Source organism: Monodelphis domestica, chromosome 5 (assembly GCF_027887165.1).
Source record: "Monodelphis domestica isolate mMonDom1 chromosome 5, mMonDom1.pri, whole genome shotgun sequence".
Taxonomy (NCBI): domain Eukaryota; kingdom Metazoa; phylum Chordata; class Mammalia; order Didelphimorphia; family Didelphidae; genus Monodelphis; species Monodelphis domestica.
The window spans coordinates 44,812,473-44,956,651 of record NC_077231.1 but is presented as its reverse complement, the minus strand read 5'-3'; the positions used below and the strand labels follow the sequence as shown (position 1 = coordinate 44,956,651).

General features: G+C 39.5%; 2 protein-coding genes across 4 annotated transcripts in view; both read right to left on the bottom strand.

Annotated features, from left to right (window-relative positions):
* NUP107 (nucleoporin 107) overlaps positions 1-48,689 on the bottom strand; it is a 52,718-nt gene extending 4,029 nt beyond the window's left edge. Inside the window, exons 1-27 of one of the 3 annotated variants that reach the window (XM_007502886.3) lie at positions 48,560-48,689; positions 43,874-44,230; positions 39,102-39,193; positions 38,688-38,774; positions 38,404-38,510; positions 35,249-35,393; positions 33,109-33,212; positions 29,047-29,174; positions 28,403-28,451; positions 26,640-26,711; positions 26,068-26,156; positions 21,822-21,900; positions 14,852-14,965; positions 14,354-14,444; positions 14,167-14,243; positions 12,107-12,166; positions 11,369-11,514; positions 11,217-11,265; positions 10,139-10,208; positions 9,648-9,766; positions 6,280-6,318; positions 5,799-5,949; positions 5,419-5,531; positions 3,795-3,897; positions 2,331-2,491; positions 1,538-1,663; positions 1,098-1,211 (exon numbers count right to left, since the gene is read on the bottom strand). In XM_007502886.3, coding sequence (XP_007502948.1) covers positions 1,098-1,211; positions 1,538-1,663; positions 2,331-2,491; positions 3,795-3,897; positions 5,419-5,531; positions 5,799-5,949; positions 6,280-6,318; positions 9,648-9,766; positions 10,139-10,208; positions 11,217-11,265; positions 11,369-11,514; positions 12,107-12,166; positions 14,167-14,243; positions 14,354-14,444; positions 14,852-14,965; positions 21,822-21,900; positions 26,068-26,156; positions 26,640-26,711; positions 28,403-28,451; positions 29,047-29,174; positions 33,109-33,212; positions 35,249-35,393; positions 38,404-38,510; positions 38,688-38,774; positions 39,102-39,177 — 2,469 coding nt within the window. In that variant the 5' untranslated portion in view covers positions 39,178-39,193; positions 43,874-44,230; positions 48,560-48,689. Of the gene's footprint in view, positions 1-1,097; positions 1,212-1,537; positions 1,664-2,330; positions 2,492-3,794; positions 3,898-5,418; positions 5,532-5,798; positions 5,950-6,279; positions 6,319-9,647; positions 9,767-10,138; positions 10,209-11,216; positions 11,266-11,368; positions 11,515-12,106; positions 12,167-14,166; positions 14,244-14,353; positions 14,445-14,851; positions 14,966-21,821; positions 21,901-26,067; positions 26,157-26,639; positions 26,712-28,402; positions 28,452-29,046; positions 29,175-33,108; positions 33,213-35,248; positions 35,394-38,403; positions 38,511-38,687; positions 38,775-39,101; positions 39,194-41,637; positions 41,851-43,873; positions 44,231-48,559 lie in introns of those variants that run through there. The other 2 variants (XM_007502887.3, XM_007502885.3) reach the window with 2 other exon arrangements.
* Positions 48,690-77,878: 29,189 nt separating this feature from the next.
* On the bottom strand, positions 77,879-123,178 carry RAP1B (RAP1B, member of RAS oncogene family). Its single transcript, XM_001364262.5, has 8 exons — positions 123,040-123,178; positions 94,979-95,065; positions 93,843-93,911; positions 89,884-89,940; positions 87,969-88,109; positions 80,838-80,981; positions 80,152-80,267; positions 77,879-79,202 (listed from the first exon to the last, which is right to left on the bottom strand). The coding sequence occupies exons 2-7, from the start codon at positions 95,033-95,035 to the stop codon at positions 80,181-80,183; spliced, it is 555 nt and encodes a 184-aa protein (XP_001364299.1). The 5' UTR covers positions 95,036-95,065; positions 123,040-123,178; the 3' UTR covers positions 77,879-79,202; positions 80,152-80,180.
* Between the last annotated feature and the right edge of the window lie 21,001 nt (positions 123,179-144,179).

Here is a 144,179-nt window from a genome sequence, read left to right as displayed (position 1 = left end):
CTCCTCCTCAGGGCGCAGACTGGGACGCTGCTCTCTCTGGGCCCTGCTCCACCCGGACGTCCTGGAATGGCCCGTCACCTTCCCTTTCCTAGCAGCCCCTCTCTGGACCCGGCCCCCATGCTCACCGTCTCCAGAGAGGGCTGAGGCCCACCAAGCTCCTCCCTACCACGTCCTGGAGGCCACTCAGCAGGGCGCGGAGGCCTCTAGACAGCCGCCATGATCTCACGGGCTCCCTTTGTTCCGCCTCACAGAGACTTAAAGGTAGCTTTTGTCATGCCCGCGCCACAGGCCCTAACAGCTTAGGGTGATGTATAACTTTGCTATCCTTGGCATTCGAGGCCCCTGAAAATCTTTCTAGCTTGGTCTCTTTTCCTCTCCATTCCGGCACAACAAGACCACCCGCTCTGAGCCAGACTCGCTTCTCTAGGCTGTGGCTAGGGGCCCAGCCGCTGACAGCTGTCTGTCCTCAGACATCCCGGCGGTGGCGCCAGGCTCTCTCCATCAGGCCGGCACAGGCCCCCTTCCCTGCTCTTCTCCGCACACGGCATTACCCCAGAAACAGCAGCCCCCGGACGCCCCCACAGGAGGGGCTATGAGGAAGGCTGGCCGGCCTGGACTGAACTGCCCCCCGGCCTCCCCTCGGCGCCCCATGAATGCCTGCTTCTATCCGGGGCCTGAGGAAGTCTGAGCCGTCCATGGGGCCGCCCGGGGAGCTCGGACGCACGAGGCTCTCCATGAAGGCCGCACCGGGTCTGGCTGAGTGGCTCCTCGCCACCCCTGGCCCTGCAAAGGCCTGGGAAGGCTTTGGTGGGCCAGGATTTAAGACCACTTAAAGAGTGAGGAAAGGAGACCCAGAGCGGGCCATTGCTCCCGCCTCTGCTCGGACCCTGCCACCACAGGGGTAGCTACGGGCCTTGAGGGAGTCCCATCACGGCCTCCCAACGGTCTCCCTCAGGAAGAGACCCGAGCTCGCCTGTCTAGGGGCTGCCATTTCTCGGTAGGGAGAAGACTGCTCCCGCCGCTTCATGGGCGAGCACTTTCAGTCCGACACAGGCCTCTCTGCCTGCGCTTTAGGGACGGACCACGACACGACTCACCTCTCGGACATCCACCATCCACCCTCCGTCCACAAACAGGAGGACGTTGTACATCTTCTCTTTTACTTCGGCTGTCAGAGCGTCCAAGTGGCCTTTCCATATGCCGAAGTCCATCTGCAGAAGGAACGCGGGGATGCTTAGGAGCGCTTCGAGAGCACCTGCTCAGAAGCCGCTCCGCAATAAGATGCGGTACAGGGAGACGGAACAAAAACGGAGGGCTCTAACTGCATGAAGGGATGTCGGCCGACCACAGAGGCCTCTCCCTTTCTGTTTAATTACTGGCGAAGAAGTCAAACAGCCAAGGACACACTACTACCGGCAACCTGCCCGATGGGGGTCAGAGCGAGGGAACCTTTTAGAGAAGCATGTGGTTAAACGGAATCAGAAAACGCCATTTCATAAAAAAACAACCCACAAGCCCACACCGCCATGTCACGTACTTCATATTTCTTTTCTTTGTGCTCATGAGCGACTTTCTCCGTGAAGGAAGACTGGGGCAGCAAAGTAGGCTTTTGTGGAGCCGAGTTCATGTGCTTGAACCACTCATTAAAGGTCTCGTGTGCTTCCTGAAAGGCAAGAAGGGCTTTCAGAAACGTCACTGGCCGCAGGGTTGGCCATTCAGATACATCCTGGCAGGGTAGACCTTACAGTTATCCCCCCCAATGGCGCTGGCCGGCTTTCTGGGCACACCAAGCCTCGAGAGTCTGCTGAGGGCCAAGAGCCCAAAGCTCAAGGGGGACCAGCACAGTTCTTCTCCCCCTCTCAGCCCCCTTTTCCCCCAAGCACAGGACGTGGCTCCTAGTTCAGAGAAATGAATTGAGGAAAGACTGGAAAGACTGGAATTGAGGAAAGGAACCCAGGTAGCTCTCAGACATTCACTGCCCTCTGGACAGCACGAAGTGTGTGCTCTCCATCCCCAACAGATAAGAAGTGAGAATGGGGCCGCTCGCTTAATCCGGGAGTCTCCCAGAAGCTGGCCTACGGGGGTCTGCGTCTGGCAGTCACTTAATCAATGTTTCCCGAGTTGTCCGGGATGCCGAGTTCTGGCTTTCCCTCCGCCCTCTAACAGGCAGATGCTGATGCAGGCGAGGGCACGGGCCCATCCCTCTGGGCTGAATCCACCCTGACAAAAACTCGGGTGGTCATGAGAGAAAACATGGATACACTGTGGGTCCTGGAACGCCCTGGAGAGCGAGTGGGCAGCTCTGCGGCTCTCTCCCTCGAGACGCTCACCAGATAAGCTCGAATGCATAAGTGTTCTCGGATGGCGTTGTCGTCCTCGGCGGGAAGCGGAGTATCCATCCCATTTTCTTCCCACTGATTGTAAATTTCTGCTATGCAATCTTGGGGAATCTTCGCAAACACTTCTTTGGCAGCTTCATGTTTCTTTGACGCTACATAGGGAATAAACGTGGGGAGCATTTCAGTATTTACCTAGTTTTTTTCAGCATAAAAAATTTATTAATTAATGAAGGCTACAAGAATTAGTTCATTAACAGGAATTTTTTTTTCTGATGGGAAAAATGAGACTTGCTTTGGTTTTAGGTCCCAAAAAACATATATTTAAGTATCTTGTAAACTTTTATTAGATAGTGGACTGAGGGGTACCTGGCTAGCACAGTTGGATAGAGTGCTAGGCTTGGAGTTGAGAGGACCTGGATTCAAATCTGGCTTCTGACACTTCCTAGTTGTATGACCCTGGATGAGTCATTTAACCCCCATTGCCTAACTTAAAAACAAATAAACAAAAACAACACACAAATTAAAAAACAACTTAGGATTTTCTAATCTTATAAAAATCTTAGGATTTTTTTTTCAAACATGACATTTCCCAATGGTCTTCCCATTCCCATACAAGGCACCCTTGTAGTGAATAAGGAGTTAGACAAAAAAAAGCATAATTGGTCACGTCTGAAAACAATGTCTTGTTCTTCACCTATAGTCCACTACCTCTTACTGGGAAGTGGGAGGGTGGGAGGCTCTAATAGCTCTCTCTCCCCTTACCTTCCGTCTTGGAGTCAATACTGTGTATTGTGGTAAGGGCTAGGCACTGGGGGTCAGGGTCACACAGCTAGGAAGTGACTGAGGCCACATTTGAACCCAGGACTTCCCATCTCTAGGCCTGACTCTCAATCTACTGAGCTACCCAGCTGCCCCCTCTTTCTCTTAATAGATAAAGTATTACATCTATTCAAGTCATTAAGTGTCATTCACATCAACAACAGAGCCTGTATAGAAAATTCCAAGTTGTTAAAAAAATTTTTTTTTTTCAAAGCTAGGCAACCAGGGTTTAGTGACTTACCGAGGGTCACCCAACTAAGAAGTGTGTGAGCTGAGATTTGAACCCAGGACTTCCTGTCTCCAGGCCTGGTGCTCTATCCATTGTGCTACCTAGCTGCCCTGAAAATCCCAAGTTTTTACAAGCAATTAAAAGTAAGTTACTGATGGGAACAATCAACTAAATAGTTTTCAAGAGCAGTTCATTGTGAAAGTGATAATTTTTAGATTGTACTCAATAAACATACAATTAAATACTAGTAAGGAATTGCTTCCAGAGCTCTTGGCTTGGGAGGCTCAGCACCGAAAGAGACATACTTGTTTTTTTTTTTGTTCAGGGAACATTATCTTGTGACAGATGACCCACTAGTGGGCAGTACAAGAAACTACCACAAAATCTTAGAAGCGGATATGCCGTACCCAAGAACTTTCTCATGATAGCATTGCCTTGCTTTAGTGCCTCAGCTCTTTGTGCAGGGTCAAACACCAACCAGTCAATCACGTCAATCTTGGAACGGTCCTCCTTAAAAACAAAGAAAAGGCAACGACTCAGTCTAAAGTCTAAGTTCTACTCAAAAAAGCAACGTGCTCTCTGTTCTGGGTCATGCGGCCCAAGTACGGTTAAAAGCCTGGAGCGAAGGTCAGGTTGTTCCCTCATCCTCAGTGACTGCCCAGACCCCAAGAGCCAGCAGCTCTAATCTCCCTTCCAGATTCGGCAGCACTCTACTTACCTTATCCAAAACACAGATTTGCTTTATGATTCCGCCACCCGTCTACCACGCAGCCCCTCTTTTCTGTCAGTTTGGGGGTGCTGCCGTGGCTTTGTTTGTTGTTTTCTAAGTAGCAGAAGGATGCATCACCCTCATTATAAAGTAAAAGCACAAGTGTGAAGAATCAGATGCCATTTTTTAAGCGATTATAATGATCTGGGATAAAGGGACAAGTCGTATTTAAAGCCCCAGAAGTAATGATTGTGCTAGGTCAATCCATCAGGACGATGCTGTCCACGTCTTTAAGACAAGCCTTGCCATCCCTGCTATTTCCAGGGCCAAAGGACACAGAATACCAAAGCCGTATTGGTTCTGCCAACAGCTATCAGTAAATTCCTTTCCTCCTCTGCTCCTCCCCCAGCTTCCATCCCCATCACATCAGCCTTCTCTCCGGCGCCCAGGCCCCAAACCTTGGAATCGTCCTCGATGGTTCCCTCTCTCTTGTATCCAACTGGCCTGCAATTCCTGCTGAATCCACCTCCACAGTACTACCTACAGAGACCCCCTTCTCCTCTAGCCAACGACTCCAGGCTCGGTTTTGGACCTTGTGGAGTCCGGACGGTCTCCTCAATTCCCTATCTCTGCTCTATCCTTCACAGCAGTCACAGCAATTTTCCTAGTGGACACGGTCAAAGGGCCCTGCTCAAAAATCAAGCTGGGCTGAGTGTCAAGGGAGACCGTAGGATTTTAAGAAGGCGATGAAGGTGTTCACACTAGAAAAGGTACAAGAGCAGGCGCAGAGCACCGTGTGTCAGAAGGCAAAAAAGGCCAGTTTGGCCAGACGGATGAGTGGATCAAAGGAGGAACATCCAAGGCTGGGAAGTCTGGCCTAGGAGGTAAAGTATCAGCTCTTTAGTGTGGGCAATCCGAGGCCAGCCTCCATCAGTCCCCATACACAGTCTAGGCCAGCTCTTAGCTGAACTCATCTGCCCTGTAGGCCTGCCCGGGATGTGCCAGAGGCCTTCTGGGCCCAAAAGGTCCCCCTCTGGGCTCCCCCAAGTTACGGCAAGGAAAGATCGCCAGAGTACTGTGCTCTGAACGAACGTTTTTTTCAGACGTGGCTACTGACGGAGATGCTAAAACAAGTGATTTCTACTTCTAGGCACCGCAGAGGCCCAAACACCCTCCTCTGCTGCCTGTGTCCCATCCACAGAGACCAGCATTGGAACAGTGATCGTGCCGGGGCTCTGAACATTTACGACCGCTCTTAGTGCAGACGAGGCTGGGAATAAAGGTCTGAGCAGCACTTCTCGGACTGTCGTGCCCTTCGTTACCTCGGTGGTGCCGGTGTCCAGGGAAGGCGCCGTGTCGTGGTGACTGAAGTCGCCGGCATCTTTCCTTCGTGTGTTCTCCACTACGGTTTTTGTTATTGTTGCCACATCCAGACCTGAACAATGAAAAAAACCAATGGTTCCGGCTCCCTCGGGATCGGAGGCGGATCTGATGGGCTCTTACAAAAAGGAGAGCAGCCATCCCCACGAGCATCCGTCAGAGCACGGAGCAGCTCCCAGGCTCAGGAGAGGAAGGGGAGGGCAGAAAGAATCTCATGACAGCTATCCCTTTCCTCCCAGTCAGAGGAGGTAGGAGTGCCTTCTAAAACAAACACCGCGTGTGATCAGTGCCACAGCCCATCAGCGGGGGCGCCCTGGCTCACCTGCTTCTTTGGCCAGCTCCAAACAGCGATGGCGCTGCTCGAATTCTGTCACACCTTCCAAAAAGGCTGCATACTGAGCGACAGCCAGGTCTTGAGGCAAATGAGAAGTATAAAACGCAATGAGGTTGGCGTGTTTCTCACATATTAACAGCTGCAAAAGAGAAAAATGCCCAATATGTACCAATAATAACAGATTCTAGGACCTTTATGAGAGTGACATGGCAAGGAAAAAAATTCTATGATTTCTTAAAAATAATTTATATCTCAATTTCAATGGACTCCTCAAATCCCAAAGGAAAAAAAGTAGAGCAAATCAAAGTGCTAAATAGTCACTGACACTAAACTTTCAAAATGAATTTAATGATAATAAAATGACTTTTCCTGATCACTTTAGTGGCTTTTCTATCTAAAATAAGTAACTATTCCTTTAAATTTTATTTCTGCGGAATCAAGTTTCAAATGTGAGATTCTTCATAATTACCTGAATGTAGGCCTTTAAAACTTGCACAGACACTTCTTCCTTTGTATGGGGAAAAAAAAAAACAATCAGATTCAGTGATAAATCCACAGAACAGCTCACATAGCCCAGCAACCTAACAGAAAACAGTGAACAAGGATCACGAGATTCTCACAAGGATGCTCTCATATAAATTAAAACAAATACGAAATACAATTTAAGTACTCTAGATTAGCTCCTTAATTTGAATTGGGCTTTACCAATCTAATCACTATAGAGAACTCAAATTGACTTTGGTCAGAATCATGGTTAATGGGCTCGATGAGTTTGAGCAGCATGTTGGTGAGGCCGCTTAACATCCTCTCTTGTCTGGCTAGAGGTCCCTCTGCACAGGTCATAAGAGTGACCCTGTGAAAGACGTCCTTTACAAAGCCACATCCTGTTGATGCCTCCAACCCTGAGGACAGTTAGCCAGCCTTGGCTATGATTTGGGCTGGGTGGGCAGGGTGATCTCCCTCAGCCCCTCCTCCAACTTGCCCCAAATGGCGCCCCTGCTTCAGATCACAAGAGGTGACCTCCAGACTCCCATCGAATCCCACTCCTCCTTTGTGCTTCCCACAAGATCCCAGGGATCGTGCACCTTCCATCTCTCTCATTCCAACAGCTCTTTGCCTCTGAATTCCAATAAGCTCAGGTCCCCAACTCTAAAAAGGTCTCCAATGCTTCCAAGTAATTATCCCATAATTTGTATGCCTGCCAGGGCTAAGATTTCTTAAAAAGTCGGTTCCACGCCCCATCTTCGCTGCATTTCCCAGGCCCTCCTCCACCCCCACAGCCATAGCTGCGCTGTGTAAATGACTGCAGGGCTCCATCAGGGCTCCTCCTCAGTAGGAGCTCTGCTTCAAGACATGGCCCCTTACTGCCTCTCTTCCTCAACATCTAACCCCCTTTCTGGGGCTAAAGCACATTCACTGGCTCCCCACAAGTGGCTCTCAGTTGTCTTCTCTTTTATCTATTGATGTTCTGATCCTCGGCTTCAATATCCCCGCAGGACATTTAATGTCCGAATCCCACCCATTATAAACCTCAAAATTTCTCAGACTTATGAATGTTAGGGGTTTCCCCCATTGGGGAATCTTCTCCTTAAAAAAATTCCCTAGCAGATGGTGAGAACTCTACTTGAGTGTGGGAGCTCCTTACCTTGGGAATATCCCTACTCCACCCTACTTAGGACTGCTTTAGGACAGAGAGCTGCTTGAGAACAATGAAAAGTACTTTGATCCATGCTTATGGAAGGGACAGGAAGTTCTTTGAGTCATGACTGTTTTAGAATTGATACAATGGGATACTAAGTACCTATAAAGGTGGGGCAACTTGTAAACTACTTAAACCTAAAAGGGTGATAACTTATTCAGAGGTTTTTTCTAATGAAATTTGTCGACACAGCAGCATTTTTCCCCTGACTTACTAAAGAGATTAAAACTACTCAGCTGTGAATTCAAAATGGGCGGTCCTTTAGAAACATCTACAGTGATTGGTAGATGTAAGGACTTAGGGGAGGTGACAGAGAAGATTTTGCCCTTAAAAATAAGAGCTTAGGGAAGAGCTCGTAGTCATTCTGAAACATTCAGATTGGAGAGACTCATTCTGAGGAGACTGATTCTGAAACATTCAGATGGAGGAGGGAGCTGGTGAAAACAGCTGAGATGCTGCTGGCCTGGTATCATTAGAAATCCTTACTTAGACAGATCTTATGGTGAGTTATAAAAAACTGACCGATTTTTCTTTTAAGACTCAGGTCTAGGCCATATTGGCTTGAGGCCCTTCATAATTATTCCTTTTTTACTCTCTCTCTCTTTCTTTGATTACTCATTGTATTGTTAATTAAAATCTCTATAAAACCCAATTGACTTGGGTATTTGAATAATTGGGAATATTTCCCTGGCGACCACCTTATATTTGATTTTAAACCCAAGACACTGTAATGAAACATATTTCTGCGGTCAAACTTACTCACCCTCTCTTATATCTATCACAATTTATATCTTCCACTATTTTAACCACTACAGTTTAAGACCTCAACCATTTTAAATCTCACACCACCTTCAGTCCAGTGTCAGAGCTTCCATCACATAGGAGCTGCCTCTGTCCGCATGCCACCCGCCCCCCACACTGACACTCCCCAGACCACTCTAGCTTGGCCCTACACCTGCCTCCCACAGACCTGGGAGAGCTCTCTGGTGCTCGTCCCACCACAGTGTGGGCTCCTCCTCTAATCTGCACTCATTCCCAGTGGCCATCACGCTCCGTGGTGTGGACATGGCAATGCCACTCCTGTCTACACATACCAACTGTGTCTGCCTTGAGTACAATGCACAGCCTCTGCCTTGAGTGGACAGGCCTCGGGGAGCCGGGGCTTCCATTCTCCCACCTCTGGCCTCTGTGCTGCTCCCCATGTCTGCCCTTCTTGTAAACCTTAAAATTTCTTAGACTTATAAATGTTGGAAATTTCACCATTGGGAAATTTCATACTTGAAAAATTTCCTATTGATAGTGGGAACTCTATTGGAATGTGAACCCCATTGGCATGGGAGGTTCCTTCTCCTCCCTTCTTAAGATTACTTTAGGACAGAAACCTTTTGCTGAACAATGGAAAGGGCTTTGACCTATGCTTAAGCATAGAACAGGAATTTCTTTGAGTCATGATTTATTTTAGAATTCATACAATGGAGATATTTGGAATCAATCTCCACCCTATTCAGTCCTAATAGGATTTAGGAAGGGCTGCAGCATAGATCAAAATTTAATTATTCCAATCTCTACCCTACTCAGGGTAACAGGATTTAGGAAGGGCTGTAGCAAAGGATCAAGATTTAATTATTTGAGAATATGACCTTCAACAGACATGTGCAAAGCCACAGACCTCTGGGCGGTCCTGGGTTAAGCTAGAGACACCATTGGCACAGGGAAGACATGGACAGTGATTGGTAGATGTGAGAACTGAGGGGAGGGAACTTGGATGGTTTGCTTAAAGAGAGAGGGGTCTGAGGACTGAGGGGGTTGGTTGGAGAGTTTTGGCTCTGAGTGGTTGGAGAGGTGCTCTGAGAAGCTTGCTCTGAAAGAAGCTGGAGGTGGAGGCCCTGAGACTGTTTCTCATCCAGTGAGACCAGTGAATTCTCTCCCATTTTCAGAGGCCCCACAAGGGCCTTTCTAAGGAAAGAGTGGAGGGGAATGTAACAGTATCCCCCATCTATCCACGTGCCCACCCATCTTCTGCTGTGCAAGCGTCATGACGGGAGGGTCGGGTCTTTCCTAGCTCTGCACCCCTCAAGTGCTGACTCGCTGCTTCAGCCTCAGGACACACAAGAAAGACACTTGCCGGTCATGCTTACTTTGATCTGTATCCCCAGAGTGCGGAAAAACAAAACGAGATGCGTCATGAAGCGGAGAAGGTGCCCCGGCAGAAGATTCTTTCCTTTGGAAAGCCATTTAAGAAATTCCTCCATCATACCTATAATAAATTAACCAAATCTTTGACATGATTGGTAAAACCAAGAGTAAAGACATGGTTACCCCCAAGAAATATCTTCCTCCTGACAGCGCCAATAATTTACCTGTGCACTGAACACCTTGTTAATCTTTTGAAATGTTGCTAAATAGAGGTCATAAATCTTTAAACTTGAATTTCACAGAATTGTCTATTTTTCTGCACCCCTTGAAATACAGAATTGAACATACAGCTAGAAGAAACTCAACACTGGGAATCGACTGGGTTGGTTTTATAAAGCTTTAATGATTTGCTCAGTCATCCACCTAGCCTTCCACTCTTAATAAAAAATACGAGAAATTCACATAAAACAAAATAAAACTTAAAAATGCTTACCATCAATGTCTCCCAAGATAAGGAATTTTTGAATTACGTGGTAGTGCTCTTGATTTTCCTCTAGAACTCTCTGAAAAATAATGGACATTTCCCATAAATCATTCACTCATTTAAAATGTCCATTTATCAGTGTAAGATTCATTGACCCGAAGGAACTTAAATCAAGAGAGTTGAATGACAAGGGCCATCAGATGACTTAAAAATGAAAATCAGAGAGTTGTTAAAACATGGAATATACAAAGCTCATAAATTCAGTTAAAAAAGAAATACCCTACAGTGACCCACCACAACTTTAAAAGTAGATTTCTAGAACTGACATTTGGATTAAACTAGATAGCTTTCTCCAACTATATGGGGTAATAGACAGAGTGCTAGAGTTGGTGGTCAGAAAGCCCCACATTCAAATCATGCCTCAGCCCCTAGATGAATGATCCTGGGCAAATCATTTAACCTTTCAGCCTCACTTTCATCATCTGTAAAATGGGAAACCAAAAGAAATTTTATTTATATAAATCACTGCTGCAACTTTAAGGTGCAGTATAAATACCAGTGATTATTATTTTGGGATCTATTTACACAAAAGTTCTTTTTGAGGATTTCCCTTTATTTATCCTGACATGTCAACAGGAAGAAATGGCTTATCACATTCAAAACACCTATTTAGATGTGAATTGTATTCAATAAAGAAGCAGGATAAATATTAGTCAAATCACTACTAAGTCTACAGTGGAGACTTGGGGCCAGGAGGGCATGAAGCAAGAGGTGAGAGATAGGAGCTGTTAGATGTGCACGTGCGTGTGCGTGTGTGTTTTATTTTACCAATTACATGTAATAACAAATGTCTATATAAGTTTTATGAAGTTCTATGGTCCAAAATGTCTCCTTCCCTCCCTCTTACTGGGACTGGCAAGCATTTCAATCTGGATGCCCTTATTTTGTAAAGTAGGGACATGAAGTGAAGATAGGAGAAAAACTGAGCTTCTAATTTCTGCTTTTCACCAAAGCCTCTATTAGCATTAGTTTTGACCTCATTTTTATTCCAAGGTATAGCTGAAGAATATCCACTGTAAATATTTACCTTTTTATCTGTAGCTTGGAGCTCTTCAAAAACTTTTTCCAAAGTCCAACTTTGAAAGAAAAAAAAACAGTGGCAGGGAGAATATGTCAATAATCTTAGGGAAGACTACAAGATACATTTCAGAGCACAGAATTTAGTGTAGAAAGACTCACTTTGCTTCCAAGTGTTCTCGAGGCAGTTCTTCAGTTTCATCTAATGTTACAACTGAGGTCCGAACTTCCTGTTCCACCAAACTGTCCACCATTACCCTAAAGTAGGCCCAGACCGTATCTTCCCAGGTTTCACAGACAGGTAGAAGCTTTTTCCCCAACCCAAAAAGAATGCAATTACAAATACACAAAAAGACACCTGGAACATATTTTGCCTAAAAATAAACTGTCATCAAACTATATTAAATGACAAAGAAAATCAAGTTTTTCATATTACAAACAACATCTTCTAAAGGGATTGCAATGCTAAGAAATCTTCCATACTGATTTCACAACACAATGTCTTTTAAGTTTTATTTCAAATAGTTCAATACCTCCCCCAAACAAGAAAAAAATCCCATCCAAATTTAAATAGTCATTATGAATCTGCTTAGTGTTTCTGAATATAAACTAGGATAATATGTGGTTTAAAAAAGGATTCCTAACAATAATGATAAAATATTATCAATCTTCAGGGATAAATTCAAAGAGGGAAATCACTTATTACATGACTGTGATAATAAGATAACTTGTAAGACACTGCAATATCCTACTGTGAATATCTCTTATTGTTCCACTCACTTATAATATGGCCTAGGTTTATAAAATAAATTATGTATGGATCACTGGAGAATTTTATATGCCCAACTTTGATCATGGAAAAACACTGTGGACTAATTAATATGAAAAAGGTTTACCTACTTGTTTGAGATTCCCACTTAAGGCAGCATAGATTGCTCTCTCATATTTATTAAACAGCTCCTAAAACACAATGGGTACAAACAAATTTGAATGATTCAATTCCTCCTAATTTGTTCCCGTAAGACCAAACTGGAATTTTATGTACTTTCCTACATGATCTTTATTTAATAGTTTCCAAATAGCATATCTACCAGAGTAATTGTCTGGTGGAAAAACCAATACCAGAAATTCCAATAAACATAAAATCTAAATTTGAAAGTGAGGAAGTGATTTGTAAATAGTTAATATGATTTTTTCACATTCTCACTCCAAGTTTGAAGTCTATAAACAAGATTATTTTTCAATCAAGTTTAAAATGTAAATTTCTATAAAAATTAATTAAATGCAACCTCAATAATAATGAACTATATTTTTAAGAAAGATGAAACGAGGATGACACACTAAATTTATTTTTATCTATTTTTAAGTGGCATAAAGTTCAACATGTTCTTTCACCCAATCCTTATACATTAGTCTTTGTTTGGACTTCCTGAATCCTAAGAAAGGAAGCACCATTCTCCTAATCACCTAGACTCTGAAATCTGTAGTAGTTAATTCCTTAGTCAATCATGAAGTCCTATGAATCCTTTCTTACCAAAATCTCATATTTCTCCTTTCAACCCCCTCCTAATAACTTCGGATATTTTCCTTTCAATTTATGTTATACTCTTATCAGATTAGTCTTTTTCAGTTGTTTCCCCCCAACTCCCCCAATCTCCACTGAACTCTCAAACGTGGTATGTGTGGCCCATTTTTAGGTATCTCCACCTTTACAGCCTTCTTCCTTCACACATACAAGTTTCTTCTTCAGCTAAACATGCTTGGCCCTCTCCTGCATCCCTGTCTATTTCTGTGCTCCTCCTACCTGGGTTGCCCTTCTTTATTGCCTATTTAAATTCTATTAAGAACTAGCTCAAGTCCCTTCTTCAAAAGGCCTTCCTGGCACAAAGAAGCCAAAATATACTCTCCTTCCACTAATTTCATGGCAGACTACTCTGTGTGTCATTCGTTTAAGAATTCATCATTTCTTGAGACATCTACTAGATTATAAATTCCACTAAGGCAGGGAACATGTTTTATTCTTTCTGTAATACCCACAGTTCTAAAAACAGTGCCTTGCATATAACAGAACCTTAAAATCATCAAAATTATCTTTTGGATGAAACAAATCTTTTGTTGGTGATTTTGTTTTGAGTTTTAACTTTCTAGGTATTTTATACCTTATCTCCTCCCTGGACTTAGGGACAACTTCATGGAGAAGATGGTATCTGAGTTGACTTTAAAGAAGGAATAAGAATTAGGGCAGCTAGGTAGCTTAGTGGATTGAGAGCCAGGACTGGGGACAAGAGGTCCTGAGTTCAAATCTGGCCTCTGGCAAGTCATCAACCCTGGTTGCCTAGCCTTTACCACTTTGCTATCTTGGAATTAATACTTAGTTTTGGTTGCAAGATAGAAGAAGGTATAGGTTTAAAAAAAAATGAACAAAAAATCAACAGGTGAAGGGGACAGAGAAGACATTAGAAGCCTAGAGAATAACGCCAATAAGATGAAGAGGAGGGTTCAAACAGAGTAGCTTTCTAGCATGGCTGAAGACCTGAGTTCATGGAAGGAATCACTTAAAGGTTTTTGAGAAGAGGAATGAGAAGAGAAGATCTATAAAGTGAAAATACCATGAGAATTTAATGTTAATGTTTAGCATAATAGAATATTTGGAGGAAGCATATTGAAAGCAAAGAGTTTTATTATGAAGTGAGTGATGAGGGCTTATTCTCCAGTGTTAGTAATAGGATCAGAGAAGAGACAGATAGGAAAAATGTAGGAAAGAGCTTGGCAAATGAAGTCCAAGTTCTAAAACACGGGAGACTCAAATGGTGCTAACAGGGAGAGAGTGAAAGCATATTAATCTGTATTCAATAAACATCTGCTGGTTAATTCCAACACCTTTAAAAAGAACTACTTAATCTACAATATATCAGTATTAAAAAGTCTCCATGATTATAGGTTGCTTGATTATATCTTACATCTTCTGCCATTCTCCAACAGCTTATTTTCCAAATGCATCTATATGGATTCCCTTCTACTGGTTCTAATTCTGTTCCTAGAATAAAAACAGTAAGGGAAAACAATTGGAATGCAATTTATAATTCTAAAGCCTTCCCTCAGACACTGCCTCTTAGTGAAAGGCATTTGTGAAATTCTCTTCATTACCTCCATTAACATTAGGATCATGATATAATTTCCAGCCTTCGAGAGTGGCAGCTCTCCACGCTTGACCGCAACGTTTACAGAGACGCTGTGCCTATAAAAACAAGAAAAAGACAGTTAGCCAATAAAAAGAGGAGGATTCTTTTTCTTTAAATGTTTAAAAAGGGACAAAAAAAAGGGGTAGCAATAAAGAGCATTCAATAAATAATTTCCTGCAGCTCTTCAGTGTCCCAAAGGGGAAAGTGTACAGGGCAGGGGCTATGGCAATAGTCAGCTTTTGGGGCACCTATTTCGGGGTGTCTTTGAGGCTCAGACCAGACTTTTTTGCCCACCAAAAGAGCCTTGAGGGTGATGCAGGGACCACAGAGGAGGGCACAAAGAGTCATGGGACAAGCCTCTAATCTGGGACCTAATTAATATCTCAGCATGAGCAATGGTCCATAGCCCGAGGCGGTGTGAGAGGAAAAGGGTAAGCGTGGGGGACGGTTTTCTTTGGCTCACCTCATCAGTCATTCCAGAACGGATAAGGGTGAAAAGGTACTTGAGTAACCTGTTATCATCTTCTCGATCCAGATCATCAAGTGGCATTTTCTGTCTTATGGGAGCATCGGGGTCCTGTAACAAAGAGTTCATTCAAGTCTCGTCATGTGTATTCCAAGGGCACCTGCAGAACGCCCGGCGCGTCTCTAGCCCACCATGACCGCGTCTCAGACAGAGATATCCTCACAGCAGCCCTGTGAGGCAGAGTGAGAAAATGGCTATTCCTACTTTATCGAGAAAGCTGGCCTCCCCTTGTGGGGGCAGCCAATGAGGTGGGTCCTAGGCGGGTGCCCCTGGGCAGGCTCAGCTTCCCCCGGTGGCAGGGAGGCAGCCAGGACCCTACAGAAACACTTCTGAAAAGGGGAGGCGAGCAAGGCCTTGTCTGGTGCAGCAGTCTCATGGCTTCCCAAGCAGAGACAGTCCATTTTCTCAGTATTTTTTCTTCCAAAGAGTTAGACCCGTTCCATGAACAAGGGCACGTCTGCACTGGGAAGTATTTATTCTGAGACCTTGCCAGGAAAGATGCCAGAGACGAGAAGCACTCAGGCCGCGTTAGCTTCCTTCCTCCGGTGGTATTCCTGACGTCGGAGTTACAGAACGTGCTCCTGGGCGCTACACCACAGTGGAAAGAATGGCAACTGAGGCCACAGGAGAGGAGCCATCCACAACTTATCGACTGCCACGGAGAGCAGGGATTAGAGAATACGAACAACAAGACTGTAAAGAATGGTCAACGGACGGTCCCCCCAAACTGGGACAAATAGTACATTCCAAAAGCTAACAGGAAAAGGAGGAAAAGTTTCTCCTAGAAATTATATTAAATCGGGAACCATGTCTTTAATTTGTGCCTGGTCGCTGGTTTCCAGATGTTACAGTCAAGCACTCCAGTGGCTTTGGTCACACTATTGCTCATCACCCATCTCAGGCCACTGACACTGTAGGCCCTTCCCCTTGGCAGTGTCCAACCACTGCATCCTACTTGAATATTTACATTTTTAAAAAAAATTTAATTTAATAAATTTAAATTAAAAAAAAAAAATTTAAACCCTCACCTCAAGGCAGAAGAGTGGTAAGGGTTTGGCAATAGGGGTTAAGTGACTTGCCCAGGGTCACACTGGGAAGTGTCTGAGGCCCGATTTGAACCCAGGACCTCCCTTCTTTAGGCCTGTTTCTCAATCCACTGAGTTACCCAGCTTCCCCCTGAATATTTACATTTTTGACTCACATGCACATCCCCATCCATAGTTCTCCCACATCACCTCTGCCCTTCCAGGGCTCTCAACCTCCTTCCCAGGCCCTTTCTGTCCCTGTTTCTTCACAAATCCGCCCCGTGGCTGGCCCTTCACCCTTTAATACTTCCCTCATCTTATACTTTGCCTCACTCAGGCCCCTCTTCCACATCTGTGCTTCCCCTGGCTTTCTCTGATGCTTGGAATGAGCTGCTTCCTCCCCGAGGTCTCAGAGCCCAGCCCTGGATTCCCTTCATACAAATGCTACTTTCTGTAGCGACTTCAGGGTCCTGGAGCCCTTGCTACTCTTCCCCCAAGTCTGCCTCCACTTACTCTGCAGGAACTAGGACCCCCCATTTACCCACACGCTGTCTCCCCGTGAACAGAGGCTTCTGGACGGGCCATTCTGGATGTTTTTGTATCTTCTATACCCGCTGTACCCAGAACATTTCAAGCCCCTAAGAAAGGCTCCTTCCTGAAGTGTCTGCTCTGGCCGCCTGGCTGGCCTCACATAGCTGCGCCCAGTGAGAGCACGGCTACACAACACCCTAGATGAGACACTGATCTCGGACTCGATTCTGGGCCTAGCTCACTGCGCATCAAAGTTGGGCCATGATGAATCAATTTGGAATCAATTTGTTTTGCATTTCTGTGAAGAAGTTCAGCAGTTTCTAGAAATCAATGCTTAAGAATATATCATTGGGGGCAGCTGGGTGGCTCAGTGGATTGAGAGTCAGGCCTAGAGATGGGAGGTCCTAGGTTCAAATCTGGCCTCAGACACTTCCCAGCTGTGTGACCCTGGGCAAGTCACTTGATCCCCATTGCCTGGCCCTTACCACTCTTCTGCCTTGGAGCCAATACACAGTATTGACTACAAGATAGAAGGTACGGGTTAAAAAAAAAAAAGAATACATCGTGTAGGATTTAAATTAATGTCCCATACTCCAAATGTTATATTTTATAAAGTTTATTAATACTCATTAGAAGTAAAGGAATAAAAAAGTAATTATCTAACAAAATAAGACCACATGACCAAGCTCTCCTGGCTGGCACTTACCCAACCGCCACAGCTGCAGGGGGGGGGGGGGGGGGGGGGGGAAGGAATCAAGAGGCGGGGCTACATCAAACTTATATCCTCCCTACGTCAGCATGCAACATGAGGAGAGTGGGATGCCAGGAATCATAGTTTTAGGGTACAGAAATTCTAATTACACAATGGTCATCTGTAAATAGGGGCATTTGAGGACATGATCCTTGTGACTTTTTAAGCCAAAATTCTCTTCTGTTTACTCCTAATTCCTATCTATAGAGGTGGTGAAATCCCCTCTTAGGGTGTCGGCTATACTCCTGTCTGTGTGTCTATTCCCAGGGCCTGCCCCCCAAGAAGAACTAAGAAAGGAGGTTTTTATGGAAGGATCGCCAAATTTATGAGTTCAATAAAGAGGGGGATAGGTTTGGGTCAAAGATGATGACAGATACTCCTCACTGAAGGCAACAGGCTAGAAGCCTGGAGATTTGTAAATAGCAGAACTGAGATGGAACAACAGAAAATGATGGCATGAACTAATCATTGGGTGGTAGAACCAGGGTCCGACAGCAGCCGTGTGCTTGGTCCTGCCCTTTGGAGGCCCGTGAAAGGAGCCCCCTGGCAGTGGGGAATCAATGTGAACCTAAGCTCCTTTAGGAATGTGAACAATATGGTTATGGAAGCTTTAACAGCCAGACATTGGGTCAGAGCAAACGGACACGTGCACTACAAAAATTTCCAAATATATGACAAATCAGAATACGTCTCATAGATTACTTTTAAGATAGGACAATTATCTGTTCTAGTGGCATCAATATTAACATACTGGCACAAATACTGCTGGGCATTAACTAGATATTGATTACACAAATCTTAACTTGGTCAGCGAGGTAGACCATAAAACCAGGCCAGGCAATCATTAAAAATTACTTTGCCCAATTATATGGCAATAAATACACCAATTTAGGTGATACGGATGAATATATACAAAAATACAAACTGCCTAGACTAACAGAAGAGGAAATAGAATTCTTAAATAATCTCATATCAGAAAATGAAATCCAACAAGCCATCAAAGAACTTCCTAAGAAAAAATCCCCAGGGCCTGATGGATTCACCAGTGAATTCTATCAAACATTCAGAGAACAGTTAATCCCAATACTATAGAAACTATTTGACATAATAAGCAAAGAGGGAGTTCTACCAAACTCCTTTTATGACACCAACATGGTACTGATTCCAAAACCAGGCAGATCAAAAACAGAGAAAGAAAATTATAGACCAATCTCCTTAATGAATATAGATGCAAAAATCTTAAATAGGATACTAGCAAAAAGACTCCAGCAAGTGATCAGAAGGGTCATCCACCATGATCAAGTAGGATTTATATCAGGGATGCAGGGCTGGTTCAATATTAGGAAAACCATCCACATAATTGACCACATCAACAAACAAACCAACAAGAATCACATGATTATCTCAATAGACGCAGAAAAAGCCTTTGATAAAATACAACACCCATTCCTATTAAAAACACTAGAAAGCATAGGAATAGAAGGGTCGTTCCTAAAAATAATAAACAGTATATATCTAAAACCATCAGCTAATATCATCTGCAATGGGGAAAAACTAGATGCATTCCCAATAAGATCAGGAGTGAAACAAGGATGCCCATTATCACCTCTACTATTTGACATTGTACTAGAAACACTAGCAGTAGCAATCAGAGAAGAAAAAGAAATTGAAGGCATCAAAATAGGCAAGGAGGAGACCAAGCTATCACTCTTTGCGGATGATATGATGGTCTACTTAAAGAATCCTAGAGAATCAACCAAAAAGCTAGTGGAAATAATCAACAACTTTAGCAAAGTTGCAGGATACAAAGTAAACCCGCATAAGTCATCAGCATTTCTATATATCTCCAACATATATCAGCAGCATGAATTAGAAAGAGAAATTCCATTTAAAACCACCCTAGACAATATAAAATACTTAGGAATCTATCTGCTGAGACAAACACAGGAACTATATGAACACAACTACAAAACACTCTCCACACAACTAAAACTAGACTTGAGCAACTGGAAAAACATTAACTGCTCATGGATAGGACGAGCCAATGTAATAAAAATGAGCATCATCCTACCCAAACTTATTTATCTATTTAGTGCCATACCCATGGAACTCCCATAAAATTTCTTTATTGATTTAGAAAAAAGCATAACAAAGTTCATTTGGAATAACAAAAGATCAAGGATATCCAGGGAAATAATGAAAAAAAAAACACAAATGATGGGGGCCTTCCAGTCCCAAACCTTAAACTATATTACAAAGCAGCAGTCATCAAAACAATTTGGTACTGGCTAAGAGACAGAAAGGAAGATCAGTGGAATAGACTGGGGGCAAGCAACCTCAGCAAGACAGTATACGATAAACCCAAAGATCCCAGCTTTTGGGACAAAAATCCACTATTCGATAAAAACTGCTGGGAAAATTGGAAGACAGTGTGGGAGAGACTAGGAATAGATCAACACCTCACACCCTACACCAAGATAAATTCAAAATGGGTGAATGACTTAAACATAAAGAAGGAAACCATAAGTAAATTGGGTAAACACAGAATAGTATACACGTCAGAGCTTTGGGAGGGGAAAGACTTTAAAACCAAGCAAGACATAGAAAGAATCACAAAATGTAAAATAAATAATTTTGACTACATCAAATTAAAAAGCTTTTGTACAAACAAAACCAATGTAACTAAAATCAGAAGGGAAACAACAAATTGGGAAAAAATCTTCATAGAAACCTCTGACAAAGGTTTAATTACTCAAATTTATAAAGAGCTAAATCAACTGTACAAAAAATCAAGCCATTCTCCAATTGATAAATGGGCAAGGGACATGGATAGGCAGTTCTCAGATAAAGAAATCAAAACTATTAATAAGCACATGAAGAAGTGTTCTAAATCTCTTATAATCAGAGAGATGCAAATTAAAACAACTCTGAGGCTAACTCTGAAGCTAGCAGACTAGCTAAGCAAAGGAAAGTAATGAATGCTGGAGGGGATGTGGCAAAGTAGGGACATTAATTCATTGCTGGTGTAGTTGTGAACTGATCCAAACATTCTGGAGGGCAATTTGGAACTATGCCTAAAGGGCGACAAAAGAATATCTACCCTTTGACCCAGCCATAGCACTGCTGGGTCTGCACCCCAAAGAGATAATGGACACAAAGACTTGTACAAAAATATTCATAGCTGCGCTCTTTGTGGTGGCCAAAAACTGGAAAACGAGGGGATGCCCATCAATTGGGGAATGGCCGAGCAAATTGTGGTATATGTTGGTGATGGAATACTATTGTGCTAAAAGGAATAATAAAGTGCCATGGAGACTGGAACAACCTCCAGGAAGTGATGCAGAGCGAGAGGAGCAGAACCAGAACATTGTATACAGAGACTAATACATTGTGGTATAATCGAATGTAGTGGACTTCTCCATTGGTGTTGGTGTAATGTCCCTGAACAATCTGCAGGGATCTGGGAGAAAAAACCCTATTCATAAGCAGAGGATAAACTGTGGGAGTAGAAACACCGAGCAAAAGCAACTGCCTGACTACAGCGGTTGAGGGGACATGACAGAGAGACTCTAAAAGAACGCTCTAATGCAAATATCAACAACATGGCAATGGGTTCGAATCAAGAATACATGTGATACCCAGTGGAATCACACGTCGGCTATGGGGGGTGGGGAGGAGGAAAAGAAAATGATCTTTGTCTTTAATGAATGCTGCTTGGAAATGATCAAATAAAATATTATAAAATTAAAAAAAAACAAAAAACCAGGCCAGGCCAAGGTTATTATTCCAGATCGTGGGCCCCTGGGCTGGTGTGGCAGGTCTGACCAGGGTGTGTAACCCACATTCATATGAATTAGATGAGGAAATGAGAAGAAACACCTTGAACCCCTCTTCTAGAAATACACAAGGGGTCCCCACTCATCATCACCCTTAATTCCAGATTTGACTTCTCAAAACTAACTCTTCATGTTCTCTGATCACTAACCTTGTGAGAAGAGAATTTCACTCTCCATTATGTCACCTTGCTTAACATCACCTCTCAGTGACCTGGAGGCCAAAGACCATGAGATGGACAGGTATAGCCAGGCCCTCAAAGAAAGGAACCAACAAGATAGGAAGCTGATTCCACAGGCACCGCCCCACAGGATGGCCTAGGCAAATTGAGAAACTATGGTTGGTTCCTGAGATGTAACATGGGAAAGCCAGTGGGTGGAGAAAACTGCTTATAGGGGGAGACCCAGCAGGAAGTGAGGGTCTTTTGGCTGGAGCATGGAGGCTGAATGAACTCTCATTGATGGTGAGCTTCAATCCACCATGGTGGCCAATAGAGTAGGAAACTAAGTATTTCTCAATCTCCTACTTTTCCCTCCCTTTACTATTACTACTTTGATTTAATAAAGTCATTAAGCTACTAGCAGCCTCAAAATGTAATTATTACAACCTTCAACGATCATTTCCCCATCCCAGCAGTAAAACTGATGCCCAGCTAGGAATTCTTACTTTTAACTGTAAGGAGAATTCATTGGGTGATATGAAAATGTGAAAAGAGCATTTTCCCCTCATGGTGATTATAGCAGTCTTTCCTTCAGACAACACTTACCAATTCAGTAACAAGAGGACGAACACTTCCAATAAATGAAATTAATTGTCGCTGTTTCAAGGTGTGCAGAGTATTCTCCCTGAAAGCAAAAGTACTTCAAGTTATACTTGAAATATTTTTTTCTATATAATTTTTCATGCTAAAAAATTTAACCAATCTTACAAAGTTACTAAAAACTTTCAAAGGTTATTTGACCTTTTATACTAACAATAAACTTTATAAATAATTTTACTGAAAACATGAATATTTTTAACATTGTGTATCATGACCATTACCTTTCACAACTATTTCATGTTAATTCTCTACATAAAAAATAATGTAGATTTACACGGTGACACAAAAGTGATCCATTAACATTCTGCTCCAATGTATTATCACCTTGTGGGGATGGTCTTGGGTTCTCAAAGGTAATGCTTTTAGCTATGCTAGTCAGGTCTGATGTATAGTCCTCGCAACAGATTGTATCTCCTGCATGAGAACCAGCTTTGATAAACATGGAAAAACTGATACCAACAGGACAGCCACAAAGTTATCAATATTTTGGCCACAGCAACCCATGTCCCAGAAAAAAATAAAAAATTGACTTAAATCCTATGTAGCCCTTTTCTACTGTCTTTAGAGACGGTGGTAGACGATAGAAAAAGAAGCATGGGAGGGCTAAGATCCAGATTTCAGGCAGTTTCCAGGCTGTTGATATAGGTAAAAGATCCTTTTGACATTCCCAACAAGTGGTCATACTATTAGGACAAGTGGATCATAGCAATCTTGAAATTCTTGCTATAAATTAAATTAGAAATTGCAGCTACATGGAAGCTCACAGGCTCTCCCTGGAGAGGCAAAGAGAAGTCAGCAAAATATGGCACATTTTAATCTTAGAACGAATAAATAAAAAAATATATTGAGTGAAAGGATCGTCAAAGTGGATTCAACTTTCGTTGCTCCTAAGCCACCATCTTGGCTCCACTCCTCCCCATTTATTGAATGAAATTAAGTACTTTCTATGTGCCCTGCATTATGTCAAGCCCCAGGATACAAATATCAAATGCTTCCAGAGATCAAGAAGCGGTTTACTTTCTAGAGCCAGGGCACCCAACCAAAGAGGAGTGGGGAGCAGAGAGATGATCAGGGGTGGGGAAGGTACAGGCTGGCGAGTGGGTCACAGGGGAATAGATGACACCCTACATCCAGGAACAAGGGCAGAATTCATCTAATCAAGGTTTACAGTTCAAAAGCTGGGTAGGAAAAGGAACAGGGAGGGAAAGACCTGGGAGAAGTAGTGGGGGAGCAAAAGGTGCGAGAGATCTCAGACACAGCAGCAGCAGAGTGCCCCTCCTTTCCATTAAAACTCAATAGTAGTAAAGGGTTCTTGGGTCTCAACTAGCAAGGCACCATCGCATGCTAACATCACCCAGTTGAATTCAATTACTTGAGAATACAGGTAGTAATTTGCTCTCCCAACATTAACATTTTTTACTGATTTTTGTCTTCCAGAGGACATTATTTTTTATTTTGCAAAGAAGGAAGCTAAAAGTACAATATGATTAGATGTAGAATTACTCAGGGCAAAAGCTGGTTCTCTAAAGTATCTCCCAGAAAACATAGCTGCTTCCTGGAAGAAATGGAAAATTGGGACATTTTGCTAACATCAAGATGCATAAGCAAAGATAATGTGGTCTATTCTAACTTCACTTATAAGCCACATAAAAAATGCAATTCATATAAATAATATCCAAATTAGGAACAGATAAGATAAAATAGACAAACTATAGACTTTATTCATGGTGAATGAATTATTATTATTATTTTTTAACCCTTATCTTCTGGGGGTAGCTGGGGAGCTCAGTGGATTGAGAGCTAGGCCTAGAGACAGGAGGTCTTAGGTTCAAATCTGGCCTTGGACACTTCCCAGCTGTGTGACCTTGGGCAAGCCACTTTATTCCCCATTGCCTAGCCCTTACCACTCTTCTGCTTTGGAACTAATACATAGTATTGATTCCAAGATGGAAGGTAAGGGTTTAAAAAACAAACAAACAAAAAAAACCCAACCACCTTATCTTCTGACTTAGAATCAATTCTCTGTATCCATTCCAAGACAGAAGAGAGGTAAGGACTGGGCAATGGGGGTTAAGTGACTTGTCCAGGGTCACACAGCTAGGCCAGATTTGAACCTAGGATCAAGGCAAATGAATTCTTAACAACAAACAAATCAACCACCAAACCAAAAATAGTGCCTTAATTCTAAGAAGTTGTTTCAGCTACAAAGTTTATAAGGACAAGAAGCCAGAAAAAAACATTAGCAGTTTTTATTGACTGGGTAACAGGCTTTTATGAAATCCAATGCTGAATTTAAGATTTTCAGATAGGGTCCATTTATGGTCCATTAACAAATTGTTTTTTTCAGAAGATTATGACAAATATTATGTTTCTAGAGCCTAGAGCAATAGGCTAAATAATACCCACAAATAGAAGTTATTATTCAGTTCTTCATAACCAATGCTAAAGATTTCCCTTCTCACACAACGATTTTATTCCAATGCCTTTGCAAGACACAGAGGACACTGGGTCCCTGAAGACAATACCAGCAGACTACAAGGCCCCACATGTCCTGCAAAGCTGGAAGGGCTTCCCCAATGGGCCCAGGGTGAGATCTGCTGAAGGTTTGGCCTAGCTAAATGTGGAAAGGCTCATCACAAAAATGGTGGCCAGAATGTCTCTCTTTTTAAAGAGAAGTAGACAAAAAGCCAGGCTAGGGGCTATTCTATTCACCTCAGGTGTGAATGTGAGACGGTAATGTGCTAAATAAACAAAGCAACTCTACATCCTGGATACCAGGCTTCTTCACATGGGTACTTTGGCTACTAAAGCAGCCCCTCGCTTCTCTACGAGTCAGCAGGGATCCTCAAATGTACTTCTAGATGGAAAATGGATTATTCTGCAGGCAAATGGCTAGTGAGCATCTCAGACTTAGCCAGACCCAGCTGAATTTTCATTCCTGCCTCCACCTTGCTGCAGTTTTCCTAGAGATGCAGGCTGGAGATCCTGGTGTGTATCTTTTACCAGACATTTTACAAAATGGTTTTCACACAACTTAACATCTCATTTTCAAGGAGGACTAGCTGAGCGAGGATCCAGGAAAGGAGAGTCAAATGGCCCCATTCTCAGGGAGTTCACATCCTAATGCTGATGGGAAACTTATGCTACAAGTCAGAGGGAAAGCCCCCTCAGAGTGCAGGCAAAGAAGGCTCCACACACACTTTAATTTCTTTCCCACTAAATCTCTTTGGCTTCTGATTTTGATCCATCTGACAGGGCAGAGGCGCCCAGAGCCTTCTTCTTCGGGGTTGTCTGGTAGTTGGGGCACCCAGACAAGCAGGACGACAGCTGAGGGTCCTGAGGGGGAGGGTGACAGGATCAGTTGACACAGGCTGCCTCTGGTTCCTCCTTCGGGGTGCCCCGAGACCCTTGTTCTTCCACAGGAGCTAAGCAAACACCACCCACTAAGGTAAAGAGCAGCAGCAACTCGATGACAAGTACAGTGCCCACACTGAAGAAGTGATGGACCCCGGAGTCCTAAGAGTCATGCTGTGCCAGCCACTGGCTCAACACCCAGCAACAGCCCTCTGCTGGCTAGGGAGAAACCGCAAACTCCCCCACTAGGCACTGGCATCTCCCAGATCCTTCTCTTCCACTTTTATCACCACTGAGCCCCACAAATCCCAGTGATGGACCCATGGGCGGTCTGCTGTACCAGCCCTGAGATTTCCTGCCTCTCTCGATTATCATCTTCTGTGGCCCTAAAAGCAGCAATTCCCTATCAGTTGACTCCTGAGATTCTTCCTTAGGTTTTTTTTTTTAAAACAATTTTGTAATAGAGATATTGATAAATGTGTGCCAGCATTCTAGGGCACAGGGGATTGAGCATCAGGCCGGAAGTCAGCAAAGATTCATCTTACATTCAAGTCTGGCCTCGGACACTGATTAGTTGTGTGACTATGGGTGAATCACTGATCATCTGTAAAATGAACTGGAGAAGGAAATGGCAAACCAGGCTGGGATCTTCGCCAAAAAACTCCAAGTGAGGTTAGGAAGAGTTGGACATGACTGAAACAACTGCATGACAAAACAGCCATCACCCTACTGGATTAGAAGCACCTAATCTTTGTATTTCCTCCAGAACCCCACATAACACTAAGCATGTGGGAGGTGCTTAATCAATGTCTGCTGAGTGGAATGTTCAGTGACTTACCAATACACTGATTTCGCATAAAACTCGATGTTATCTGAGAAATCTCCAATGTCATCCTTGGCAATACTCTCCAACCAATCTACCACCAGCTGGAAAAGAAAGTTAATTCTATTAACCACAATTTCAAGATCTAGATGTCTCTTAAGTAGGTTTTCTAACAAAACACGGTAAAATGATTTTAATTTATGTAGGCATGACAAATGACCACGGGTGATGCTCCCAAGTATTTGTCTTTGGCTCCATGAGTACCGAGCCAGCAAAAAGGCCACGTGTGCTCTTCAGCAGTAAACCCCTCAAACCGAGGCCAACATGCCAAAGTCTCCTTCTGGAAGAGACAACACCCCTCACCTCTATCTCACTGTGACACCAAGCAGATCCCACCACAAACAGGGAGTGAGTCAAGTCATTTCTTTGACTCCAATCCAATCAAGTACATTATACATGGGAAGAAGGCCACATAAGGACCTTAATCTTACTCATGTTGTTGGTGGTTTTGTAAGATAACTGAACACAATTTTAAAAAATAGTTCATTTCCCCCTCTATTCTAAAAAATTAAAGTCCCAACTCATACCTGGCTTTGTCGAATAAGTGAATCTCGCTGGAATAATGTATCCACCACTGTCTTTTCACTGGCATTTAGGGACTGTTTAAGAACAGACATTGCCATTAAAATAAATGCAGTTGTTATATTATTACAAAATAATAGTATGAGAGCAAATGTGAGGAGGGAGGAAATATCTTGAATACTTAAGTTACTCTCTATGGCACAGGGGCCCAAAAGGGCTCAGAGCTTCTCTGTAGGTATGCCTATCATCACCTGCCAGAGGGGCTGCTCCCCTCCCTCTCTCCATATGCCAGAGGACATTCCTCATATGACCTGCCCCTCTGCCCAGCAGGCAGTGGAATCACTTCTTCCCTCCCCAGTCTGGGTTGGGGTGGGGCACAAGCAGGGTGTGGCACCCAGTGTGGGTGGGGCCTAGCACGCCTCTAAAAGTTTTGCCATCACTGCTCTAGGGGGACCTAAACATATATAAAATGACAAATATGTTTGTATTTCCTTCCTGTAAAAACTCATTGTTAGGAATAGCTTCCCAATTAGTAAGTATTCATTAAAAGCTTCCCATGTGCTGCTAGGCACCAGGTATAAAAATTAAAAGGAAGCAGACCCTGCCTTTCAGGCACCTACATCCGATCAAAGGAGCAAACATCTAACAGTCAAGTCCATACGAAATATTTATAACATGAGGGAATGAGAATGGGGATGGGGTGGGAAGGTGGCATAGTGAGATGAATCAGGAAAGGCTTCCTGGAGAAGGCAACCCTTGGGTCTGATTCTGAAGGAAACAAGAAGGGCAGCAGGGAACCCGGTACAGGGCGCCGGGGTGAGATGAGCCACTGAGAGGGGAAGGGAGCCAGGGTTAAGGAAGCCCTACAAGTCAACCTCAGTGATGCCGCCACACCTGCTCTTGGGGGCATTAGAAATGGGAGCAGATGAAGCCACCAGGGTGTTGTGCCAGGATGTCAGCTGGACTGATCAAAGAAAAAGTGAGGCTGTGAACGCCAGTGTGAGAATGATGGCACCTCTGGCCGAAACAGAGACATTCAGAAAAGGGACGGGAGGAAAGCTGAACGAGTCTGGCCACGTTAAATGAGCTGCCAATGGGACTCCCCATCCGAAATGTCCAAGATAACTGAGACACACAACTTGATCTCAGAAGGGGAGCCCAGGGATCTCTCACAGATATGACCAGTAACAGAAATAGAAGAGAATAGCTATGAAGAATGTCTGTCATCTACAGAGATAATGAAACCAATGTGAGAGAATGGCTATTTAGGCTGTCCTTAAATTCTATTCAGATTCTAAAAACATCTAATTTCCCCCAGGCAGTATACTGAAGATAGCTTATTGCCAACCTGTCTCCTGAATATCCCCCTTTACAACAGAAGGTGTTTTATGACAGAGCAAAAACCCCAATATTCTTAACAAACTTACGTTTTATTGAATTTCTTTAAGATCATGACACTGGACAAGAGCTCAGAGTCCAATCCCTTCATTTTACAAATGAGGAAACTAAAGCCTAGGGTGGGTAAATGATAAAGCCAAGGCCACAGAGGTTGGCATCATTAGAGGTAGGATTAGAACCCAGCTTCTTAATCTCCAAAGACATGGCTCCTTTCATTGTACTCAAAATAAAAATTTAAATCCCATTGTCGCTCAGAAACACGTTCCCCCAATTTGAAGGTGTGCACAAAAGAAAGGAAAATGCCATCAAAAAAATTATTGTCACCATTCATTACTTGATACGAATTATAATGCTTTAACTTCATACTTACAGCAATGGCAAATGCATTTTCTTCTTCTAGTACAGATTGTATTCTGTCTCTACAGAACAGAAGCACAAAAAGGAAAAAAGTTTATAATTCATAATAACCTAATTATTAAAACATGCAATGGAAACTCTTTAATACTTGAGTAGATCATACATATACAGTATATGTTAAAAATAGTAGATATTTAAGTAGTGAGTATTTGATCTAACCTAATATACATTAATGCCCAAGAGCAAGACTGCTGACATTTTATTAGTAACACACACTGGGGGCAGCTAGGGGGCTCAAGGGTTTGAGAGCCAGTCTAGGGTTGAGGGATTCCAAACTGGCTTCAGACACTTCCTAGCTGTGTGACCCCAGCTGGGCAAGTCATTTAACTCCATTGCCTAGTCCTTACCAGGCAGAAGATTGCCTTGGAACCAATACACAGTATTGAGTCTAAGATGGAAGGTAAGGGTTTAAAAAAAATGTAGTCGATGAAAAAAAAAACAAAAGATATATAAAAAAATTTTTAAAAATCATACCAAAATGAAAATGAATAGCAAAATCTTTTCACAAATTCATCCTATTCATTTTAAACCCAAACATGCATTTATTCATAGCTTAATCTTTATCCAATTGTATCTATGATTTTCACATCACTTTACTTGTAAAGAGAGGCTAGCAATCTCCACGTAACCATCTCCTGCTGAAGAAGCCACAGCACACTGGCGGTTTTTGAAAACTTCTGTAGTCCAGGGGTTGCTCTGCTTGCTATTTTACTTAATATATTCACCTGAGAGAAGAAGAAGTTTTAAGTCAAGATTACACCAATAAGAATTTTCTATTATTCCACACATACAGAGATATTCCTAGAATACTAACTTCTAATTCCACAAGTGTAGGTTTCACCAACACGTGCCCAAGCTTTTGTGTTGCCCTTAAATGTACTGTATAAATGAGATCTGGGCTGACACCTAACAAGTATGAGTCTGGGATATAGACCTTCTGTTCCTGATGCACACAAGCAGCACTTGTCTTTACAGTATTGTTGTCATTCGCACAGGGTAGTGTGAACTGGAAAGGTGGTGGAGGAGCCAGCTCTCATACCGGTTCCTGCACCACACCAGTTGAACCTAAGGTAAAAGTGGAGTTCCACCAATATGACCACTGGTAAGGTTGAAATGATGTGGACTGGGAAGGCTGCATTGATGGACACAGATGAGACTGCATTGATGGACAGTGCAGTCTGTATGCCTCTGCACAGGCAAAATTATTGTTGGTATATTGTTTTTGTAGGACTATATATATGTATGTATGTATTTTATTAATAGCAATTTGGAATAGGAGTGTAGGATATTCAAAGAATAGTGGACTTATGGTTACTTTTTCATGTAGTACAAGGAAAGAGCTATGTGTTTGATATGCCAGAATAGTCTGTGTTCAAAGAATACAATTTGCATCGACACTATCAAACTCAACATAAAGATAAATATGATTGGTTGGAGATGTGAGAAAAGTTAAAATATTAAAACTGAAAAATACATCGGCAACTCAGCAAAATACTTTTGTGAAGCAGAAGCAGCTAAATATTTCATCACTGCAAGCAAGTTTTCAAGTTGCCAAGCTAATAGTGTGCACTGGCAGACCATTCGTGGAGGAGAATTTGTTAAAGAGTGCCTTCTTCTGTTGCCAAAGAGATGTGTCCAGAAAAGGCAGACTTATTTAGTACAGTTAGTCTCTCAGGATCTACAATTACACGAAGGATTCAAGAAATGGGAGACAATTTGCATCAGCACTTGCAAAACTCGGCAAGAAAACTTTCCTATTTTTCCTTTGCACTCGACAAGAGCAATGATGTTCATGATTCTACAAACTTCTAATTTTTATTCATGGGACAAATGATAATTTCGAAGTCACAGAAGAGCTTGCTGCACGCAAAGCATCAAAGGAACAACTACAGGGGAGGATATCTATGAAAAGGTTTCCCAAACTGTGAAGGATTTGGAGCTGAACTGGGCTAAACTAACAGTGTGACAACTGATGGTGCTGCTAGCATGGTGGGGTCTAAGAAAGGAGTAATTGCTCGCATTAACCAAGAGATGGACAAACATAACCATTCTCATCCAGTAGCCATATACTGCCTCATTCACCAACAAGCGCTGCTATGTAGTAAATCACCGAAGTGGGACTCTGTTATGAAAATTGTAGTATCTTGTGTTAACTTCATTAGAGCTAATGCACTAAACCACAGACAATTTCAGGAATTTTTGTCTGAACTAAATGTTGCCTATGAAGATATTCTGTGTCACACAGAAGTCTGCTGGCTGAGTCAAGGGAGAGTTTTGAGACATTTCTAGGACTTACTTCCACAGATTACAGCATTTATGCTTTCGGAAAAGGGGAAACTCATTAGTGATATGCAATCACATGTGAAAGCATTTGAAGTAAAATTAGGCCTCCTTATCAAACAAGTGATGGAGGAAAATTTCTGCCATCTCCCCTTAACTCAAAATCTGTTAGCGGAAAAACCCTTGATTGCATTTCCAAAAGAAACACGTGTGGATTCATTGAAAAAGTTGCAAAAGGAGTTCCAATTCATATTTAAAGAGCTTTATATCTTCATGAACAGGACATATAGCTTTTCTATAACCCATTTTCTATTGACATTGAAAATGTGGATACAATTTACCAAATGGAACTGGCTGAACTGCAGAATTGTGACTCTCTGAAAGACCCATTCAAGTCAAGCAGCTTGCCTAATTTCTATGTAGCTCTCCCCTCTGAGACATATCCTAATCTCAGGAACCATGTACTCAAAATGGCAACCATTTTGGTAGCACATATCTGTGAACAGACTTTTTCCAGAAGGAAACATCTGAAATCTCCAACCAGATCTAGACTAACTGATGCACACTTGCATCACTTGTTACAGCTAGCAGTGATAAATATGGAACCAGACATTGACCATCTCATTAGCCAAAAGCAGGTCCATAGTTCCCATTGAAATACTGGTCAGTTTGATTTAAATTTACTTGTTCTTTATTTTAAATATTGTATTTGTTCCCATTTTGTTTTATTTTAAAATAAGATATATGCAGTGTGCATAGGGATTTGTTCATAGTTTTTTTTAATAGTCTGGTCCTCTAACAATCTGAGGGACAGTGAACTGCTCCCTCTGTAAAAAGTTTGGGGACCCCTGAGCTAGGCAATGGGGGTGAAGTGACTTGCACAGATCTCACAGCTAAGATTTGAACCCATGAGCTCCTGTCTCTGAATTTAGCTCTCAATCCATTTAGCTACCCAACTGCCCCAAAGACCTCGATTCTTAAATTTTTCTCTTTGCTCTTTTCCAATTAGTTTTGCTGAGATATTTTACGTTTTCTTCTACTTTTTAAAAAGTCTTTTGATTTTCAATATTTCTTTTCATTACATGAAGTTTTATATTTGGTTTTATAATTTTCAGAGAGTTTACTGCTTGGGTCAGGTTTTGTATCTATTGTGGAAAAACTGCTAATTATATTTCTAATTCTTTCTTCCATAGCTCTCATTTCTTTTCCAATTTTCCCCTCCAATGCTCTCATTTCAATGAATAAAAAAAAAAATCTTTTTAAAAAAATTTATCTAAAAAAGGGGAAAAAAAAACCTCTCACTTCATCTGCAGTCAAGGATTCTAGTTGAGGGAACTCCCTTTGACCAATGTAGACAGGAATTGTTTTGGACTTAAGGCTTACAAAAATCACCGAGGCATTGAGAGGTCAGATGAGCAAAAACCTACAGCTGGAAGGGATCTCAGAAACCATACAGTTTAACCTGAATTTAAGATTAGGAAACTGAAGTCCTGGGAGATTGGAGAGTAAGGGACCAGCCTAACATTACATAATTAGGATGCATCACAAGTGGGATTTGGGTTAAATGATTTGCTCACTGCCACATAAAACCAAGGTCTTCTTCACTCTTAGACTGACCTCTATCCACCCTACCACAATGCTTCTCTATACACATTTTTAAGTTAGTTTGGAACAAGCCTCTTATCCAAAACTACTGATTGCATTAGCCCAAACTCCTTCTCGTAATACATTGTGAAGAATAATGTCATCCTACCTAGTCAATCAGGCACTGTCTTTTCCTAAATCAGAAGTATTCATGTCATTACAGAGTACAAAACGTAAAGTCCTTAAGGACAAAGACTATGCTTTATTAACTTTTGTAGTTCCTTCAGGGGAAACACAATGCTTCTGACAGAGATGCTTCATGAATATGTTCAACTGAATTGGTGAAAAGTGCCCTCCTGCAAGTCTTCTTTTGGTAACATTCTTAATCTAAAAAACTCATTAATAAAAACTTCATTTGTTCCACTCATACTTAGTCACAATGAAGTTGTTCATTGTTTCAGATGTAAAGCTAAATGAATTCTCAAAGTAACTACTTTGTAATTGGCTTAAAAAAACAGACAAATAGGTAATTAATAGTTCTCATAAATCACAAGTTAGTCTCTATTAGAAGTTGACATCATCAAGTAACCTTATATTGTATTACAAGACTTCAAAGTTTTCTAAATTTCATGTAAAACGTTTCCAAAGACTTATCTGTAGGATTATCTAATGGAAAGGTAATGGCAGCATAACTGTTTTTTCCCCAAGGTACTTCCAAGATCACCTGAAACATTATTCTAATGTTTTAATAACAAAAGTATTAGGCTTGGTTAAAAGAAGGGTAAAATAGCTTACCTGGCTCTCACAAATGTTCTCATACTCTTCTATAAGTTCAAAAACTGTATTTGAAGCATGCTTCAGAAAAGTGTGCAGAAAATCAGAATACATACTCATGGTTGCTAAAATATATCAAAAAGATAAGAAAACACTGCTGAGTGTCATGTATCCAGGTACTCTGACTTTCATATTAAGATTTTAGGCAATAAGTACGTGAAGAGGAAAAACTAATAATTCATTAAACAAACACCAACGGTGCAGTTTACTTCCTTCAAAGAAAAATGACAATTAACCTAAGACCATCAGGTTAGTGGAGAGACAGCATTATAGAGACCACAAGTTATTGGACTGGTGTTGGAAGTTCTTGTCTCAGCTCTGCTACCAAGTGGCTCTGTTTATTCAGCTATCTGATGAGGCCTAAATGATCTTCAAAAACCCTTCTAGCTCCAGGTTCTAGGATTTTAAATTTATGACGTAGAATATAAATTTAAAAAGGACAAAGACGCCATTAGTAACAGGACAACCCATTATGCAAAAGATTATTCATAAATATATTCTTAGAATGTAAACTAGAAAATTAATGAGTTACTTTCAAAATGAATGTGTATTAAGTTTCTAAAAGAGGGCAGGTAGGTGGCTCAGTGGATAAAATGCCAGGGCAGGAGTCATGAAGATTCATCTTTCTGGCTTCAAATATGGCCACAGACACTTACCACTAGCTGTGAGACCTTGGGCAAATCGTTTACCCATTTGTCACCATTTCCTTATCTGTAAAATGAGCTAGAGAAGGAAATGTGAAAACTATTTGGTATCTTTGCCAAGAAAATCCCAGATGGGGTCACGAAGAGTCAGAGATGACTGAACATCTAAAATGCTTTATTGTTTTAAAATAAATTTTATTGATTTTTTTGTTTTTGTATGACCCAAATTTTCCACTGTACTCCTTCTCTACACCTGTCCCAGAGGGCCAGATTTTATAATAAAAACTGGAAGAATAAAAATAGTCCAACAAAATTAGCCAGTTTATATGCAATGTCAAACATCCATCATCTCCCACCTCTAAAAAGGGATGTAGAAAGATGTTTTCACTCCATTTCTAAAAAAGAATCCTTACAGTCTTAGTATCAATTCTGAGACAGAAAAGTAGTACAGGCTAGACTATGAGGGTTAAGTGATTTGCCCAGGGTCACCACCTAGGAAGCGTCTCAGGCCAGCTTTGAACTCAGGACCTCCTGGCTGTAGGCCTGGCACTCTATCTACTATTCTACCTCGCTGTCCCTAAAGCATCTTGCCATCTGTTTTCCTTGGGGCTAAGCAGGCTGACTAGAATTCTGCAGGCTTCAGAGCTGACCATTCTGTGGTGGCCACCAGCGCTACATATATTACACATCTTGGACACAGTGGCATTGCCTGCAAGACAGAACAAGCCTGGAGCCGAGGAAGAGCAGGCTGGTTTGCCTGTCAGAAACTGGGCAGCACCTTCAACCATCTCAAGCTGAAAGACTTGTCTTCTTAACAGCAGGATTTTCCCAATGATGCTCTGTAGGTGGGAGTCACTGAATCACACAGATTCAAAAAAATCCCGAAAAGTAGTGCAGAGGGCCGAGCCGGACATGGGGCAAAGCAGAGAGAGAAGCAGCAGTTGCCTCCTTCTCTGTGAGTAGCCAGACAAGCAGTGTTAAAGGAGTTGCAGCAAACTCCCCTGCGAGTAGTGAATTCTGGGGGGGAGAACCTGAGGGAATATAGGGTCAAGAGCCGGACCCAGGGCAGGTGCGAATGGGTTAGAGCCAGAGGCTGCAGTCTGGAGGGAGCAGCGGATCTATCAAAGCAGAAAGCTTGTCTGGTCATCTTTCATCAAGGTGGAAAACATGTAAGACCCAGGCCTCAAAGCCTCAGCGAGCTTAATCAATACCCCATCACCTTAAGGTCTGGCTCATGTTTCTGTTCCTTATCAGACCCACTCCTGCCTTAAGCTCTATGGAAGCAAGAACCTTGTTGTTTCAAATCGAGCCTCTCTCTCCAGACAAGCACACCTCTGCACAAAGCAGCTACTTAAAAATGGTCTGAAGTTTGGGGGAAATGAAATGAGTTTGATTTCATTAATGGCTCCTAAGAAAACCAAATCAACATGGTCACAAAGAGAAGTGAAACCACTTACCAGCTTCTCCAGGATCATCCTCACGAAGCATAACTGCACTAAGAGTGACATCTTCTGTCATGTTAGAAGGTTCATTGTTTGCGAAGATCCCTGAGCGCTGTGGGGAGAAGTTTGCTGTCCAGTTACTCTCATCTAGATTAGTTGTCTTTAAAGAGAGAGAGAGATAGATAGATAGAGAGAGAGAGAGAGAGAGAGAGAGAGAGAGAGAGAGAGAGAGAGAGAAAACAATTTAAGGTAACAAAGTTGAGTGAAAAGAGAATTGCAGCTGAGATCTACAAATGACCTAGAATGAACATTTGGATTTTATTTCTTGCTTTCAAAACTTTTATTCCACACAGTATTGGAAACACAAATTGGAAATGCAATGATAAAGAACAGCCATGAAAGGAATTAATAATGGAAACAAACAGTTCAAAATATTTGCTACTGACATAAAAAAACAGGATTGGAGATTAATTCACAAAAATTATTTGTATTCTTATTTGCTAAAAATAGATAAGAAAACAATTTTTAATAAAAAATTATAACAAAAACCATCAAGTATTTAATGAGTCTAATTAGAAATTCACATGACATGATGATATAAAATTATGATGACTGAAATAAAGGAAGACTCCAAGATGTGGAAAGACATTCAATGAGGAATTAACTTTTTTTTGTCAAAACAAATAAGTATTTTATATACAGTAAAATCAAGGAGTACAATTTCTCTACATTTTCCCAAATGATTTAATTACTAGAATAACATGAACAAGTGATATTGAAAATTCTATATTCAACATTATAGTAAGATTCAAAATACTAAACAGTGATTACTTCCTTCAGAAACATGCTACAAATTGACTTTAAATCAATGAAATAGTATTGATATTTGAAGTTATATAAGGTAGGAAAATGGTAGATATTCACAAATAAGATAGTCTTATAACTACCTTAGCTTTGTCTGGAGAGCATCAACAGTTGGCTACAAGGAGTTGAGTCTAAGGCTATTGGCAAGCTATGTAACTAACAGCACAACTATCTGTCTTATGTTATACCGGAAAAAAACAAAAACAAAAACAAACAAACAAACAAAAAACTTGCATTTTGCCTTAGAATAGATACTAAGTATTAGTTTCAAGGCAGAAGAGTGGTAAGGGCTAGGCAAAGGGGGGGGGGTTAAGTGACTTGCCCAGGGTCACCCAGCTAGAACATCTGACACAATTGAACTCAGGGCTTCCTGTCTCTAAGCCTGGCTCTTTATCCACTGAGTTGTCCCAGGCATATACCTCTAAAATAATCTTTCAATGGAAGCACAAAAGTATGATGGAACCAATAAGAAAAAATGTTTTTGCCCATTTATGAAGGATCATAAGAATACATAATAGGTATATGCCATGGATTCATTTTCCATATAGTCAATCAACAGAGAAAAACAAAGGGCAGCTGCCTCACACTTTGTAAAATTCGACAAGGTCTTGCAAAAATAGAACAATTTCACAAATGCTGTAAGATTTTTTCAGAAGACACAAAAATGACAACAACAGCTGACAGCATTTAACATTTGAAAATTATTTCACATACATTATTTCCTCTGATCTGCAAAAAAGACCCGTGAGCTGTTCAGTTACTCTCCAAGTATTATCACCCCCATTTTAATGACTGAGAAATTGAGGGTTGGAGAAGGAGTGGCTTGCGAAGGGCACACAGCTAGTCAGGATCAGAGGAAGGATTTGTACCCAAATTTTTCCTGAATACACATCAGGACTGTTTGCTCTTATGTTACTTTCAGAATATGTTCAAATATTAAGTTATATTCTAAGGAAATTAAATAAAAATTTCCAAACTTAAAAAATAAAATAAACAACCATTCTGGCAAAAACTATCCTTTTTAGGAAGTACAAAAGGTTCTGTCAATTGTATTTGCTCAAAAAAGCCTTTGTGTAGCTGTACAACCCCGTGCATGTCACTTAATCCCCACTCCCTAGCTCTTACTGCTAGTCTGCCTTAGAATCAATATTTGGACAGAGAGCAAGAATTAAAAAAAAAAGAGGACAGAAAGGAAGGGGGGGGGGAATCGGCAAAACCAATCAATATATCCCCCAAATCTGGCAATAAAGGCAACATTTCATAAAATGGACCACACTCCCTCCCTCCTCTAGAGTTAGGGGAGATTCTCTTCATTGGGAGCAAGGCTGTTCTTTGTAATTTTGCAATACCCATTTCAATTATTTTCTGTTCTATAACATTTCCATTTCCACTGTTGTCATTGTGAATGTTGTTTTTCTGGCTCTGCTTCCTTTACTTTGTATCAGTGCATGGAAGTCTCTTCATGCTTCTCAGTATTCATCATTTCTTACAACACAGTAATATTGTGTTACATTAATATGTCCTAATTTGTTTGGCTGTTTCCCCAGCAATGGGTATTTACTGTTTCCAGTTCTTTGCTACCACAAAAAGAGTTCCTATAAAGATTTCAGTGTCTATGAGGACTTTTTCTGATCAATATTCTTACATCTATCAGAAAGCATTAAAAAAATTAAAATATACTCCTTAAAAGCTTTAGTTATGTGAAAGAAATGTCATGTGGGCTTGTCACATTTTGTATCTTACTAAGAGGACAAAGCACCTTATTTGGTCTGTGCAAATGGTGGTTGAAGACATGAAGAGTCATGTCTAGCTCCCTTACAGCTTATATTCTCTTCCTGGTGCACCCTATTTCCTCTTCTCATTCCTTTTCTTTCTTTTTTTTTTAAACCCTTAAGTTCTGTCTTAGCAATCAGGTTAAATAACCAGTCCAAGGTCACAAAGAAAGGAAGGGTCTCAGGCTAAATTTGAACCCAGGTCCTCTTGACTCTAGGTCTGGTGCTCTAACCACTGAGATACCTCATTGCCCTGTTTATTCCTTTTCAATGACACTCTTGTTTTGCTCTGTTTCCATGCTCGATAGTTGGGAGGTCAAACTTTAATGCCACCATTAACTTATATTCTCAAAATAATGGATTATTAGTGATTCTCTGACTTGATGTCTGACTACATATAAACACTATATATAAAGTTACTCAGAAATAACATTTCTTTTACAATAAATTTTATACTAATTCCTAAAGGATTTATTCTTTGAATCTGAAACTCATGAAGATGCAAATATTGACCAACTCTTGCCTCTCACATACCATGGGCAGATTTCCCAAGGAGGTTGATAAAGGAGCCAAACGAGGGGACTTTGTTCCTGTTGCAAGAATGGCAGAAACATCTGGCTGCCTCAATAAACTTCGAAACACTGAAGTAACAGAAGAGAAAAAGAATTGGTAAGATAATTTGACACCAGAAAAAGGCTTACAAAAAATAGATATTTGCTTATAGAATTAAAAAAAAAAGAAAAATGGTGCAATAGCTAATGTGTTCTTAATTAGTACCTATATAGTTAGAAAATTATTTTTTAAAACAAGAATCTTACAAGTTTGGCAGTGTGAGTTAGGAGTTCGAGGAATCATTTGATTTCTTGGTGTAGCATTAGCCAAAATATCTTCTTGAGGAGTCAAGACTGGTAGGTAAATTGGTCAAGAAAAGCTATTCATTTAGATGGAAGAAGTCATTTAAGTTACAGTTTAGTAGTTTGTTTGGAGTATACTATATAAAAACATATCACCACCTTCTTTCCCCAAAGGGCAAGGGATTCCTTTATGTCAAGAAATATACCAGAACAAACATTTAAGGCAAATTTAAATAAATTAAAAAACAAACAAAATCCTTAAATTGAAAACCTGAAAATTTAAAGTGAACAGAGTACTGCGCTAGATCCCAAGTGAGACAAAGTTATGAGTATAAATACAAACTGTTATTATGATAACTTTTGAAGCTGAAAGGATACTAGACACTCTTTTGTGTGCACTTTGTCTTCGAGCCGTCCGTGTCACCTCCACATCTCGGACCATAGGGGAAGCCATCTCCCCAAAGCAGCTCCTGAAAATATAATTGAGTCTATGAAAATTAAGACAATAAAGAGTGTATAAAGTGCTAATCAAACTTTGTTTCAGGGGAGTATTCAAATTGGGGCAATCTTCTTAACTGTCCAAGGAATACAGACTCATTTCCCAATCTATAACATTCAAAGGGAATTTATCTCGGTCTTTTTGAATGTTTTTCCTCTTGAGTCTATTAAAGCCCAACACAACACCTTTTCTTCATGGAACTTTCTTTGTGTGAAAAGGAGCACAGTTCAGCATTCTGATACTGTCTTGGAATCCCAAATTTTCTTTAAGGTTCAATCCTAACTCTAAGCCCTACAAAAGACCTTTCCTGATCTATCCACCAAGCACCAGTGCTCTTGTCCTCTTTTGGAATTACTTTTATCTCTCTCTCAACTCCACAGGAGCCACAGACTCTATTCCTAGAATCCTGAGCTCTAATAACTCGTCTTCATCTCATCTTGTTTGGAACAGGCCCAGATCTTTCCAGACCACATACTTTATCCCATGTAGCTTAGCACATAAGAGGTGGCAGGTAAAAATAAGACTTAACAACTCAGAGATATAACTGAGTTCCAAAAGAAGGGAAGACAAAAAAGGGAAGGGGAAAGGGAATAGTCACCTGCTTTACACCCCTTAAGTCATTCTCCCTAATGATTAATCTAACTGTGCCCCACTTCTATCAACAGTGGGTATTCTGGGGGCAACTTCAAGGCTCAGTGGATTGGGGGCCAAGCCTAGAGACAGGAGGTCCTAGGTTCAAATCTGACCTCAGACACTTCCTAGCTGTGTGACCCTGGGCAAGTTACTTAATCCCCATTGCCTAGCCCTTCCTTACTGCTTTTCTTCCTTGGAACCAATACACAGTTTTGATTCTATGATGGAAGGTGAGGGTTTAAGACAAAACAAAAAACAGTGGGCATTCCCCAATGCTTGCTTATTACCTATTTATGAGTAAAGGTCTAATGCTACTGTCTCAAATTCAATGTCCTCAACACTGGAAGTCTCCTCCGTTCTCAGTTCTATTCTTCCCATAACCTAAGCTCTGGCTGAAATAGACAAATCTCTGTAACCTGGACCCATACAGAACTTTTCTACATTCATGCCATTGCTTGAATGGCTCCCCATGAACAGAAAGTTTTCCCTCCCCCTCTTCGGATGTTTCATCAGCAGGCCAGGCCCTGTGAGTGTCACAGAGGATACAAGTATCAAAAACAAGACCTCTCTGTTCTCAAGAATCTGACATTTTGCTAGAGGAGTTTCCTGATGGAGGATGTGCATGTGCACAGACATGAAAACATACCCTAAGGAGGCAGCTATTAGCAATTGGGATAATCAGGAAAGGTCTCTGAGGGAAATGGTTCTAGGGGAAGCTTAGGCTGCCAGAAGGCAGAAAGGAGGGGGCTCGCATGTGAATGAAGTGGGGAGGTGGAAGTTCTCCTTTTATTTAGGGAGTAGCCAACAGGACAGTTAGAAGTATAAAATAAAGCAGTTTGAAATCAGCTTAGAAAGGCAGGTTGGAGCCAGTCTGGGAAGCATGTAAAATGCCCAACACCTTAGGGTAATGGGGAACCCTGGGAGCTTCTGGAGCAGACACGTTGCCTGGCAACAGGTGTGGCAAGGTACCACCAGCTTTGGCTTCTTAAGATCAAGGAAGAAAAGTTCTTGCCCCCAGGCTTTGGCACAGTCCATCTGCTCACCACCAGAAACAATTCATTTTAACAATTGAAATGGCATTAAAAGTTGCACTCTAAAGAGCTCGGCTCTTCAGATTCACTTGCCACGGAATGCTGAGTGCGGTCCAAGCTCGAGTTAAAGGCTTCCTTCCTTCCTTCATTCATTCCGAGGCGCCCGAGCTTCAGGACACAGGGATGGGGGAAGCTGTTGGGAGCTTGCCCGTGTCTGCTGGGCTATCCCCACCTCCCCATCCAGATCACGGGGCCTCTCTTCCAGCTCCCCCGCGGTCACACATCCTCTAGCTATCTCCGGAGCATTTGCCCAGTATCCTTCGCCAGTCTTGGGCACGCGAGGCTGGGCGCAGCCTGTGCAGTATCCTCAGGCCCGGACCACTTACACCCGATGGGAGAGGGGGCGGGGCGGGTTCCGAACTGAATCCAGCTCCGGGTGTTCAGCCCCGAGACCTGTCCATTTCCTCTGACCTCCGACCCCGTAGAGTCCTGGCCTTGGCCCGAGGCTCAGCGCGCGGACTAGACATAATCAATCGTATCATTTACGCCGGCAAGACTGACGGGGTGGGACGGGGGAGAGCGCGGAACTCGGGGCTAGGTTCTCGGGAGAATCGATTCAGAAGCTCCCGGGTCCCTCAGTTTGCTTCTCTGTAGAAGGGGCACGCCTGGCGACACTCCTTGGCCTAGGGGCTCGGACAGTGCACGAGCCCTCCCCGAGATGCCACCAACCTTCCCAACCACCCGCACTCACCCGGAGTCCATGGCTGCTGCAACAACCCCAAGGTAGCGGACCAGCTGGGATACTTAAGAATCCACGGGCCGCGAGGCAAGCATACCGCCTTCTAGAAGTGTAACCTCCGACCCGGAACTGCTTCTCTGCCCGGGCCAGAATCGAAAGACCGGGAAGTTTGAAGAATTGAAGAATGCGCACGCGCAAACGCCTTCATTGATTAGATTCCTGCTGCGCTTGCGCAAGGGGGCCGAGCCAAAGCCACGAGTGACGCGGAGGTATCGTGGATTAATGGATAACGCTCAGCCGCCATTGGTTGGGGTGGTGGTTCGCTAAATGGGGTGACCAGAAGAGCATCACGGTCTCAGGGACGAGATGGATAGTCAGTTCACGGAGGGTGGTGGAGCGGACATTAGGCATTTAATTTAATTTGGAGGTTTTCCTGTATGGGCGTGGGTGTGGTTTTTTTTTTGAGGGGCGAGGTTACCTGGGTTCTTCTAGTCACTCCGCTTCAGAAACCAAGTAAATAAAGGTCCAAGTTTTTTATAAATAGAAAAATTAGGATAATTAACTTCCGAAAGAAGAGAGGGAAGCTTGCGTTTTAATTCTGGCTCAGACACTTGACTGTGTGACTCCGCGGGAGGCACTTGACTCTTTTTTAGCCTCATTGTACCGCATGGAAAATAGGGATCTTAGCAGCCACCTCATATGACTTTGGAGGATCTAATTATACACTCACAGTGCTGTCAGATCTTCATGGCCACATTGGGAGATTTTTTGGCAAAAAAAAAAAACAACCCCAAAACATTATGGAGTGGTTTGCCACTTTCTTCTCCAGCTCATTTTACAGAGTAGGAAACCGAGGCCAACAGGGATAAGTGACTTCTCTACAGCTACACAGCTAGGAAGTGCCTGAAGCCGCCTTTGAACTTATGTAGTCTTCCTGTCTCCAGATCCAGCGCGCCATGCGCAGTGCCACCTATCTGCTGGGCTGAAGGCAACGATCCAAAACTGTTCCAAAATATTCATGAGGAAAAAAACGCTCTCAATTTCCGTTATCACTTTGTTTTTCTCCCATGTTATACTTTTTGCAGCATGACTAATATAGAAATACGTTTTGCATTGTTTCAAACATATAATCAATATATTGCTTGCCTTCTCAAGGGATGGGGAGGGATGACAGAGCTAGAGAATTTGGAACTCAATTTTTTAAAACAAATGTTAAAACAAATTTAAGTGTAACTGGGAAATATTTAACAAAATAAAGTTAAAAATATTTTTAATGTTAATAAATATTTTCTTAAAAAAGAGAGAGGTAATTCCTTCCCTTTAGAGCCTTTTCTTCCTATCAGCACTAAGGTATAAGGAAGAGGCTCAGAGCTACTTAGGGATTGGAAAGGGAGCAGCAAATTCATGGCTTCTGGGGCAAACCTGTTTCTGGGATGGGGTCACCTCTGGTTTGTGTCTCCTTTCCTTTAATAAGGTCCGCAGGGTGTCCTTATTTAATGGAACTGCTGCAGAAACATCTGATAGAAAAGTGGGGTTTGTTCCACCCCCGATTCAAGTTTATACTCTGGATCTTTTTTACACCCCCCCCCCCTTTACTCCCTAAGGATATCTTAAATTAGAGCCCAAAATAGAATTGTTCCTCAGGAATTTGATGTGGGAGTGGGATTGGAACACTGGGGAGCCTAGTGCTCCCAGAGAGAATACAGACAGAAAGAGCCCATTGAGTATTGGTCAGACTACATTCATTGGAGGTGAAATGTAAAATAGCTAATAAGCTTCTCTTATAAAGAAGCTGTTTGCAAAGATTAAATAGTTAATAAGTAGCTCTGATGAAGGAGCAGTTTGCAAATGGCTCTCCAAGATTTATGTAATAGCTTCTGTACACATCGTCATGATTCAATGATTTTTTTTTTATTGCTTAGAATTCCCATTTCTGTGTGTGGAAATAAAACTGCCTATTGTAAACCTGATTTATGTTTTTACTCTGGGCACAGTTTTTCTCTCCTCCTACCTCCTTAAACTAGAACCAAAATTAGAATGAGCCTCAGGATCTGAGGTGAGGTTGGAACTGGAGCATAGAGAGGGAACTCTGGTTTCCCTGTTGAGGAGATAGAGGCACCCCAGAGTAAAAGAACCCAGAGCAAACCCTGGAGGGCAGGGACTGGCAAAGGCTGTTAACACCTGTGACCTCCACCTAGGTATGGGCAATCATTTTCTTTTGTAAGCAAAGAAGCCAGAGAGGGCTCACCATAGTTGACCTCAAGTGATTTTCAGGCTGTCATAAGAAAGAGGAATCTCGTTTAATATGCTTGGCTTCAGGGGGAAGTGCTAAATTCCATAGGATCAGATCTGAACAGCACAGTACACAAGGAAAACCTTTTTAACTATGTGAGCGACCCCAAAGCAGCATGGCAGAACAGGTGGTTTCGGTAGGTAGCAGGTTTCCTATCTTTGGAGGTCATCAGGTGAAGATGGGAGAACCACTTGCCAGAGAAGTTGCAGAGCTCCGGCAGGTCTCAGTTGAAATAGATGGTGGTGGAGCTCCCTTCCAATTCTGAGTTTCGTTGACTGGTTTTGGGATCCATGCTAGCCTTTCTCTGGTGTCCTGTAATTAAAGAACAGAAGCCCTTTTACAAAGGGAAGGACAGAAGACTACATAGACTGCCCGTAATTTCCTTTAAACATTTCACTTTCAAAATGTTTTCTTTAATGAAAACATTCATTTTTCTTGGGCTGGAGGCAGGGAGTGGGGAAGGGAACGTTAAAAGCCATTACAGATTCCTGAGAATCCCCCAAAGTGGTCTCCTTATTGAAATTCATATTGCATATTTCCTGGGATCATATTTTGCATAACCAGAACTTTGAATAGCATGGATTAAAATACATGCTACCACTTCAGGGGATTCATTATTTCCTCTAATTAGGACCTGTCTCTATTGGCTCATTTGATCCTTTTAACTGCTTTGGGAGGTAAGTGCCTATTATTATCCCCATTATACAGTTGAGGAAATGGAGTCAGACAGAGGTTAAGTAACTTCCTGGGGTCACACAGTACATGGGTCTGGGGCTGGATTTGAACTCAGATCTTCCTGACTCCAGGCCCAACAATCTATCTACTGTGTCACTCGTCACTCAGAAACAAAGGGGCTGAATCTGTTCCAGGTATACACGAATTGATTCATAATCCACTAAATAGAGACAATAGTTACAAAAGCAAATTTCTTTGAGTTTCTGAATTCTGAAAAAGAAATCATTACTAAAGCTTTTCAGCATCCCATGAGGAGAAAAAGTGGTAGCTCTTGCTTTCTTAGAGGCAGTAAGGTGACCTAGGGAAGGATGTAGCACTGGTCTTAGAATCTTAGAAGAATGGAGTCTCTAATCCTGGCTCAGACATTTATTAAACTGTATGACCCTGGACAAGTCCCTTAACCTCTCTGGCTCAGTTTCCACATCTATAAAACAGGAATGATAATAGCACTTGCCTCATTGTGAGGACTACTAAAATTATATATTAAAAATATATATGTATATAAAGCAGTCTGAAAATACTATACAAACATTAGATATTATTCTGTCAAATTTTGCTAGTAATCACTTAGTGTGCCAGTCTTGGAGTCTGAGAAAGACTGTTCAAATCCTTTCTGGTACACCTTACAGGCTGCCTGACCTGAGACCTCTTAGTGCTCCAAGCAATTCTCTAAAAGAATAAATTGCAGAAAATTGCTGATTTGCATTGGTAGAGGGGATTTTCTCACCAGGCAACAAAGACATTCCATCTTTGTTAAACCAGACTCTCTGGGGCTGGAATGTTGGATTGCTCTTCCTCATCTCCACAAATGTGGCTTCCTTCAAGGCTCAGCTTCAAGGCTCCACCTTCTCCAGGAAAACTCCCCCTAAATTCTAGTGACTGCCTTTGCGTGATTGTTTTCTGTTTTTCCTGTCCATCACTTGTTTGTACATATTGCTTGTGGTCCCACCTGTTGGATTGGGAGCTCCTTGGAGGACAGAGCCTGTCTTTTCCCTTCTTTTTAGTTCTAGCCCAGTGCCTGGCACCCTGGAGGTGTTTAATAAAGGAGGTCCTTAGACTGTAGTGTGATAAATAAAAAATAGGCTCCCCAGAAAAACAAAGGAAAAGACTTCAGCACCCCAGTCCTTATGCCAGTCATCCTCTAAAGAGGCTCTTTGATTGAGCCTGAGGCATTCTGAAGGAACCAATTAGAGAGTGAGAAGCCAGGGGGTCCAGGGGATAGATTGCTCAGCTTGGAGTCAGGAAGACTCATCTTCCTGGGTTCAAATCTGGCCTCAGATACTTCCTAGCTGGGAGACCCTGGGCAAGTCACATCACCCAGTTTACCTCAGTTTCCCCTAAAACAAGCTGGAGAAGGAAATGGTGAACCACTCCAGGATCTCTGCCAAGAAAACCGCAAATTGGATCACAAAGAGTCAGACAGGATTGAACATCAATAAAGATTGGGATGAGTTCTTGTGATGGTACTTTTCATTTGTGATAAACACCAAAGAAGGGAGGAGCCTGGGGACCAAAGGTACCATTATACTGTATTATCCAATCAACTAAAAATAGAACTAATTGTTTTAATAGGGGGTGGTAGATTAAATTTCCAGAGATTAAGGGGGTGGGGAGCAGAGAAAAGAGCCCACCCAGAAGAGGTTTTAGGAAAGGCCAGGAATGGATTTTTTTTTTATCTCTTCCCCCCATCCTGTAGGGAAGAGGGTACAGTATTGGCCACCAAAAGTGCCCATCACAACAGCACTCATACACACCAGGTGCTTCGGGTGGGTCAGATCAAACATTGCAGGCCATAATAAGGGTGGAAAGAAAGAAGTTGAGTGTGGGATTAGAGGAGCTCTAATCAAAGTCACATTTGATTCTTACTGCCTTAGGACTTTGGACAAATTTGTTCATTCATTCAAATATTTATGAAGTACCTCTTGTGTACCAGGCACTGTACTAAGAGCTGGAGATATAGCTTTTTTCTCATTGAAAGTTTCACTAGATTTTGAAACTGTTTGTTAAAAATAGAAGGAAAGAAGAAAATCTACTAAGTGAACTCCATCAAAAATCTTTGCAATAATAAGTGAATAGAATTGAAAAATGAATATCATGATTAATAAAGCATAATGCTAAACTTCTGTTTTGAGCTATCTAGATCTTTTTCAGTCACAACAGCCATTACAAGCAAATATATAAGTAAAATGATCTTAGAACCATCTAAGGGTACATATTAAATAAATAAAATTTAAAAATTAGTTAAATAAATAGACATCTATTTGGGGTGTATGTTCAAAAATCATTTTTGAAAAAAAATTGGGTTGCACAATCCAAATGACATGACAGATCCAAACTGGAAGGGAAAACAGAAAGAGTCCAAGATGCGGGGCTAAGTGCTGAAACATGATCAAAGAAAATGCCTGTCCTCAGGACACTTATATTCTGTTGGTCACAGAAATAAAGATATGGAAATTAATCCAGAGTATGGAGGCATCTTGATATAGTAATTTTTAGCACTAATCAAAATTCAGGGGTGAGATGTTAATAAGAAAAAAAATAGCTTTTGATTTTATGAGGACATATATATTATATTTGCATATAATAACTACATATATTTAAAAAACCCTTACATTCCTCCTTCGAATAAATATTGGTTCCAAGGCAGAAGAGTAGTAAGGGCTAGGCTATGGGGTAAAGTGACTTGCCCAGGATCACACAGCTGGGAAGTATCAGAGTTTAGATTTGAACCCAGGACCTCCAGTCTCTAGGCCTGGCTCTCAAGCCACTGAGCCACCCATATCTATATATCTATATATCTAGGTCATTGAATCAGCTGTGCAGAGCAGATCTGGTTCCTTTCAAGACAAAACTGCCTGACTGAAGACTCTGACTTACTCTTGAAAGAACTGATAACAAAGCAGAGCTCCTCTGAGACAGGAATTTTACGATTGAATCAGACACCAAAAGGGTTAAGAAGTCCCCACGCTTTCCTTTTCTCATATTTTATAATCCAAATCTGTAGGGTCACATAATCAGTCAACTGCATCCATCACATGCCTTACTCATGTGATTTTTTAAGTCAGCTCCATGATAGACGACTGGAAACCCTGGTTATCTATGCTTTAAGGTCTTAAAAAGGTAATAATACCAAGTTCAGGAAACTGGAGGTAATAGCTTTTTTCATAGATGAATAGATAGGACACTCTTACAGAAAACTGACTCACCAGCACCCATACATAAATTATTCATTTAAAACAGTGTGTATGTTCCAACATAGAGACACTTGGCAGCTGCTAGAAGCATTAATATTAACTTTTTATCTAATGCTTTTGAAGTAGCAACATGTGGTAGGGAGCATTTCTTAGAAACAAACACTGAAAACTGAAAACTAAAACCATAAATTAGGCAGAACAGAATTTTAAGTCTGCCTTGATGGCATTTAGATATTTCTCCAAAGGCTTGAGATGATTCAATCTCAAATATCTATCATCTATCCCTAGTTAAAAATAACATTTAAAGAAAAATAACAGTATAATCCTTTGTAGTAACACCACTCTGTTATTATTCCTGTTCTGCGAAAGCATCTCAGTGTCTCTCTCTAAGGTTACTAGAACCAAACTTGCCCAACCCATTCTTTCACTTAAATAAAAAAGGTGACTTGTGCTTCTATTCCAGAGGGGTCTTTTTTTCTCTTCTCTGTTTCTTCTTGCTCAATTCCCCTTAATTTGATCATCTCTTCATAAATGACTCCGAAAGAGAGTAACCCGAATTTTCCATCACTTAACTGTCTCTTGGATTTAACTACTTGAATACCTGAACTAAAATTCAAAATGTACTAAATGCAAACTCCTTTTTCTTCTCCCTATCCCGCCTACAAACTTTACTGTTTATATTGAGGACACCACCATCCTTTCAATCACTCACATTCTCAAACTTGGACTTATCCTTGGGTCTCCTCTTGTGCTCACTCCCCAAAATCTCATTGATGGCCAAAGCTTGAAAGTTCTATCACTGTGACAACAAGCCTTTCTCCTATTGTTATTCACACAGCCACCTGCTTAGCTTGTGCCTTCATCACTTCTCACTGGACAATAGCATCCCAGTTGGTCTTCTTGTTTTGGGCAGAACTTTCTTCAATATCTGCTCTAAACAGCCCCCAGAATCATCTTCCTAAAGCATCAGTCTGACCACATCACTCCTCTGCTCAACGGTGTTCAGCAGGTTCTTTTTCCTTAGCTAGTCATTGAAAGACTTTTAGAGGCTTGCTCTACCTCCCTTCCAGATTTGTTTAACAGAAGTCCTCTTCATACATCCTATGTTCTGGCCAACCTGGCCCACTGATGTTCCTTGAATTCAATTGCATCTTCTGTCTGTGTATTTGCACAGACTCTTCTAGATGCCTAGAACGTATTTCCTCCTCCTTTCTCCCTATCAGGATCATTAGCTTTCTTCAATACTTAATTCAGACGTCATTTCCTACAGGAAACCTTTCCTGATGGTTTCCTCTTCCTTCTCAAATGATCTAGCATTTGTCTGGAAAATTATATTTTCTCCCCAATATAATCTCTTTATGGGAAGAGAATGTTTTTCATTGTAATCCTTGATCCAAAGCTTCCCCAAGAATATTCCCATATAATTTAAATCTAATCCTGGAGGCTTCCTAAAAGTGCCATTTTCCCCTTTTTGGATTTGTTTTGCTTCCACCTAGAATTTTACTCTAGAAAAATAACTAAACATAGCTTGGGGATAGCTCGTGTGGTTACTGGATAGCATTGCAAGGAATGATGTTCACTACATTTTAGCAACCAGGAAGACTTTTTATGGGTGTAGGAGTTATCCATGAGGCAGGTCTCTGTGCTATACAAACTGTCAGAATTTGTAATAAACAGAGAGAAAGAACAGTAATGAGAAAAAGATACAGTATATAGTTAAGAAGATCTAACCTTGAATTGTTTAAAGAAGCCTTTGGAAATTGTTAAAAAGGGAAAGGAACATGAGTAATGACATCAACACCAACGGGGATAATTTCATCCAGAAGTTAAAACAATGTAAATTAATTGCTACAAGGAGACTAAAAGATCCCAGAAAGTATCTTAGTCAGCAAACATTTACCTTACTGGCCACACAGGGAGAGATGGCTAACAAAGCAATACCCATTTAGAGAATTGTTATGGGAGAAATATTTCCTTTTGGAATTCATATGGTAGTTAATTGCGGACAAAATAAATCTACCACAATGCAGAAGTTATAGAGTTAAAAACCTGGATTTGGTTATGCTTAAACACAGGTTCAGAGGGGCGGGAAAGTAACATCTGAACAATTATCAGGGTTCTAGTAAAGATTCTTGTAGACAAAAAGCATATCAGAGTGATAGAGAAATAGTTATTTTCCATGTTGCAATCTCATACATTCTTTTGGGCTATAAAAGTTTAAAAAAACATACATAATTGCATCTTTCAATGTCATAAAAATTGAACAGATTTAAGTAACAAAACCATAATCTCTGACATCCCCTAAGGAAACAAACCTAATTAAATATACTCTGTAAACTAAATCAGGTTGGAGATTACACTACATTCAGGGGATCCACAGTGGGCTGATTGAGAGAGGAGATTTACAGGTCACCAAGACAGTCAAAAAATACTTGACATCAAGGAAATTTTTACACATTTAGCTGGGAGGAGGGGGAGGCTAACAAATAACTAAATCATTTTGGGGAGCTCAAACTCCCTTGGCTTCTATCTGAGGAATGTCAGTTGTTCCTTAACACTATTAGAGAGTCAGATGAGGTTACTATTAACAGAAGACAAGGTTTCAGTTAATCAAAAATTGCAAGAGGAATGGCTCTGAGCCCCAAATACCAAGCAATAAAAGGAAGTAAAAAATTCTCCTAACAATTTAACCTAATATATACCATTTTATAAAAAAGGATGAGGGACCATTATGAGAAGTATCATCTCATATATCAGAGAGAAGCAGTGGAGGGTAAAGCCAATCTAAAAAGAACCTATACCTACTCAAAATAATACAACAAAACAAAATCACTCCAAGGGTGTTCGAAGATGAAAATGGGAAAAAGATTATAAATAGAAGAAAATGGAAAATGTTTTCAAAAATCATTACATTTTCTCCCTCAAAGAGAATAGAACAGGAATATTTGTACTCTAACATCACAGTCTTTGCTCACAGAGGAAGTAGAAATGGCACTGAAGAGAAGACAGGAAAAACAGTCAGACTGAGCAAATATTCAATTGTAAGAGAATTGAAGGACCCACACACAAAGACCCTAGAAGAAGAGAATATACCAAGATGTTGAAAAAGATCTTGGACCTTATCGATTCCCAAAACGTGAGAAAACACCAAAGACTTCAGGCTTAACTATAAAAATATATCAATGTACATCGATATTTCTATCTCAATAGTAGACTTATCTTTTCTCCCATCTCTACAAAATCCTCATAAGGATCATCAGTACATGAATTAAGGGCATCCTTGATGAGGGTAGTAGTAGTGAAGAAGCAGGCATTTGCCATTTTTACCATAGCAGAACTAATTAAAAGATAGAGAGAAAGTAAGATCACATTGTGGTTTGAGATGACAAAAAAAGAACATTTGAGAACAAAATATTACCGCCTCTTAGATGCTTTAAAAAAAGTTCTACCAATTTTTTCAAGATCATTCAAGATTCCATGAGATATGTAACAATAGAAATAACCTTGTTCAACGACTCTAATAATAAACATCAAGGCACAGAATGGATAATTTAAAAATATATATATTTAACCTAGCAATAGAGAAGGTCCAGGATAGAGTCCAGGTTGAGGAAAGATTCTATATGGAATCTAAATTCCATTAGATTGTGAGCTCATTGAGGGCATTTGTCTGTTGCCTCTTCTGGTACCCAGTGCTTAACATAGTGTCCAGCACACAGTAGGAATTTCATGAATATTTATTGATTGTCTGTAGTTGGTGAGGTCTTCTAGAGATTCCAGTATGCAGATAACATGGTGTCAAGCCCAGGATATTTGAGGGATTACTGGAAGAGATCTGTAATTCCTCAAAGGAACCTGACCTGTCAATTCACAAAGGAAAGATTGAGAGTGAAGAGTGTCTATTGCCTGGATTTTAGCATCTCTTTGAATGGACACTTCATAGAATCTGTCCCACAATATGTAGGTGTATCTATGACAGACAGTGCAGATGGACAAGTAATTGGTTTCAGAACTGAAGAGGAGGAGGATGGACTAGATCACTTCTGGAAAATTGCAGAGTACTTTTATGGACCTCAATCTTTTTATAACAGCAAAGCTCATCTTTCCAATACAAATATTTTACCATTATGGCAGTGAGACCTGAAATACCACTGGCTTTGAAGAACTAAAGATAAGTAGTAATGAGAGGGAAAGAAAAAAGCATATGGCGGGTGTGAGTAGGCACTAGAGATCTGGCAGGGGAATGGGATGTAGAACCCTGAGGGAAAGTTGGAATCATTAGAACAGAGTGCTCTGCTGTGAACTCTAAGCCAAGCTCTTGTCCAAGAAAACTTATTATTTATTTTAGGGCTTTAGATGTTTCTGTTTGTGGGTGGCTAGGTGGCTCAGTGGATTAGAGAACTGGGTCTGAATTCAAATCCAGCCTCAGACATGTATTAACTGTGTGACCATGGATAAGGCACATAACCTCTATTTGGCTCAGTTTCCTCATCTGTAAAATGGGGATAATAATAGCAGCTGCCTCCCAGGTAAGGTAAGTGAGGATCAGACAAAGAGTTTAGGAGTAAAAAGAGCTCAGTAACAGTGCCTGGTACATAGTAAGCACCATATAAATGTTAGTTATCATTACAGTTATTATTTTGGACATATGCATTCTCTGTGTCAGTTTTAGGGTTCCTATAAATTCTTTCCATCTTATATATTTTCCCTCCCCCTTACCATACAACAAGGCCATCCTCTCTTTTTGTCCCATAATTTGATGACAATTAATAGCTGTCACAGCTGAAAGATATATAGCTTGAAATGGAGAGATGCATTGGCTGCATTTATTAAATCATGATACTCATTTTTCAATCCTATACAACAAATATGCAAAGTTTTAGCTAGTCAATTTTCATCTTCCCTTAAAATTTTAATAAATTGAGATCTGAATTCATCTGAACATCTAAACATGAAATTTTTGAAAAATAATTTTTTCAATGAAAAAACTTTTCTCTTCCTATTCCTGAAAAGAAAATCCCCAAAACTTCTAATTGTAAAAATTAAAATCTATGTGCAATAATGAAAATATATTTTAGGAGATTTATTAATGACTATTAGAAGTAAAGGAATAAAAAGGTATACAAAATTAAAACAAAAAAAAAAACCATGTATCCATGGCTAACCAGCCTGTTCAAAATCCCTGCACTTACCACTACCATGCTCATGACAGGAAGTAAAGAGGCTGGGACCCTCCACCCCACTGCCTAATATCTCCTGCCTACAGGAAGCTCCCAGGATGTAGTTTTTTTAGGGTAATAGATTTTCAATTATACATTATTAATATGCGTAATTAAGTGAAGAATAATGATAGGTTTGTATGTTTAGATGAGTTCAGATCTCAATTTGTTAAAAATTTAAGGGAAGATGAAAATTTATTAGCTAAATTACATAAAAAATTACATCCTTTAGAAATATTCACTCTGTTTTTCCTCACAACTCTAAGAGGCTGGCATTACTATTATCCCCATTTTATAAATGAGGAAACTGTGATAGAGAAGGTCAAGTGATTTGCTAGGGTCACATAGCTGGTAAATGTCTGAGGCTGTGTTTGAAATCAAGTCTTCCTGATTCCAGTCCAGTGCTCTAGCCACTATACCGCCATATATATCTCAGTCTATACCCTGAGTTCATTTCTTCTCTCTCTGAAGGTTGGTGGCATGCTTTATCACTGATCCCCTGGAAAGGTGGTTGGCCATCTTATTGGAAAAATTTTTAGTCTTTTAAATTTGCTTCTTTTACAATAAATCTCATTGTTTTATAAATTGTTCTGTTTTTGGTCACTATGCATCAGTCCATACAAATTTTCCCAGGTTTCCCTTGTGAAGATGGGATTCACTCTCTCCTGCCCATCTTTAGATTTAATCATCAGAAATATACACTCCACTTATCCTTAAGTGGGGGAGGTCTGTGACCCACGTGTGCGAAAGTGGGTTACGAATCAGAAACCACTGACTGCCCATTGGGCAGTCCTAAGCAAAACTATAGACTATAATTGGTCCACATAAAAGTAGAGGAAGGCACTGGAAGTGACGCAAAGAAGCATCTTTAAAAGGAGTTACAACTTCCTGTGAGGGAAGTCCTTAGTTCTTTGGAGTTCTGAGTTCAAGTTGGAGGCTGATGAAAGGATCTGCTGACTGGATCTGAGACCCTGGACTTGGTGAGACTGTTCTTAAATCTCTCCCTTTGAACTACCACGTGGGTGAGTGCAAAGGCTGACTTCTTCCCTGATTTCCTGGAGGGAGGAGCCTCTGGAGAGGTCCCTTGTCTTGGAGGAGGCCTCCTGGCTAAAACGTTTGTTTTAATTTACCTCTAGACCTCCTTCACTGGGGCCTCTTAAGCCCTACATGGTTCAGACCAGGCTGAAGTAAATATCTGCTCTCTCTGATTTTCTTATTTTCACTCTTTCCTTTTGTAAATAAATTAACATTAAAATAATTTGGAATTGAGTAATAATTCCTGGTGACCATACTCTTAAATAATTTAGTCCAACCCTTTAATTTTAACCCCTTACACTCTGGTCCTTACACCCTGAATGCATCAATTTCATCATTTCCTAAGTCACAATAGAATTCCATTGCCATAATTTGTTCAGCCATTCTTCAATTGATGGGCAGCTCATGAATTTCTAGCAATGTTAGCTGTTATAATTATAGAAATATTATGTTATATATTTATATATTATATTAATATGCTATAGTTTTAATAGATGAATTACATTTGATATACAACACATTATAGATCAATCAATAAAATATTACATAATTGTATGAAATATGTAATATATTAGATATAATTTTTTCTATTCCATTTCCAACACCTTCATTTTATAAATGGGGAAAGTGAGATTCTGAAAGGGCAGGTAATTTACCTAAGACACCCTTGGATTCAAATCCTGGCCATCTGATTACTACCACACTATCTCCAATATCATCTAGCTGGCATTTGTAGGAACTTTTAAATGTTTCTAAGGATCACTGTGAGTCACGACCTGCCAGATGCTAAGTCCATGAATCTGATATGCCTCTTTCTGAAAACAAGCAGATCTATTCTGAACAAAGCACTAGGGTGTGATTGGTCTTAAACCAAACAAAGAACAAAAGTCAGACTGCTTTAGAGTCTGACTACAGTGGGTAGATTTTTTTTCATTTTTATTTTTTGAAGTAGAGTTAATCCTTTATTTTCTTTAACCCATAAAAGAGATGTCACAAACTATTTATTTTTACACTGTGAACAAACATTGAATTTGAAAACTTCAAGCATTACAAACTTGAAAATACTTGTTAAATTTGCAAAGTTATTTTAACATTCTGAATTCTTTTTTTTATCTGAAATGCATTCCTTTTATTTATTTTTTGTTCAAAAGCATTTTATTTTATTTTTAAATTTTATTTAGTCAATTTAGAATATTTTTCCTTTCCAAATAAGATCAGGAGTGAAACAAGGATGCCCATTATCACCTCTATTATTTAACATTGTACTAGAAACACTAGCTGTAGCAATTAGAGAAGAAAAAGAAATTGAAGGTATTAAAATTGGCAATGAGGAGACCAAGCTATCACTCTTTGCGGATGATATGATGGTCTACTTAAAGAATCCTAGAGAATCAACCAAAAAGCTAGTGGAAATAATCAACAACTTTAGCAAAGTTGCAGGATACAAAGTAAACCCGCATAAGTCATCAGCATTTCTATATATCTCCAACACATCTCAGCAGCAAGAATTAGAAAGAGAAATTCCATTTAAAACCACCCTAGACAATATAAAATACTTAGGAATCTATCTGCTGAGACAAACACAGGAACTATATGAACACAACCACAAAACATTCTCCACACAACTAAAACTAGATCTGAGCAATTGGAAAAACATTAACTGCTCATGGGTAGGATGAGCTAAGATAATAAAAATGACAATCCTACCCAAATTAATCTACTTATTTAGTGCCATACCCATTGAACTACCAAAAAACTTCTTTACTGAATCAGAAAAAAACACAACAAAGTTCATTTGGAAGAACACAAGATCAAGGATATCCAGGGAAATCATGAAAAAAAAATGTGAAGGAAGGTGGTCTTACAGTCCCAGATCTCAAACTATACTATAAAGCAGTGGTCATCAAAGCAATTTGCTACTGGCTAAGAGACAGAAAGTGGAATAGACTTGGGGTAAGTGACCTCAGCAAGAGAGTCTATGGTAAACCCAAAGATCCTAGCTTTTGGGACAAAAATCCACTATTTGACAAAAACTGCTGAGAAAATTGGAAGACAGTATGGGAGAGATTAGGTTTGGATCAACATCTCACACCCTACACCAAGATAAACTTAGAATGGGTGAATGACTTGAATATAAAGAAGGAAACTATAAGAAATTAGGTGAACACAGAATAGTATACATGTCAGATCTTTGGGAAATGAAAGATTTTAAGACCAAGCAAGATTTAGGAAAAAAATCGCAAAATGTAAAATAAATAATTCTGATTATATTAAATTAAAAAGGTTTTGTATGAGCAAAACCAATGCAACCAAAATTAGAAGGGAAGCAAATTGGGAAAAAAATCTTCAAAATAAAAACCTCTGACAAAGGTCTAATTTACTCAAATTTATAAAGAGCTAAATCAATTGTACAAAAAATCAAACCATTCCCCAATTGATAAATGGGCAAGGGTCATAAGTAGACAATTTTCAGATAAAGAAATCAAAACTATTAAAAAGCATATGAAAAAGTGCTTTAAATCTCTTATAATCAGAGAGATGCAAATCAAAACAACTCTGAGGTATCACCTCACACCTAGCAGATTGGCTAACATGACAGTAATGGAAAGTAATGAATGCTGGAGGGGATGTGGCAAAGTCAGGGCATTAATGCATTGATATTGGAGTTGTGTATTAATCCAGCCATTCTGGAGGGCAATTTCGAACTATGCCCAAAGGTTGATAAAAGACTGTCTGCCCTTTGATCCAGCCATAGCACTGCTGGGTTTGTACCCCAAAGATATAATAAGGAAAAATACATGTACAAGAATGTTCATAGCTGTGCTCTTTGTGGTGGCAAGAAATTGGAAAATGAGGGAATGCCCTCTGATTGGTGAATGGCTGAACAAATTGTGGCATCTGTTGGTGATGGAATACTATTGTGGTCAAAGGAATAATGAACTGGAGGAATTCCATATGAACTGGAATGACCTCCAGGAATTGATGCAAAGTGGGAGGAGCAGAACCAGAAGAACATTGTACACAGAGACTGATACACTGTGGTACAATCAAATGTAATGGACTTCTCCATTAGTGACACTGCAGTGATTCAGAACAACCTGGAGGAATTTACGAGGAAGAACACTATCCATATCCAGAGGAAAAATTGTGGGAGCAAAAACACTGAAGAAAAACAACTGCTTGATAACATGGGTCAAGGGGGTATGGTTGGGGATGTAGACTCTAAAGGAACATCCTAGTGCAAACATCAACAACATGGAAATAGGTTCTGATCAAGGACACATGTAAAACCCAGTGGAATTGCATGTGGGCTATGGGAGGGGGTGGAGGGAGGAGAGAGAGGGAAAGAATATGATTCTTGTAACCAAGGAATAATGTTCTAAATTGGCTAAATAAAATTTTCAAAAAAAAAAAAGATTATTTTTCCTTGGTTACAAGAGTCATGTACAGTGGGTAGATTTATGATGGGGCTAAAATTTACTGAGCCAATTTTTTTTCCCCTGATGAACTCAAAATACTTTAGAAATATTTTCTCAATAACTTCATCACATTTTTGTATCTTGGAGAAACCTAAGTGCAGAAAGATAAATTGATGATCTCCAGACGAGAGATTTGAACTGAACTGAACTATGAATCATGTCAGAAGAAAAGAACACGAATTTGATGAATGATCAGGTGGATCCAATTTTTTACAACCAAAATTGGAATCATCGTTTTCTTTTTAAAGAACTGATTTCAGTTTCATTTGACATGATTAATTCTATGACACTATTGTGCATATGACATGCTTGCAAGTCACCATGAAGGGAACTTTTGGAAAAGATTACATTTAAAAGTAGCAAGGCAGGCATGGTGGCATATGCCTATAATCCCAGTTATAGGACAGCTGAGACTGATGGATCCCTTCTGTGGCAATGAGTTAAACAGATCAGGAGCGAGACCCTGGGAACTGGGGTCTACTAGGTCGTCTAGTTGGGGCAAACCAGCCAACATTGGGAATGGATCTGGTTAAAACTTCCAAGCTAGAGTGGGATTGGGCTGGTGACTAGTCATTGTACTTCCAGCCTGGGCAAGGTAGGGAGACCAAGTCTTAACCACAATAACAATAATAGAGGGAGAGTTAAAGCAATTCCTATAGTTTCTTTTTTACTGTTCTAACCTTGAAGCAGTAACATGGGTGTTATGTGTTTATACTTGTGGCAATGCCTTAAAAATTCATTCATTTAATTCATTTATTTAATGAAGTGAAAATGAAAAATGAAAAAAATTTTATTTAATGAAATAATTTATTCTTTGGGGAATTGGGGTGGATGACTTTTATTTTTCCATCACTACCTTCTCTCCAGAATTTCATCTTCCCTTGTGACAAATGGGAAAAACGAATGGTATAATAACTTTGAGCATGTATACAACATTCCGACCCAGTAGTCTTAGATAACCTTTCTGCCCAGAGGAGAGATATGTTTCACTGTTCACTGTCTGAGACCAAGACTGATGATTAGGACTAAGAATTGGCTTCTTTTTAGGGTTCTTTTTCTTGGCTAAATTGTAGGCATCCAATATTTTCTTTTTCTGCTAAAATCACAGTACAATGAAGTCTTTTTATTTTTTGAAAAAATTCATTTAATTAATTAATAAAATTAATTAATTTAGAATATTTTTCCATTGTTACATGGTTCATGTTCTTTCCCTTCCCTCCCCCCTTCCCCTTCCCATAGCCAATGTGCAATTCCACTGAGTTTTACATGTGTCATGGATCAAGACCTATTCCCATATTATTGATAACTGCACTAGGGTGATTGTTTAGAGTCCACATCCCCAATCATAATCCCATCGACCCATGTGATCAAGCAGTTGTTTTTACAATGAAGTCTTTTTAAATAAACATCATGATATGAAATCCTATTTTTTGTCTTGATATCTCAGATATCTCATTTATAGATATATTTTCCCCCAACGTCTCTCCCTTCCCTCAAATAGGAGGAAAGATGGCCTTCTAACAGAGGAAGATGGTTCAGGAAAATCAGCTTCCAGAGCAGCACAGCCTGACAGTGATGGTGGATGCCATAGTGAATCCAGAGGATGCTGCTTTGGCACTGAGAGGCTGGAGGGCCATGTTCTCACGTCTTCTCCAGGTCTGGATTTCAGTTCTTACACGTACGCAGAGTTTGCCTTGATTTGAATGTCCTCGTCATTTACACCACCGTCTCCGTCGGTCTAGTTTCACCTTCAATCAATTTCACACACGTCTTCCTCCAAGTAATTCCTTCCTCATACAAAATACACTGGAGTGTAGCCATAAATCCTGTAATTCAACAGGAAAATAAAAATATTTTTTGCTATTGGAGCTCTCTTGAAAAGAAATGGGCTATTTGGGCATTTTTTCCTTTTTTTTCCCTTCCCCCTTCCCCAAATCTCTGGCCCTTAGTATACTGTTTAGTAGTAGTAAGCCTTGTAACATAGTAAGCCTTTAGTAAATGCTTACTGACTGCCTGACTATGGAAATCTTCTAGCAGAAAAAGGGATAGGTGTACCTGTCAGGGATATTGCCAGAGGAATGATTGCTTGTTAGGGGTTGGCCTCGATGGCCTTTTCTCCTCTGAGATTCTATATATCAACACAGCATGCCTTATTCTGGAGAATCAAAGCAGTTGAAGAGACAGAAAAAATAATTTATTAAGAGTCAGGCCCTTATTTCTTACAACAACCCAAGGAGGTAAAATCCTCATTTTATAGTTAAAGAAACGGAGGCAGACAGATGTTAAGGGACTTATCCAGGGTCATGTTTGAATTCAGGTCTTCTTAGTCCAAGGCTCATCCACTGTACCACCTTGCTGCCTGGTAAAGGAAAGTTTTTTACTTTCAAAAAGATTTCTGTGTGATCCTGGGCAAGTCACTTAAGCCTAATTGCCTAGCCCTAAAATCTCTTAGTATCAATTCTAAGAGAGAAGGTAAGGGTTTTAAACAACAAACAAACCTTAGATGTTTGTATCAATCAAGAATACTTTCATTTAATTGGCCACAATAAAGAACAAACAGATTTCAAAATCATGTTATTCTTTTTTTTTGTTTCTTGTTCATTTTTCCTTACTATCTTTGATAAGTCACTAAATCTTACAAATGGACTCTAGCCTTGATGTCACTATTTTTCATAAACTAAACATATATTTTTTAAAATTCAAAGATATTTTATTTTCCCAATTACATGGAATAACATTTTTTGACAAACATTTTCTGAAATGATGAGAACCAAATTGTCTTCCTCCTTCCCTTTTTGGAAATAGTAAGCGATTTAATTTGGGTTATACACTTATTAATGTGCAAAACATCCTTCCAAGTTGGTCATTGTTTTAAGAGACCTCTCCTGTAAGACCAAAATCCCAAAATAAAAACCCAAATAAACTTAAGTGATAAATCACAGGTTTTCATCTGCATTCTGACTCCCACAGTTCTTTTTCTAGACGTGGACAGCCTTCTTTGTCATCAGTCCCTCAGAATTGTCCTGGATCATTGCATTGCTGAGAGTAGCTAAGTCTGTCTCAGTTGATCATTCCACAATATTGCTGTGACAGGGCACAATCTTCTCCCATGAACCTATATATTTTATTTTTATTTTTAGCTTTTTCCCCATGGTTACATGATTCATGACCTCACCGTCCCCTCTTCCTTCCCCTTTCCTGGAGTTGACAAGCAATTCCACTAGTTTATAATGTCTTATTACTCAAAACCTATTTACATATTATTCATTTTTGTAATAGAGTAATCTTTTAAATCCAAAACCCCAAGTCATACACCCGAATAAACAAGTGATAAGTCATATGTTTTCTTCTGGATTTCTACTCCCACAGGAACCAATATTTTTTAAAAGGAAAAAATGGTAGTTCATTTACATAGCACTATTGTATACAGAGTGATTTTCTTTTTTTTCTCCCTTAGTGTATTTTAAAAAAATTATTATTTACTTAGCAACCATCAACAACGAAATCCATTTAAATAAACAAATGCATTAACAAATTATGTGCAAAACCACAACTGCCACATTGTTTATAATTTGTTTAAAAATAGGTGAATTATCTATGTGTGCTAACAGAGACATCTTCTGCTTTTTAAAAATGTTTTATTTTTATTTTATTTTAATAACAAACTTCCCCAAAAGTCTTCCAAGTTGTACCATTCAGGTTGTCTCTTTCCCTTCTTCCCTCCCGACATCTTCTGCTTTTGAGGGCCCTTTGGGTTTGTTTTACTTGAATACTTCTTTTCTCCTGGTTTTGTGGCTTCCATTTTTTTGGACCTAATCATACGTGAGAGTGCTCAAGTACAAGAATATAAATATTGTTCCCACCTTCAAATATTATGAATTCTGTCAATCTCCAATTTGTAAGTGGGGCCATCTTTAATTTCCAGGATCTCTCCCTCCCAATATCCACAAAATAGAAGCACATCTTTCATTGGTGGAAGTTTAGATTTCATTGAAATCTCTTCCTTTCTGTTTATTTTAGAATGTTTCAATGAATAATAATGGCTGGCCTTGATAGGACACCTCCTGAGCACTTTTAGGAGTCGTTCTTTTCTAGACAGGGAATTGGATTCTCTCTGTCTACATGTCCCATCAGGCGTCTCCTACAACTTCTCCCTGCACTGGTACTATATATAACAAGATCAGAGTTGCTGGTGATTTGACCCAAGACGGGAAAGTTAAAAAGATGCCAAGAACTTTTAAGGGTTTTAAAATTCCATCTGCCTCCACCAAACTGTCCCTCTTTGAAACTCTTCCTCTGGGGGCAGCTGGGTGGCTCAGGGGATACAGCACCAGGCCTTAGGGTTGGGGGGTCCTGGGTTTGAATCTGACTGCAGACATTCTGTAGCTGTGTGACCCTGGGCAAGTCACTTAACCCCCATTAATCTGGCCCTTAGCACTTTTCTGCCTTAGCATCAATATTAAATATCAGTTCTAAGATGGAAGGTAAGGTAAGGGTTAAACAATTTTCTTCTTCCACCCAGCTTCATGCCAGCAGTCCATTTAGGGAATTTGGAGGGTACAGGCAGCCCTTCATTGAACATTTGTTAAGTACTTACTATGTGCAAAGCCCTAGAGAGTTTGTTGTCATTCTGTCATTTCAGGCATGTCTGATTCTTCTTGCTCCCATCTGGAGTTTTCTTGGCAAAGAAATAGAAATGGTTTACCATTTCCTTCACCCGCTTATTTTACTGGTAAGGAAACTGAGGCAAACAGGGTGAAGTGACTTGCCCAGGGTCACACAAACATATTTTTTAAATGTCCTCAATAGGCCCTGCCCTCAAGGAGCCCCCAGTCCAATGAGGGAGACAACATGTAAAGAAGCAGGTGAAAATATGAAGCCGATGCAAATCAGCTGAAAGGGGGCCATGTTGGCTGCAGTGGGGACTGATGGATGCCTCCTGCAGAAGACAGTATTTGGGCTCGATTTTGAAGGAAGCTGGGAAAATTAGAGAAGGAAATGGTCAACCACTTCAGCATTTCTACCAAGAAAACCCCAGATGGGGTCACTGAGAGTCAGACACGACTGAAAATGGTTGAATAATGAAACGGGAACTTGGAGTTGGACATGATGGGGGATGGCCAGTGCAAAGAGGCAGAGATGGGAGAGAGGGAGGTTGTGTTTGAGGAGCTGCCCGTAGGCCAATGTCTCGGAGTCAGAGAGGGGAGAGATAGAGAGAAAGAGGAGAGACAGAGAGAATGAGGAGAGAGAGAAGAGAACAAGGGGGGGGTGAGAGAGAAGAGAGAGAGAAATAAAAGGAGAGAGAAGAGAGAGGGGGAGAGACAGAAAGAGAGGGAGGAGAGAAAGAGACAGGAAGAGGAGAGAGAGAAGAGAGACAGAGAGGGAGAGGAGATAGAGAGAAGAGAGAGAGAAGAGAAAGGGGGGAGAAAGAGAGAGAGAACGAGGAGAAAGAGAAGAACAAGGGGGGGAGTGAGAGAGAAGAGAGAGAGGGAGAGGAGATAGAAAGGAGAGAGAAGAGAGAGGGGAGAGACAGAAAGAGAGGGAGGAGAGAAAGAGACAGGAAGAGGAGAGAGAGAAGAGAGACAGAGAGGGAGAGGAGATAGAGAGAAGAGAGAGAGAAGAGAAAGGGGGGAGAAAGAGAGAGAGAACGAGGAGAAAGAGAAGAGAACAAGGGGGGGAGTGAGAGAGAAGAGAGAGAGGGAGAGGAGATAGAAAGGAGAGAGAAGAGAGAGGGGAGAGACAGAAAGAGAGGGAGGAGAGAAAGAGGGGGGAGAAAGAGACAGAGAGAAAGAGGAGAGAAGTGATACAGAAAGAGACAGAGAAAGAAGAGAGAGACAGAGACACAGAAAGAGGAGAGAGAGAGAAGAGAATGAGGGGGGAGTGAGAGAGAAGAGAAAGAGAGAGGGAGAGAGAGAAATAGAGAAAGGAGAGAGAAGAGAGAGGGGGAGAGACAGAGAGAGAGGAGAAAGAGAGAGAGGAGAGAGAGAAGAGAGACAGAGAGGGAGAGGTGATAAAGAGGAGAGAGAGAAGAGAAAGGGGGGGAGAAAGAGATAGAGAGACAGAGACAGAGAGAAAGAGAAGAGAGGGAGAAGAGAGACAGACAGAAAGAGGAGAGAGAGAAGAGAGGGAGAGACAGAGAGACAAACAGAAAGAGGGAGAGACAGAGACAGAGAGACAGAAGAGAGAGACAGACAGAGAGGAGGAGAGACTTATATCATTCAGTCATTTGAAAATGAAGCTATGCTTTAGGAGGGCTGTGAAAGGTGTAGGACCTGGTCCAGGTGATACCAGAAAGTGCCCAGGATCATGGCCCAGTGAGGAAAGGCTCCCTGGGATGGAGGAGAGCATCTCTGACTCTGGGAGTAAACTGTACCCACCATGGAGGGGAGAATGAGCTCTTTGAACCTGTCCTGGGCACAAAGGGGAAATGGAAAGACTCAGGGAAGCCAGTGACGGGCCTGGGAAAGGAAGCTCTTGATTCCATCCCCGACAGAATGGCTCCAAGGAGAAATGCTTCCCTGCCCGGCCCGAGGACTCCAGATGTCCAGAGGCCTCGGCGCTGGCTGGCACGCTGACCTGCCTACTTTGTCCTAACCTAAGGGCCCTCAGTAATGCACGGGGCTCACTGGCCATTACCTAGCAATGGGCGAGTCACACAGTGCCCCCTTCAGGGACCACTCACTGCTACTCAACCCTTTCCAGACCCACCTTGCGCCTCTCTCCTCTGCTGGGCACAAGGCCTCCACGCCCAGCCTGGCTGAAGGCTGAGGCCACGTAGGGGAGATTCCTCCCTTCGCCCGGGTCATGGCTCATCGTTGGCTTCTAAACTCAAGGGGAGGGTCTTGGTTTTGAGTGAAGAGACGGCCTCCGCCAGTGCGGATTGCCAACAGGGCAATGGCGGACAGGCCCGGAGGGGACGTCACCTTTTTCTGCCTCCTCCTCACTTTGCAGATGAGGAAGCTGAAGCCTGGCTTGCTCGAGTTGGCCAGGAATGGAAGCAGGCCTCATCTCTGCGATCTGGTTTTCCTGGCGTCCTCCAAGTCTCCACTGAAGTCCCACCTTCTCTGGAAAGCCTTTCCCAGCCCTGCGCCCCTCTGGGACTCTCCAGTGTGTCCTATCTTCTCTCATTCGTATTGCGCTGTTTGCCCGCCGTCTCCCCTGCCATGATACCATACGACGGACATTTATTACGCACCGACTGTGCCAGGCACAGTGCCAAGAGCTGGGCATGCAAACAGGAAGAACAATCGCACGGGGGGGGGGGGGCAGCTCACAAAAGGGCACTGGAAAGGGGCCGGGGGACCCGTGGGCGCCTGGTACTGGGGCATGATGGACATGGCAGTGAGTGAAGAGACGGAGGGGCTTCTGAGCCCTCCAGAGGCGCAGCATTTGGGAGGCCTTTTGTGCCCTGCATCCCAGCCCTCCAATCAGAAGGGCAGACATGACAGAGGATGCTGATGAGGTGGGAGCACCCAAAGTCCCAAAGCTGGACAGCCCTCGGGGGATGAGGTGCTAGAAGGGCTTGGGGAGGACGAGGAGGATGAAGGGGGAGCAGCTGGAGGCAAATGAACCTGGGAACTCCTTGGGAGGGGGGCCACTTTTCTTTTTGGCCTTACTCTGTATACCGAGCACTTAGCTGGTGCTTAATAAATGCCAGTCGACCGGCTCCAAATCCAGTGTTCTTTCCAGGCAGCCGATAAACATTTATTAAACACCATACTATGTGTCAAGCATCGGGCTAAACTCTGTAGAATGACCTGGTGAGCACAGAAGTCAGGCTACTCGTCCAGGGTCACACGGCTAAGCTAGTATCAGAAATTGGAACCCAGTCCTGGTTCCGGAGCCCATTCTCTTTCTGATGCAACTCAATGCCTCTAAAATTTAAAGAGGTCTAAAAAAAAGCAGCTAGCTGTGTGACCCTGAGCAAGTCACTTAACTCTGCCTCAGTTTCCTCATCTGTCAAGTGAGCTGGAGAAGGAAATGGCAAGCCATACCAATATCTTGGCTAAGAAAACCCCCAAATACAGTCACCAAGAGGTGGATATGATTAAAAAACAACAAAATGGAAGCCTTTGTGGTAGTGCATAAAAAGGCTGGCCATGGATCCAGGGTCACCTCTGACATGTTAGCTGCCACTAACCAGCAAGTGACTTCACTTTTTGGTGTCCTAGGCAACTCTGTGAGCTGAGTTTTATTTATTAGAATTTATTTTTTATTTTTACATACCCTTACTTTGTCTTAGAATCAATCCAAAAAGCATTGGTCCCAAGGCAGAAGAGCAGTAAGGGTTAGGTAGTTGGGGTTAAGTGACTTGCCCAGGGCCACCCGGCTAGGAAGTGTCTGAGGCCAGATTTGAGCTTGTAATTTATTGGTGAGCTATCAATCTGCATCAGGAGAGGAAATGTTCACCCTGGGAATGTCCCTACCATGATAAAACCACATTTCTGGGAGGGAGGAAAGACGGTAATAACTTGAATTTTGAACATATATGTTGCATGAACATGAAATTCTTTTTTTTTAACTTTTTTTAAATTTATTTTTTCCTTTCCTTTTTTTAAAAAAATATTATTTTATTTAGTCATTTCCGAGCATTATTCATTGGAGACAAAGATATTGATATGCTATCAATTCTACATGTGAAATACTGTAAAACTGGTGGAGCCATTGGTGGAAAAAAAAAGCATGAAAAGTTAAGATAAAAAATGTATACTTCCATCTGCCCTCAGTTTATCAGTTCTCTCTCTGGAGGTGAAGAGCCTTTTCTGAGTCCCTTGCCGTTGTCTTGATCAGAATAAAGTCTTTCACAATTGATCATCTGTACAATGTTCTGGTTCAGCTCATCTCACTTCACATCAATTCATGTAGGTCTTCTCAGGTTTCTCTCTAACCACCTCCCTCATTCGTGCTAATCTCCTTAAAAGAAATGTTTATATTTTGTCATTATGAATTTGACAAAAATGAAGATTTCTACATACCAAGAACAAAAAAGAAAAATATTTGTGAAACGACAAACTAGGCAAATGTGACTAAGTGACTTGTCCAGGGTCACACAACTAGGGAGTATCTGAGGCCAGATTTGAACCAAGACCCTCCCATCTCTAGACCTGGAGCTCTATCCACTGTGCTATTGAGCTGTCCCTCACCTGCTAATTAAAAAATATTTTATACAAGTTCTTTTTGTTGAGATCATCTTTACCAACCCCTGGTGTTCACCTCTATTTCCATTGCCCAGACTACTGTGATCCTTGGCTTTCTCCAAGGCGGTATCCCAGGATCCTGGATGTAACTCGCACCTCTAAGTCTTGAGTAGCCAATGGAGAGTTGGGGGACCAGGGCTATTATGTTAACAAGGGAAATACTGTGTGTGGGAAAGGACTTCAAGGATGAGCTGATTTACCTAGAGGACAATTCTACAATGGGTATTCCATTCAATGATACGAATTTCTACATCATCCTACTGGACCCTCATGGAAGACATCCCATTAGTTCACCATAGTGGTCCATCCAAGATGGCGGGGGCCTTTCTCACCATCTTTATAGCCTAAGACTACCAGTGGAACACAAATGCTAATCATCACATATTGCTGTCAGCAGCCCATTTTTAAAAGACGACATTCCTTTTATACTTCTGAGAAATTCCTTGTTTGTAATATGCTATAGCCCATTTGGACTCACCATGTACTTTTAAATTTATTATTTACTTATATATTTATTATCATTTCTTGATTTATTTTTACACGAGTCATAGCCACGCAACATCACTGGAAGATTGGTATTCAGAGGGGCTTTGTGTTTCAGAGAGAGGCTTGGGGGTGATTCAAAGCCAATCAATCAATCAAAGCCCAATTTACCACTCATTTTCAGTATCTGTACCAGATACCTCTATATCTCTTTATAAACTGGCCATCCAGCTGCACATCTAGCTGGGCGATAGATATTGTTCATCCACTTTGTTTTTCCTGTTGCATAGTTGAGCCAAATTCAAATTTGAGTCATCTCACGAGTCTCAGCTGCACTCTGGGGCTCCATAAGACCAGCATCATGTCACTGACATTTGGAGAACCTCTTCGTCTCCTGAAAACCCATCTTTATCTGTGCCTCTGCCCCATCTCCTCTCGGATAGAAGCAAACACTTTTGCTTGCACTAGCGTCCTATTCCATGCTTTCCTAATAACATGGTTAGAGGGTTGGTAAATAAGGCCATCTCTATTGTTATATCTTTTGAGGCAACCTGAAGAGTCTCAGGTGGGAGGCAACCTATTGGAGTAGTTTTTAAGGTGACATTTTGCTTTACTGTGGTCAAGTGCTCCCCCACACCTTAACTCACCACCAAAGGAGAGGAGTGTTTGCCTTATAAAATGTGGACCAGAGAGAAAACTGTGCCTAAAAATGCAAATTTCTATGGTATAGTACAGATTAAAAATATAACTTTCAAAGTTGACCTCCTTGTTGGGGATTTCTTTCCCCCCTTCTATTCTCATTAAAAACAAAACTCCAAAAACTTTAAGGTGGGAGTTGGGGGCAGGATCCTATCTTTAGTCCAACATTCATGTGCTTTCCCTAAATTTTGATATGGAATTCTCAACACTTCTCAGGGGTTGTGTGACTCTGCCATGGAATATAACTGCTGAAAGCCTGCTTATTCCCATCCCATGTCTTTGTCAGTTACCCTAGATACTGGTACAGATCATGCACCTAATTCTGATTATATATATCTGAGCTTTTCTTATATACTTATAAAAATTAATAAAATATAAACATTTAAATAAAAATAATAATTTATATAATTAAAGAAAAAAAACCTGGATGGCATGAATAGAACAAGGACTATCCCTCTGTGCAATAGCAGGAAACGAAGAACAAACATTCCTAGTTGCCACTGGAGGGTCCAGATGTGAAACATCAATCAGTGTCTGCTCTGTGTCAGGCACTCTGCTAAGCCTGGGGAATTTCCCCCCAAAAAGGCAAAAGACAATCCCTGCCCTCCAGGGGCTCATAGTCTCGGGGAGCATCTAGCCAAAAAATACATAAAATCAAGCAATTTACAGGAGAAAGAGGACATAACAAACAGGAGGGAGACACTGGACTTCAGAGGGGTTGGAAAAAGCTTTCCATGGACGATGGGAGTCGATTCAGAAGAAGCCGGGAGACCCGCCCGAGGAAGGAGAGCTTTCTGGGCATCAAAGCCGTAGAATCTCCCATCACAGATGTTTAACACTTGCTAAGTTGGATTTTAATTTAGAAAATGAAAAAAACCAAAGATCACACACACCAGGACCCAATCCTGCGTGTTCCCCTTCAGAACATTTAATCCCTTCAAGATTTCTGTCTTCATTTGAGACAGAATCCCAACATCCCGACTCCTGCAGCCTGAGAAGCGGATAGGGGACTTTCGAAGCTAATTCGCGAACACGATGATCAATGTGGATAAAAGGATGATTTATTTATTTCCCAGAAGTTTCTCTAGTTGGGTCTTAATGTTGCTGCTAAAGCGGGATTCACTCTAAGGACTGGTATTGTGATTACGTCAAATGGCTTGACAACTCTTTATCAGGCTGGAACGAAGAATCGCCTTATCCATTGGGGTTCTCCCTCCGTCCCCAGTAAGGGGAACCTCAGGGGCTGGTTTGTACCGTTCACTCGGCATTAGCTCAAATGAACTTGGGCTGACAAGTCCTGGCAAGGAACCCAAAGAATCTTTGCTTTTTGAGCAAATGGGATCAAAGAAACCACTTTTTGTAAAACACCGAAAAAGTCTCCGATTGGAATTGCTTGTATAATCAAAGCTGCATTGCCACATCACCAGAACAGAAGGGGCAACTGAAAAGCTGAATGAACAGAATGGAAATTCTTTCCAAAATCCCATCTAAAAAGGATACTCAGCCCTAGGCCAACTAGATTCTGAGAGCTCCTTCATATTTTACATGTGTGAACCACACAGATGGTAGGAGTCTCATACGCCATTGATTCCACTCATTAGCTGTGCGTCATTTCTGGAGAGGATCCAACTTTGTTTATGACAAGAAGCGAGAAAACAAATCTTTATCCAAAAAGGCTGAGAACAGCCAAGAGAAGATGCTTGGATTTCAGAAGGTGGAGCTTTGTCTCCCTTCTCTCCTAACCCCCTTGTTCCAAAAACATGGCCAACGCTTAGTGATCAGCGAGTTATTCTTTATCCATTCCCATTCCCTTCCCTTTTGGAAGATAACAACAATGAATAAAACATCCCAATTCAGCAGGAAAGGTAGTCAAATGATATGATGGTGCTGCAACTAAAAAAGGCAAACCAATGAAATCTGGTATAAATGGGGGGGGGAGCCCCAACAAGTCCAGAGATGTTTGAAAACATCAAGCAGAGAAAAGTAATTATGCACACAAAAGTGTGGACCCAATGGAAAGGTCATTGAGGAGAGTGATGGCTCTATGGTTTGAGATGGGCTTGGGGGGGGGGGAACAAGTCCAGAATTACCTAGAACTCCCAGAATGGTCTCGAAGTCTAGCTCCGTCCTAGGTCACCCCCATGGCCAATTTCCATTGGGTGGTGACTCACTTTCATTAATGTTTCCTAATGGAATGATTGCTAGTCAGTGTAGCTTTGCGGGACGTGGAATTGGGAAAGCCCATGTTCAAATCTTGCCTCGGATACTTGCTCTGACCTTTCCAAGTCTGTCCTAAAAAATGAGAATACTTTACATAGTGCCAACCTCATGGAGGTGTTGTGAAGCTAAGATCACGCGCTGGAAATACTTTATAAACCTTAGAATAACAATTTGTAGGATCTCAGAGCCAGAAGGAACCTTGGAAACCAGCTCGTTCAACCCTACCCTTTACATGTGGGAACGTTGAGATGTGGGGCAGTGAAGATGGGAGTGGGTCATCTTCCTGAGTTCAGATTTGGTCTCAGACATTTAGCAGCTACAGAACCATGGGCGAGTCCCTTAACTCTACTCATCTCTTCATTTGTAAAATGAGTCAGAGAAGGAAATGACACACTCCAGTGTCTTTTGCCAAGACGACGCCAAAAATGGTTATGAAAAGTCAAGGTTCAGTTTATCAGGTGTCTTGCCAAGAGGTGTCAATGGTGGGCTTTGAAGCCAAGTCTTGCTATATCACCTTCATGGCACTGGGAAGTCATGATATCAATTATCGGTCTGAGGCCAGGGCAATTAATCAATGGAGTCCTCCAGCAATTTTGGTCTTTAGGGTCACTTTCCACAGATTGACTTAATCCTGGATACTCAGTGTTACTTTAGGGTGGAAAAAGACCGGCCTGTTCCCATGGGCAACTTCTGCCATTTTTTAGATGTGTCTTGAAGAACATGGCACCCAAGGGTTGGATTAAAGGTCCGTTTGGAGGTGGGTTTGGGGAGGGAGAAGCATCACCCGTCTTCCAGTAACTGAAGAGTTGAAATGTGGAAGGAAAGATAGAATTGGTTTGCTTATAATACAGAAGTTAGAACCAAAAGCAGTGGGTAGAAGCTGTGAAAATGATGGTCTGTGCCACCTAGATGAAATCCTTTCCTAAGTCCTTGCTGCTCTTCCTCTCCCTCCCTCTGTTATCTTCTTTCTATGAAGACGGAGGCAATGTGGTAGTGTAAAGGGTGCTGAATCTTGAGCTTGAGGAACTGGGTTCAAATCTCTGAAGACTCTGGCCTCAGGTTCATCTGCAAAGCAAAGGGGAGTTTGGGCATCTCTAAATGTGCGATTAAACAACCTTAAGCAAACAAAGGCAGGGATTTTAAATATTTTTGATAATCACAAATTGTTGTGTCAGGCTTGTAACCCCATTTGGGGTTTTCTTGCCAGATATTGGGATGGTTCACCATTTCCTTCTCCAGCTCATTTTATAGATGAGGAAACAGGCAAACAGGGTGCAGGGACCAGCCCAGCTAGTCTTTCAGATGGGACACTGTCTACTGCATCACTTATCCAACTAAGCTTGGAATCAGCCAACCCAAGTTGAAAATCATGCCTCTTGGCTGGTGTGATGGGGCCTGAGGCTGGCCACTCTCTGGAACCTTTCTGGGGTCCACACTAAATTCAGCAGGAATGGGGCGAGGGGTTGTAGGCTGCCCAATCTAGCAATGGAATGGGCCAAAAGCTCCTGTGCCAATTAGAATGGGCTCAGGGGTGAATATTTCTGCTTGGGTCAGATTGGGAAATCCAGTCTTAAAACAAAAAAACACCCCAAACCCCACAAAACTCCTGATTCTAAATAGTTGAATTCTTCCAGGGAAAAACTGAGAAACTCCTCCATATAAAGGCTTCATTTTTGCATTAAGCTACAAATGGGGGGGGGGGGGGAGAAGGAAGAGCTTTTAGGGAGAAAGGCTTGGTTTGAAGGTCTGAGAATGGGGGGTCTTGGAGGGGCTTCCATTGTTCCATCTCTGGCTTGCTCACACCTCACCCTTCAGGTTCACAACTGGGAGGGAGTGGGAAGCCTCAGTAGAAGGGGAAGTGGTTTGAAGTCATCCTGCTGGGCCCGCCTTGCCCAAGATCAGAGGCGAGATAAACCCTCTGAAGCAGTTAACTCATTGTCTAGGCTTTGGGGGTAAGCAAGCGGTGGCACCAGGGTGCCTCATGGCCCAGGACATTCCAGTCACCGTCCCTGGGAGCTAGACCAGTAAGGGAAGACCTCTTGGCTCCCCAGGGCCTGTAACCTCTAGCTGTGGTCATGTTGGGAAAACTTGTTACAGAGTAAAAACGCTGATGGCAATCTTTATAGTGACACAGCAGTGTGGCAACAAGAGATCCCCTAAGACTTGGCTTAGAGACTGCCTTTTATTTATCAATCCGCGCAGCCCCTTGGGGGAAAATACAATTCCATTTTCTCCATCATGGGGAGATTTTTAGGGAAATGCAGGATCACCCCCATTTTCTCTCTCATATCCCCAACTTTTTCTGGTCTGGGAGTCAGGAAGACTCAAATTTAAATCACTCCAGCTTGTTTACTCTCTATGAAAATTTGTAATAAGCCACGTAAGCCAGAGCAGTGTCTTCTTGCTCACAATGTACCCTTTTACATGGCCCAGGGTGAAGGGAGAGCAATTTTTCTAAATGAGAAAGTGTATCTCAATATTATCTATATCAAGTATGTTTCTGTATTTTCAGCAGTGATTACATGTATTTCCTAAGACCACTGCTAGCATACCTCAATGAGGTCAGGTCATTATAAAAAGTAGTCTCTGTACTCTCAAAAGTTTTCTTTGAGTTATTGGTCAAATAAGATGATAGTAAGTGGGTACTGGCAGTCAGAGGCCCCCCCAGGAGGGGGGAGGTCTATGGCTGGGCTATTTTCCTCATTTTGTTGTTTGACTTTTATAGATGATTTAAATCAGCCAAAAGGCCACTGTGTAACCAAAGGAACTTTAGTATTCCCTTATTTTTGGCTTTTGGCAATCTTCAGAAAACACCTCCCCACTAGGATTACGTTCTATTACCATTTAGGAACAGGAAAAACCTGCTGGATATCAATCACCTGTTGACACACAATCTTACAGAACACCAGCACTGTGGAAGGAAACCTAAGAGCGTTTAAATTAAATTCAATAAACCTTTTATTGAGGACCCACTGGTCCAAGTGGCTTCCTTTAAAAGAGTTTACATCCTACTGGGAGTCATGGCAAACGTACATAAATAAAAAACCCAAGGTATTTGGGGGCGAGGGGGAACACACATATGCAGAGTTTGAAGAGGCAGGTGTAAGTCAGACTGTGGGGGCCCCCTCAAATGCCAAACTTGCACCCAGATGCCATAGGAAGCCACTGCAGGTATTTGAAGACAGCGAGTCAGAGATCTGCACCGTACAAAGATTATTTTAGCGGTTATATGGAGACCAACTTGAATGGATAAAATGATGGCAGGGAGACAGGATGACCACAAATCATCTTTCTCAACACCTAAATTAACAACTCTCGATTTCTCTATTTAGAATTAGAATTTTAAAGCTTGCTGGGGCATTTGGTCAGTAATACAACTTTCTCAATTTACACTAAAAGAACTGAAGCCCAGTGATGAGTTGGGACTAGTATCCAGGTCATCTAGCTGAACACTGCCATTCAGTCTTCATTCCATCACTTCTCTTCATATGCTGCATTTTCACAGGACATTAGAAAGATCTTTTTATTATGTTGAATGAAATTTAGAATTAAAAAGCCATCTCTTTTCAATCCTCAGAACAGATCCATACATCAACATGCAGAAACTTTCCTGTTCTTTGTCAGCACTCTCAGGGTTACACCGGAGTCTCCTGATTACACTGGAAGAAAGTCAAGAGTTGCTCTTCACATTAACTGGTTCACAAATGTACAGTTTTGAGTCTTGTCTCAACACTGGTGCCCACTGCATTTCCCTTTTCTAAGGCCAAGAAAAAGAAACATTTTTAAGTTGAGCTCCAAAACAGATTTCCTGTAGCCAGCCCACAAACACTTCTTCAAAGGGCCTCCCTTTTGTCGGGCACTAGGAACTGGAGGCATGAATCGGACTCAGCTCTCAAGGAAGCTTGATTTCCAGTGGAGAAAACAGCACATAAGGAAATTGGGTACATCGATGATAACTGAGGGGGAGCTGCAAGACAGCTTTGCATGGGGGACAGGGGAGAGGAAGAGGGGGAACCTAGAAATATGGCAACATTTGAGATGCCTTTAAAGACATGCGGGGGGGAAAAGGACAGAACATTCCAAACACTCACTCAGCTGGTGGGGAGGCACAGAGAAGGGGGATGGATGTTCAAGGACCTCTAAGTAGCTCAGTGTGATTAGACTATAAAATGCCTAGCGGGGAGTAAGGTCTAAGACCAGAAAATAGGACAAGTTTTAAATACCAGAAAGATTTTTGTTTGGTTCTACAGGTTCAGAGGGTACTTGAGCTCATTAAGCTGGAGAGTGCCAAGGTCATGTCTACACTTTGGAAGAATCTTCTTTATAGTTAGGTGGAGGACAGAGTTGGGAAAGACTCAAGGTCTAGGCAAAAAGGTGATGGCAATAATCTGGAGGAAGCCTGAATAAGATCATGGTTTTATGAGTGGAGAAAAAGTAGGTACAAGAGATAGAAAGGTAGAAACATCAAGAATTGCCAAGGGATTGGCTACATGGGGAAAGAAGAACTTTTGGAAAGACAGATGGTAAGTGGCTTTGATGGAAAGAAGAGATGTATAAGAGGTAGCAAGAGAGGGCTGGAGTATCAATGTGGAAAACATTGAACAGAGAGAACTGAACCCTTGGCAACTCCAGATCACCAAGCTAGTAGAGTGAAAAGAAAAGGGGACCGAGAGAGCCTTAAGGGACATCCATGGATAGCAAAGATGATCGAGAGGTTGATCATCAGATGGAAATGGTCGGAGTGTGACCTATCATGGATAAGTCAAGGAGGACTAGTTAGAGATCTGGCAATTAAGAGACTGTTGGGAAATTTAGAGGGCTTAGTTTCAGTGAATTGAGGTTGAACGCTAGAAAGAAGAGGGTTGAATGGAGAATGAATTGTAAATCACATTTCTCAAGGAGCTTAATTGGGGAAGAGACATATATAGGACAATCAGACCAAGTGAGGATTTCTTTTTATGTTTCATCTCCATGTCTACTTGGATGACAGACTGGCAAGGTGTGTGACTGAAGAGTAGTCAAAGGGCAAGGAGAATGGACTGGTGCATAGTGGAGAGTTGAGTTGGTTTATAAAAGGCAAATAAATGAAAAAAGCAAATAATAGCACCAAAAATTGTGATCAGGGTATTTCAGAGTGCACGAATATGAAAGAATTCATGTGGGTGATGGAAAGTTCATGAGTATGATCACATTGTGCAGGTAACAGGGACCAAACTAATTGAGAACTGTGAGGTCAGGTATTCAAGGGGCTATCAGCATGCCTGATGAAGCCCTCTACAATCTATGTCCCAAGTGACGACATAAAAGAGATAATAGCCAATAGAATCTGGAATGAACGACAAATTAGTATAGAGTGAACCTCAAAGGAGAGGCTACTAAGTAAGGTGATTAAGAAACAGTCTGGAATTGGCAACATGGACAAAGGAGCAATACGACTCTCTTACCAACACCACTGAGTTGGGCAAGATTAAACAGTGTAACCTGTATTGGCAAGGGTATTGAGGAAACCAGTGGGGTTGCCTCTTTGTAAAGGCCAGAAGATATAAAGAGGGAGATAAAAATAAGTTTCAGCTGAAACCAGATGATTTATTGTGGAGCAGGCATTTCATAGAGCACAGTGGAAGGGGTGGGCAGATCTGGAGAGGGACATTGGTGGGTTAGAATTAAGGTGGAGAGGCACAAGTGAATGGAAAGTCAAGGAGAATTGGGTCATTTGTAGCAAAGTCTAAATAAGTCAAACATGATCACAAGAATCACAGAAAAACTAAAAAAATAAGTTTTTGTAACCAGATGAAGATGACTTTAGAATTAATTCCTCGATACTGTTGTAATTTGGCTTGAGAAAGACTGCTTGAGAAAAAGGGAAACCTGACTTAAAACATAATATTTTTATTATTCCAGTGTAAGATAATTGAAAAATTGCTCAATGGAAAAGCTTAAGACCTTTTAATATTTTCAATATTTAAAAAGGAGATTAAACAGAACAAGGATAATCAGAAGTTAAATTCCATTTATAACAATTAAAATTTGAGCATTAAAAAAAGACGATAATACTTTAATTGCATCTAAACACTGCATGTCCTCCAAGTAAAGAATTTTATAACTCAAAGCTTCTCTTATTAAAGAGCTCACACTAGGCAGAATATCGACTTTGTTCTAACAAAAAGCAAAGCTGGGACAAATGAATTTTACAATTAAACTCTATAGTAAAAAAAATTTCTCCTAAAAATTGAAGCTACTACTCAAGTATCCTTTAGTATATGTTCATGAATTGGTTGGTTTTTTTTTCCCTAGCCAGTAGACAAACAATTTAGGATTTTTCTGTTACCATGAAATGCCATCACAAATAATGATTAGTAGTAATTATCCTTTGGGTATCCTAAAATGTAAGCCATTATACTCACAGATGATTTAATTAACTAATTAATACTTACCTCATGAAGGTTAACTTTTCTTTTCCATGAGCCTATTTTTAGACATTTCTAGGAAAAAGCCCTCTCCCTAAAACCCCCCAAAAAGCCAAAATAAACAAACTAAAAAACTCCATATCTCACTGAATAGTTTATTCCCTCTAACAAAATTAATAGAATTACCACCTGAAATCAATTCAACTATAAGCTGAAACCTATGTTCATCCTTAACTTTTCAGTAGTGGAACTTTTTTCTGGTATGGCTAAGGCACCCTGGGGAAAAAAAATTACAGTATTGAGTTATCGTGGTGGTAGGCTTTGATTAAAAACAAAAAAACAACACTAGTTAGAAAAAAGGGACCTAAGATGCTACCTGCTTTCTCTAACCAAGCATCTTTTAATGGATGAGGAAACCAAGACCCTAATATGACTTGAGCTTACTTGGAATACATAAATTAAGAAAGACAACTCTTCCCAATCAGAACTGGTTTTCTTTTTAAATTTCACCTCAACTTGTCCCAAGTTGATCCTATTTTTTTTTTTTAATAAGAACAAATCACATTTCTTAAATCAGTGGGAGGACCTTTTGGCTGTAGGATGTTTACACAGTGCTCATCCTTTGACCATGTAAGAAAATACAATACAGTATGTAGCTTCTCTGGACTCCAGTTGCCACATCTATAAAATGAAAGGGTTGGCCTGGGTGATCCCCCAGTCCCTTCTCTTACCCCATAAACCAACAAAATCCTCAAAATTTAAACTATGAATACAATATTTCAATAGAACAGATCTGGAGGCCATGTCTAAATCAGAGCATCTTCCCATCATTAGGAGCTGATATTCTTAAGATTTGACTTCTAAGAAGACTATTCAGATTGCAGAGCTTTTCACAAACGGGCAACAAATTACAGTGCATCTTTAAGACAAAGAAAAACTTGTTTCCATCTTAAAAGAAAGCAGTACATTAAGTTCACTTCATTTGAAGACCTTTATAACCACAATATGCTACATATAATTTCATCCTATATCAAAACAATAAAATAACATGAGTCAAAGTATTGACCTCTTCCTCACGCTCTCAAAAATAACTGCTGAACATAACCAAAAGGTGTTCAGATAAGTGATATTGCTTGAGTTACAAAATGCTTTCCCAGGGAAAGTTCTAAAAGGTGGCAATGTGGCTACTCAAATATAAGCAAAATATCTTCCATTCATAATTCCTGCCATTACGGAGAACTTGGCTTGCTCAAATGTTAAATTATGAAACCACACTGTGCGGAATGCACCCATAACATTTAAAAAAAGTTAAACCCATATTTATTTACTAGCACTGTTAAAACATTACACAAAACATTCAAGTGGCAGATAATTATAATGCAAGCCCTTGCATGGCAATCCAAATTTATTGAACTACTGATGCTAAGTTATACAAAATTGCACCACTTTAATTAAGGCTTTTAGTTTACATTTGGCCACCTCAAAGTAGTTGTAACATTAGGTTGGTCAATTTAAATACTGTGGCTCCCTGTTGGATATACACACAATCTTTACACCCAAACGTTAAATGCATACAAAGCAACAAGGCATTGTTAAATAAATCAGCAAAAAGTTAGTTACTGCAACTTAGGCCCTGTGACCAATTACACATGATTAAAATTACTTCCCACATTCACATCCACAGTACTCTTCCACCATTTAACATCTCAACCAAAACGTTACACATGTGAAACAATCACTAACAGGCAAAAGTACTAAACCTGCGTATTTGGTATTGCAAATACACTTATGCATGAGCAAGCAAGGGATTCACAGTGAGAATCTACAGCTGCAGAAGCCTGGAAATGATTTACAAAATTGTTAAATCATTAAAAAATTATCTGAAAATATACACTTCTTGTTGTAGACCCCCACTGTACACACAACTATAAACATTGTTCCCTATGTAAACAAAAAGGAAACATACAATAAAAGATTGAAAAGTCTGGACATTTCCTTCCCAACAGATATTAAAGGCAACGTCTTTTATCTAAGACATTATACTGAGAGGACTATCTTATTTTTAAAGACAAGATCACTGTCTCCACAGGTTTTTCAAAAAATTAAAAAAACTATATAGCTGTGTTAATCAAAGCGCTTTTTGTACAATGATGATGACCTTGTATTTCTTTAAAAAAAATTACAATAAGCTACAAATATCAAAGAAGCAAGTTATCTGGAGTAGTCTATATAGGAGCTCTTTGGACTTTCTTTTTATTATGCTAAAATAGTGGTGCTTTTAGGATTTACATTATTGTACTCTCCAATAGAAAGCATTGGGCGTGTTAAAGTATACAGTACACCATTTTCATACATGTACAACATTGGTGGATGAACAATGTCTCTTAGCAATAATACTGGATGTAGCCTCTGGTTTTACCAGTTGCATACTCAGACGATTATAAGTAAAAATCTCTTGTGACACTGCAAAGTGATTAGAATGTGCAAACTGATATAGGAGTTTTTCATCCACTTCTTAAAGGGTACCACCACAGGAAAGTCCGCTTAAGATGTTGGTAGATTTAATAAAGTTGGAATGCTGCTGGCACTGTTGAATTGGGCAACAGTTCTTCAGACCTGAAAGAGTGAAGAAATGATCTGAAAACACCTTGAGGAAAACAAAAAGGCCTAAGGATTACATTAAGGTAGGTGACTAAAACCATTTTAGGAGCTTGGATACAAGAATACTGATCTTTAAAAAAATTTTGTACCTATGATGTCTATCTGTAGATTTAAAATGCCAACTCCTGGGCAGTTTTTTCCTTGCTTTATTGTCTGATTTAATCTTATTGTTTGTTGGCACTTAAGTTCTCAGTGTGGTGTAGAAATAAATTTGGATGTGTATTTAGAGGACCTGGCTATATTACTACCTGTATGACCTTGGGCAAGTCAAACTCTCTGAGGCTTTGCTTCCTCATCTGTAAAAAAACAAGGCTCTCCATTTCAGCTGCTTTATTTGCACTGACAATGACATTGATTAAAAAGTCCTATTATCACAGCAAATACAGTTTTCAGTATTTCACACTTTAAAATATTGGGGACTATATTTTCCGACATTTAAAAAAGACTATCAAAGAACATGAAATAACGTATGACAACACTTGAGGCTATTCTCCTAAAGCACAATTAGCTATAGAACATATCCTTCTCCCTCAGTATTATTGAAATGCACATAACTACAAACTCCAACAGAATATCAGCAATCTAAGTGACATTGCTGCTGATGAGCCAGAGTCATAAGGTAAAGTATAAATTACATGTTTTCTACTTAAGAAATCACAGAATTATAGAATATTGGGAAGATTTCCAACAACAATTTTGATGCATGATGGATAAGCTTTAGCTGGCAGAGACCAACTTATGCCGGCCTCCTTTATGAACTGCTAGTTGGGACCTTTAGGTATAGTTTTGTTCTGCTAGTGAAACACCATCAATACTAGTTTAATGATCATTCTTGAGAACAAAAACCTTTTAGTTTGCTTTTCAATGTAATAATACTTTATGAAAGAAATATCACAGGACATACCTGGCTCAGAGCTACAATGCATCTGTATATTAAAGCAATTGACATGATGACTTTTTACGTGCCTTCCCAGGCACTGGAGTTTTTCTGTTAATTTGCCGGACTAGATCATAAAAGATCTGCAAATACAAATGTGCGATTCAGTTGAAAAATGTAAAAGAAAACAATGCATGATTTGTTCACCCAAACAATGATCCCAGAAAACAAACACATTAAAAAAAAATCCATGTGAATGCAAGACATAATTACAGCAGCTAAGTTTCTCTGATTTGTATAGACATCCTGGAAAAGATCATCAGAGGATGACAGATTTGGCATTTTAAGGGGGTCTAAGGATCAAGGGCCTTCTCTTGATGCTTCACTTCACTGTGAAGAGCCTCCACTCTCAAAGGCTTTGCCCCGGAAATAGAAATCTGTCAGGACGGACCCAGGAGAGTTTGCTGCTGCCAGAAGACAGGCCTTGCTAAGTTCAGAAAGGCCCATCACTAAGATGGTCCCAGGAGGATAAGTGTTTCTGGCCAAACTGCTTTTTATCCCAAGGAAGAATACACATTAACAAATCACAGTGGACCCTGAAATACTGAGATGTAAGGAAGGAAAAATCCTAAAAGGCTCTACAAATGTTCCTGATATTTTACAGCCTATTTCTCTCTCATATTCAAATCTTCAAAAACAGGCACCAATCTTACCTCATTAACGTTTATCTTTGATTTAGCAGAGGATTCTAAGAACGCACAGTTGTTCCATTGTCTTGCTAGGTTCTGTCCTTGCTCTTTTCCTACAACTCTTTCATCTTCCAAGTCACACTTATTACCAACAAGAATCATTGGCACCTGAAAAACCATTTTTGAGAGATTTGTCAAATAGAATCTAACAAATACCACAGGAATGAAGATCTATAAGTTTTCAAACCTAAGTTTAAACCAAGAAGGTATAAGATTGTAGTAGTTTCAGTTAAGGAAGCACCTAGGTCATTTTGTCCACCTACCTTCACTTTTTAGATGAGGAAACTGATACCAGAGGTGAAAATGATGTCCTTGACAAAGTAGCATAGCTGGAAATCAACCCAGATCTCATGACTAATTATACCCTATCATATGGCAAGTTTTAGAAGTTGATTTTTTTAAAACCGGGATTGTAACAAACCAAAAACTTGAGACCGCAGTGTGTTAATTGACTTAATGATAAACAGAGCTACTTAAATTTTTAGTTGTCATTAAGATATATATTTATAGCACACTGTATAAATATTAACCACAAACAATAATCAAGCATCTTGGTTTTTAAGATTCCTGCCCAAGCTGACCACCCACAGCACGCGTGCTGTTCTGTATCCTGGGGGTGGTCATCTATGCTTTAATTCTCCTGACAAATACTACCTTCTTTCTGCATCCTGCTCAGGAGGCCTTTGTATTTCAACTAGGCTAGCCTACCTGCCTGTGGGTGGCAAGTGGTTTTGGTGGGATGGGATCTCCTTTTGATGATAGTGCTAAGGGTCAGGGGAGAGAAGGGGGCTGTTTCTGGGGCTCTTGGGCTTATGTGCACACCAGTGGCAGTTGGTCAGTGACTGGTGTTGGTAGGCCCTTTTCTCACAAAGGCTGCAAAAATTTGAACTGAAAGGAGGTTTTCAAAAATATTTTAAAATAATTTTTTGACTGGCTCTATGCCAGAGAAAAAGGAGGAAATCCCTCTTCCTCTTAACATTATTCTGTGCCCAGAGAAGGGAGGAAACTACTTCCTCCTATACTGCTTGCCCTTCCTGTTTCTAGAACCCAACTTCAACTGCTTCATGGATTAAGTAAGCTTTTGTAGGGTAGTCTGGAAACCCAACTATAATTTATAACATCCTTTCTTTGGCGAAAATGTATTTGGAATTCTCACCAAATGACTTGAAATTTTCTTTTGCAACACAATCCTTGTAAATTGGGGATTGTCTATTCATTCACAATCAGACGTCTTCCTCATCCCTTGGCCCTAGCAATCTGCTCTTCTATAACTTGCTAGGATAAAATTTAGGAGCCTATGCTTTAAAAAACTTACATCCTAGACAAGAATACCAAAGATATTTTGAGAGGAAATAACTAGAATGTAGTCATTTGAGAAAATAAAGATTCAAATTCAGAAAAAGCTTGAATAAGCAAAAAATAAACAAAAAAAATCCAATTCACAAAGTTGTCTGGAACTGAAGGGGTTAGGCTGCATTAAATGCGAATTTTAAGTCAAACTGTCTTAGTACACAAATCCAAGATTATTTCCTAAGGACTATTCAGTGTCTGTCTAGCAACCTGGACAAATCAGGTAGAAATTAGATAGAACTTAGAAATGCATGAGAAGCTTTGAACAGTTTCAATAAAAAAATAAAACAGAATGATGCCCCGAGGTAAAAACCAACATTTCATACTCCCATTTAAGTTCAAGTTTAATTCTGAGTTCCTTTAATGTTCAAATTTGCTCCCAACTATCTCCAGTATATGGTCCATACCATATTAGGTATGTTTGGCTGACCTCTTGTCCCTAATCAGATCAGCTTTTCTTCTACTTCTCCCCAGTATCATGGCAATTCAATGCTTCTCTGTCCTAGTTCATTCTTTTTTGTTTTTAGAAACTCCAATATATTTTGACTCCTTTATATGCGGAATCTTTCAAAACACTCCTGCTTCCATGCTGTAACTTCTCTCTAAAGACATCACATCCCTTAACCATTTTCTTAGTAATGGAAATTACTCTCTTTCCAGGGGGAAGTACTCCATAGCTGCTCCAGTATCATTCCTCTACTACGAATCTTCAGTAATTCTTCCTTTTTCAAAATCCACTCTCTCCTCCAACTATTCCTGTTGCAATCTTTTGCCAATTCCACTTGTCTCCAGGCCACCATGCTTCTCTCTCCTTAAGATCTTCGGTGTTCATGCTGCTCCATTTTCCTTCTTCTCTAGTTTTACTAGTCTCCATTCTTAGTCTTGATCCGGTCTGCCCTAGACCGTTTATTATTTACAGTCTGCTAAAGTCCAACCCTGGTTGGTTCTAAAATTGAAGTCTCCACTCTTGCCTTATCCCTCTTTACAAATTTTTGGTAAATAAATCTCACAATGAAACCCTCATTCACAGAATCTGAGTTGGAAGGGCCTTCACTGCCCATCTGTTCCAACTAAGCCCTGAATAAGAGCTCCCACATCTGACAAACAACTCTACTGAGGGGGAATCCATTATCCACTGAGGCAGTGAATTCAATTTAGATGGCTTTAATTGCTAAGCAAACAACTTCTACACATTACACCTTGTTTTTCTCCCCTTAAAGACAAACTAAACAAGCCAAACACCTCTTTTCAAGTGATAGCCCTTCAAACACTTTCAGACAGCTGCCATGGCATTCTTTGAAGCTAAACATTCATTCTGTTTGATCTATTTAATGATCCCTACAACCTTTATTTTTGGCTCACTCTTCTGGGCTTCTTCTGCAAAGTTCTTAGTCACACATCCCATTTCTCTAATTGACCTAACCCACAGTCCAAGATTTTTTCTAAATCTTTTCTTTTCTCTTCAAGGCTACCATGGAGGGCAGCTGGGTGGCTCAGTGGATTGAGAGCCAGGCTCAGAAATGGGAGGTCCTGGGTTCAAATCTGACCGCAGACACTTTCCAGCTGTGTGATCCTGGGCAAGTCACTTAACCCCCATTGTCTAGCCCTTATCACTCGTCTGCCTTGGAATCAATATATAGTATTGATTCGAAGGTGGAAGGTAAGGGTTAAAAAAAAAAAGACTATCACGGCTTTCCCTCCTACCACCTTACACAAAGCAGTCCATTTACTTGCCAACATAAACCTTTCAACATGCAGAAGAGAGGATTACTATTCATTCTATCTTCTCCTTTACTAGCCCTACTCTTCTACTTGTTTTCAGTCTTTCCCAGCTTACAGGTTGCCCTCCTACTATCTATGAAACAGCCCATGATTTCCATCCCCCCCCCCCCCCACTTGATCTGTACAAACTTGTTATTGCCCTATACTAATCTGGGTGAAATGGCTGTCTCTACTTAAGCACCCATCTTTTCTCATTCTCTTCAACTCTCTATAGTTTGAATTTCTGACCTAATAATTCAACTTAAACTTGCTCCAAAGACACCAATGATCTGCCAAATCTAATGGTTTCTTTTTGATCTGCATCCCTCTTGACTTTTATGTACTCTTTGATATGGTAGGACAGTTCTGGATAGTCTTGTCTTTCTAGGTTTTGAGACTTAAATATTTGGATCTATTTATTGATCCCACAACAACCCATATTAGTAGTATACCCTATCGACAACCCATATTAGTAGTATACCCCTATCTTGTTGAAAAGACTGGATGAGCCCATTCACTAGGAACTTTCATTTCTCCAAAGTTCTCAGCCATACTATCTCCTGAATCAATTTTCTCTCTCCTGGTTTTCCTATCTGTCTGAACACTTCTCAATCAAGATATTAAAGAACCACTAACTGCAGGTGTTTCATTAGTTTCCATGGATTAAGTTATCTCAATGCAGATGATACTCAGATCCATTTGTCCAGCTCTAACTAATCATGACTTCCAATTGCCCAAGAGACATCTCAAATGGAGGATGCATAGATATCTTAAACTCAACCTGGTAACTTCTGTCCACAAACCCTTTCTTCTCTCTTCCCTATTAGTGTCCAGGGCACCATTAATGTCCAAGTCATCCAGAAATCCTCCTAGACACCGCCCCCCTTCCACATACCAACACTTCCCAAGTCTATTGTTCCTACTTTTGAAACATCTGGACCCTGGAGGCCTCTATCACTTCATGCCTGGGCTACTATCAATTGCTCTTACTCAAATTGCAGTAGACTGCTGTGTCAGCCTCAATTGTCTTCCCACTCCAGTACAGCCACCACTCACTGAACTCTCAAACTGACCTTCCTAGCAAACAGATCTGATGCCTTCTGCTCATTGATCACCGCCAGGACCAAATGTAAAAACCTGGCTCCTTCCCTCCCTCCAAGTGTTCTTATACCTCAATCTAGTGACAATGGGCTTTCTGGCTATTCCTCCCACAAGATGCTCCGTGTCTCCTACTCTGGGCATTTTCACTTGTTGATGACCATACCTGGAATCCTTTTCTTCATTAGTGTCTTTTCTCTGAGAGTATCTCTCATTTTATCTTACCACCCATAATCCTTCCTTGAAGGCTCCTCTGACTGCCTTTCTGGACTTCAAAATCATACCTTCTCTACTGTGGGCTATGTTTGAAATTTCCCTCGGTGCCTGGGAACTCATTGTTCTAGAATAGCCTATCAGTCCTACGGCCAGCTCCTCCTGAAATATTCCTCCCTGAGGCCTGCCCTTTTCTTCCAATGCTGTGTTACTTTTGTGAGAAGGCTTAGGCTGGCCTCATTTCAAAAACATGTCTTGATGCCCCAACACCTCCCTTTGCCATTGTCTTCCATCCTTATAATGTCAGCCTTTTTAGAGCAGGAAAGGTCTTTCTTTTTGCTTACACTTGTATTCCCAGGGTTTGACACATTAAGCACTTAATAATTGCTTGTTTTCTTCCTTCCACTGAAACTTTTTCTTCCATAGACCCATTTCTATTTTACTATTAATGAGTGGTACTACTAGTTCCTAAGGTTTTAACTTTAGTGTGAAATCTTCCCTCTTCTTTTGCCTTTCATATTCAATCACCAAATTTGTTCAGTTCTACCTCAGCATTTCACATCTAGTATTTATCTACTGTTCCATCACTACTTTATTATTCAAAGATTTGGTCCTGGTTCCCACAAAGGCCCTGCTATAAACAGAATGCATGTCTAGTTCAGAATGGTATTTTAGACACTTCCCAGTCTTATCTCATAAGAACTGTCTCCTCACCTAACTTGTTTTACGTACATATTTCTAGGCTCTGAATTCCTATGAACACCAATTCAATGCTGTCTCTTCCAGGAGGTGATCCTTCTAGTTGTAATTATACCATGCATCCCTCAACTAGATCACACCTCACTCATACCATGCATACAATAATTACATCATCTCTACTATTTATCATATACATTATGAGCTAGTACTCATTTAACCATCATTAGGACTGGTGATATTGTATCCAAAGGTTTTATTCCAACTAGCTATGTGCCCTGCACCTGAAGGTGCCCAATGATGTAAGTTATAGACCTATCCAGAGAAATAATCAATCACACCACCTCATCTGTGAGACAAAAAATAAAATACTGATGTGCATGGGAGATGCCCAACATTTTTTGGGTTTTATAGAATTCTGTAATTTTGAGATGTGACAACACCAAAGTAATCATGATAATAGAAGAGCCAACACAAATAACAACACAAGCATTTGTGCCAGGTAAATTTTCAGTGAAAACACAAAATTAATGTCAAACTTGTTTTTAAGAGTTAAATAGAGCTTAGTTTGTGAAAAAAAAAATGGTGGTGTGATAACTTGATAGTGAATGAATTTTCTGGGGAAACAAGACCCTGCTTTTATATGTATAACTTTAATATCTAATAAATCATTTATATAGAAAAATGAATTAACCAAAAACTAACTAGATGCTTTAAAAGGGGGAAACAATTCAGGAATAATTTCAGGGAAAACACACTAAAAAACTAAACAGATGAATGCTAATATGAAATTAATAGAATAGCAATTTATATGAAAGTAGTGTTTTTTAACGTTTACAAAATGTTTTATGCACCCTTGATCTTTACAATAACCCTATGAAGTAAAAAATGAAGAAACCAGAGGATCTGCCCTCGATTTCGCAGAGGTGGGAATCAAACCAAAGTGTTTTTTGTAAGTCTAATATCTTTCATGTAACACCATCATACAAAGAACAGAACATTTTGGCCCACTAAACCTCAATGTGAGTGGAAGAAAAACTTTAAAGCAAAAGGATTCTATGAGTTAATTTAAGGCTCACTTCCTATACTTGGGGTTAATTCATTATCTTTCCGTCCTGATATATCTTGTAAAGTTCATAGCACGTAATATTAATTTAATCAGTAATTTAACCAATTCATTTTGGCTCATACTATCTTTAAAGCTATCTTTCTTTATAATACTCCTAAATAAATTTTCAAAAGATGACACCAAAGCTAAGAAGAGTTAACATACACACAAACAGGAAGTTAAAAGGGATTTAGAGGTTTAAAGAAAACCAAAACAAAAGTTTAATCAATAGAAATTGTCTAACTGCAAATTTCATATATCATATGGAAAATTTAATTTCAGTTAGCTTTCAGATAATGAAATAGCTTAACTTTGGGAAAAAATATAAACTTAAAATAAATCTACAAATAGGACCATAGATTAACAATGGAAATAGCATTTATATAATACTTTCATGCTTTATATATGTTACTTTTATTTGATTCTCTCAACTAAAGAGCAGGTGCTAGTAACAGATGAGAAAACCAGAACAGAGAGATTGGGTGACTTGCCCACAGCCACAGGACTAAACATAGGAGAGGCAAGATTCGAACTCATGTCTTCCTAACTCCACATCTACTACTATACACTGGTGATCTTTAACTCTTGTTAAACTTAACAAAATATAAATCAGTCAAAGGCAGTGATACTTGGGTCCTTAAACAATTTTAAGTTTGCTATGCAGAGGGGCAAGACATCAAGATTTACTCTTTTCCCTATCATGCCTAAGCATACTACATGCTATTAATTTTTATAAAGGGGAAAAAAAAAACAAAACCAAAAACACAACCTGTTAACCAGGAATTTATGTGAAAGCCCAAAGTAAAAGCTTTTATAATAATTTACAAGAGATTTAAAAATAAAACAAACATATTTGGAAATCATCTTACATCATCAGTGTCTTTAACTCGAAGTATTTGTTCTCGAAGATCTTGTAAATCATTAAACGTGGACTGTGCTGTGATAGAGTAGACTAATGCAAAGCCTTGCCCATTTTTCATGTACAAATCTCTCATTGCCGTAAATTGTTCCTATAGTGGAGGGAAAAAAAACAGCGAAAGATAATACTTTCTTCACAACTGATCTGACAATCCCTGAGTTATCAATAAAACTGTACTAATCACTTACAACTGTGATCAGATCATACATATAAATGTTTCTTTAAAATCTTGTAAACTGATTGTGAAAGAATATTTAATATGTAAATCACCCAGCAATTAAAATTAAGCATGTCCTAGACTAGAAAGAAACTTGAATGGGGGAGGCCCTCCTGCAAGTATCTTATGTCCACAAGTATTTATTTTAAATGTAACTATAACTACATATAATGATAGAAACTTGATGATGCTGTTTAAATATCTGATACCTGCTACGAGGTGTCAAAAGTTTAGGAAAAACTACTGTCAGACACCAAAAGTCATCTCCCAAAGACATTTACCACTGCACCTAGATAGAAGTACAACTCTATTCAAAAGTAAAAATTTCAATCAATCAATCAAGCTCTTGGCATATTACATGAAAGGTAAAGTGATATAGTTGATAGATTAGATGCCTGTTTAGATAGGTACTTGCATCTTTGAAGGCACAGTGAGGTAGGTGGTATAAGTACTATTTCTTGACTTGACATAACCAGAACCATCAATGCCAAATTCAGTACTTTCCTCTTCCTATCCTAACACTTCCAACTATGTAAATTTCTAAATCTATTACATTACCACTTTTAACAAAAACAAAAAAAACCCAAAAAAACAAAAGAGAGATAAATCCTAAATTATAGTCATTCAATACTTAGATGTTCCTTATTTTACAGATGAAAAACTAACAGGTAAGAAGTAGTTGAGTTATGTGATTCAAACCCAGTTTAGGTCTCCAAAGTCCAATGTGTATCTTACTTCTTCTGGGTAGTTTCCATTTTAGACCCACCACCACAACAAAATATAATGAAGAAAAATATATATGAAATGTCAAAGCATTTGTAATTATCTCCTAACTTAGGAAAACCTCAGGTTAGAAATCTGTGTTTGCAAAGCTGATCAAAACCACCTAAGAATTAAAAGACAAGTCCTAGGCAGTAGTCTGAGGCACAAAGCTTAAGTGATCTGCCTAGGGTAGAGTTCTTAAACTAAGGAATCTGTGAGCCTGCCTTTTGGACATTTTGATAGATGTATTTAAATATAATTGGTTTCCTTTGTAATCTTATGTATTTTATGCACTAAAGAACATTGGTTTGAGAATAGATCCAGGAGCTTTACCTGATTACCAGAAGGGCCCAAGACACAAAAAAAGGCTGGCCTAGAGCCATGTTGGTGAACCTATGATGTGTGCTAGAGGGGGCAGCTCTCCTCCCCCTTTCCACAGCCCCTGAGGACATTTCTCACATGCCACACTCCTCTGACTAGCAGCCCAATGGAAGCACTTCCTCCTTCCCTGTTTGGGGTTAAGACAGGCAAGTTCCCATGTGGTGTGAGGGCTGTAGTTTGGGAACTCAAGTCTCTAAAAGGTTCTCCATCACTGAGTTAGAATTTGGATCTAATTCTTTTTGACAGACTACTATAGCATGCTGCTTCTATAGATGTATGAGGAAAAAAATCTAGGAATAATAAGAATCTTTAAAAACCTCAGTGCTCTGACTGTTTTAGGACATTTGACTATTTTAATAAATGACTATAAAGAAAAGCAGAGTGGCCTAGTTGATTGATTTCTTCACAAAGAGCTCCCACAGGTCTGTACAAAAATGTCACCCAAATGATTAAATGAATTTGTTTGAAATGTAGAGAAGATTAAATACCAAAACAAAAACCATACCGTTCCTGCAGTGTCCAAGATTTCAAGCATGCATTGTTGAGCATCTACTTCAACTTGCTGTTGGAGAAAAAAAAAAACACAAAACCACGAGTTTTATGAAAACTATATCCATACATAATAAAGCTTAAAAAAATTAACGATTGTGGCAGCTAGGTGGCTCAGTGGAGAGCTAGGTCTAGTTAGGATGACCTGGGCTCAAATCTGATTTCATACACTTCTGTGTGCTCTTGGTCAATTCATTTAACCCCAACTGCACAGCCCTTACTGGCCTTGGAACTCATACTTAGGATCAATTCTAAAATTAAAATAGGGTTAAAAATACCCTACCACTCAAACATACGTTGAGTGCAACTATGACACTGCTCTGGGGGCTGTCTTTTTCCTCAGAGAACTTCTATCAGAGTAAACAATATAGAGTAGATATAAGCACCTACAGAATAGATAAAAGGCGATGGAGTGGGATTTGCTGTATTTTTCTATTTAATTAGAAAAGTTAAGTAGTGGTGGAAATATCAGCTGAATTTTAAAAAGTACGTTAAAAGTATTGTTTTCTCAATGTATTTAAAATACTTAGGAACCATATTTAGACCAATTTTTAAAGGGGGTAGAGGAAGGAAAACATATCAAATACAGTATCTCCTTTTCATATTATGTCCTCTCTTGATCTAGGGTGAGCATGTAAAAATTCTATCTATAAAATTATAATAATTAAACAACAGTTAAAAACAAGGGGGATGGGGGGCAGCTGGGTAGCTCAGTGGATTGAGAGCCAGGCCTAGAGATGAGAAGCCCCAGGTTCAAATCTGGCCTCAGATACTTTCCAGCTGTGTGACCCTGGGCAAGTCACTTAACCCCCATTGCCCAGCCCTTACCACTCTTCTGCCTTGGAACCAATACACAATATTGGCTCATATTGACAGAAGGTAAGGGTTTAAAAAAAAGGGGGGGGGGGAGGAGGAAAAGAGGACAGTTGCTAGGTAGTATAAGTCCCAAATCTTCACTAATGGTAAATGATTTGTTGATACAACATAAAGACAACAAATAGCACAATCTCCTTTTAATAGGAATTGCACCTCATTTAGCTTATTATACAACAGCTTAGAAGGCATCATTTTAATTGTTTTAGTGAATCTGTGTTTTTAAAGATTTATCACGTGAGTCCAGTTAACCATTATTGGTATTTCTGATGGAGTTGTGTTGATACTTTGAGAGGAAAATCTACCCAAACACCAGGATTGGGAATAAATGTAAAATAATCTAAAAGTCATTCAAGCACTAAAGCAATGTTTTTCATCTCTAGTTCTCATCACTCCAGGTTTAATTGTGTTTATGTAGAGGCAGTGGCATGTTCTTTTGTTTTATGTGTGATTTAAAAATTATGAATACAACTTTGTACAAGAGAATCTAAGGAATATCACAGAACTTCCCTGGGCTTCAGTTTCCTTATCTATAAAATGAGGGAGGTGTACCAGATGGTCTGAGATCCCTCTTCCAGCTCTAAGTCTATGAGGCCTACATTATAGCACTCCAATTCTTCTTAATGAGATATTGTGGACAGATTCCTACTCTTAAGAACCATAAGAATGTTCCTTCCCCATCCCCAAGGCAGATCTTTGAGGAGTCAGCCAGGCAATAAGTAGCAGCTACCTAATGAACCTCACTGCTAACCACTCCTCCCCTTTCTCCATAGCCTGGAGCAGCTGTACAATGAAAAGTTGATTTATTTTTTTCCCTTGACTTATTTACTCCTTCAACAAACATTCATTAAGCACCCCTATGCCTGGTGTTATATAAAATAGCTCAATGGGGTGTGCTAGATTACTGCTAACAGTGGTCTGTGACACTTCATGTTGTACTGAAAACCCAGATTGTTTAAAAATGGTGAAGATTTAGAACTTTGATCACCTAGCAATTGTCTCAGTCAAAATGAAACTCTTCCTGCCCTCAAGGAGTTGGGATTCTAAGGAGTGTGTGCATATGCAAAAATGTCAAAGGGATCAAGATAATCTGTATACATTTAAAGCAATGAGATCAATTTTCCAGGGGAAAAGAAGGGCACAAAATCAGTTGAAAGAGAGCAGGGGAGGTAACAAATAGGAGGTGGTACTTGAGCCTGGAAGAAAGCTAGAGATTCTCTAAGGCAAAGGTGAGGGGGCCTGGGAACCCTGATGAACAATTCCTCACACTGCTCTTAGGCTGGCCATTTTGTTAGGGGTCAGGAAGGAAAACATATCATCAAATACAACATTTATTCCTTTTCATATTATGTCTTCTCTTGATCTAGGGTGAGCATGTGAAAACATGTAATGGTAAACGTGGTGAGAAATAATAGCCTCTCACCATCAACTGCTTAAAGATATCTAAATATTATTACTGGATATTGTTGTTATGCAGACAACACGGGAGCAAATATCCCACCTCTATTTAGAAGCAAAGCAAAACCAAAATTTCCTCAGTAAAATTATGAACACACAAACACATACAAAAGTGTTAACATGCACATAGTAGAGATACAAAGAAGCTTCTAAATGGAATACTGAACCTTCATTTTATATCACTTTTTTCTTTAAGAAAGCATATAGGCATGTCTGTATATTACTCTCACAGCTGCCCTGTTTGTCTATGCTCTCTTCTCTTCTTTTTCTAGACAATATCCTCCCAAATTAGAAGAAAAAACAAGCCCACTTGTAACACATGAGTAGTGTCAAGCAGAATAAAACCAGAGTAGCCACATCTAAAATGTGTTTTGGCACTGTATGTCCATCACGTGGCCAGGAGAGGTAGCTCTCTTCACCACAGGCTTTCAGGAGACGTGGCTGGCTCACAGCTGCCTTTTCTACGTTGCTGTCTGTGTGTATATCATTTTTTCTCTGGGCTCTGCTTGCTTCACTCCTCTCAACGCAGAATGCTCTGAAATCTCCTCTTTGATAAGTTCTATCCTATTCTACTCACAGGATACATTGTGTTTAGCCATTCCTGAATTATATAAGAAGCCATCTAAGGCACAATGACACAGTTATTTGCTCTCATTTCTTTTCTCCATCATGATTAGTAAGTTTGTTTTGTTTGTGACTATTTCCTCCCCAACATTCACCGTCCTCCCTAATCCTGCTTGTTTCCCTGTTGGGTTTGACACAGTTCTGTGTCTTTGTTCATTTCAGATGGTCACCTGACACTCACTCCACCACTGCTGCCAATCTGTATGTTCTTCATGCACTTCTCAATGATGTGAAGGCTGTCACTAGGTTGTTTTGGGGGGTGGGGGTATATTTTTTATCAGATATTTTACAAATCACACCTCCACCACGACTCTGATTTTCTAATGCTCTCCAGAGATACCAGTTTTTGTTTGGCCTCTTCTAGTTTTCAGAGAGTACACCTTGGGTCAAGTTAACCACTTTCTCTTTTAAGCTACTTATTTTTGATATGCTTTCCTTATATATGGCTGGGAAAAGAAAGCAGCTCCTTTATTTAGGATCTCACTCTAGGACAAGTCAACATTATTGTTTTCTTGTACTTTACTTGTAAAATAAGAACAAGAGTAAATATGACATTCCCGTGAAAAACATTTGATCTTATTCAGTGAGAATCAGTTCTCAAGAATGCTCTTTGTTCATCTAATAAACTTTTAATTTATTAAATAATTAAAAATAAAACCAGAACCAAGTATTTTTTTTTAAAACCCTTACCTTCTGTCTTAGAATCAATACTGTGTCTTGGTTCCAAGGCAGCAGAGTGGCATGGACTAGGCAACAAGGGTAAAGTGACTTGCTCAGAGTGACATAGCTAAGACATGACTGAAGCCAAATTTGAATCCAAGACCTCCCGTCTCTCAATCCATTGACCCACCTACCTGCTACCTCACCCCCATCAAATATTAACACCAAAAGTTATAAAGCAAAATTATTCTGAAAAATGTCATGAAGGCATTTTAAATGTCAAATGTAGTAACTTCTTACCTTTCTATAAGAATCTTCTATCGTAGGATCATATTTTTCAACAAATATTCCTTGAACAAACTGTACAGTCTGTAAAACAATTCAACCCATTAACTGAGTGTCTATTGTATGAAAAGAATACCATACAAAGACAAAAAGGAGATAATCTTATCATGTAGTAAAAGAAACATAAGTATTGCATTAGCATCTATGAAATAAAAAATCCAGAGAAATGCATTTGAGGAGAAATTTGTCAGAGAAGAATAAGTGGTGGAACCAAGGTTCTTTTAATCCCAAAGTCAATGATCCTTTCACTGAGCCCGGACAATAACTTTCCAAAATTGCTGCTTAACTATAGGACACTGAATTTAGATTCAGAAGATCTGGGTTTCAATTCTGGCTCTGTCCCCAATTCTCTGGAACCTAGTTTCATATCTGTATGATATGGAGGTTTCTAAATCCCTATGGGATTTGTGCTATTATCTTTTTGTTTCTTTTAAGTTAAAAAAAATTGTTACTACAAGTATAACTTTATTTACAAGATGATTTTGCACTTTCATAAAAGTCACATTCAAGAAATAATCCTATAATTTAGTACATATTTAACCCTTTGTTCTTTATACTGGTATTGGAAGACATTAGAGCAAACTTGTATGGTTCTAAGGGAGAAAGTTCACTTACACTATAGGGTTATGGACCCAATTCCCCCCACCCCCCACCCCTTGTTAAGGTTAAACTTTTAATGTATAAAATCTTAGTAAATTTTCTACCAGTAACTATCCCACCACCTCCCATGACTAATGATAAAATCAACTATCTAGGCATTTATTTCTAGGCCATTTGTTTCTCCAAGTCCATGCAATTTTGATACAAAGCTTCCTTTTGAGCATAACAAAAGTAAAAGTATAAAAGCAATATGTGAAATTCATGCAAATATTTAAAAACTATTCAAAAATAAATTCAGGAAAATCTGTTTGCTATTCATATTCTAGAATTAGTAAAAAACTTAATCTGACAATAACTAAATGGCAAACAAATGGAAGCTTTAAAATGTAATGTTAAAAGTGAAAACACATAAAAAGACAATGTTCTAATCCTAAACACCAAAAGATAGTATTTCAAAATCAATTAGTTCTAAAATAAGCAGATCTACTCACCAGGGCAGACTTTCCAACACCTCCTGAGCCAAGAACAACTAGCTTGTATTCACGCATGGTGGATGATTGTAGTCAACACTTCAGTATCTAAAATACAAAATAATTGCGTTTAATAACACAATTTTCTATTCCTTTGTAATTTGTAATAAATTTTAATCAGCGTCTTTACTGAAGATAAAAAGACATGAATTTCAGCTACACTAGGAGTTCAGAATAAAAAATACCTCTTTACAGCAGCAATGAAGGAGGTTATGAACTCACTGTATTCTGAAAATGATTCTAGTGATTGATCCTTTTTTTTTGTTCTTGCCATATAGTGCTCAGGTTTTAAATACCCCACCCCATGACCCCATAACTCACAATAATCTTCTTGGCTTAAATGTTAGCAATGATTGATCAATGCATTCATTGAGGTAGGGTTATCTGGGATTAGAAATCAAGTTTCAAATGCAAAAGTTCAAGTATATTTTAAAAAATCAAATTACCACATTATCATCACAGAAATCTTAAATTGATTACCTCTGACACAGGGTATACACTATACCACTGTACACTGTGAAATGGGTTAACACCTTGTTCAGAACTAAAATAATAAAACGAGTCACATGATTAAATTTCACTCTAGTTACTTTTGTAAACCTGACTTTTTCCTAAACCGAGTCATCCCTACAATGATGTGCTGGTTTTGGTAGACAAAAATGAAACTGATTACCTATGGAATTACACCTGTAATAAGCATCTTTAAACACAAACTGCTTTATTTATATGCAATTTCAAACAAGATTTTAGTTGTTCCATTAATTAATCACAAAGGTCTTTCAAATCTGTAGAAACATTTACAACTATGTGGTATACTATCCTCCGAATAGTATTGGTATTGTTAACGATTTCAGGTAGCAAAGATGTTTCTCCTATTTATTAATAAGGCTTTTTGGGGTATACTGTCAATCTTACATAAAAATATCAAAGCTTTGGATTTGTCTTAAAGTATTTGAGAAAATGATCTTGCCAATATATTCAAAGTGCCATTTAAATTTTTCAGATTTTATTCTATGTGCTGCTAAGAAGTAAACACAGAGGTCTTAAAATTCAAAATAACTTGTCTTAAGCTGTTTCCATAAAAAATAGAGTTGAAGGTGTTTTATTGCCCCCGCCCCAAGAGGGTGTAATAGTGGAGGAGAAGTTTATTATTTTGTATTTGTCAAAATTAACATTGAGAAAAAGAATATTAGAAATCATTTTAACTTCTGTGCAAAGATTATTTGAGAATTTATGCAAATTTGTCATATTAATGAAGTTTGTTTCATTGAAAAAAAGTGGATGAATTTAGGTTGGAGTTGTCCCTGAAAATATCACATCTCTGTGTTCATTCTTCCCCCAGTCCAACTTCTCCCCTAAAGGAAAAGTCATGGCATAAGTGAATACTGGCCCTGGGGGCTAGGAGATCTGAGTTACAGTTCTGTTTTTGCCAAACCTGTGTAAATGTGGGAGTCATGATTTCCTATATCTTAGTTTCCTTATCTGAAAATGAATTTGGAATACATTTTTAAGTCTCCATATATGGCATCTATGTCAAAAGTCTGATTAACAAATTGTGACTGAAGACTTCAACTAGTTAGCTAGTTAGAACTTTTTTCATTATACCAATAATTTTCATTATATCATTAATCTGCCTATTTCCAACTTCTAATCTGCTTCCAATGACCCCAAGGCAAACTCCCTTCCTGGACCTCACCTTAGTTTCTCCATCTGAAAAATAAATGAGAGAACTGGACTAGATAACCTCAGAGTCCTAAATCTATGATCCTAAATTTAATTTTTCCAATTGACAGCCCTGAAAACACTTGAAGGTACTTTTCAGTGTTCTAGGGGATCTTTGATTTATATAGATTTCCCACAAAAGTAATTTAAAATGATGACCTAGAATGGGATTTGGTTTAAAGAGAACTACTCTCAGTCTAGAGGTCAGTTAACTATACTTGAAATTTGGGCAACCCATATTGCTTATTTCCTGTGTTAAAGAATTAACCACTTCTAGAAAAGTCCCTTCAGATCAGTTTTATGAACTACTATGATCCCACTTTTCCTCACAACGTATTCAATGTATATTATATAATTTTATACATAATATTTTGGTTTGTTCAAGTGAATCCATATTTGTTTTGTCTCCCACTAGATTAGAACTTGAGAGAAAGGTTTTTTCTCTCATTCTTTTAAACTATTCAATATCAAAGTTTAGGTGGTTCAATAATGCTCTAAATCACTTATTTAATGAATTTAGAACAATGAATATTTCAAAACTGCCTGATAAAGGGCATTTTCCCTTGGAAAAATTACAAAAGTCTTCTAGTATAAGGTATTAGAGGGGCAGCTGGGTAGCTCAGTGGATTGAGAGCCAGGCCTAGAGATGGGAGGTCCTAGGTTCAAATCTGGCCTCAGAACTTCCCAGCTGTGTGACCCATGGCAAGTCACTTAACCTCCATTGACTAGCCCGTACCACTCTTCTGCCTTGGAACCAATACACAGTATTGATTTCAAGGCAGAAGGTAAAGGTTAAAAAAAAAAAGTATTAGAATTTGTGGATTGTTACAAATTCTAATTGTTGATTTTTTTTTTCAAAAAGAGAGGCAACGTGGTTTAACAAATCAAGAACTGGATGTGAAGTCAGGAAGAGCTAGTTTAAAATTCTGCCTCATACACTTTCTACTTACATGACTTAGTAAATCATTTAATCTCCGTGAGGCTGTTGTCTCATATAAAAAATAAATGGGCTTCATGATCCATGGTCCCTTCCAACTCTACACTTATGATTGTTTTAATTCGATTGAACACGATTTACAAGGTGTTATTAGAAAATACATATCTGAACTTAAACATACATGTAGAAATCAAGTCCCTTAACACGAGAATGCTAAGATTTTTTTCAAATCTAAAATTTGATATTCTCCATTGAATCCTTAGAATTCAGAATTAAAATGGTTCTTATATGCATTAACATAATTCCTGAACTGTGGGGGTTAAAGGTAAGAAATTTCAAAAGACTAATGATTATTTTACCACAAAATGAGATTACTTAAGATTACAGATCACTACTATTTGGTGGTCTAGCATGTGCCAAACACATAAAAAGTTCCTACTTTCAAAGAGCTCACATTGTATTGGAGTTGACAATAGGTACATTGTATAAGTGTGTGCATGTGCGCGCGTGCGTGCGCGCGCGCACACACACACACACACTCACTCACTCAGGTTTGGAGAAGAAAAAGGGCAGGACCTAATTTCAAGTTGTTAGGAAAAGCCACAGTTCCTTACCTGATATTGAAGGAATTGTACCAGTTAACTATTAGGGTTCCATCAAACACTAAATCTAATATCCTAGGAATTTTCTTACTCTATTATATTTTATTTTTCTATAGTGCCTAGAGTACTTAAATTCACAAGAGTTTCACTTAGAGGGGCTTTAATTTGTCTAATACATCAATATTTAGTCATTTGTGGAATGCATGGATGGATACACAAAACTCAGTAACATTTAAATATTTTTACAAGTTCAAATGTCTTTTGTCAACTGTTAATCAGAACACCTCAATATCAAATTTTAGATCCTACAGCATAGTTTGAGTCAAATTAGTTCTCACAAAAACTTGATTATTTGTGGAACTCCACAATTGCCAACAGCAATCACCTTCCTTTCTACAGAGTTCTAAAAACTAGTTAAGATATGATCTCTCAAACCATAGCATTTGCTAATAATAATAACATAAAATAGACCAAAGTATAGTAGAAATTTTAGAATATTTGTTGGTCACATCGAAAACTTTTCTGTTTAAAAGACATAAAGGGTATATTGTAAGCAAATTAGAGCAGTATGGAATTAACTATTATTTATGGATAGGAGAAAAGTTTGTGAGGCTCACCAGAAGTAAAAATGGACAATTTTTGATTAAAGTTTCTGCATAAACAAAACCAATGAAGCTAAAATTAGAAGCAGGAAAATGGAGGAAGAGAGAATCTTTACAACAGAAAAGGTCTCTTTTTAAAAGATATTTAGGGAATGAATCCAATTCCTAGGGAAAATGGAATCCATGAAGGACATATATAGTTAGTTATAGTATAGAAAGCACAGCATAGTATATCTAGTAATATAGAAAAAGTATAGCAAGAAAAGTCATGGTTATTCTCAGAAGAAATGGTTGCATAGAGTAAGGCAGCATAAGACGACATAGGTTTTAAAGCCTGCTCAGATATTTCCTCATTGTTTGTCTCTGGGCACATCACTTAATTCTATCTGCCTCAATTTTCTCATCTATGTAAACCTTAAAATTTCTTAGACTTATAAATGTTGGAAATTTCACCATTGGGAAATTTCATACTTGAAAAATTTCTTACTGATAGTCTATTGGAATGTGAACCCCATTGGCATGGGAGGTTCCTCCTCCTCCCTTCTTAAGATTACTTTAGGACAGAAACCTTTTGCTGAACAATGGAAAGGGCTTTGACCTATGCTTAAGCATAGAACAGGAAGTTCTTTGAGTCATGATTGATTTTAGAATTGATACAATAGAGATACTTGGAATGACAGAACCAGATCTTGAAACTACAATCTCCACCCTACTCAGTCCTAACAGGATTTAGGAAGGGCTGCAGCATAGATCAAAATTTAATTATTCCAATCTCTACCCTACTCAGGGTAACAGGATTTAGGAAGGGCTGTAGCAAAGGATCAAGATTTAATTATTTGAGAATATGACCTTCAACAGACATGTGCAAAGCCACAGACCTCTGGGCGGTCCTGGGTTAAGCTAGAGACACCATTGGCACAGGGAAGACATGGACAGTGATTGGTAGATGTGAGAACTGAGGGGAGGGAACTTGGATGGTTTGCTTAAAGAGAGAGGGGTCTGAGGACTGGGGGGTGGTTGGTTGGAGAGTTTTGGCTCTGAGTGGTTGGAGAGGTGCTCTGAGAGGCTTGCTCTGAAGGAAGCTGGAAGTGGAGGCCCCTGAGACTTTTTCTCCTTTTTGGTCACGTGAGTAATAGGGACTGATCTCCTTTCTTTGCCCCAGCTATCTAAGGGCTTGGGCCTTTTGGCCCAGCCTAAACAGAAGGGGTATTTAAGCCCTATTCCCTTCTCTCCCCTTTCTCCGCCCCCCCCCCCCAATACCTTTCTTCATCCTGTTTGTAATTAAACTTTATAAAAGGTTGACTGCTGACTTGAGTTTTCATTTAGGAATTACATAGCTGAATTCCTTGGCGACCTTAAATTAATATATATCAGTCTTTTAAAGTTATTTCCTTGTCACATCTATAAGACATTATATACCCAATTGATAGTTTGGGTTGGTCGAAGGTACTGTTTCTTTCAAAAGGGAAGAGGAAAAAAACCCAGGTAGCATGAGGAGAACTTCTATTTATAATTTAACCCTAACTTTTTGCTAATAATTATGAGGGATAAAGAGAAAGGTATTTAAAGAATATAAGTGGCTGTACTAATAAGCTTGGAACTTTTAAAGGACATATTCCATTATACTTAAAGCCAAGAATAAAATGACATAAATGTATACAAAGTGTTTAGAAAGGCTAGCGAGGAGAAGCTTTAAAAAAGCTGTTACATTTAAAAACCTACAGTATTCTCAACGATCCCAAACAACTGCACAAGCATAACTCTTAATATCCTTCTGGGGTCACTAACTGACCATGAATCATAGCCCAACATCCTCAGAAGAATTAAATTTACAAATAAGCTAAATGGCAACAAAAGGATAATTGATGGGCATTAACTAAGCTGTTACTAATGATGATTTATGAAAAAGTGGCATAAAAGTTTATATAAACAATTACAGTCACATTGTCTCTCTCACACACACACACACACACACACACACACACACACACACACACACACAACATATATAAGTATTTTTATGACAGGAAAATGAGGTAGGATAGTCACTTAAAAAGAACAAAGGGAAAAAATTGTTGCATTATCCTAGTATGTCTGAGAAGCTAAAAAAAAATTAGATGAAAGAAAGCCTCCAAAATGCTCTAGATAGTTCTATGAAAAATTTGTTAAAAAAAGAAAAACAAAGACCAAGTACTGCAGTCAACTTTTTAGTAATCTTTTTTTAAAAATCATAACTGTCTTCTAGTAATAATTCTTTTGCATCTGGAGCATTGTTTTAAAAACTTTAAGTAGGGTTATTATATATTTTACCACATAAAATGACCCTGTCCTAATTTGTCAGGCTATTTTCTGTCTCTTATCATATTCATACATTAACCTAAAAAATCTTTCAACTTTAAAGGGAAAAGAGGGGCCATGTACCATTTATGCCTCTGTGCTTTCCTAGTCCACCAATTCTGCTAAAGCAGAGAGGTCTCAATCATATTTGGCCAGAACACCAGACTAAAATATAACTGGGAAATACTTAACAAAACGAATAAAAATACAGAAAATGTAAACAGGCAATTTTCAGAATCAAATTAAAATATAACTGGGAAATGTCTAACAAAATAAAATTTTAAAACCATGAATATAAGCAATTCTCTGAGTTAATATTCGCCCTCTACAGACAAGTAGTCTCTGTTCCTATTGAACTTGACATTCATGCTCTTCCATTAATTATTCACATTCTCTACCAGTTGTTTCAGGCTAGGACCTCCACCTATACTTTTGATTTAATTCTATTTCCACTTAATCTTCCATGTCTGATTACAACAGGTGTGCTAAGTCATGGGGGATCCCAGGGTAAGCATTTCCCCCACTTCTATCTTCTGCATTTGTTAATGCCATGTCAAGAATCTATAAAGATAATTATGTCTGAAGAAATAAGTATTTAATTTCAAGTCAGAGGATGCAGGCTTAAGTTGCAGTCCAGTTATTTGCTACCTATATGCCCTTAGGAAAATTCCTTAATTGCTCTGCCAATGTCCTAACTGGAGAACATATGTAAAACATCCCTTCCAGCTCTTAATTTCTATAACTCAAAACACAATAACATAATTCTGCTTAACTCAAAATATTTATTAGGAAAAAAAGTGAGTTTTTAGCATATTTAAGACTTTATGTCAAAATTAAAAGGGAAAAACTAAAACAAAAACCATTTAAATACTCATTACTTTTGCCCCTTCAAGATTTGGTTGACAAGGGTCAACCAAAGAGTACTATGATAAATGTATAATGCTTGTAAATGCAATTTCTAAAACCTCTAAAGTTGTTCAGATTTCTGCAACACATGCTCTAATTTTAAGTTATAAAGGGTGATGAAAATGGCAAGTTAAAACACTTAACTACTGGTTCCAATTGTTGGCTGACAGTTCTCCCACTGTACACTTTCTGGAGAAGGCTCCAGATAGCTGATTTCTTCTTTCCGCCTCCACCTCCAAAAGTAGTACTTTTGCAGCTAAAGAAGATTATGTTTTCTCCACAAAACAGTTAAATTTTAGTCAAATTCCAGAAATATCTGGTATTAATCTTTTGGTCAAAGAGGGTTCAAGAAATTCAAAAGTGGGATTTTTTTGAGGGGATGATAAAAGGGACAAAATAATTTAAGTATAAAGATTAGATTGGTAATTTCATAGATGTAAGAAATTTTTGGTGAGGGAATTATTTACCAAAGCAGGATGGCATCTATTTTGCCACTGATGATCTTAAAGAAAGTTGTCCAGATACTGATGTTAAATGACTGTCCTGGGGGTTATAAAGGCAGTTTTGTGTCACTTGAATCTTTCCTCTATCCACAGCTCAAAATATCAGCTCAAAAAGTTTTTTTATCAGCTCAAAAATTTTAAAACATTCTTAGTCAAACCAAAAATCATCAAGTCACCAAAATGCACTCACATGATTATTTTTGAGTGGTCTGCCTTTCTGATCAAGTCAAGGGAGAACTATCTCTAGTATTTAACACTTCTTGCTGAGATACCAATGAATTAGATTGAAAGAATTCTTTTATAACTGAAATTTTAGTCTATCACTATTAAAATTAGTAAAGTTACTAAATAGCAATGGTAGAGATAGTAAATATAGACGGGCATCCATAAAACTAGAGGAAGAGCAAGTACACCAAACCGTTACCCTGAACAATCATGAAAAATACAAAATTTATTCCTGGTCAGCACTAACAACAGTATAAATGGCATTTTGATCACATATTTGCAGAATAATTTAGGAATAGTTCAAGCAAAACAAAAGGTAATTAGGGTTTTTTTTTAAAGTATTAAATAGGCTTGGAGTTTGTAAGCAACTGGAGTATAAAGATAATATTCTCTTATTTTCTTGGGAACAAAAAAAAAAGCCATTCTAGTGAACTATTGCTTTGTCATTTTAGTGTATTTAATTCTGCCACAAACTCAAGTTTGTTCCCTTTAATCAATCACTAACTATCGGCAAATTCAATTAGGTATAGTGTCTTTGCTATTCAAGGTTCTATTTTCCAGTTTTATTACTGTAATCATACCAATTTAGTGCTCCATATAATTTCTATATTTATTCACTTCAGTGTATGTTTATCTACAATCTGATGAATGTGGAAAAACCAGTTTCTTAATAGATCTCTAAGCTGATTCTCTAGATTAGCAGTGCATTTGGCTGAAGTGACAATAATGAAGACTCCTTCAAATGCAGGTTGGTTCCTTTGCAGGCAAAAGGAAAATTTGGGGCCCAAAAAGTGTTTTATTTGAACAAAACACTTTTAGACAATCACAAAATCCCAACAAAAATATACCTCCAAAAATTATCCTGTAGGTTCTGTTCTCTGGGCAGGAGAAGAACAAGTCTAATCTATGCTTATGACAACCCTTCAAATATTTGATGATAAACTGTCATATCACATGATCTCACCTCCTCACTCTTTTCATGACTTTAAAAGATATTCCTAGCCAACCAATTCTGACTTAATCTTACTATTACCCTTTCCTGATTACTATGTTGGGCCATTATTCCTATTTTTATTTCTTTCTTCTACCCAATCTCGACTATAATTAACAATTCAACTCTACTAATGACCTCCAACTCTCTGAACTCCCTGCTCAATAGGACTTTTGATAATATTTCAAGCCAGTCAGTCTACATAGAGATATAACTACAAATTTATGTTATCAAACCCAACTGGTCCCACAGCGAAGCAAAGCTATCCTGTTTATTCCTACCTAATTGCTTCTCTTCTTTCCTCAAATCTTTATCTTTTTCAAGGTTCCATTTTCCAGTTTTATTACTGTAATCATACCAATTTAGTGCTCCATATAATTTCAATATTTATTCACTTCAGTGTATGTTTATTTTTTACTTTACAGAGAAAATTCACTTATGAGGTCTCTCATCAGCTCAATTAAGTAGAAGGCGGCTCCTTGATACCATCTCCTATTCTTTCTTCCTCATCTTTCTGATGAGATGGCACCTTTTCCCTTGCCAAAGCCCAACTAAAAAGTTTTTACATGTGTTCTTGGTCCTATCCCCTCTAGGTTGCTCCAGAAATTGCCCAAACACCAGTATCCCCTTCTAGCAGTTCCTTTGTTACTATCTTCAAATTATGGTTAAATCATTAGAAGGAAAGCAACAAACTGGGTAAACATTTTTATAGCAAAAGTCTCTGACAAAGGTTTAATTTCCCAAATATATAAGGAAATAAGTCAAATTTGCAAAAAATAAGCCATTCACCAATTGACAAAGGGTCAAGGGACATGAATAGACAGTTTTCACAGGATGAAATCAAAACTATCAAGCACATGAAAAAGAGTTCTAAATCCCTCCCAAATGCAAATTAAAACAACTCTGAAGTACCACCCCACACCTAGCAGATTGGCCAATATGACGGCAAAGGAAAGTGATAAAATGTTGGAGGGGTGGATGTGGTAAAATTGGGACACTATATTGCTGGTGCAGTTGTGAATTGGTCCAACCATTCTGGAGGGCAATTTGGAACTATGCACAAAGGGCTTTAAAAGAATGTCTGCCCTTTGACCTAACCATAGCAGATCGTAAGGAAAAAGACTTGTACAAAAATATAGCCACATTCTTTGTGGTGGCAAAAAAATCGGAAAATGAGAGGATGCCCATCAATTGGGGAATGGCTGAACAAATTGTGGTGTATGTTGTTGATGGAATACTATTGTGCTCAAAGGAATAGTAAAGTGGAGGAATTCCATGGAATGACCACCAGGAATTGATGCAGAGTGAGAGGAGCAGAACCAGGAGAACATTGTACACAGAGATGGATACACTGTGGCACAATCAAATGTAATACTTTTCTACCAGCAACAATGCAATGATCCAGGACAATCCTGAGGAACTTGCGGGAAAGAACATTATCCACACCTAGATAAAGAACTGTGGAACCAGAAATGCATTAGAAAAATATATGATTGATCACATAATGCGACAGGGATGTGATTAGGGTTTTGATGTTAAAGAATCACTCTACTGCAAATATGAATAACATAGAAATAGGTTTTGAACAATGATACATGTATAACCTAGTGGAACTGTTTGTCAGCTTTGGGAGGGAGTGGGGGAGGGGAGGAGAAAACATGGATCATGTAACCATGACAAAATGTTCTAAATAAAAAAAATTATGGCTAAATCATCATCATCATCATCAAAATACCTTTACAAGTCCTACCATCTCTTGAAAATATGATCCTATTTATTATCTCCCCTTCATTTCTCACTTGGGGGAGTGGGGGGGGGGGAGGGGTAAGGGGAAAGCATTCTACATTTGTCATTTTTACTTCCTTCTCTTCTCAAGTCACTCCTTAACTGTTTGCAATCAGGCTTCTGATCTCATCACCCAACTAAAACTCTCCAAAGTTTAATAAATCTGATGGTCTTTTCTGAATCCTTTTTCTTGATCCCTGTGCTTTATCAAGATACGGATGATAACTTTTTCCTTTCATACTAATCTCTCTTTTTTTTAGCTTTTATGTGACATTATCCTCTCGATTTTTCTACTAAATGACAACAATGCAATCTCCTTTACTGATGCGTGATCCATATTATAGTCCCAATGGATTCCCTCCCAAAATCCTATCTTGGGTACTCTTTTCTGTCATTTCTTTGTATCGGTGACCTCAACTACAAGTGCCTTCCCCTAAAGTTTTATTAACTTTTTAAGTCTCAAAAATAGGGATTGTTTTAATTTTTTATTAATTGTTTTAATTTTAATTTAAAGATTTGCATAGTGTTTGGCACTGAGCTTCAGAAAACACTGCTGCCAGGAGCATCTGGGTAGCTCAGTGGATTGAGAGTCAGGCCTAGAGATGGGAGGTCTTGGTTCAAATCTGACCTCAGACACTTCCCAGATGTGTGACCCTGGGCAAGTCACTTAACCCTCACTGCCTAGCCCATATCACTCTTCTGCCTTGGAACCAATACCCAGCATTGGGATTCAGTGACCTCAGGTATTATTTAACATCTCTAGGTCTCAGTTTCTTTACTTGCGAAATAAGGGGTTTGGAACAGATGGCTTGAAGACCTCAGTATACAGGTTACTTCACCAACCCTCCCCATAGATTTTAATGAGGATCTACATTATTTACGAAGTTGTTTATAGAGGAATATATAGTCGAGAGACAATTCTGAGGCTGCTTTGGATTACTTTAACTTACCGGTCTTGCTTTCAGGGATTTTCTCTCCATGTAAGATAACTGGTTCCATATATACCTATCAATATGTACCCAAGTAAAGCACTAAACAACAGCTCCAGAGCAGACAGACTCAGGGACAAGACTCTTCTACAGCTTGCCTCCATAAGTATAACAAGCCTGGTTCTCCTGGCCAGCTTGTCTGCTTTCTATGGAATGAATCCACTTCTTTACCCCGAGCCCCTCACACAAACCCAGAGTATTTGTACTTCTGCATGTGGGCCTTTGCACAGTTACAAGTGTTTAGACACATCTACAAACAGCACACATTTGGTTCTTTAAAGTTCAGCTTAATGAGATGTATTTGGCTTAGCATTAGAAATAAAAAATTAAGTTTCATGATAAATACCATCCTCAGTCTGCTTAACCAGAATGCTGCCAGCATCCTGGCTCTCTCATTTCCTTCAAAAGGCCCCCCTCACATCTCATCCTGCCTGCTAGTGTCCTCTCCCCTAATTACTTCTGATTTAGTTTGAGTTTGTAGATATGAATACTGAATATGAATTCTTTGAGTGTGTTTGATTTTGTCTCCCCAGAGCCCAGTAGAGTCCATGGCACATAGTAGAAGCTATATTAATTTTTAGTGACATGGATTTCTTGATTAAAAGTCCAATTGTTGGGGGAAGATAGGTGGCTCAGTGGATTGAGAGCTAGGTCTAGAGTTGAAAGGTCTTGGGTTCAAATTTGACACTTTCTACCTACGTGACTGGGCAAGTCACTCAATCCCTACTGGCTAGCCCTTACAGCTTTTCTGCTGTAAGTTTCTGCCTCAGAACCAATACATAGTACTGATTCCAAGATGGAACATAAGGGCTTAAAAAGAGAAAGTCCAACTGAAAAATACCACACAGGGAGGATTAAAAGAATCCAAGTTAACTTAATGAAGTTTTGCTAGCAAAAGGCTAAATGATAAGAGTCCAGCATTAAAAGAATATGATGGCAGCAGCTAGGTGGCTTAGAGAGCAGGCCTAGAGATAGGAAATCTTGGTTGACACTCCCTTACCTGTGTGACCCTGGACAAGTCACTTACCCTCTAATTACCTTAGCCCTTATTTTGCTTCTGCCTTGGAACTAATGTTTAGTATTGATTACAGTGGATAGAACATGGGTTCTGGAGTCAGGAAGACCCAACTTCAAATCTGATAGAAGACATTTACTTGTGCTTCTGAGCAAGTCCCTTAATCTGTTCGCCTTAGTTTCCTTATCAGCAATAACAACATACACTTCCCAAGATTGTTTTGAAGGACCCAAAAATGCTTAGCACAGAACCTAGAACATAGCAAGTGCTAAATATAAATGTTAATTATCATCATCATCAAAAAACAAAATGATGCCAGCAATTCCCTTCCTTCATCAAAATAGATATTTCTAGGCAAGTCATGAAAACAAAACTTTGTATAAATATTTCAAAGAGTTATAATACTGAAATGATACCAAGAATAAGCTTGCTATTTACTGTCATCAAAGAGATGATCTGTATTATCTTCAAATCGCTCCATTTCTGCTGAAGTTATCTTGTGTTATATCCCATACCTACAGGGCAAACATCATAAAACAAAGAAATGGAAGACATATAGACATCTGCCAAACATCACTAATAAAGAAATTCAGATTGACCAGAACTTCCTGTGGATTTGAATGCAACAATCTAAAAGCTCAACATGTTCCTAGGGTACATAAATAAAAAGGCATGCTATTGGTAAACCTTATACTATAATTGATGTTTCCCAAATCCTATTACAGAATGATACATAAATAACCACACTAACCATGTATACAGAACCACCTGGGGGGGGGGGGGGGAACGTATAAAAAATCCAGCCCAAACAATAGATTTAGTTTATGATTTTTTTAGATTGTCATGTGTGTGAGAAACCCAGATTTCAGTAAAAATTCTCAGGTCGCTCTCTCCGTATGTATATGTACTGACTCTAAGTCAAAAGAGCAGTAAAGGCTAAGCAATTGAAATTAAGTAACTTGTCTGGGTCACACAGCTAGGAAGAGTCTGAGGTCACATTTTAACTCAGGAGCTCCTGTCTCTAGGGTTATTGCCCCATTGCTTTATTTTAAAGTAAATGTTAAGGATGTGCACAAGAATCCAAACCAAAAACTTCATTCTCTTCAGGTTATTAAATTCTCATGTGAAAGCTAAGACCACAAAAGTTTCTTTACCATTAACATCTATATTGTAGGGTTAAATATTACATGTGTGTGGCATCTCATGATATTGACTTCTCAGAAATTATAATAAAACATAGTGTAAATTTGTGAATTTTGAAAGCAACACAACAGTAGCTTCTTTGAAGTAATAAAGTTTTAAAAACCCACATTTTAGTTTCCACTTTAAATGAGTTTATATGCTTTTACTTAGTCAACAAGGCTAATATGACAAGAGGAAAATAGATGCTGAAGGAGATATGGGGAAAATTGGGACACATGCTCTGTTGGTGCAATTGTGGACTGAACCAATCAATTCTGGAGAACAATTTGGAACTGTGCCCAAAGGGCTATAAAACTGCGTAACCCTTTGATATAGCAATATCACTACTAGGTCTGTATCCTATCCTAAAGAGATCAAAGATTTGAGGAAAGGACCTACTTGAAACAAAAGTGTTTATTGCAGCTTTTTTTTTTTTTGTGGTAGCAAAGAATTGGAAATTGAGGGGATGTCCATTAATTGGGAAATGGGTGAACAAGTTATGGTATTTAACTGTGATGGAATACTGTTGTATTATATGAAATGAGGTGGATGGTTTCAGAAAAAGCTGGGATCTTATACGAACTGATGCAAAGTTAAGTGTGCAAAACCAGGAGATCATACACAGTAATAGCATATTATATGAGCATGACTGACATTCTCAGCAATACAATGATAAAAAAATGTTATCTACTATGAGAGAAAAAACTGATGGGAATCTGAATGTAGACTGAAGCATACCATTGTCACTTTATTTCCTTTGTGATTTTTTTTTTGTGGGGAGCAGGAAAAGGTATGCATCTTCTACAACATGATGAATATGAAAATGTTTTGCATGATAGCACATTTAGAACCTTTATCAAATTGCTTAATGTTTCAGGAATGGGGGAAGAGAGAATTTGAAAATCATGTTAGAAAACAAATTTTAAAAATTGTTTTTACATGCAACTGGGAAAAAATATTACTGAACTAAAAAAAAAAGTTAAAAAAAATATCCAACATGTACACAACTCTCTTAAGGGGAAATGCATTGCTGCTCTGAAATTTGGGGAAATAAAAACAACCTAAGTATTTCAAGGATGTGGGAGAGGGAAAAGAAAGAAAAGATCCATTAATCAGATAGTAATTAGGTGTCAGGCACTGTGCTAGGTGTTTTTAAGTTTCAATAGCTAGGTTTTTAAGTTTTAATAGCTAGGTGCTATTAAGAACAAAATTAATATAGTGTCTGTCCTCAAAGAGCTTATATACTATATGCAAAAATAAATATATCTAAGTATATGTAAAAAGGAATCGAGGGAAAGGAACTAGAAGCCAAGGAATCAAATGAGGTGACATTTGAGCAGAACTTTGAAGGATCATACTATTATCCACATAAAATAAACTTATTAATGCAGCAGAATGTCATCACAAACAAGTTTGAAAGACAAAAGGATTTTAAAGTCAGAGCGTAAATAAGGCTCTAAGGCTACATCCTTTTACTTAGGTTGGCCTAAAAGATATTGGGGCAGTAGTGGGGGAAAAAAAAAAGGGGGGGGGGAGGAAAAACTTGAAAGGCACCTGAATTTCTTTCAATTTGAGGATGTCAATAAATACATAGTAGTTCATGTTGTCTGTCAAACATCCACACAGGCATCTGAAAAAAGCAATTAGTGTTCAAGACCTTTAAATATATCTTAAGAGTCAATTCAGATTAGTGCATGAAATCATGGCACAGAATTAGGTAGCCTGGCTTAATGGATGTTGATCTCAGTCAAGAAGACTTGGGGTCAAGTCTTGTACAGAACATATACTGACTGACTGGGTACAAACTAATTACTTGTCTCCAGTCAAATCACTTTATTTCAACACTGCCCAGGTATTCTGCAAGACTAGATTGAAGATCATGTGCCAATCTATGTTGCCAATTTCTTCATTGGGAGATCTATAAACCAATGATCTGGAGCTTGGTTTCAAATTCCAGCTCTGCTATTTCCAACTTGAATAACCATAGGCAAATCACTTAACCTTCCCAAGACTCTACTTCATCACCTATATAAAATGAGGAGTTTGGACTAGATGAGCTTTTAGGTCCCTTCCCACTCTTAAATCCCAAGATCTGTGATAAATTTTTGTATAAAAGGATTAACGAGAACCAATGTGAAGAATACTGTCAAGAGTGTGAGAACTTTACTCAGAAAGGTATTTTCATAAATTTAAAAATAACTGCTTTCTTACCTAGTCAATGGATAGTTGAAGAAATCACTCACGAACAATTAATGTCGATATACTCTTGCCTCTGTACTAAGGAACTCCACCATCTTACACTTTAGAAATGTGTCAACCAACCCCCACCCCCCAGTTATTGAGCAATTATAGGACAAGTTTGATGAGCTGTCCAGATCTGGTCTGACAACTTGAGGCAAAAGTGCAAGAAACTGACAAGTATGACCATTTGTCACTGAGAATGAGCTCAAGTCATTATTTCACCTAGAAATCACATTTACTGTAGAAGCAAATAAACTCCAGAAAATTTCTTCCTAAATGAATTGCTCGTTTATTTTAAAGGGAGCTATTTTTATCTTGCTATCCACCAAGTAATCTCTCTTTGAAGATTATGCTTTCCACTAGATGAAGAAAGAACCTATGCTGAGGAAGCCACAAACTTCTTTAGTACTGAAATATTAAAGTATTATTCTACTAGCATACTAAGATCTACAAACCTAATTCTTTTAAATAATTTTAAGAAATCCAACGAGCCAATTCACATTCCAATTCTAAAGTCATCATCTAAGTCATCAACTACATCTCTGAATTGATAACTCTTGAGATGCTGAATGTTTCAAATCTCAACCAGCTTTATTGTAGAATTTAAAACTTACTGAGTTTCTTCTCTAAAGTAGAGGTGTCAAACATGCAGCATGCTGGTTAAGTGCATCCTGAACCAGATAATGTGATTTAGAAATATTAAACAAAACAAAAACCACAATAAAACCTAGAAATGAGTTTTAAAAAAAATAAAAAGTCAATATGCAGCTCACAGGGATCCTCATGAAGTTTAGTTCCATTCCCCCCTCCCACTATCAACACTGCCCAAAAGCCCATCAAAACCAGCTAAAAATAAAAATACCAAATTAGAAATCCCTAACCCCTACTCTAAACCAATTGTCTTTTCAAAGACTTAAAAAGATTTATATCACAGAATTATACAGTTTCTATAGCTAAATACTCCTATATGCCTGGGCAGTATTCCTCCTTGAGTCAATATTTAAGGAGTCTTTGCCTCTGATCCTACTAAGATTGTCTCAAGGTAGCATCTTCAGATCCCAACTTTCCCCTGTAAAAACAAGTTATACAAAATACCTCCACAAATGTAGGCTTACCACACTTTACCAGTCTCAACTCTGAAACTACAGATTTTATTCCCTATTGTTTGACCATTTACTATGGGAAGGGCCAAGGTAATTTCCCATTAAATTCCCTACCCAGGCATTTATCTCATGAGGGTGGGTTCCAAAATACTTAAAACCACTGAAAAACCCTAAGGTGAAGTTTAATATTTTCACACTTGGTCTCTCAACTATTCCACACCCCTTCCTTCTTCCTATCTATTCAGAATAGTACTGTTTAGATTTAACAGTCTTTGTTCTTTCTTATAGCAGAACAAATCCACATCTAAAGTAATGCCTCATAATGATGACCTTGGATTCTGGAAGACCTCTGCCTGGCAATAAAATAGTAATCATTAAACCGTTGAATAGTAGTGGGCAAACAATCCAATGGCCAATTGTGTGGACAAGACCAACATATCTTCATCCTCTGTAGTTGAAGTAGAAAGCTTATCTATTTGAAGTTAGAAACAGGATTAATGTGCAAAAAAAATGGAAATTACCAGCCCAAAATTCAAAAGGTGAAGTTAACAAGGCCTACACCTAAAAAGCTCACAGAAAATAAAAATACATTCTTTCTAAAAACCCTTGCCTTCTTTCTGAGAATCAATACTGGATATTGCTTCCAAGAAAGAAGAACAGTAGGGCTAGACAACAGGGGTTAAATGACTAGGGACAAACAAATAGGAAGTATCTGAGGTCTGGTTCTCTATCCACCGAGCCACTTAGCTGCACCCAGAATACTACATTCTAACCATAAGTGAACATATTTGGATTGGGATAATGGGGAGTAGGGAAATCTATAATTGTCAATGCTATAATGGCTAATGAGAATAAATTTATTCTATTGTCACTTAACCTCTAGTATGTTGTAGGAATTTGGGTACACAGAAGAGGCTAGTTGATTTATAAGTGCTTCTGGAATGATGACATTTGGTATGGAATAGGGAATTGGGACATACTAGCATTTATACTCTCCACCAAAATAATACTACTTTTAAGTTTCAACTACCATTTACCTGGACCATCCTGATCTAGTTACTTTATCTTTGAAGCATGGACTTTTGTCTCTGTATAGTATTATTTTCTGTAGCACCATAAATATAACCTGCCACATATTCAGGGCATGGGGTATACTTTTATAGCATTTTGAATGTCATTTCCTTTCTTTTTTAAAAATCTTAATACTTAAATATAACACTTAAAAATTTTTGCAAAGAGTTTTAAAGATATTGTCCTCATAACTGAGAGCTGGGTGCTACCCTTTACCTTGTATTTATTTTTGTGTGGAAACACAACAGAGTAGATATGTTTGGACTTGCAAGTGAAAAGCCCTGTCCTGGGTTTGAATCTCAGCTATGCCCCTGTGTGATTTACTTCTATGGGCCAGAGTTCTACCTCTGTAAAGTAAGGGAAATTAAAACTAGATAACCATTTTACCTCTGAATTTGGGATATCCCTATCCATCCTCTACTTCTGTGTGTTTATGTTGTTTCCTGCTAGGTAAACTTCTTGAAGGGAGGAACCAGGAACTACTTACTTTTTACCTTATATCCAAAATGCCTTGCACAGTCCTTGGCACATGGTAGAAGCGCAGTCAATGTTTGATCAGACACATCCAGAAGGTGTGCATCTGTCCATATCTCTCCCAACAGTTCAGATGAACCAATTCATGGCATCTACTCAAGAAATGGTTTTTACAGTCTCTATAGAGTTGCTTGTAAATATTAGGAAATATGGTATAGCAGAAACTGTAAGATTAAGGTGATCTGGGTTTTGATTTTAGTTTTTTTTTTTTTTGAATTTGTTATCTGTGCGCCCTTGGGAAAACGAATTCACCTTCCTGTGCCTTAGCCTTCCAATTCTTACAACAGACCAGCAGCCCCAACATCCTCACATGCTTTGTAAGTTCAAATGAGATCGTCATGTATGAAAAGTGAAGTACTGATATTAATTTAAGATAATAAGCACTAGAGGTGGGTGTGACATGCTGATTTTAGGGCAGTTAGAGGTTATGGAATCTAACTTTCACCTTCTGCTTGAATACTTCTATTGAAGAGACCTCATAAAAATGGAAAAAGGCACTTCACAAGATTTTATTAAGTCCCTTACTGCTCTTTTGCCTTAGAACCAAAACACAATATTGATTCTAAGACATAAGATAAGGGTTAGAAAATATTAAGCCCCAACATGAGGTGCCAGAATACAAAGAAAACCAAAGTAGCCCTACCTTCAAGGGATGGGCATTCCAGAGGGCAAGGGGAAAGAACAATGTGTATGCAAATAAATTAGATATACATGAACTACAATGAGGACAGGCCGAGTACTAACAATTTGGGCAATCAGGTAGGCCTCTTGAAGAGAATGAGTTTCTGAGAGGGAAAACATTCTAGGCATTAGTCAGGATATAAAATGTTGTATATGGAAAATAGCAATTAGGCTAGTTTGGCTGCAACTAAAGAAGAAAAATAATATGCAATCAACTTCGAAGGATAATCTGGAGTCAGACTGTGAAGGTCTTGAAATATTAACCAGGGGCTTATGTTTGATCTTAAAGGGAGAGTCACTCAGCCAGTATGCATCAGAGGTGGGGTTTATGCAGGTCTTTCTGACTCTGAGGCTGGCTTTCCATATCCATGCTAACAAATACAACGTTTTTATGTCGATTGCTTTAATTTTCTGAAGCAGTGGGGTGCTGACGAAACTTCTTAAGCAGGGGATAATAGATTGTTGCTTTAAGATTATGAATTTGTCTGCTGTGTGGAAGACAGATTGTAAAGAGATAAGAGTTTGGATACAGGAATATTAATTTAGAATGCTATTGCAATAGTACAGGGGAAAGGCAATGAGGGCTTGACTTAAGGTACCTAGCTATGAGTAAAGAGAAGCAGACTGATGAGAGAGATATGAAGATAAATTGACAAGGCATGGCTACGGAAGGCTCCCCAGTTTAACACGTTTCCAGGACCTATGATTTTTGTCCCATTGCTGACAGATCACAATCCCTAAACAATTTAACAATCTTTGAGAGTCCTTACTGCTGAAAAAAAATCCATCACCCTCTAGTCAATTTAGTGACAAACCTCTGCATACTCAATCATGTTGGTATAGATAACCAAAAATATACTCTATTACCTATTGATGTTCAAAGGGTTAGCAGGACGTGCCTGGATTTGCACTGTCCTGGCAATGCAGGTTCATCTCCAAACCATGACAAAGCATTAAGACACAGCTTAAGCTAAAGTTATCAGTTTAGTTACATGTGAACTGGGCATATATCTCAAGGAGACCACAGATATTAAGATTTTGTACATGAAGAGATTATTAAGTGCTTGTCATATATATAACTATATATGACAGGCACTGTGCTAAGTGCTAGAGATACAAAAAGAGGCAAAAGACAGTCCAGTCCCCCTTGCCCTATGCAGGCAATCAGAAACAAAAGGAGATTCTGAAGAATGTGAGTTTAGTGGGATGATGTTTTCTAGTAAGAAATTATATGAGGAATTGTGTGAAAGATGTGAAGATTAATTTGAACCAATGTAAACTGAAGGAGAACAACAGACATGAGTATGACAATGTAAATAAAAAAATATTAAAAGCCTAAGCCTAAAGAATTGTAATGTCCAATCTTGGTTCCTGGTACCAGAACATAAAACACTTCTCTTCCTCTTCACAGAAATGTGGAAATTATGGGGAGTGTTGCATTCAATTAGTCAAAGTTATTGTATATGCTGCTTTTTCTTTTATTTTTCTTTGTTGTAAAGGCTTGTTCAATGCTGTGTATGTGTGATAAAGGTATTTATAGTAACTTTTCATAGTAGCCGAAAATAAAACCAAGTCAATGGCCAGACTATGTTTTAAGACTTTTAACAGATTATGATGCAAGAAGTGACAAAGTTTCAGAGGAAACTGGAAAAACCTACATAAACTAATGCAAAGTGAATGAGTACAACCTGTAGACCAATTTATAAAATAAGATTATAAAGAAAAGTCACTATGGAATGATAAATCACAATGCCAGAGAAGATGTGCTGCTAGTTGAGATGAACTTAAAATGCAGAACAAATGTTTGGACTTGGCCAATATGGGAATTTATTTTACTATGCATGTTTGCTTTGAGGGTTTTCTTTTTTCAATGGAGAAACAGTGAGGAGAAATAATAATTCTTGTAAATATAATGAGGGGAGAGGGAGATGAAGATACATAACTAAAAATGACTGATAAAAAGACAAAAAAGATAACCAAAATTTATTTTGAACCCTGAATACACAGTACATTAAAAAGACCATAGTGGGTATTCTTCTTGCAGAGAAGCAAAAAGGACTGGGACGATTTTGGGTAGTAAGACCAAATAAAACATGAAGGGAAGTGAGCACCTGGATAGGAAGATGGGAGAGAAATTCAGAAAAGGAGGTGTGTATAAACACAAATTTTGCATAGAGGCAATTTTGGTAATAACTTTGAAAACTGAAAATAGCCCTACAGTTTGCTGGTTGCTTGAGCTAAAACATTTAGTCTAGGTAAATTTAGATGTTCTAATTCAACTCATTTTTCATCTATCTCAATTCTCCCTTGTCCTCGGAAATAGACAGTATATATACAGCCTGCAGTCATTGAAAGAATGGATTCAAAACCAGTTAAGATCAGGGTTCAAATCCAACCTCATGACAACTTGACTGACTGTAAACAAGTCATTTACTCATTTAATATGATCCAGAGAGCTCTCTAAGAGTATTAATTGCTGAGCAGATGGTGGCCTATGTTAGTAGAGGGAGTTCCCTAACCAGATGAAGTTACAGGTCTAGACCAAAAAATTGCTAAACATGCTTTACCACATCTATATATCCACCCTTTCCCCAGATCTACATATCCACCTCCAGTTTCATACATCAACTGCTTAAGCAACACTTTGATATTCCACAGGAATCTCAAAGTTCAAAACACAATTTCCCCAAACCCATCCCTCTTTCAACTGTTCCCATATTTAAGGTGGTCCCCACCATACTTAGTCACCCACCAGGATCATAACCTCAAGTCATCCTTGATTGCTCCAAAGTAAAGATGGATCCAAGTTTCAGGGACTCTCTCTTGACTTTAAGATAAATTGAATTTTCACTACATGGTTGGTTCTATGCTGCCTTTTCAGGCTTCTATGTTGTTCTCCATCAACTCTTGAGAAGTTGTAAAACTTGTTTTCTTCGAGTTCTTCATACATGAAATCCCATTCTCTTGTCTCCATAACTTTCTTCGCATGGGGCACTGTTTTAAAACTGCATCTAGCTTCCCTTAAAGCTACCTAGCTCATGCCAGCTCCCTCTCCTCCCACAATGAGACCTTTCCCAATGGCCACAGTTTCTATTATTCCCTGCCCAACACCCTGGAAACTATTGTATTTATGTATGTTTATATTTGTCTCCCAGAGAGAACATCAAAGGCAGGGTATTTTTTTGTTTTTGTATCCCCAGCAAACGTTCCTGTGTTAAGTACAATACTAGGGAGATTAAAAAGACAAATTAAGAAGCAATCCTTAATTCCATCATGGTAAAGTTCAGCTGACTTATTTGTATTTTATTTCTTTTAATTTAATAATTAAGGGGGGAAAATCACTTTCAAAATTCTCCAAGCCCTAAAAAGTAGCAAAATTCTGATTATACTGATTTTAGTGGGCACTTCCCCCTCCTCAACACCTGCAGTCTCTTTGCCAAGTTGAAAGCATTCTTCCCCTACAAATACAACTGTTCAACAAGGCATAGGATTGACATTTACTGGAAATTAACTTAATTTTAGTGAATCATAAACCTGCTTACTTTTGGTAATCTGACAGGTATAAATAAGGGAAGTGTAAATTCAATTTAGAATAATACTGTTATTAAACCATCACTCAACACTTAAAAGGAAATTTAACTTTCTTAATTTGAGATGAACATATTTCTAACAACTAAAAAATATAGGATGCACATGATCAGAGAATTACAAAGCAAACGTAGTCCAACTCTAGAATAGTGCCTTTCTATAGCACATGGGGAATTTCTGTACCAAATTAAAACTGAACATATTTTTAGATGTGAAAGTAGTTTATATAAAATTATTTTATTTAAAGGCATAATATTTACATTCCCTCTTCATCTAGGTAATCCAGTTATCATTCCCTACAAAGAGATAAATTGAAAAATTGAAAAGCAAACCCATATTTTACAAATTGTTATGGAAATAAGAGACACAGAATACATGTTTGACCTTCGCAATAACTAGATACCAAGAGTAATATTATGGTTGGAACTTTGAGAATAAATGGAATTCAATTTTATTTATTTAGGTTTATTAAGTGACCAACATACAAAGCATCCTGCTCGGTGCTGGGAACATGAGGCAATATTCCACTTTGACTAAGAAGTTCACAATCTAACATTGAGAAAGTACAAATAGTTTTGCTACAAGAGATAATTACATACAGCAAGTTCAAACTAAGTAGTGTAAGATATTTGAGAGAGGAGGGTTTCTTAGGGCAAGACTTCAAGGAGGAGATGCTGTGGAGTAGTTGGGCCTTAAAGAGAAAGACTTCAGTTAAATGAGAGGGAATTCCCAAAAGAGAAATTCAGACAGACAATAGGATTAAAAAGGAGTTGAGAGAACAGTCCAATTTTGCTAGAATATAAACTGGACATGTAGGTTCAAATAAGAGGAGAGGCCTTGAATATCAGAATAAACGGTTTATACCACATACAAAAAGACACTTGGGACCCACTACTGAAGGTTCTTTTTAAAAATAGAAAGTGACATGTCTAAAAGCAATGCATTAAGATTGTTTAATAATGGTCATCTATAAAGTGTCTAAAGCGATTTTATAATATACATTGGCTCCACATAAAACTTTACTCCACAAAAATGGACATAACACCTCTAAAAATATCGATTTAAAAGATTTAAGCAGTTCAATATTATCTCCAAAGGAGGGGGGCAGCATCACTATGGAATGAACATTGGTTTTGGAATCAAGGGAATAGGGCTGAAATACTGGCTGTTGACCTTTACTTTATAATAATTTGCCAGGGTCCCAATTTTCTAGTCTCATGTGTAAAATGAGGGGGGCTGGACTGGACGAGTTCTTACTATGATCCCAAGAGGCCATAATAAATTCTAGTCTTGGAAGCAATCAGAACAGGGCTTTTGTAGTTTGTTTGCTGTCTTATAAATCCAAAGAAGCCTAAAGATTTTCCTACAAATTTAAAAGTTCTGAAATGATAAATTACTATTTATCAACACTGTCCTATAATGTGGTTCAGAAAAAAGTTTTCAACATACAGGAAACCTAGATTATTTATATATTTATAGATGGCTACACTGATAAGTACTCAAGATTTATTTGTTATGCTGATCTTTGAAAGAGTCAGTTCCCAGGCTTATAACTTAACTAGTTGGCCTGGGAAGCTTTTGATAAATTTGGCTAGAAGTAAAAGCTCTCTGTTCCATTGACCCTAAAAAGCTGTCTAGTCCCTGAAATAAGAAAAAAAAAGTGATAAACGAATACAGCTTATAAAAGATCCTTTTGCTCCCTAAATAATAAGTAAACCCCTCTGATAGGATTGCTAGGCCAGTCTTCTGTTTCAATACCGCCAGGATGGGTTATAGCAAGGCTCTAATGTACTATCTTAAAAGTCTATCATAAGTGGTAATTCAAAATTGGTCTTTGAATGCTTTGATTATAAATACAAAGATATTTCCAGGAGCACTAAAATCTAGAGCACCAACACTTGGAGGTTAAGAGGAGGAAGGTATGGTAAGCACAAGGAGAAACCACCTCTGGTAATAATATGAATAGAAACCAAAGTACATAATAAAGTGTCATTAAGGAAAAACACAAGCCAGAAACAGATCATTTGGTGTTTTTACCTTTAAATTTCTCTCAGAAATTGAATTTATTAAGGAGACTATAACAGAGTGAACAGTATCCTATTCAGTTACATCAATTGTAAGGTTTATACTAGAGCTCTTGAGTAACAATAAAACTAGTTGCTAAATTATCAATCTTTCTTTATATTGGCTATGGTTATTAAGATCCTTAAGTAACTCATCTAGTACTAAAGCACTAGACATATTTGTGCCTTAGCTTTGCTAATGGGCCATCTAATTCCATAGTGTAATTCTGAAGATAAAATAAAAACTGATGGAAAGCATTCTGAAAAGTTAAAGCACTTTATAAACAGAGGCAAGAAATTTTGCAACCAAGTCTTCATCTATCTACTCAATTAGCTAGCAGTCAAATGCTGAAACTACTTTCATTTCCCTTTTGAAAAGGCAGTCAAGAGGAGATAGGGCCAACTGGAGTCACATATCTGGCTAGGTGATCCTGGGCAAGTCCCTAAACCTCAGCACTCTCAGCAACAAAGACTTAATGTTGAAAAAAAAGTGCAGGCCCACATTAATAAAGGCTATTTCCTCACCTAGGAATTCCCTATATCAATGAAATAATAAAATCATAAATCCTGATCCCTGTGTGCAATCTCGTTTATGTCAGTCACCTCTGTCTGTGGAGCTATCTGATTTGATATACCAGGACTAAACTCTGGTTGGTTTCAAGGCCCTTCTCCAGGTTTTCCCAAACAAACTCTCTATAATTTATGCATGGCCAATCTTTTAATTCTCCACCCCACAAGCCTACTCAAAGATCATTTTGTCCTTTTTTGGTACCCAAAAAGCCAGCATTTAATATATGACCTTGGATAAGTCACTTCACTTAGAGGTATCTATTTTTTATCTAGAAAATGAGGGGTTTTGTACTAGATAAAATCTCCAAGGTCCCTCCCAGCTCTGAAGTTAATAACTACAAAAAAAATTTGTCCAGAGGGAAACCCTTGAGTAAGTTTAGAGTTGGGAGGCAAATGGTATTCTTTTTCTTTTGTGTATCATTTCTTGCTAGGATAACTTGCAAGCAATTCCAAATACTTTTATGGTCTTAGGCAGATAGCTACAAATAGCTACTAAAAAGGTGAGGGGGGTCCTACTTCTGAGATTGCTTATATCAGAAAAATGCATTTTAAAAGTAATGTCTCCAAATTACTCAAATAGGATGTTGTAAGTCCCTCAAATTCTTGCTTGATACAAAAATGAGGTTAATATGGCTTAACTTTAAGGTGATATAAAAATCTAAAGTCATTAACTTTTGCAGGAAACATCAGTTTGTGGACATACTGGTATTGCTTCTCTAAAGAGAAAGAACAAGCATTAGGCTAAATGTATCAATCAACAACCATTAAGCCTACCACATGCCAGTCACATAAGTACAAAAAAAGAAACAATCCTTACTTGCAAGGAGCTTACCTATGACTGATAGTAGACTCTCCATATTAGGCCCTCCCCAAAACAAACAAACAAAAAAAGTTGATATTAAGTACAGCATTTCCCACAAAAGACATTCATTTAGGGATGTGTAGGATAAAAAATGACCACCTACTCAAATTACAATGAAAAACAAATTGGGGGGGCTTAAAGAAAAAAACATTTTGAGGCTTTGAAGAATCATAGTTTATGCATTTCCAGCATACTGCAAGCTCCTTAAAAGGGAGGAATTGATTTGTTTAATTTCCTCAGTACTTAGCACAGGGTCTGGTACATGGTAGGTACTTAATTAATGCTACATCCATTTAGAGGGTGGGAAAACGTGAGGGTTAAAAATTCCACTTATGAATGTATTTTGAGGCTTTAAAACCATAGTTTTACACCCCTATTAGATCGTGCACTCCCTAAGGTTATTGGGGGGATGCAAAGTAGATGTTTGCTGATCTGAGAATGCAGTACTTTCCTCGTAGGGATATTGGGGGGTGGGGGGGGGGGGAGAGAAGAACTCTGCTGGAACAGTTTAAAAGAATCCACCTCAGAGTTTGGGAGCCTCACCTCCAATAGAATGTGAGCTTCTTGAGGGAAGGTATGGGTTTTCTTGGTTATCTCAAGTACACATAATAGGCGCTGCACATTTGCAGCCTTGGGAGTGCAGTACTTTCCTCAAAAGGTACGGCGGGTGGGGGGTGGGGGTGGAATAGAGTGGGGGGAGGGGCCCAGGGAGCTTCCAATGCCTACTTCAAGACTGGGAGCACCCTGCGGGCAGGGTCCCTTGAGTCTCTCGGGGCACTTCCTGGACGCTCATCGGACCCAGCTTGACCCCCGAAGAGCTGAGGCTGGAACCCCGGATACCGGGGTGGTCCCCCTGCGCCCCACCCCCACGGACAGGCTCCCCAGGGGGCCATTTCCTGCCCGGCTGCAGGGAGGGACAGAGCCGGACTAGGTGGGGCTGGCTGCGCCGCCTTCCTCCTACCACTTCCCGAAACAAACCCGAGTCCAGCAGCCCCAACGAGCAAACTTTCCCCTTTCCCTTCCCTGTCAGCTGGGCAGCCTGAGGGAGGGGGCCCGGGAGTGGTCACCTCAAACCACCCCCCTCTTCCTCAGATTCGGTGCTGGTCCGCCCGGTCCAGGGACAACTTTTCTCGTTTCCGCCCTCCACTTCCACGCTCAGCCCGAGGTGGGGGTGGGGGACCCCCGCTGCGCGAGGGTGGTGGTCGTCGCGGAGTGGGGGGGCGGAGAGACGGCCCCGCAACCCAGCCCCGCACAGTGCATGCCAGCCGGAGCGGGAGGGGGTGCGTGTGAGCGAGTGAGCTGGGGGTCCTACAGCTCGCACTCCCTCCGCCATGTTTCAGACATTTGACCCTTCCGCGGAGCGCGCGGCTCTCCGGCAGCGTCTAGTCCCTCCGAGGCCCGGCCCGGCCACGCCACCTGCGCGTCCCGGCTCGGACCGGGAGCCTTCAGCCCCGGCGGCCCGTTCGCGCCCCTCCCGGGCCTCCTCCCCACCCCGCCGCCGGCCCCAACTCACTCAGGGCGCTGCCACCGAGTCCCCCGGAGGACTCCCTCCGCAGAGCCGGGCTCGCTCGCTCTCGGCGTCTCCGTCTCCGCTCTCCGGTCGCCAAGGCGGGTGGGTCGCCGGGCCGCTGCCGCCGCCTCCCTCCTCTTCTTCCTCCTCTTCCGCCGCCGCCGCTCCGGCTCGTTCCACGCCTGACTCTGGGCGAGGTTTGGCTGGGTCGCCTTGACGTCAGGCGTTTCAGCCTCGCTTTCGGTTCCTTCCGCCGGCGGAGAGGGCGGGCGCGGGGCACGGAGGGGGCGGGGCCAGAGAGGGAGGGAGCCGGGAACGAGGAGGGAGGGGCGGGGCGCCAGCGAGCCTGACCTTTCCCCTCCCCCTCCCTCTCCCTCCTCCCTCCCACGCCTCCGGGAGCAAAGGGAGGCTGGGTGTTCTCCACGTGGAGCGCGGGGCTGGCTTTGCATCAGCCCAGAAATCTTTAGGAAGCACCTACTATGTGCCAGGCGCGGTGGATGCCAATCGCGGGGCATGGACAGAAAGGCAGAAGGCAGTCCCTACCCTCAGTTTAGTGTGGCTACAACTATCTACAAACGAGAAACGCGCAGGATATAATGGAACTTCTCAGGGAAGACTCTACCACATCCATAAACATTTATTAAGCGCCTACAGCTGCGAACTGCGAGGGATGAACAGAGAGGCAAAAGGCAGCCCCAGCTCTCTAGGAGCTCACCGTCCCACGCTGCAGACCACTAGGGATAAATGAGAGAGATACAGAATGCACTGGAAATCAACCGAGAGCAGCCTCCAATCAGGGGGCAAACATGTCTTAGGTGCCTCCTAGTGTTGGGGGTAGAAATGCAACTGACAGTTCCTGTTCATTAGGAGTTTAGAGTCTTGTCAATCAACACTTATGGAGCACCTGCTATATGCCAGGCCCTGTGTGTGCTAAGTGCTGGAGTCAGAAAGAAAGGCTTTTGCAATTCAGTTTTTTCCCCCTAATCTTTTGGTTCAATATTTGGAAAACCATCCACATAATTGACCATATTAACAAGCAAATCAACAAAAATCACATGATTATCTCAATAGATGCAGAAAAAACCTTTGACAAAATACAACACCCATTCCTATTAAAAACACTAGAAAGCATAGGAATAGAAGGGTCGTTCCTAAAAATAATAAACAGTATATATCTAAAACCATCAGCAAACATCCATCATCTGCAATGGGGATAAACTAGATGCATTCCCAATAAGATCAGGAGTGAAACAAGGATGCCCATTATCACCTCTACTATTTGACATTGTACTAGAAACACTAGCAGTAGCAATTAGAGAAGAAAAAGAAATTGAAGGCATCAAAATAGGCAAGGAGGAGACCAAATTATCGCTCTTTGCGGATGACATGATGGTCTACTTAAAGAATCCTAGAGAATCAACCAAAAAGCTAGTGGAAATAATCAACAACTTTAGCAAAGTTGCAGGATACAAAATAAATCCTTATAAGTCATCAGCCTTTCTATATATCTCCAACATATCTCAGCAGCAAGAGTTAGAAAGAGAAATTCCCTTTAAAATCACACTAGACAGTATAAAATACTTAGGAATCTATCTGCCAAGACAAATGCAGGAACTATTTGAACACAACTACAAAACACTCTCCCCACAATTAAAAAAAAAAGATCATCATTATAAGGAACACTTAAAGAAATACATTTTGAAATATATAAAGCACCATTCTTATATCATTTCACTTTGAGCTCCACAACAATCAGATGAGGTAGATATCATACATCATCCCTATTTTTCAGATGAGCAAACTGAGTCTCCAAGAAATGTCAGAGTTAGGATGTGAACCTTGTCTTCTCAGGCAACTTGGTGATAGAATGAATAGAGTACTAGACTTGGAGTCAGGAAGACCCAAGTTTAAATTTAGTCTCACTCTTAGCTATCTGTAGGACTCTCAGCAATTCACTTAATTTCTGTCTGTCTCAGTTTTTTCACATGTAAAAACACCTACTTCCCAGGATTATTGTGAGGATCAAATGTGGCTGGCACCCTTCCTTCCTCCCTCCCTCCTTCCCTCCTTCCTTCTCCTTCCTTCCTTCCTTCCTTCCCTCCCTCCCTCCCTCCCTCCCTCCTCCCTCCCTCCTTCCTTCCTTCCTTCCTTCCTTCCTTCCTTCCTTCCTTCCTTCCTTCCTTCCTTCCTTCCTTCCTTCCTTCCTTCCTTCCTTCCTTCCTTCCTTCCTTCCTTCCTTCCTTCCTTCCTTCCTTCCTTCCTTCCTTCCTTCCTGCCTCCCTTCCTTCCTTCCTTCCTGCCTCCCTTCCTTCCTGCCTCCCTTCCTCTACAATCAGCCTTAGACCTGAAAAGGATTCCCCACTATACCTGCCCTGATAAATGTCCATCCAGCCTCTGCTGCATGATCTCCTGAATCACAGGCTTACAGAAATCTTTCTGTCTTGGTTCTTATACAGGATAGTCACAGTGGCAATCAGGAAGTCCTTTGGCAGGTGCCTATTGATATAGACAGATTACACATTTAACTAGTAGTTCTAGGCTGTCATCCTTGAGTTCCTACACAACTATATATTCAGATGCCAGTCAGATCCAAGTGACTATTGAACATCTGGTTGTTTAATTAGATCCAGAACATTTTGTTTATTGATGTTTGATACTTTACACCTCTAAATACTATTTGAGAATGGAAATTTCCTTAAAGGTACAAAGGTAAAAGGAGAAGATGCTCACATGGAATATTTGCATGAGTAGAATTTGAATTTTTTAATAGGGATGTCTCTACTTTTTGGGTCTAGGGTATAACACAGTTTCCCTTTTCCAGGAATTGGTTCCATTTTTCTACTAGAGCTAGGGGAAGGATTCCCCTATTATTTAGTTTAGTTTTTGTTTATGGGAACTTGATATTTCTTCCTCTTCAGAGATCCAAACCTTTTCCCAAATCTCTATCCACTAATCACACAGATAAGGATTAGAGCCTGACAGATTTTATTTTATAAAAAATGGGGATGGGGGGGGGGTGAGGCATAAAATAGCAATGAACAGAAGCAATAGACATTTCTGATAGGGTATGCAACAGTTACATACCCATAAGTCCCCGAGGAAACTGAGGCAAACAAAATTAAGTGACTTGCCCAGGATCACCCAGCTCTCAGGTCTAAGGTCAAATTTGAACTCAGGTCTTTCTCACTCTAGACCCAAGCGCTTTATCCATTGTGCCACCCAACAACCCTACTGATTAGACAGCTCCTTGTAAAACCTTAATTGAAAAAGGACAGCCACCCAGACCAATCGGTCTCATTCCTCTCTAGATGATACTTGGAACTTCCTATACCATACTCCCAATGGGGTACCTTTCTCCTCTCACTTTCCAGCTTTCTTTTATGTGTTGTTTTCACTTAATAGAATGTATGCTCCTTGTGGGTAGGTCTTACCTTATGGGTAGCAAGTTGGTCCAGTGGTTAAGAGCCCTGAGCCTAGAGTCAAGAAGACCCAAATTGAAATTCAGGATCAGATACTTACTAGTTTTATATGATTCTGGGCAAGTCATTTAACCTCTTTTTGCCTCAATTTCCTCATCTGTAAAATGGAGATAATACCTCCAAGGGTTGTTATAAAGATCAAATAATATAATTATAAAATGCTTAGAATAGTGCCTGTTCTAATAATAATTATCACTTTATTCCTATTTTAGCACAGTTGGCACATAAGAACTTAAAAGCCAGCTGACTCCCTAATTTTCATCTGCATTGTTGGAAGGAGTTCCCACACTGGAATGTCCCCATTTGAGGAATTCACAGATCTGCCACACATTTGCCTGTGCTTTGCAATTGATATGTCATTGACTCCTATCTCTGAATCTTTCCTTCATGAATACAGATTACCACCTATCCCCAAGAGACAGTGTATGATACACAGAATGTTGGGCTGGAAAACAGGAACTAGGTGCAAATTCTGACTAGGCTACTTACTACCTGTATGATTTAACCATCCTGATCTTGGTTTCCTTATCTGAAAAATGAGGGGATTGGACTAAATGATCTGTAAGGTCTCTTTCAGCTCAAAATCAACAATCCTATGTCTTCTATGACTTCTCAAATATACCTTTCAGAAGATCTGCCTTGGAAGCTTTGCTCTGGGGTTTTAAAAATATTTTTACTTTTGTGGATACCAATGTGATAATCAGCCTATCTGGAATCATTCATTCTCACTTTATGACTTGTTTTTCTGGCCATATATGTCCTTGATCATGTCTCTTTGGCCACTTCTGGTTCACAAGTCATCATCGGAAAATGTACTGTTGCTGTCTTACATCCATTATGTGTCTCTGGGTCACCTGCAGTGGGGATTCATTAGACATAGTGGTTGCCCAGGCTTTTTTTTTGGCTACAAATGCTGCCATTAGACTGTTGATTTTTTGAGGATATTCTAGAAATTACAGCTAACTAAAACTTGACTGTAACAATAATTGTGTACTCCCTTGACATCACGCTTCTCATTTCTATCAATATTTTATTTCTTTTAAAATTTATTTCAATTAAATTCCAAATATTTTAGCCAACACAAGCACAATAGATTTTTTCTATGAAATACAAGCCCATCATAATGTAATATTTTCTGAATTAACATTTAATAAAACAACAATGAGTCACATAATTTCTACTTCTATTGATGGCTTCTGGTCATCGTCCTTATTAGGGTTTTATACCCAAATGAATAGTGCTAAAGCTAAATCTCAGGGCAGCTAAGTGGCACGGTACAAGGCCTGGAGTAAGGAAGGCTCCTCTTCCTGAGTTCAAATCTGGCCTCAGATACTTACTGATTGGGTAACTCTGGGCAAGTCCCTTAATCTGATTTGCCTCAGTTTCTTCATCTGTAGCATGAGTTGAAGAATGAAATGGCAAAACACTTTAGTATCTTTGCCACATGATTGAACAACAACAAAAATGTTAAATCCCATAAAACTATTTTTTTATGAAGGGTGAAGGAAAAAGCAGAATTTGTATTATAAACATGCACATATGCATTATATGTATGTGTATATATTCATACATGCAAAAGAATATGTAGCTATACATTTAACTATTCACAATGCTTTTTTTTCCTTCTAAAACATTTGCCAATGTGCTAATATAAAAAATAAATCAAAAGACTAGTTTGAAAATTTGGAAATAATTTCCTTTAAATTACCTTTTGAATCTGAAGAAGCTGAGAAAAAAAATGGATGGAATACTGAATTTGGAATTAGAAAGACCTGAGTTAGAATTCTGCCTTCAACTCTGTTTGACCATGAGCAGATCACTTAACCTTTCTCTGAGAATGTGTTCTCATTCATAAATCTGAGATAATAATATATGAACTTTATATCTCATGGAATTGTGCAGTTCAAATGAGAGAATTAAACCTTGAAATACTTTATAAATACCAGCTATATGCTGGTTACAATGTCAGGCGATCAACCATTAAGTGCCTACTATGTGCCAGGTACTGTTTGGGTGATACAAAGAAATATAATAGTCATCCTCTGTCCTCAAGGACCTTACGGTCTAATGGGGAAACAACTTGAAGATAACTTTGTACAAACAAAATATAGACAGGATAGATTGGAGATACTCAAAAGAAGGAAGTCAGTAACTAGCATCATAAGCTGAAATGCTACATAACACGATACACAATATCACATCGTTGAATTAAAACGATATTTGATCTAGACCTCCTCACCTCTGGAAGGAATGGGAAGGGGGAATGAGAATAAGAGATTTTGTAACAGAGGCAAGAGAAGCAGAATGTTTGTTGGAATTTAAACATACCTTGACAAGGCAAATATGACTTCTCACCAAGTTTATTGCTATGTAGCATTTGTTTTTCAGTAAGCATACCATTGTGTACTAGTAGAAAACAAGGGTTATGCATATCTGTGTGTACATATATATATATATATATATATATATGTATATATATATGTATATGCCAAAATCTAAGCAAGGCAATAAGAGAGGAATCTTGTATTGCCTTTCCTTATTGTATGTTTATTATATACTGTCCAAGTATATTTAGGCTCATAGAGCAATGAATACTTTAAGATATCTAACTGGTGGAATTGTTTGACATTTATAAAGACTTCAGTTAGATAGTATGATCCCTAAAATATTTTTTCTACTGACTTGCCTCAGCTCCTAAAATAATTTAAAAGAAATTATTTACAAAATTTCAAAGCTATATATTCATTTCTTTCCTTACTTCCCATTTTTTTCCCTATTAGATGATTGGAAAACATTTTTGTAAAAAAACAAAAACAATCCCCAGTAATATAATAATTGTCCAGTCATTTTTCAGTCAAGTCCAAATCTTCATGACCACTCATGGCAAAGGAATTTCACTGGAGTTCATTGCCATTTCTTTACTTCCATTTTATAGATGAAGAACTGAAGCAAACAGAATTAAGTGTCTTGCCCAGGGTCATACAACTAGTAGGTGCCTGAGGCCAGATTTGAACTCATGAAAATGAGTCTTCCTGATTCCAAGTCCAGTATTCCATCTACCATGGTACCTAGTTGCTCAATACATAGCATTAAAAGGAGCTCTCAGATTGCTTTGCCTTACTGTAGTGAGAGCTCATTTCAATATTCTTGAAGTTTCTGTTTAGTTTTGCCATGTTTTTGACACAGGCTTCCTTCAGTTCCTAATTCTGAATTCCTTAGTCCAGAATTGAAGACCTTCAACAGACTTGGTGAACAGGAGATAGGAACTGAATTGGGAAGAGAACAACGGTAAATTTATTGCTGGGGAAGATGATTCTTCCAAAAGCCAACATCTAAGGGAGACCATAAGAGAAGAATCTTGTATTGCTTTTCCTTGTTGTTCATGTATGACTCTTTCCCTTCTATTCTTCACTGTCTCCCTAAGTCTGTCCAAATTCAAGGGGTCATCTGATAATTGCCTGAATACTTTCAGTGAGAGGGAGATTATTACTTTCCAAGGTAGCCAATTCTACATTTATTTAGAGCTAATAAATAGGATGTTTTCCCATAAGCCAAGCCTTATTATATCTCTGTCTTTTTATTCACTGTTCCTAGAATTGCACTCTCGGCTAAAACAGAACAATTCTAGTCCCTTGGTCATGTCCTTCAAATATTTGAAGAGAGCTACTATGTCTTCCCTAAATCTTTTGTTCTCTAGTAGAAACAAATCCAATTCCTTCAACTAACCATCATATGGCAATAACTTAAATATCTTAGTTTAAACGTATTATCTCTGTCTGGACGTTCTTTAATTTTCAATATTCTACCTTAAATATTGGTCTTGGGACTGACTACAGTATTCCCAATATGCTCTCACCAGGGCGGGGCTCATAGAACTATCACCTCCAGATATTAAATAAAAATGTCTTTTTATATGTAGCCCAAGAATTCATTTACTTTTGTGGATACCATTTCACACTATTGACTTACAATGAGCTTGAAGTCCACTGAAAATCCCAGATATTTTTCAGATGAACTACCAAGTAGCCGTACTCCCTCATCTTGTATTTGTAAAGTTGATTTTTTTGAACCATATGTGAAAGAATTTATAGTTATCTCTAAGAAATTTCATCTTGCTGTATTTGGCCCAATTATCTAGCCTGTTAAAATCTTTTTGAATCCTATCTTTAGCATCTAGTATGTTCACTATATGGGAAATTGAATGTAAATATTTAAAAAGCAGATCCCTGAAAAAAAAAGTACATACCTCACACTTTTAAAGTTTAATTGGATTCTTAATATTTTCTCTATAATTTTCTTAATTATAGAACTCAACAAAACAATAAATCAAATCCTTGTGTGTACTATTTGTTGGTTTAAATGCTCACACTGAAAATTTAACCATCAGCTCTCTCACACCTTTTAGAGATGAATCCAGCAGATTCCTGTAGATATCCATTCCAATTCTGTATCATCTGCTAATTTAATAAGCATATCATCTATAAATTTATCCAAATCATTCATAAAAATATTAAATCAAACAGGGCAACAAATTACTGGGGCACTACACTAGAGACACCCTTCAGGTCATCAATGATTACTCTTTGTATCCAGCCTATTTAAACAGTCTTAAATTCAACAAATTCATCTAAACTCACTTTTTTTGGGTGTGGGGGGGTCTTTTCCACTATAATTAATATCACCAGAGACTTTGTAAAATAATGTGCTAAAATCTAGGTAAATGACATACACATTATTCTTCTGAGTTTATAGTCAAATAAACACTATTAGAACATGAGTTTGGTCAGGCAAACCTGTTTCTGACAAACCATAATGCCTTTTGAGAATGCAAAATTTCTAGAACTACCCTCACTACCCATTTAATCATATATCTTAGTTTGTTTGGAATTGAAGTTAAACTCACTGGTATTTAATTTGTTCTTCCTTCTCTTCTGTTCTTTGAAAATTGGGACATTTGACCTTTTCCAATCCTTTGGCATCTCTCTTGATCTCCGAGATCTCGCAAAGATCACTGAAAGTGGCAGAGTAATTACATCTGTCAAGTTTTTTTTTTTTTTTTTAGTACCTGAAGATTCAACTAATTTGAGCCTGGTGACCTGAATTCATCAAGGACAGTTAGATGTTCTTGTGCTATCTCTTTTCTTATCTTAGGAATCAACTGCTTATTAGCTGTTAGTTCTGTGCTTTCTAGTCTAGAAATCATTCTCTTTTACAGAGAAAGTAGAAGCAAAATAAAAATGGAATAACTCTTAGTTCTCTCCATCACCAGTTATTGTTAGCCCATATTTCCTGAGCCAAGGTCCCATTTTTTTCTTTGATTCTTCTCTCTCTCTCTCTCTCTATTCTCTCTCTCTCTCTCTCCCTCCCTTTGGTCATTCTTAGCTTTCTCTGTCAACTTTGACTCATTATAAATTTTAGCACTCCTGACACTATTCTTACCAGACTGTGACACACTTTTGTATTCATCTTATATTTGTTGACTATTTCCAACTTTTGTACATACCTTAGAAAAAAATCCAAGTTGGTTGGCTAATTTCCTGAGCCTTTGTCTCTTTCTATAATTCTCTTTTCTTCACAGAGGGTTTTTTGTATGACTATTTTTTGTTCTGAACTTAAATATAAAATTTTTTATTTCTGTATATACAACAGAACACAAAAAGGATTTACATATTAACTATGAGTTTACATTTTCAGACATCTGCTTTTAAAAAAACTATATAAAAGCATCATGTGCTTCATTCAAAAGTTTTGCTCATCCATTTCTGTTCTCTTCTGTGCATTTAATTAAAAATTTCAATGGCTCTTCCCCACCTTAGTTTTTACTAACTTTTCTTCTTCTTCTTCCAACTCTTTCCTTGTTCCCAATTAAAAAAAAATGAAAAAAAAAACCCTCTGTAACAAACATAGTGAAGCAAAATAATTCCAGAGTGACCACATTCCAAAAATGTATGCTTTTCCCCCTTCACTTTGAGTTAATCACTTCTCTGTCAGGAGCTGGGTTTCATCATGAGTCTTTTGAAGATAGGATTGGTCATTACATTAATCAGAATTCTTAAATTTGGGGGCAGCTGGGTAGCTCAAAATAGCCTGAGAGCCAGGCCTAGAGATGGGAGTTCTTAGGTTCAAATCTGGCCTCAGATACTTCTCAGCTGTGTGACCCTGGACAAGTCACTTAACCTACAATGCCCACTCTTCTGCCTTGGAACCAATAAACAGTATTGATTCCTAGACAGAAGGTAAGGGTTTTTAAAAAAAAATTCTTAAAATTTTCAACTTTGTATAGCTTTAGAATGTTGCTGTTATTTTATAAATGGTTTTCCTTCTTCTACATACTTTACTCTGAATCCTTTCCTATTTTGTAGGATCCCCTGAAATAATTTTTCTTATTTTCTTAAGGCACAATAATATCATTTTATAGTAACATTTCTTTACATTCATATATTTATTCATCCATTCCCTAATTGTGTGATGTCCCTTTAGATTCTAGTTGTTTACTTTTGCAATGGTTGGCAAATCAATCAAATCATTCCACACCATTTAAAGTGATTATATGCTGCATCCTGATACATTTATTGGGTAATAACGCACCTTGATTGTTCACTAGCTGTGAGCTTGACCTAAATACTGTCCTGAGTGTGGCGAGAAGACTGTTCTGAATGGCTGAGGAATTTGGTTGTGTCCTCTATAGCCTAAAACCATTAGCTAGTTGGAACAAGAGACTATAAGCTTGGTAGTGACCATCTAAAGTAGTGAAAAGGAATTAATTGTCCAGGAGTAGCAGAAGCCTGGACCATGGTGGGTTGTGGTCTCATCATTGGTCTCAGTCTCTTCCTTTACCCATTGTAAGAGGATCCTCATGAATTTTGAAGGATCTGGAATATTTGGACTCAGAGTCCTACTAGTGTGGCTGATGGCTATGCCTGTATTGAGAACCAAGAACAGATTGCATTCAGTGTGAACATCAGACTCAAAACCATAAAGGAAGACCAGTAGAAAAAGAATAACTTGAGGATTCCAGGAAAAGGGTTCAAAGATCTGACTTAGCCATTGCCATATATTTTTTCTAAACATAAGTCCACTTTTCCCTGGACTCTATATGTATTGGTGGGAATATGGACTGCAGAGTTTTGTAGGGGAATGTTTTATACTGATCACTCTTACTATATTTAACCTTCAGTGAAATCCTTTATCATACTATTCCCAGGTTTCCTCTTCTCCACCACAAACTCTGAAATGCATGGTCACTTCTCCCCTTTCCTCAAGGTTTTCCTCCTTTCTTTATTGGTAACTAGCTCCTCCTTGTAGGTGAGAATAGTTATAGATGGTTGGTTCTAATATTTTGAAGAATGAAGTTATTGTTATAGAAAGAAATATATCCACAGCTTTGTTTTTATTAGAGAGAGACAAAGAGAGACAAGAGTCAGAGGCATGTGCTTTATAACCTTGCTATCTGCCTTCCTGTCCTGGAGAACCTTCCACTCTGGGGTCTTGCTCTGCTGATTGGTAACTGCCTCTCCAGGACCATTATTCATGCTTCATTTCACTCTTGACTTTCAAGTGATCTCCTCCATAACTGTACCAGCTGCCTTATTCTTGGATACTCTTCCTCTCCTTCTGTTTTCAGCTTAAGGCTCTCTTGATCAGATTATTAAATCTCAGGCAAATATATTTTTATTTATTCTTGTTAGATACATTCATCCCTGGCTAAAAACTCATAATTTCCCACTCATCATATTTTTTTCTTTTTTAAAAAATTATGATCTAGCTACCAAGCTCTGTGATCAGAATACGATCATTTCTTAATCTAGTCTTTCTCTGCTGAAACCCTTAATTTCAGTCATCTTCAATGGCATAAATACTTCCTGTGTCCCTGAGGTCTGTAGTTTCTCACTCAGAATTCCTAGCAATACTTTCCAAGTTTCCTCTAAAGTGATCATTTTCCTCTATATGAATAATCATAGCATAAAATGAGGGGGTTGGATTAGATGGTTTGTAAGGACCCTTCCAGCTCTAAATCGATGGTCTTCCTAACCTATGATCATAAATGGATATTGATAGTTGGGTTTGATGAGTCTAGGGAGTCTCTCTATCATGGTGAGAAGGAACAATAAAAGTGGGCATCAGAAAAAAAGGAATGATAAAGGAAAATCTTTCTTCTCTGTCTAGACTTTTAGTTTAGAGAAATTTTACAAATGTTTTATGCATTTGAAATTATAATAAGGCATGTAATAATGACTCAATTCACAGCTGGATCAGAAAGCTGACCCATTTACTTAAAAAAAAGTAAAAAAAAATGACAAAGGACTTTAGATAGGCTTAAAAGGATAAAAATCTTACAAATATATTCTATTTCCCTGATAGTATTTTCATTCAATTCAGCAAATATTTATTAATCATTTATTTTGGAGATACAAAGACAAAACCAAGGTATATTCTGTAGGATTTAAATTAATTTCCAACACTCCAAGAATTATAGTTTTATGAAGTAGAAGGAATAACAATTCCCTCGAGGAGCATATATTTTACTGGGAGATAGATGTGATGTATGCAAGTGATTGTAATAAGAAGAGAACTGAGTAAGCCCTGATCCTTTCTGGGGTTGGAGTAGGAACTGGGAAGAGTATCTCAGAGGGGGTCCCCTTGCAGTTTGAGCCTTGAAGCAAGGCAAGGATTGTGAAAGGCAGAAATGAGGAGGGAGTACATTCCAGGCATGGGTCATTACCCATGTGTGCAAATCTTGAGAGACAAGAGATGGAGTAGTTGGACTGGGTGGTGGAACTCATTAAGAGGAGTAGTAGGTGACAAGCTGGAACGGTGGTGGTGGGGCGCTTAAATGGCACGCTGTGCTGCTATTTTATCCTATAGGCAAAGGAGAGACATTGATGGTTTGGGAGCAAACCGACATGGCCAGATCTGTGTTTTAAGGATGATTATTTTGGCAGCTGTGTGGAAGATGGATTAAGAGGGGAGAGACTGGATGCAAGTGATTATATAGAGAATATATAGTTTATATGTTATAATAGATAATGTAGTTTTAATGCTGTTTCTATTACATATGTCAACGTGGAATCTAGAAGCCCCCAAACGGGTAGCCTAGAAAGATTGAATGACCCCCCCCCCCCCTGTTTACTTAGCTTGAAGGCGAAAGCCCCAGGTTTGACGTTGCCACAAGAGGGACCTTTCCCCCGAGTGAAAGTCCAACTTCATTAGTCCCAAACTAACAATGGGCCTTAAAGGAGGTTTGAGTGGGGATTCCCAGGCCCACCAGGTGCCTCTGTTAAAATGCTTCTCCCATTGCACCACACCCCCCTTTCAAGGATCGAACTGGGGACCCTGGTTTCTGAGACGGACTCGCCATCTACAGCGCTATTAGCCCTCCCCACTCAAACCTCCCCTAAGGCCCATTGCTAGTCTGGGACTAGGGAAGCTGAGGAGTTCCTCTGGGAGGAACTCTTGTGGCAAGGTCAAACCTGGGGCTTTCCCCTTCAAGCTAAGTAAACTGGGGGTCATTCAATCTTTCTAGGCTACCAGTTTGGGGGCTTCTAGATTTCACATCGACACACATAATACATACTAATAGAGAATAAGAATACTTGAGGAAGCAATTGGGAGACCCATTAGGCTTTTAGTTACCCAGGAGAGATGATGAGGGCCTATGGTGGAGACCTTGTGAATGGGGTGGGGGGGAAGGATAGAGGAAGAAATGTCATTAAGGCAGAATTGCAGATATCTAGTATGTAATTTTAAGTTATTGTTTGTCCTTCATTTTTCAAGAGGACTTCCTTTTGCTAATGTTGATCCTTCTGTTTGCAAAGATTTGCTTTATCCAGATACTGCCCATACTTCTAGAGTCAGATGCTTGAAGTTGTAGTTAATTGACCAATTTTTTTCGTTTCTTTTAATTTTTTTGTTCCTTCCTCCCTCCCTCCTTCCTTCCCTCTCCCTCCCTCCTCCTTCCTTCCCTCTCTCTCCCTCCCTCCTCCTTCCTTCCCTCTCTCTCCCTCCCTCCTTCTTCCTTCCCTCTCTCTCTCTCCCTCCTCCTTCCTCCCCTTTCCCTCCTTCCTTCCTTCCTTCCTTCCTTCCTTCCTTCCTTCCTTCCTTCCTTCCTTCCTTCCTTCCTTCCTTCCTTCCTTCCTTCCTTCCTTCCTTCCTTCCTTCCTTCCTTCCTTCCTTCCTTCCTTCCTTCCTTCCTTCCCTCTTTCCTTCCTTCCTTCCTTCCTTCCTTCCTTCCTTCCTTCCTTCCTTCCTTCCTTCCTTCCTTCCTTCCTTCCTTCCTTCCTTCCTTCCTTCCTTCCTTCCTCCCTCCCTCCCTCCCTCCCTTCCTTCCTTCCTTCCTTCCTTCCTTCCTTCCTTCCCTCCCTCCCTCCCTCCCTCCCTCCTTCCTTCCTTCTTTCCTTCCTTCCTTCCTCCCTCCCTTCCTTCCTTCCTTCCTTCCTTCCTTCCTTCCTTCCTTCCTTCCTTCCTTCCTTCCTTCCTTCCTTCCTTCCTTCCCTCCTTCCCTCCTTCCTTCCTCCCTTTCTCTCTCTGTGTATGCTACAGCTTCTTGGAGCTCGAGGTGAGGGTTGGGTGAAAGGGGATTTTGTATAGAGAGTGAGAAAGAATAAGAGACATTAGAAGATATCAAAATGATAAAGTTGGGTTATTGGAAGATATGCTGCTTTTAGTACACAGAGAAGTTTGAGGAGAACAGATTTATCGGGGAGGATTCTGAGTAGAGACATAGCTAGAAACTTTGGCGGGATAGGGCCATGGGTAGGCTCCAAAGGAGAAGCTCAGAAGCTAAGGAGAGCCTCCTGTTTTGCTTAAGCCCAGCCTTGCCTTGAGCAATGTCTTTTTCTGAGGCCAACCCAGAAGACTTTGTTTAGGAATGAGGAGGGCTATTGAGTCATTTGTACCACTTCCTGTTAGACCTGGTTGGATTTTTTTTTTAATCTATTATTCAAATATAGCTTGTGACAGCCTATGCATACAGTTGCTGATACTGTGCTTTGAGACAATATAAACAAATAATGCCAAATGTTCCTGAGCCACTTTTTTGCTTTAAAAAAAAACATGTCAATTCCACAAACATTTTTTATGAACCTACTGGTTTCTGAAAGGCAACCTGGTGTAGTTAGGGTTAGTCAGGAGCCTCAGAGGATAGAACATTGGGCCTTGAGCCAGGAAGTCTTGAGTTTAAATTTGACCTCAGACACATTATCTGTGTGACCCTGGGCAAGTCACTTTGCCCCCATTTGCCTCATTTTGCCTGAAATACAAGTGCATTGAAGGTTGGAAGGCAGAAGAACAGTAAAGGCTAGGCAATGGGGGATTAAGTGACTTTACTTATTTATACACAGCTAGATACATAGTATACACAGTTATACACAGCTAGAAGGTGTCTGAGTCCACATTTGAACCCAGGACCTCTTGTCTCCAGGTCTAGCTCTTGATCCAATAATCCACCTAGCTATTTCCAATTTATCTACTTTCAATGGAGAATTTCCTTTGGTGGAGAAGTTTCTTAGGAAATCCCAAGTAGAGCATTGTCCTAGATGACAGAAGAAGATATATAAAGTTTAGAAAAGGGACACGCCGTGACTTTGTGGAGTTTGCCATTTATTAGGATCAACGGGGACACCTACAAATGATTATAATATACATTATGTTAGATTTATATTATAGATTATGTAATGCAATAGATTTTCTGTTATGTTATAATATTTATGTTAAGAATACCTAATGCATATTATATATAATATAATTTAAAATAACGCGGTAAATTCCCAGGAAAAGGGCACTTTGCCTATAGTGTTCTCTGGCATTCAAGGAACTGGATATTAGACTTCTGATCTTCCACAGATTACAGAATAACTCGGTTTCTTTTTTCCTTGAGAACACTATTAGTGACCTAGCTGGTAGATCTGTTTGGAAGCTTAGCTAACTAAAAGGATGATGCCCCAACTTCCTATTGACCCAATTTGTTTTTGCTTTGGCTCATGGGTTTTGGGACCTTGAACAAAGCTTCAGTTTCTGTAAAGAGTCAAAAGACCTGCTCCAGCCACCTCCAGGGTTACAACAATGGGTGTGAGACTGCTTTGAAAAGTATAAAGCAATACATGAGAGACATGTTATTACTACTGATAGTCTAGACCTATAATCAAATGACTGACTTTGCCATAGCTTCTATTACCAATTACAAAAGATCCCCTAATTAGAATGAGAGCCACATTTATGGAGGATTACAAACTATACAGAGGGTTTCACATATGGCCATTGTCTCATTTGATCCTTGCAATAATCCTCTTGTTATGAGCTTTATTATCACCCCCATTTTACAGATGAGAAAACTGAGTCACATAACTAGTGGTAGAGGTAGAATCCAGTCAGGCATTCAGCCAGTCAATAAACACTTATTAAACACCCACTAAGTGCCAGGCACTGGGGATAAAAGAGGCAAACCAAGTCTCGCCCATTTTCCAATCTGTTGAACTGTCAGGAATTACAAATTCTACTGCTTATGTAGTTAATATGGCTTTCAGAAATGAAATCAATTCTATTTTATGGTCAGTTAAATGTAAGTAGTTGCTTCTTAGAGATCTCTAAAATTCCTCGGTGGGAGAGCTGCCATTGGAAATTTGGAGGCATTTTTGGGAAGTATCACAAACAGACCCAGGGCAAAAAGACACGGGGTACACCCCAACTGGAGGGGGCAGAGAGAGACCTGGGCCCCCATCTGTCATTTTCTATTTTAATGAATTATTTTTGCTAATTAGGGGGTCAGCCCTGTAGCTCTACTAAAAGATTGCAAATCTGGCATTCCGGCACTAAGCTCATATAAGTCAACCCTAGTTCCAGCCCTGCTTGGTGGTCTAGGTCTGTCTTAGCAATTGATGTTGTTTGAGAAAGAAAACAAGTCTGCTTCTTTGTCTTTACTTCTTGGGTAAGAGCAGTAGGAAAGGAGAAAATCAGAAATCAACTTTGTGGATGACTGTATCATGTATTTTGAACCTATAGAATATATTTTGTGCCCTAACTGGTGTTGTCGGTAGAGCATCAAGCCTTATTCCAGATGTAACATGCTCGCTCGTGATGCTGGAACACCAGGAAAGGCGAATCTCCTTTGTGGAGGAGGCAGATCCTTTAAAACCCTCCCTAATAAAAGAACACAGAGCTGAGGTGGGACAGATCCACAGTGTTCATGGGATCTGCCATACATCCCTCTGTCCACTAGAACAAAGCCGTATTACCATGGGAAGGAAACTTTAATCTTCCTTTCAAAAGCCCCCACCTCGCCTTTGACTCAGAGCTGAAGCAAAAACTAGTGCATTTTCTAGAGACAGATCTAAAAATATACTCTATTTCTTTTATCCTCCTCCTCCTCCTCCTCCTCCTCCTCCTCCTCCTCTCAGCTGCAGGATTCTAACCCAATTAACAAACTGATTTAAATTCAAATAAAATTGTGATCTGTGGCTGTTTCCTTGTGTCTTTCCATTGGTTGAACTCCATCCTTGGGTAACGTTTGAGTTTTGAGTGTCCAACTCAAGGGGGGAAAGCCCAAGTTCAGATTGGGGCTGGATTAGTCCTCAAAGTTTTCTAGGTGCTTTACTGAGCTATTGATTGACAAAATCTTTATCTTGTAAAACGGAAGCCACATTTCTCCCAATTTCACAGTATCTGGGTTAGATTGACATTGTTTTCTCGATAATAGATGATGCCCTCAAGATAGGATTCTTTTTATGGTGTCCTATTTATATATCTTTATGTACTGAATTGGATGTTGGAATTTTTAGCTTTGAATGATCACTGAGGACAAATAGGTCGAACAAAAATGAAATAATGATGCTGTGGGTATTTCACCTGTTCAAATCACCTTTAAGCTGGGTATCTCAGAAGGGCTTCACAATCATTGGTTCTAAAATAGGCTAAAGAGTGATTCCTATGTCACACAGTAAATTAAATAGCAAAGCAGGAAACTCAGACTAAGATCAGAGATGTCTACTTGTGTGCTCTGACTGGTGTTGTATGCTTCATTGCTTGGCTGATTTTCCAAGTCTAAATCCACTGGTTCCCATCCCAATTCTTACTTAAGCAATGCCATTTATTAAAAATAAATTCACTACCTGTTCTCATTTTCTTAGAACAAATCATTTTGCTCTTCTGGTTTTCAGAGTGGCTGAATCTGCCTTGGAATATCTTTCATCTGATTATTTCATATCCTGGAAACATATTAAAAATGTGCTCTTCTTTTAGAAGGATGGCTTTCTTTTTTTATGGGCAGTGTTGGGGTGTGTGCAAACTCTGAAGTTGTTTTTTAATCCTAACTATGGCTTCTAGGTGGTGACCAGATTTATTTTATATCTCTTGAGGAATTTATTGGTGGACTTTGAGATGGTCACTTAATTGGCATAAGAAGAATCATGACATGGTAGTTTTGCTTGGTTTCAGAGTTGGGAAGACCTTTGCTCAAATCTCAGCTTAGTCACTTAATTGGCTCTGTGTTATGTATAAGTTATTTAATTTCTCTGAGACTCAGTTTTCCTATATAGAAAATGGTTTTAATAATATGTCTATATTTGTGCCTAGTTCACAGGGTATTTTTTTGTTGGTTTGTCTGCCCCTATTCTCTCTTTCTTTTCTTTTAAACTCTTACTTTTTGTTTTAGAATCAATACTAAGTTAAAGGGTAGAAGTGGTTCAAGAGTAGTAGTGTGGTATGAACTAGGCAATTGGGGTTAAGTGACTTGCCCAGGGTCACACAGCTAGGATGTCTGTGAGGTCAGATTTGGACCAGGACCTCCCATCTCTAAGCCTTGTGTTCTATCCACTGAGTCATCTAGAGTTTCTTCTGCTATATATAGCTTAAACAATTGGTTAGGGCATGGAAAGCTTAAATGACATGCCCTGAATTGAGCAGCCACCCTTTCCAGGCTCTCCTATCTGCTCTAATGAAACTCTTTTCCTTTCCTAATCTTCAGCCATTAGTGGACCAGTTCAACTCTGCACTGATTTGGTCTAGGAAAAGTAGAACAGGCAGTGATTTTATTTTTAATAAATGACATTGCTTAAATAAGAATTGGGATGGGAACCAGTAAATTTGGAGACCTGGAACGGTGATAAAATCCCTTGTGTTTCCTTTTCCTATTGACTTTCTCATCTGTCAGTTGTCAACCATGGATTATTCCCACCATATGACTCTCCTGTGTATTCTCCTGTGCCATTGAATGGGACAAGATAACTCCATGCAACGAGATAACCCCAACACGTGGGTTAACTGGGTCCTCTACAAACATATGCTATTTATGTAACTTTTCAGTTACTGGACATCTTTGCCATAGGGATATCAGACTTGTGAAATGGCTAAATAAACTCTATCCCAGAATTCATTACTTTGATGATTAAAAAAAAATAATTGGCATTGAGATTTCTCAAAAGAAGACAAGACTAATATTCAGAGAAAGCATGGCTCTGTTTCTAATCCCTTGGATGTCCAACCCCCTGATTCTTTTCCTTTAGGATTCTGGGGACCTGAAGTTATAGGTTGGTGGAAATGAGAACTGATGGGATAATCAGAGGCTATTGGTACTTCTTGGTTTTTAGTGAAATTTAACTTCTAAGACTATGTTTTTCCTGTCACTCACTGAAGGTGATGAACTCAAAGCCCCCTGATTTGTAGCTAAATGATAGGATGCTTACTCCTAGCCAGCAATATTTCCTGTTCCTTTGTAAAGGATAGGGGGAAGAAGAGACAGGAAGAGGGGACAGGATTTGTCCCTTTGGCCCACTAGCCAAAAATGCCTTGTGTTGATGTTATTTATTGTTTGAATATAACCCTCTGAATTCTTGTTTGCACATTTGTCCCATAAACGCCAAAATTTGGTGGCAGCCTACATCCTTTTTTGTGTGATTAGTGTTGGCATAAATAGGGATTTGGAAGAGGTCTTTGCCACTTTAAAAGAGATGGGAGACATGATGTTTCCAATTCAAAACAGCTGCAAAATTATATCCGAAAACAGAAATTAAGAGTTTATGTTGTTGTTTAGTTGTTTTTCAGTCCTGTCTGATTCTTTTGTGATCTCATTTGGGGTTTTTGTGGCAAAAATACTGGAGGGGATTGCTATTTCCTTCTCCAGCTCACTTTATAGATAAGGAAACTGAGACAAATAGGGCTAAATGACTTTTCTAGGGTCACATAGCCAGTAAGAAGTGTTTGAGGTCATATCTGAACTCAAGACTTCCTGATTCCAGAGTCAACACTTTCTACTGTGCCACCTAACTGCTCAAGATTTCTACTCCTTACCATTGCCCTTTGTCGCCTTGACATAAGCTATTATATCCCCTTCCCTTGTGCTCCCCATTCTGTGTTTTCTGGTCCCTTGGCTATGCCCACTCTCTGCTAAGAAGTCCATCTTTAAGCAAATGAAACCACACTTTCTTCCCTAGAGTATAATGATCCATGGATTCCACAGAACCACCCTGCTTTGGAAACTAGTAGTCATGGAGAGCAAAGACCACCTTTGCTAGGAAACTGGTCCATTTAATGGCGGTGCAGGTGGAGACCAAGAAGTGAAGCTTTAAGAAGCCCATTCTAGTACTCAATGAAGCCTTAATCCTTGGTGATGATCAAATAAATGAAAGGACTTGGCCATTGCACGGCACTGGAGGTAAAGTAAATCAGAGAAAAATGGAGGCTAGGAGTAGATAATTCATCATTGAGACCATGTCAGAGGCAAGCTATGACATGCTGAATAGCCATGGCAAGGTCATACCTTGATAAAGTAAACCATGAGGCTCTCCAGTCTTCTTCTATTAAACTGAAGAAATATTCAACCATTGGTAAATACTGAAATGGAGGAATATACAGTTGTTTGCCCACAACAACCCTGTTCTGCCACTGATCCTGCTCCCACTGAGCGTCCCCCTTGATAGTTCAACAACTGAGCTTCCATGCTGTAGACCACTTAGTGAGACCCAGAAGTTCATATAAATAATGACTTATTCTTTATCTCCTGCAGATGGTAGCTTCACAAGACATCTGAGTGGCCTGAATCTCAGCCCACTGGGAGGACTATCCAGGTCCAGTGTCCCACAGGGACTCCCTAGAAACTGGGTTGAGTGTAGCAGGGGAAACTAAAGCACTAATAAATATCAATTTTTATTATATGTGACTATATATCTCCAATGTGGGGTAAAGACTTTTTTTTTTGAGTGGGATTTATGTAATTTTGCAAAATTCAATCAATAGGATAAAGAATTAAATGACTGAGTTCCATTAAAATTTTTCACAAAAATTGTTCTGACCCTGATTCATATTGTTTTCTAGTTTAAGGGACCAAGGCACCCTTTGATTATTTGGTGTCAGAAGTAGAAGCAATAACAGCAGCCTTTTATGGCAGGAAAACAAATCAGTAATGAAGAAAGGCTCCAGCCTTTGATGTCTAGTAAATCTCTCTTGTTTGAAGAGTAGTTTGTGATTTTTTTGCAATGAATTCTTTAGGGCATCCTATTTAAAGCCTCTTTATTTTAAATAGGCCATCTGATATCAGTATTATGTAAGAAGAATTCTGTACTTAGAAAATAAATTCAAATTCTCAATTTTATCTTGCTTTATATATATGCACCAAAATAAGAAAGAATGGCATTTATACTAATAAAACTCATTAATTTCTATTTGAGGATATTTCTT

What these genes read in the sequence shown, in the direction of transcription:
- RAP1B (XM_001364262.5), bottom strand. Translation starts at nt 95,035, where the DNA reads ATGCGTGAATACAAGCTAGTTGTTCTTGGCTCAGGAGGTGTTGGAAAG. An exon ending in TAGAAGATTCTTATAGAAAG is followed by an intron (nt 89,941 to 93,842) that starts GTAAGAAGTTAC and finishes TTTCTCCAACAG; the next exon opens with CAAGTTGAAGTAGATGCTCA. An exon ending in TCTTGGACACTGCAGGAACG is followed by an intron (nt 88,110 to 89,883) that starts GTATGGTTTTTG and finishes CCTCCACTATAG; the next exon opens with GAACAATTTACGGCAATGAG.